The sequence below is a fragment of the Moschus berezovskii genome, chromosome 3, assembly GCF_049115385.1.
Source record: "Moschus berezovskii isolate FMDL1 chromosome 3, NW_MosBer_1.0, whole genome shotgun sequence".
Taxonomy (NCBI): Eukaryota; Metazoa; Chordata; class Mammalia; order Artiodactyla; family Moschidae; genus Moschus; species Moschus berezovskii.
In genome coordinates, this window is record NC_142462.1 from 40,356,829 (window position 1) to 40,501,007 (window position 144,179).

The 144,179-nt window shown below is 40.9% G+C and overlaps 2 protein-coding genes and 1 pseudogene across 4 annotated transcripts; 1 reads left to right on the top strand and 2 right to left on the bottom strand.

Moving 5' to 3' along the window:
• Positions 1-16,083: 16,083 nt before the first annotated feature.
• TMEM243 (transmembrane protein 243) lies at positions 16,084-37,565 on the top strand. Of its 2 annotated transcripts, none has more exons than XM_088833846.1 (5): positions 16,084-16,225; positions 16,746-17,034; positions 34,492-34,542; positions 35,580-35,684; positions 36,979-37,565. In XM_088833846.1, the coding sequence occupies exons 2-5, from the start codon at positions 16,957-16,959 to the stop codon at positions 37,099-37,101; spliced, it is 357 nt and encodes a 118-aa protein (XP_088689972.1). In that variant the 5' UTR covers positions 16,084-16,225; positions 16,746-16,956; the 3' UTR covers positions 37,102-37,565. The 2 variants fall into 2 exon arrangements, with proteins under 2 accessions (XP_088689972.1, XP_088689975.1); XM_088833849.1 differs by having other exon boundaries at positions 16,088-16,225; positions 16,742-17,034.
• DMTF1 (cyclin D binding myb like transcription factor 1) lies at positions 37,376-88,604 on the bottom strand. 2 transcript variants are annotated; one of them, XM_055420623.2, is made up of 19 exons: positions 88,467-88,604; positions 86,545-86,685; positions 76,130-76,252; positions 74,662-74,778; positions 72,134-72,256; positions 67,096-67,190; positions 62,679-62,793; positions 61,730-61,806; positions 55,886-56,043; positions 54,591-54,623; positions 53,591-53,700; positions 50,599-50,827; positions 48,991-49,142; positions 47,509-47,718; positions 42,639-42,724; positions 40,122-40,277; positions 39,249-39,623; positions 38,844-38,991; positions 37,376-38,678 (listed from the first exon to the last, which is right to left on the bottom strand). In XM_055420623.2, exons 4-19 carry the CDS (start codon positions 74,768-74,770, stop codon positions 38,569-38,571), a joined length of 2,286 nt encoding a protein of 761 aa, XP_055276598.1. In that variant the 5' UTR covers positions 74,771-74,778; positions 76,130-76,252; positions 86,545-86,685; positions 88,467-88,604; the 3' UTR covers positions 37,376-38,568. The 2 variants fall into 2 exon arrangements, with proteins under 2 accessions (XP_055276598.1, XP_088689970.1); XM_088833844.1 differs by lacking the exon at positions 39,249-39,623.
• Positions 88,605-133,588: 44,984 nt separating this feature from the next.
• LOC129551929 (methylosome protein WDR77 pseudogene) lies at positions 133,589-134,619 on the bottom strand (annotated as a pseudogene).
• Positions 134,620-144,179: the final 9,560 nt, after the last annotated feature.

A 144,179-nucleotide genomic window follows, 5' to 3' on the forward strand; every position in this document is an offset into this window, starting at 1 on the left:
CTCCAGGCTGGACAACCAGGAAACCAGGTGGTGTAATTCAACCCCGAGTCTGAAGGCCTGAGAATCAGGGCCCAAGAGTGTTACTCCTGGTCTGACAGCCCACAAACCAGGAGCGCCGGTGTCCAAAGGCAGAGAAGAAAGGTGTCTCAGCTCAGCAGAGAGAGAAAATTCACTCTTTATCAGGCTTTTTGTTTTGTTCAGGTCCCCAGAGAGTTGGGTGGTGACCACCTGCATTGGAGGGGGCCACCATCTTCACTTAGTCTGCCCATTCAAATGCTAATGTCTTTCCAAGGCATGCCCCTCCAAACACACCCAGAGAGGTTTTACCAGCCATCTGGGCACCCTTAGCTCAGCTGACATGTAAAATTAGCCATCACAGTCACAAAAGCCCAGCAAGGGAGTGGGAACCTGAGACAAGGAAGAAAAAGCAGCCAAGAAAGAAGTTACTACCCCTGTGAACATCTATGTCTTAATCGCATTGAGGAGCCAGAGTAGAAGATACACGGTGGAACTATTCCTCCCAAGAATTTCTACCCAAGTCCTGTGGATCACTGGTTGAGGGCTGGCTCTTGGATGGTGTGAACTTCCTGGCATTCCCACTTGACCCGGTTACAGCCAGAGTGGACTTTGCAAACAGAGCAACCCCCCTGGCAAAGGGTTTAAGTTACTGACAGTTAGGGGTTAGACTGGCCTGTGCTGCGATGATAAGGCCTGAGGGTTTATGAGCGGGGCACTTCCAGTCTTTGCTGTGTACTCATGAGCATTCTACAACTTACTCTTTTTGGTTACTGTTCATCCTTATGGTTGTGAGATTCATCCACGTTGGCATGTTGAAACGTTCACTCACTTTCCTTGCTATGTTCCACTGTGTAGATCTGGTCCACTGGCTTTATCCGTCCTTTTGTTAACGGACATTTGTGCTGTTTCCACTCTTGTTATCACAAGTAATGTTACCTTGAAACTCGCAAGTCTCTTACTGTGTTGGTTTAGAGTTGCCTCTACAGTCCTAGGTTTAGAATTACTGGGGTGAGAAGTATTGTCACCTGCACCTTTATGACCTAGCGAGTATAGCAGCTCTTCTGACAGAAATGCCAGCAGTAGAGATGGAGATATCCTAATATTTTGTATCTTTGCTTAAAAATGCTATTGTCAGACTTCACTGGGAGGTCCAGTGGCTAAGGCGCCATGCTTCCACTGCAGGGGGTGCCACCTCCATCCCTGGTCATGGAACTAGGATCCCACATCCCATGTGGTAAAGTAAAAAAAAAAAAAAAGTGTGAGTGAAGGTAGCAGCTTGAATCAGGTATAGCGTGTAAGGATGACATTGTAGGGTGATCCTAAAGTTCCGTGTGTCTATTAAAAACTCAGTGTCCTTATTTGATAGGTAAGTGTCATACTCTACAAGCAATAGGTTTCCTTCTCTGTGTACCTCCTTAATGGTTTTCTTAGGACCCTCTTCACTGGGGAACAAGTGGTTCTTCTAGGGGACTTACCTCAGGAGAAAGCTTGGCCAACCTTATTAACTTCTTGCAACATCTCCAGTGAGAGAGGGAGCAATTCCCAGAAGGGCCCAGTATTTGTTTCGTAGAACTGTTTTAACAAGTAACCACAAACCGAGTGGCTGACAACACAAATTTATTCTCTCACAACTCTGGAGCCCAGAAGTCCAAAGTCAGGGTGTCAGCACGGTTATTTCCTTCTGGAGGCTCTGAGGGGGATCTGTTTCTTGCCTCTCTCCTAGTTTCAGGTAGCTGCCAGCAACCCTTGGCACTGCAGCCTCAGGCTGTCTTCCCCTGGCCTTCGTCTCTTACAAGGACCCTTGTCATTGCGTGTAGGGCCCTGCTATCCCAGGATGATCTCATCTCGAGATTCTTACCTGGATTATACCTGCAAAGATCCTTTTTTTCAAATAAGGTTACAGTCACAGGTGTTTGGTAAACATCTTTTGGGCATCCACAATGCGACCCGCCACAGTAGGGAACGGAAGGCACTGTTGGCTAATTACATCAGACATTCGAAGGTTCTGCTCAGATCACTCTTTCAGGGGATGGGGTTGAAAAATACACTGGGTGTTCTAGATGAGATTTCTTCCTAAGTGTATTCTGAGTGTTAATATCTTTTCCCAAAATAGAGGCTCAGTAACAGATGTCTGCTCTCACTGTAGGGAGTGTCAGGGAACCCAGCCAAAGGGGAAGTGGTGCTAATATTTTCACCAGGGAGAATATAAATGACTCTTGAAGAAGGAAAAATGTGTGTGCTGTTGGATGGACAGGTTGCATGAGAATTTCTTTACCTTGGTTGTTATTTATTTAATTATTTTATTCTAGATCTTAATGTGCTTCTTAAAAGTTCTTCGCTGGAAAAGAAATCTATTCTGTAATGTCCTATTTATTTTATTTAACAAGTCAGAAGTAAGAATGATGAAAGCTTAGCTTTTTCATTTTTGAAAACGTTTCTGTATTTTTACAATTAAGAATTTGATAAATTTCCCATAATTAGCAAGAGACATCATAGTTTGTCAAGTGATACCATTTACTTCTTTAGATGTTTTTCACTATGAATGTGGATTCCTAAGCAATGAGATAACTAGATTCCTGTCTTGTCTCCCTTAAAACAATTAAAATGACATTATTCTAAGAAAAGAAGTGTGATTACCCTGTTGTTAGGTCTATGTAGAGGATAACTGAAGCCACAGGGGAAGGACCCCCTCAGCAAGGCGAGCAGGTTAGGGCTTGAGTGTGTGATGCTGTGGTGATGGCCCTAAAAATATCTAATTGTCACAGAGGAAACACCTTTGTGAGAAAGATCTTAAGCCTGCCCTCCCCGACCCGCCCCCAGAAAAAGACCACAAATATCCAATGTCATCGTATAAAATGCTAGTACAACTACACTGCAGCTGTAAACTACGTGTATATTTATATTTTCCTTTCTTTCTCCTCTTTAACTTCAGTCTTTCCTCTCTTAGGGCCAAAGAGTCACATGATGTTAGCGCCACAAATCTTTAAAAAGCAATCTCTCCCATCGTTCTCGTCTATAATGAGGAAATGAAACTCTTAGGGTTAAATAAATAACTAAACGTGATGCAGTTAGTGACATAGCCAAGACCTAGTACATACTACTCCTAAAGATAAATGCCTGAATTTTCATTAACTTACTCAAAATCATTTTCAGGGATATTCTAAATCGTGAATGAAATGGTAACAAAAGATAACTGGCTTCTGTCATTCCCATCATTTTTTTCTAAGTTTTCTTAAGAAATGTATTATAGGGACTTCCCTGGTGGTCCAGTGGCTAAGACTCTGGGCTCCCACTGCAGGGGGCCTGCCGTTCAATCCCTGGTCAGGGAACTAGATCTCACATACTACAACTAAAGATCCTGTGTGCTGCAACTAAGACCCAGCAACCAAATAAATAAAATAATGTATTATAGTTCAAAACCTAAAAAATTCTTGACCTTGTCCATGAAATTAATTTCAGATTTCTAAATTAAGAATTAATTAAAAGCAATACACACACAATTTAAAACTCACAATTTATTGTAAGAACTTCATTAAACTATTCCTCAGCTAAAAACTCTATTTGATCCTATTCAAGAGGATTGGCTTAAATTAGCATGTTTATTTCATTGCTCTAATTTCTCTGTGCAAATTTTGCACTTTCAAATAGAGAACTATGCTCCAGCTATGGGCAATAGACCACTGTTTCATATTTTATCCACTTCAGTAGCAATGCCAAATCAATTCCAAAAACACCTAAAAATGACTTTACCATTTGTGATTCATTCCAGTGAATAGCACTTCCGAGTATAAAAATCATCTTCACCTACCATATCTCATTTCATTTTCACACCCTCTGGGGAAATTTATTTTCCTTTAGCTTTTAATGGATATAAAAGTGAGTCTCTGACACGTGCTCAGTACCACAGTTCCCTACTACACATCAGCCTTATTTCAAACTAGGAAACTCCAAAATAAAGTGTATAGTTCGATTAATAGTATCAGAGTGACACTGATTTCTCAGGTTTGATAAATATGCCTTAGTTGTGTAACATGACAACATTGGGGGAAGGTGGGTGGAGAAGGGTATGTACTAGACCTCTCTGTGCTACCCTTAGAAGTTTTCTATAAATCTGCCAAGTATTTCAAAATAGAAAAATATTTAAAAAACAGATCCTACAGTTATTCTCACAGTTTATTAGCATTTTAGACCCGTCAGGGTAGGATATACTCTTTCCTTTTACAGTTGAGGAAACTGGCGCCCAAGTGAACTTTTTAAAGCTCAGACCAGACCGGTGACTCCTGATTACTGAGCTAGCTCTTTCACAACACCTGCCTGATTTGCAGGGTGTGTGTAGAAATCTCATCCTTCTACGTAAAAAAAAAAAATGTTAGCGGTAAGGCTACATATCTCATCTGCTCCTGGGAGCATAATCAGACTGATAGGTGAAATCTGTTTCGATGCCTAAATTCAATATATTTGTGAATCATTTTTCCCATCACATGACTACTCAAACTGTATGTTCTTTGTTAAACAACAAAAATTCGACTGAGTAAATTCAAGGCTCAGACTGGCTTTATTCAATGATTTCTGAATCAGGCAGCCTCCCATGTAGTGATAAAAAGGAGTTTCACCAAGTTGTAGAAAAGTCAAGGTTTGTCAAGGTGGAGGAAAAAGGAAATTGTTAGCAAGGACTGAACTGTTTCAGGTGAGGTTGCTTTCCTGAGGGGAAGCGTAGGGCTTCTTGGGGGGTGACCTCACGGGTGCTGGCCCAGTCATCCCAGGATAAAGGTGACATTCCTGGGGGGGTCGAAACTGCAATTAGGTTAGTATCAAGTTGTGGTTTGGATGTGAAGTACAAGTGACTCCCTTAGGGGCCTGCTGTCACCTTTTTAACCTGAAAAGGCCCCCAGCAGTTATTTCCATTAGCCCCCACCCCAGAGTTGTGGTCTTCCCAGGTGGCCCTAATGGTAAAGAACCTGCCTGCAATGCTGGAGACATAAGAGATGCAGGTTTGATCCCTGGGTTGGGAAGATCCCCCGAGGAGGAAATGGCAACCCACTCCAGGATTCTTGCCTGGATCCCATGGACAGAGGAGCCCAGCGGGCTCCAGTCTCACAGAGAGTTGGACACGACTTAGCAGTTGAGCACCTGTGTTGCAGGAAGACACTTTCTTCCGCCTTTGTGTTCTGTTGCTTTTCTTTGGTACTGCAGCCTTTGTTCCATCTTAACTTGTTTTACCCCCTTACCTTTTGTCTGGAGTCCGCTGAGTGAGGCTGTGAGGGTCATACTCAGAGCAGAGTTTGGAAAATATGTGCTTCTCCCTTGCCCTGCCCTTAAAGAAACATCCAGTCCCACCATACTCAGGCATGGGTTCCCCACTGTGCCCTCCTCTCACCCCTGAGCCCTGGGAACAGTGAGAAGCACCCTCTTCAACATGCACCTGGGTGACCCCTGCTCCATCCGGCTGCTCCACATCAATCCATACACCATGAAGGCTGCCTGTGGGTAATTACTTCACTCCTGCTGACAGGTATCAGATTCTGATTTTTTTTCCTGGTTCTCACTTCCTGGATTAACTTTGGATACTTCTCACCTCATCCATTCCTGAACTGTGTCTAGTTTCAATTTTAAAAACTGTTGCTCTTGGCTATTCCCCCTTTGCTACTGAGCATATATTAAGGAAAGAAAGGAAAAAGGAAAACAAGAAAGAAGCATGAATGTATCCTTTCCAGTCTTCCTATCTTCTCCAAAAGCATGGAACGTCACAATCATTCAGGAAAACAGAGAAAGATTTTTTTTTTAAAGCTGTTTGTTTTCCATGTTCCTTTCCAGTCTTGATTCACATGCAAAGGTATTTTACACAAAGGCGATCCTTGAACAACTCAAGGGTTAGGGCTGGCACCCCTCTGTGCAATGGAAAGTCTGTTTGTGTTAATAAATTTACAGTCAGCCCTCCTTCCGCATCCCCGGTCCCGCATCTGAGGATTCAACCAACCACAGACAGTGAAATACATGTTTACTGGAAAAAAAACACAGTCCAAACCTGTGTTGTTCAAGGGTTAACTATATACTATAAAGATTATATTTAATACTTTATGTTTAGTTTTTCCCTTTAACATTGTCATATTCTTTTTCCATTTTGTTACAATCTTTATTACGTACATGTAGTAAATGCATAATATGCATAATTCATAGTTTTAACTATGTGTCAGGTGTTTAAAATATTTCGTTTAATTCTTACCAAATGATACAGGGAAAGTATTGTTTTTCTAATTTCACGAAAGTCCAAACTGAGACCCAACTTGGCTCAAAATCACGCAATCTATTCTGTTTACTTAGAATCATTGGACTTGATGTTAGGACTACCAGTGACCCCTCAAGTGAAGCTCCATCTCAAACCAGTTCACCAATTATGTAAATGTCACTGGCAAAGCCCACTAACAAGTCCCAGGAAATAAAAATAGAGCTGGATAATAATAATTAAAAAAAGAAAATCATGCCAGCATTCAAACTAATATCTGCCAGCTCTGCAGTCTGTGCTGTTGGCTTCTCAGATGATAGAATTGTTGCAGAAAGGGGGACCCCTTCCAGGGCCCAAAAGTGGGCTCTTACACTCAGAAATGGATTGTCTGAGGAGACACTGTTGCTACGGCTAAGTCACTTCAGTCGTGTCCGACTCTGTGCGACTCCATAGACGGCAGCCTACCAGGCTCCTCTGTCCCTGGGATTCTTCAGGCAAGAATGCTTGAGTGGGTTGCCATTGCCTTCTCTGCTGAGGAGACGCATGTGCTGACAAAGCAGGAGATTTTATTGGGAAAGAGTGCGCGGGTGGAGAGCAGTAGGGTAGAACCAGGGGAACTGCTCTGCCACAGTAGCTTGCAGTCTTGGGTTTTATGGTGCTGGGATTAGTTTCTGTGTTGTCTTTAGCCAATCTTTCTGACTCAGAGTCCTTCCTGGTGTTGCACGCTTGTCGGCCAAGACGGATGCCAGCAAGAAGGATTCTGGGAGGTGGTTGGACATGTGGTGTCACTTTTTGACCTTTCCTGAACTCTCCAGGTTGGGGGTGGCTTATTAGTTCCATGTTCCTTACCAGGACCTCCGGTCCTAAAACAACTCATGCAAGTGGTTACTATGGTGCCTGGAGGGTGGGCAGTTTCAGTCAGTGTGTTTCCCCTAACAGAATGAAGATCCACAGTGAAACTCCAGGCCCGGATTTTGAGCCCAATTCTTTGCCTTTTAACCAGTGATTCTCTACTTAGCTGCATATCAGAATTGTCTGGAGAGTTTTGAAAAAATACTGTTGCTGAGTGTTGTCTCTAGATGTTAGGGTCCGGAGTTGCCCTTCCCTCAAAGGAACAGAGGACACTCACGATAATGCAAGACACACAGCGAGGTTTATTTCCAGCTAGCTGGGGTCCAAGTGTCCGCCCGACGCAGCGGGTTTCAACAAGGACCCCGAGCACTCAGAGCCAAGGGGTTATATTTTGAGTCTGGAGTCGCCCTTCCCTCAAAGGAACAGAGGACACTCACGATAATGCAAGACACACAGCGAGGTTTATTTCCAGCTAGCTGGGGTCCAAGTGTCTGCCCGACGCAGCGGGTTTCAACAAGGACCCTTACCTAGGGTTCCAAACGGCGTCCACTGTGGACGTCGTTCAGGCACCCCGTCGTCAGGGACGTCTCCCACGACTTCCAGTAATGGAGCCTCCAGGGTCGTAACCGGCTCCTTCCCTTCCACGAGAATTCTCAGTTGGGACCAGGCAGACCTGTTTCAGTCCCTCCGGTCGAGGACCTGTTTCAGTCCTCCCCTCTAGGAGGTGGCCAAACCTCCTGCTGCGGCTTTTGTGCAAACCTCGGTATCGGAGGTTGTCTGTCTCTTTGAGGAGGGGTCTTGGGATCCCGGACGAGCCCCCAAATGTTAGGGTCCGGAGTCGCCCTTCCCTCAAAGGAACAGAGGACACTCACGATAATGCAAGACACTGTTAGAGTCCAGAGTCGCCCTTCCCTCAAAGGAACAGAGGACACTCAGTAAAAATGGTTTTTCCGGCCTCTAAGATGGCCGTTCTTATGCTAACCCATTCTTACACAGAGATTCTGATATTACCGGCCTGGGGTGTGGCCCCAAGCACCAGGGTATTCAAAAATCCTAAGTTTTTAATGTCCAGTTGGAATGGAGTGGCATTACTCTCCAGGGAAGCTTTACTGTAGAGACAGTGAAAGGGGAGAGGCATGATTTGATTATATCTGAAATAAAGGAGCTATTTAACTTCACAAGTGACTTTCTTCATAAATTATCTCTCTCCTGGCAAACTGTGGAAGTCCAATTATATAGGTTTGGGAGTCCTTAGCATAGAGATCGGAGAAGGCAATGGCAAGCCACTCCAGTACTCTTGCCTAGAAAATCCCATGGATGGAGGAGCCTGGTAGGCTGCAGTCCGTGGGGTCGCTAAGGGTCGGACACGACTGAGCGACTTCACTTTCACTTTTCACTTTCACACATTGGAGAAGGAAATGGCAACCCACTCCAGTGTTCTTGCCTGGAGAATCCCAGGGACAGGGCAGCCTGGTGGGCTTCCGTCGAAGGGGTCACACAGAGTCGGACACGACTGAAGTGACTCAGCAGCAGCAGCAGCAGCAGCAGCAGCAGCATAGAGATAGAAATTGAAGCCATGGCCCTTGCAAAGCATGTAGTGAGAAGAGAAAAGGTGAAGGATGGAGCCCTGGGGAATAATATTTAAGAGACGTGCAGAGGAAGAGCAGAAGACCTATGTAAAGGTTACTTCCCTCATTTTAAAAGGCAAAGTGCCACTGAAAGGTGGAAGACCTGAAAGGGGTTCAGTGGATTCAGCAAAAAAGTTCTCATGAGAACCTTCCTGAGAGAACACCCAGGAAGTAGTGCTGCTAAATCAGATTTCAGTGACTGAGGCAAATGTGGGAAGGGAGGAAGTGGATATGATCTCTATGGAGCTTTTTACAGAAAGTCTGGCTTTAAAAATGTGTCAATACACTTTCAGCTATGAGCCTGGGAATACCCGGATAAAAATGATTCAGACCATAGAGTCACTCCCATTCAATACACACACACACACACACACACACACACACACACACACACAGACCCTCACACAACATGTAAGAAACACAACTTAAGACTCCAGTTGGTTTCTCTGGGATATTCTTAGCCACCCTTCATGGTCATATGATGGTAGAAGCATCTCCAAAGGCCACATCATCACATGGCAATGTCTAGAGGGACAGCTCTCTTCATGTGCTTCCCTCCTTTTATCAGGGACAAAACTCTCCTAAAAATTCCCAGCAGATTTGCCTTAATAACTCAGTGGCCCTAACACTCATTTTCCACTCGCCCAGCTACAAATGTACATCTGGCATTTTTTTTCCCTTTATAATGGGAGGTAAGCTCTGCTTTCCAGGGAGAAGAGCGAAGGATTAAGCTGGCTACCAAGGCAACCAAGAGTTCCAGGGAGGGTGTGGAGGAGTGTGGTAGCCAGAGGGAGACACCGGTTTAATGCAAGGTTTTTGCTTGTTCGTTTTAACATGGTTGAAACTGAGCGTGTTTAAATGCTTTTCACAGAAAAATTATAATCATAGCTGTGAGATGCCTGTGATCATGGGGTGCAGTGGAACGTAGAACATGAGAGACAGACAGGCATCTCTTCAATTTTCACTGGAGGGAAGGAGGAGTAGAAGAAGGTGGACAGAGGTGAGTGTGTAGGTGTGCTAGGAAGTAGAGGGAATTCCCATGGAATGGCTTTGGTTTTTTCCCTGTGAAGTAGGCAGCCGAGTCATCTGCTGAGGGTCAGGGCATAGACAACACACAGCACAGTTGTCCAGGCAACACAGGACTTCCACATGGTTTTAAGGGCATAGCTGAAGTTGGCTGCCTTAAATCTAAACTTACTCTAATTAGGGACATTTATGATTTTTTCCCCCTAACAGCTGCACTAGACACCTGGCCACAGGTATTGAGAAAGCAGAAGGGTTAGTATTTTAGGGGACTTTCTGTCCAGGTGTGGGATAAGAGAACTGAAGATAATATCACAAGAGCGACTGCAGTGAGAGAACACAGAATCTAAGGCTAATAGAGTTTTGTCAAGAGAATGCACTGGTCATAGCAAACACCCTCTTCCAACAACATAAGAGAAGACTCTACACATGGACATCACCAGATGGTCAACACCGAAATCAGATTGATTATATTCTTTGCAATCAAAGATGGAGAAGCTGTATACAGTTAGCGAAAACAAGACCAGGAGCTGACTGTGGCTCAGATCATGAACTCCTTATTGTGAAGTTCAGACTTAAATTGAAGAAAGTAGGGAAAACCACTAGACCATTCAGATATGACCTCAATCAAATCCCTTATGATTTACAGTGGAAGTGAGAAATAGATTTAAGGGACTAGATCTGATTGATAGAGTGCCTGATGAACTCTGGACGGAGGTTCATGACATTGTACAGGAGACAGGGACCAAGACCATCCCCATGGAAAAGAAATGCAGAAGAGCGAAATGGCTGTCTGAGGAGGCCTTACAAATAGCTGTGAAAAGAAGAGAAGCGAAAAGCAAAGGAGAAAAGGAAAGATATAAGCATCTGAATGCAGCGTTCCAAAGAATAGCAAGGAGAGATAAGAAAGCCTTCCTCAGTGATCAATGCAAAGAAATAGAGGAAAACAACAGAATAGGAAAAACAAGAGACCTCTTCAAGAAAATTAGAGATTCCAAGGGAACATTTCATGCAAAGATGGGCTTGATAAAGGACAGAAATGGTATGGACCTAACAGAAGCAGAAGATATTAAGAAGAGGTGGCAGGAATACACAGAAAAACTGTACAAAAAAGATCTTCACGACCAAGATAGTCACGATAATGTGGTCACTGACCTAGAGCCAGACATCTTGGAATGTGAAGTCAAGTGGGCCTTAGAAAGCATCACTACTAACAAAGCTAGTGGAGGTGATGGAATTCCAGTTGAGCTATTTCAAGTCTTGAAAGATGATGCTGTGAAAGTGCTGCACTCAATATGCCAGCAGATTTGGAAAACTCAGCAGTGGCCACAGGACTGGAAGAGGTCAGTCTTCATTCCAATCCCAAAGAAAGGCAATGCCAAAGAATGCTCAAACTAGCGCACAATTGCACTCATCTCACATGCTAGTAAAGTCATGCTCAAAATTCTCCAAGCCAGGCTTCAGCAGTATGTAAACCGTGAACTCCCAGATGTTCAAGCAGGTTTTAGAAAAGGCAGAGGCACCAGAGATCAAATTGCCAACATCCGCTGGATCATGGAGAAAGCAAGAGAGTTTCAGAAAAACATCTATTTCTGCTTCATTGACTATGCCAAAGCCTTTGACTGTGTGGATCACAATAAACTGTGGAACATTCTGAAAGAGATGGGAATACCAGACCACCTGACCTGCCTCTTGAGAAACCTGTATGCAGGTCAGGAAGCAACAGTCAGAACTGGACATGGAACAACAGACTGGTTCCAAATAGAAAAAGGAGTACGTCAAGGTTGTATATTGTCACCTTGCTTATTTAACTTATATGCAGAGTACATCATGAGGAACGCTGGGCTGGAAGAAGCACAGGCTGAAATCAAGATTGCTGGGAGAAATATCAATAACCTCAGATATGCAGATGACACTACCCTTATGGCAGAAAGTGAAGAGGAACTCAAAAGCCTCTTGATGAAAGTGAAAGAGGAGAGTGAAAAGGTTGGCTTGAAGCTCAACATTCAGAAAACAAAGATCATGGCATCTGGTCCCATCACTTCATGGGAAATAGATGGAAAAACAGTGGAAACAGTGTCAGACTTTATTTTTTTGGGCTCCAAAATCACTGCGGATGCTGATTGCAGCCATGAAATTAAAAGACGCTTGCTCCTTGGAAGGAAAGTTATGACCAACCTTGATAGTATATTAAAAAGCAGAGACATTACTTTGCCAACCAAGGTCCGTCTAGTCAAGGCAATGGTTTTTCCCGTGGTCATGTATGGATGTGAGAGTTGGACTGTGAAGAAAGTTGATCGCCAAAGAATTAATGCTTTTGAACTGTGGTGTTGGAGAAGACTCTTGAGAGTCCTTTATACTGCAAGGAGATCCAACCAGTCCATTCTAAAGGAGATCAATCCTGGATGTTCATTGGAGGGACTGATGCTAAAGCTGAAACTGCAATACTTTGGCCACCTCATGTGACGAGTTGACTCACTGGAAAAGACTCTGATGCTGGGAAAGGTTGGGGGCGGGAGGAAAAGGGGACGACGGAGAATGAGATGGCTGGATGGCATCACCGACTCTGTGGACATGAGTTTGAGTGTACTCCGGGAGTTGGTGATGGACAGGGAGGCCTGGCGTGCTGTGATTCATGGGGTCGCGGAGAGTTGGACACGACTGAGCGACTGAACTGAACTGAACTGAACTGAAGCTGGAAGAAAGTGAAAACGAGAGAGCAGATCCACTGAGAAGGAGTCAAGAGACCAAAGAATCGGAGACACTTAAGTGACCAAGGGATTTAAAGGGATTGGGGGAGAAGACTTACTAAATGGTCCATCTGGGCCTATTTCAAACGCAATGCCATTCTGGGTGCTGCCAAAGTCCAGAATATTGCATTGGAATGAGTGGCTGAAGCACAATGAAGATCAAGAAATGAGAAGTGATGATAATTGGTTGGATCATCTATGTGGCCAATTTATAAAAATGGAGGTGTATGAAAAAAGCATCTTTCTCACTTCAGTGGGCTTTTGAGTCCCCTGGGGATCTTATTAAAATGCAGATTGTGATTCAGTAGATCTAAGGTAAAGACTGAAGCTCTGCATTTCTAAGAAGTTAGCAGGTAATGCCCTGATTGTGGTCCAGGAACCACACTCTGAGCAGCAAGACACTGGAAAATCCTACCATTGACCTGATACAGGCATAGTGTCTTCTTTATTTAAACAATCTTTTACCTTCCTCAATGACAAACTCTGTGATAAACCTAGACAGCATATTAAAAAGCAGAGACATTACTTTGCCAACAAAAATCCGTCTACTCAAAGCTATGATTTTTCCAGTAGTCATGTATGGATGTGAGAGTTGGACTATAAAGAAAGCTGAGTGCCGAAGAATTGATGCTTTTGAATTGTGGTGCTGGAGAAGACTCTTGAGAGTCCCTTGGACTGCAAGGAAATCCAACCAGTCAATTCTAAAGGAAATCAGTCCTGAATATTCGTGGGAAGGACTGATGCTGAAGCTGAAATTAAAATACTTTGGTAAACTGATTCAAAGAACTGACTCACTGGAAAAGACCCTGATGCTGGGAAAGATTGGAGGTGGGAGGAGAAGGGGACGACAGAGGATGAGATGGTTGGATGGCATCACCGACTCGATGGACAGGAGTTTGAGCAAGCTCCAGGAGTTGGTGATGGATGGGGAAGCCTGGTGTACTACAGTCCATGGGGGTCACAAAGAGTCGGACACGACTGAGCAACTGAACTGAACTGAACCATCCTCAAAGGGGTGGTCCCTAGAAAATGTGTTCTATGTGGTTCCACCTGTTAACTCTTGGGGATGGAGGACTCAGTCTATAATCTGGATTGAGCCCACTGAAATTTCTCATGAGAATCTGAACTCAAAGACAAGACTGAGTCCCCCAAGCAGTGGTGGGCACTGGAGCTATAAGATCCATTTTCCCTGAGTTTAGCACCAAAATCAAACTAAAGCCATTGGTTTATTGAAGTTTTGGGTGAGTAGCAGTCATGAGGAAACTGGGTTTTAGGAAAAGGAATGGAACAGAGGCACAGAAAATTGATGAGACAAGAGAATAAGCAGCTAAAGAGCCAGAGGGTCACTATTCCTGACTCAACCTTCCTCCTCAAATACACCCTACATGAATATCTAGTCTCTCTGGCCTGTCTTCTTGACTCTGCTCTTCACCTTGGCTAATGTATGCTCTTCTTTGGGGGTTTTGATTTAAAAGGCTTCTTGGGGAAGCTTTCCCTGCCACCAGAATAGGGTGAGTGCATCTCCATAGTGTGGGGTTTTCCTGATGGCTCAGTGGTTAAGAATCCACCTGCCAATGCAGGAGATGAAAGCGACACGGGTTTGATCCATGGGTCCGGAAGATCCCCTAGAAAAGGAAATGACAACCCACTCCAGTATTCTTGCTGGGATAATCCTATAGACAGAGGAGAAAGGTGGACTACAATCCATGGGATTGCAAATGTTGCAGGGAGGAAGCCAATTCTGACTCCAGGTTGGAAACTGTTTCTTTAACTTGCCTTTATTATTATAATCATACTCAATGGCTTGTTTAGAGGAACCTGCCCCTCTGCTTTAATGTAAATTAATGTGCCTTTGTTCAGTTCGAGGAGAGATTGTTTGTCTCTGCCCACCTGTGAATAGAAGAGATTAACACACCCCTTCTGAAGGCTGGATATCCCTTTGGAGATGTCTTGCCAAGACTGAAGAACCTTTCACTTTACTTCCCCACTGCCTTTCCCTCTCTGTTCTGCCTTTCGACTTTAGTTCCTCATTGCTTCTTTCTCTCTGATCTATAAAAGAACCTGGCATCCAGACCCCAATAAGATGGCTATTTTGAGGCGCTACTCTGCCATCTTCTCAGTCTGCCGGCTCCCGGATTAAAGTCTCTTCCTTGACACAACACCTCTCTCGGATTCATTGGCCTGTCATGCAGGGAGCAGAGCAAGCTTGGACTCGGTAACAGAGTCAGACATGACTAAGGAAGCATTCAAGCAAGCAACCATTTGGAAACTTACTTGCCAGGTGTCTTAAATATTCTCTACTCAATTGTTTTTTTAAAGGCTGTAGTTATTCTAGTTCCATTTACTATTATCATCTTCACTTTTTACATCGGAAGGAGCTCAAGAGAGGTTAGATACTAGATAACTTTCCCAAGATTACATAGCTTGTAGATGGTGGCATCAAGGTTTGAGGGCAGATATAATCAACCTCAAAGCTTGTGCTATTAGTCACCCCACTGTGTCACATGTCTCTCTGCCACTCCAGCCTCAACACTATGTCCATGACTGTCTCTTGATGACTGTATGACTCTATTTGGTACTGAGCAGGTTCTCAGAAGTATTGTTGAATGAATGTGGCCGCCTGTGAGTGAATAAAATTACTTATTGGGTCAAACGTCTAATAGAACTGGGTGCAAGATTGTGTAGCATTCCTTAGAACAAAAAATTCCGACATAAGAGAAGATCCGTAAAATACAGAGCTGGTAGATCGATATGCTCCATACCTGATTCCACTGCAGCTTTGTGGTTCTTAGTCCATCCCTTATCCCAATCCCTTCTAAACTCTAGAGGGGCCACGTGGAAATTTGTCTTTGATTCTAAGTGTTACAGGGTTACAATGTTCCAACATGCGCTCTCCCTGAACAAACCTAAGTCACAGCTGTCTTCAGTGTAGGAGCTGTAGTGTCCGGGTAACCTAGCGTGGTTGCATTTGTTCCCTAATACTTACAAAGGCTCCCAAATGCAGAGTGACGCTGGGTTGCCTAGGATGCCTGTCCACCTCCGGATCTCCAGCTTCAAACCCCGAAGAGGCTGACATACGACACATTTTTCCTCTGCGGCTACACATACGCTTCTCAGCAGCATCACCAGCAGGATGAGTGGACAAGTCGAAGAAATACCTAAGCGCGGATTACCTCTTGACCGTCTCTGTCCAAGACATAGTTCCCTATCATAGAACAAACCAAACACACAAACATGATAAACAACTAGTTTATCAACCACTCCCTTTCCATCCTAGTGGTGCAAAGATTGGGGTGGTTAAAGCAGGCTGGTTGTTTTTAAGAAGCTTTCAGCCCAGTGCGAGGCTATCTTCCCGAGAGGTGCTCTGCCCACGTGGGTCGCGCAAGCGCTAATTACTAGGAGCCAGAGAAAGCGGGGAACCGGGAGATCCGCTGCCTCGCGGGGAATAAACTGGCACCTCTAGAAATAAAGCTCCGTAGCCAATGCGGCGCCCCGGCGTGCGGGATTGGCCGCCTGGGCCGTGACGTGGCCTGGGCGGGCCGAGTCGGTTTGCGACAGTGGCCGCGGGTCCCGGCCGTGGGAGCGGACCGGGGGCAGCACTCTCGCCCCCGCGCGGCAGGTCTGTCTCTCCCCGACGCCCGGAACCGCATCCCCGCACCGGCGTGGACCGGGACCCGCGCTCTCCAGTGCGGCCAGGACTCCCGAGCGTGCGGGCGGCTGCAGACGCCGAGGTTTGGCCTGCGGGCGCGGGGCGGCTCCGGGAGGGTGGCCCGTCGGTGCGGGGCCGAGGCAGGCTCCCCTTCTTCCGCCGCGAGAGCGCGCCGGCCCGCGGGTGCCGGCAACACCTGAGCGGGGATCCGGGCTGCTCGGCGCGGCCGCGACCTGATCCCGCAGCGCCGCGGGAGGGGCGCGCGGAGCGCTGGGCTCTGCGCCCGCAGCTTCCCCGCTCCGGCCGCGGGGGCTAGAGGGGCGGTGCGGTGCGGAGGTCTGGTAATGCCTTCTCCCGGGAAAACTTTTCCCCGCCTTCGAGCGTGGAGGGATGCGTGCTCACCAGAACGTGTAGAAAGCTCGGGAAATGGTCGTGGCACGGAGCGGCGCGGCGAGGGCGGGGAAGCGGGGAGCCCCGGCCAAGCCGATTTGCATCGCGAGCTGCGGAGACAGCCGGCGGCCCGGGGCGCTGAGACTGGGGGGAGCGGGAGCGGCCGGGCGGGGCGGCCACGCGGTGTTGTTTCCTTTCACTTCCTGAGGCAGCTGCTCACGATGAGGAGGGGAGCGAGGCTCGGGCGGAGCGGCCCAGTCCCGCGGGGCTGAGCGCCCACCCCCGCCGCCGGGACTCCGGCCTCCCTGGGCTCCGGCGATGAGCGCTCTGTGACGGCCGGCGCCGCGAGTCGTAGACCCGGGACTCCGGGAGGCAATGCTGGCTCGGCTTGGAGTGGCTCGGGGACAGTGAAGAAACCCTAAAATGGAGGACTTTTCCACCAGGACCTACGGCACAAGTGGCCTGGACAACAGACCTCTGTTCGGAGAGACATCTGCCAAGGTGAGTGCGGCCCCGGACGCGGGGCCTGAGTGGCGTGTCTGCCCAGCTCCCCGCCCCGGGGACCCGGAGCCCTGCTGGGTCCTTCTGCGGCCCCTGGAGGGCACTTGCAGCAAGATCCCCCTTCATCCCTCTCAAGATACTCGCCTTGACCCTCGGCTCCCTCTTTGGGACAGGGTTGGCCAAGAGCCTTTGAAGATTGAGGATGGAGAAAAGTTCAGAAAGTTCTGGGCTGTTAGGGGCCCTAAATGGGAGTGCGGAAGCCCGCTCCCTGCCTCGCCTTCCAGCCGGGTGGTCAGGGTGTTTGCATATCCGCTGGTCCACCTGGCGTGCTGACTTTCAAGAGGCTTCTGAGGCTTCGGTAAGGGCCCAAGAGTGGTGCTTCTGATTTATGTTTATCTAGAGCCCTTAAGGGTTTACTGCTGAGGCAGCCAAGCAGAGAAAAAGAGGAGAGGCATGAAATTAGGGTTCCTTTGATGGGGCTCCATTCCAGGAAGTGATCAAAGGGTCTCAGACCCATACACATTCTAGTGCCTTATTTCAGGCTTTTAAAAAGTATAATGTTCTCTTACAAGCTTAATCCTGTGATGTCCTGGGCCAGTAATTGAAGAGAGCTAATTTCCTGTCCCCAGCATTAACTTTCTGAGTTGTTTGGGCAAGATTAACCTGTTTTTTTTTTTTTTTTTTTTATTCAGTTAGAAAGTGACACTGGTGATCTTTGACCCCTGACAAAGTACTCTCAGCCTCTCATAGAAAGTAGGGCACATATGAAGTCCAGAGCTTCCTGGGTTTCTCTGCTCAGGCAGGGACCTCTTCAGCAGAAAGTACAGAAAGCTTGTCCAGCCGACAACCTGGGGCATGACCCTGAATTTGGAAGCTTCCAGTCTGCCACGAGACCACTACTTTTTTTTTAACCTCCCTGTGGATTTTGCTTTCTCTTCTCAAAGTGTCTTTACAAGAAAATGTTTTAAGCTTGATGTATAGGAAGATGCTTCTTGTTTATTGTGTGGCTTTTGCATAATCCTAGAATCCAGTAGATATTACTATTTCTGCTAATATTGTTTTTCTTTTATTTCATTTGGTCGAATGGCTTGTGGGATCTTAGTTCCCTGACCAGGGATTGAATTCAGGCTCTCTCTCATCACTGAGGAGTCAACCACTGGACTGCCACGGAATTCCCATCTGCTAACAGGAGAAGGCAATGGCAAGCCACTCCAGTACTCTTGCCTAGAAAATCCCATGGACGGAGGAGCCTGGTGGGCTGCAGTCCGTGGAGTCGCTACAAGTCAGACATGACTGAGCGACTTCACTTTCACACATTGGAGAAGGAAATAGCAACCCACTCCAGTGTTCTTGCCTGGAGACTCCCAGGGACGGGGGGCCTGGTGGACTGCCGTCTGTGGGGGTCACACAGAGTCGGACACGACTGAAGTGACTTAGCAGCAGCAGCAGCAGCAACAGTATTGTGATAGGCCTGGGGGTGGGGGGGTATGGTCCAAGGAATCCAGGTAGATGGGGGAAATATGTAAGTACACATGAGGCAGCTGGATCTGTGCTATGACAGGGCATAGAGGGGGCATATTGGGGGACAGGGGAGAAAGTGATCCTTTTGTGAAGCTTGGGAAGATCTTAGAGGATGGATTCTCCATTCTGAGCATTTGGTAGCCTTCAGCTTTCAGATATGAAGGCCCCTACATTGGGGGTTGACTGGAAGAGGATTTGGGGCCTGGAGAGTAGAGGCAGCTGACTGCTTGAAGGGATCAGGTTGCACATCCCCCCTTTTTATAAAAATGTTTGTTTATTTGACTGTGTGGGGTCTTAGTTGAAGCTCACAGGATCCTTAGCTGGGGCATGTAAACTCTTAGTTGGGGCATGTGGGATCCGTTTCCTGACCAGGGATCAAACCTAGGTCCCCTGCATTGGGAGCACAGAGTCTTAGCCACTGGACTATCCAGTGGCTGCCCAGCTGGCCTGAGAATGAAGAGGTTCAGTCTCTCCTCCACATACCTTGGTGCACAAGGGATTGTGGAGTTCTGGTGATGCAGACCTCTGACCTCCTTTAGCCCCTTAATACTGATGTACATGAATCGATAAGGGACTTATCAATTTATAGAGACACTTAGAAATGTTTTTAGACACTTAGAAATTGATGTTTTCTGACTCTCTTGGGCCTAAGTAGTCAATGACTGTAAGTTTCCCTATTGCCTATGATCCATTTGAAATCCATCCAAGAATTTGACTATTCCAAATATATCTCTGTTTAGCACAGATTTATTTAATCCAAGAGTGTATACTCCCAGCGTTACTTAGGCAGTTTTAGACCTCATAACAATAGGATCAGCTACTCAGAGAAAAAAAAATTAAGAAAAATACGTATTTCCAGATCTCTCAGAATTCCTCCCTTTAGCTTCTTCTGTAGGGCTGACAGGGTGATTGGACACACAGAAATTAAGCAGAATGGAGAAAGGAGAGAGACTTTGGTCTTAGGATAGGAAGAAACATCATGTTTCATATAAATTGTCGTATCTGAGGAAGAAGAGGCATCCATCTTTAATGACGGCAGATGATTTATTTGGGACGTGAGCTGAGCAGGGCACAGGATGGGACCTCAGTAGTGAAAGGACAGCACGTGTTACAGTGGAGCCATTCCCGTGGAGTACAGTCACTGCCAGAGCCGGGTGGCTTCCTGGGGACCTTGGGAAACCGCTGATGGCTGCTGTGTGAGTTTGCTCCCAGCGAGTCCCTGGAAACTGGACACAACAGCCAATTCATTAAAGAACTGTTGCCTTTGAGTAAAAAATCCAGAAAGGGGAAAGCCCACTTCCTGTCCTAAGTCTGACAGATCTTCTGAACTTTTAGTCCTCTTTACTGGCTTTTAATGACTGACCATCGATAGCCTGTCACTTTTAAGTCTAGAAAGGACCAAAGGTTGAGGTCCAGTCTATAACTCTATGGCCAAGATGACTGAAGCCCACAGAGCGGAGTCAGGAGGGAAGTGGTGTTTCCTCAGTGCCAGGCAGCGTGCTCTGCATCCAGCGTCACCTTGTTTGATCCCCCAGTTCCTTTGTGTGATGGATGTTGTCACTCCTTTCACAAGCAGGGAAGCTGAACTACAAAGCTTTCTATGTATTCAGTCACACAACCGGTTTTCCTCTGGCCATGTTTCACGAGTTGACTAGGACAGTAAACATTGACTTTCGCAGTCTGGGTCACATGCTCCAGGAACCACTGTGGGCATTCACATACTTGGCCCTTTCACAGGAAATAGGTGAATTTATATGCCCAAAGTCATGGAGTAAGTGAAAGATACTAGAATCTGCCATAGAACAAGAGATACATGGCCCAGCAGGTCTGGAGCAGTGCCTGCATGGGCAGTCCCTAAAGGAACTTTTGTCTTTACGTACTGTTTTCAGTTATCAAACCCCAGATTTATTCAGTTGTTAGCATGATGTTTAGCAATAACTTTATAGATACAGCCTTGGAGTGAATCGCAAAGCAAAATAGTTCTCTGTTGTTACATAAATGTCTAAGGGATAATAGACAAAAGCAGAGATACTCATTCCTTGATACCTTTGGGATTTTATATTGCTAGGTGGGCTGTCTTAACCCACCCTGGTCTGAATATCCAGGTTCATTTCTCATCTGTTTTTTATTTCATCCCCAGTTCTGGGATGCAGTACATCTCTTTCAGGGAAGGAACAAAGGTGGCACAAATGATATGATAATATGATGTGTCTGAGGTTTCAGAGCATGTGCTGTTGCTTAGTATTTTCTGAATTTTGAGCACTACCCCAGTAGAAATATAAGGTGAAGCATGTAGGAGATTTTAAATGTCCTAATAGCCATATATCTGAAAAGTGTAAACAGATGCAGTTAATTTCAGTAATATACTTTATTTCCATATGGACAGGGAGGCCTGGCGTGCTGTGATTCATGGGGTCGCAAAGAGTCGGACACGACTGAGCGACTGAACTGAACTGAACTGAAAAGACTGTCATTTCAGTCCGTACTCAATGTGAAAAGTGGAGAGATTTTGCCATCCTCTTTTTGTACTAAGCCTTTGTAATCCAGCGTGCATTTTCACTTAGAGCCATCTCAGTTTGGACTAGCTGCGTTTCGGGTGCGCAGTAATCACGCAGAGCTGGTACTTCGGACAGTGCAGTTCCAAAGCGAGTGAATTTTCAGTCATGGTAGTTCCGTAGTCTTGTTTGTGAAACATTTTCCTTTACTGCGGGACTTCTCAGAACCTTTTGTGTGCTCATTTTCACTGAGTAGCTGGAGAAGGGGGATGGTACATAGTGCTCTTTTGGTGGCTGGCCTCTTATCACTGGCACAGTCAGTGCCTTGCTGGAGTCTTACCCTGCATGCCTCCACCCACAGCAGATTTGAACTGAGTGTCTACAGAACTCCCTTCCGGAAATGGCACTCTAGGAATCTGTTCCTTGCTCCTCCCTTCCTAGTATGAACTATACCCTGGAGATATCGTCCCTCTCTTGTCCACAGCTGCCTGTAAAAGTTTCCTGTGGGCCATCTTTCTGTCTGGGAAATGAAATGCTTTGAGTTATCCTCAGGGCTTGTGAGTTGATGTTGATTTCCTGATTTGCAGGCTGGCTGCAGAATCATCTGAAATCAGTTTTAGCCAGTGGATCGGTGAACCTAGGGGAAGAAGGAGGATGGTTCTGTCTGGGGTGGAAGGTAAACTCGCCTCCCACAGCCAGTGCAGTGGGCCAGAGTGGGAGGGTGGTAGCAGGGAAGGGAGAGGTAAGTGAAAATACACACTGGATTACAAAGGCTTAGTACAAAAAAAAAGATGGCAAAATCTCTCCACTTTCCATATTGAGTATGTACTGAAATGACAGTATTTTAGATGTATGGAAGTAAAGTATATTACTGAAATTAGCTGCATTCCCTCCATGGAATGCAGTGAAAGCCAGTTCCTGGACCAGCCTCTTCTGTTGGTTTTCACTAATAATAAATGTTTCATCCTCTAAGAAGGGTGGTGACCATTCTGTCCTTTTGTTCCTACTTGGATGTGATGTAAGAAGAGTGAGTGACACTGGAGGAAGGCGCCTACACTGGACTCATCATCATATGGAGGGCCTCTCCATGTAGGGAGCAAGTTAGTGGGTCCCGAGGCTCAGATCTTTGGTACCAAAGCAAAAAGTTCCATGTTCTATTGCATATTCCTGAATCCTTACCTCCCCTCCCTGCAAAAGGAGTCAAAAAACAAAAAGTGAAAAACAGGTCTTTTGATGACCTGTAGTCGAATTCAGACAGTTCAGAGTTGGAGCATTTGACTTTGCAAGTAATTGTGTTAAGGTTAGAGTGCTCCTTCTTGCCTTTTGCGGGGTGGGGGTGAGGGTTGCTGCTTCCTTAAGGACACAGCTGTGGTTAGGAGTGTTGGGTCTGCCTGCTGCCCCTCCCCCTGCCCAGAGCCCCAGGGCCTTAGCCTCTCTCCCAGTGATTCTCTGAGCGCACCTGTCTCCTCTCCCTCAAAGTGGAGCTGGTCTCTCCCAGGACAGTCCCTGTGGCTCTCACCCAGCCTGCCAAACCACTTTTAGTTCCTATTTCTTGTGCTAGAGAGATGGTTCCAGATGATAGATGCCAGGACTGTTTTTCTTTCCTACTATAAAGTTTTATATCTCCCAACGCTGGACCAGAGAACTGGAAGGTTTCTGAGGGATGGGCTCAGGCGATTATATGTTGAGAAAGTTCTTCCAGCGATGCTGGTACACAAGGCGGCTGCCAGCCCTGGTCTTATCTGTGCTCTGTGATGCCTGGTCTGGGCTGGCCCTCTCCTTGGGCCTCTTTCTGTGCATGAGCTGCCTCCCTGCTCTCGGTAAATGCTCTTCTACTTCTGTAGCACGCTCTCGTCTCCAAATACCTAAATCCTGGTTAGACTGATTTCCCACCTTAGAGCCTTCCTTTCTGCCCAGCCTACATCCATGCTTCTCTCCTATGAGCCTGGTGGTCAGAGATGCCTCCTGGTATTCACTGCTTGTGCTGTGAGGGGTTCGTGTAGGTCTTGCGTTCCTGGCCAGAGTCTACACTCCTTGAGGGTAGCAGCCAATTGCTTTATTTCTCCAGCCTTTTTAGCACTTGGCACAATGCCTTACCTAGTTCTGGATTTTGTGTATTTTTTGTTGTTGTTGAAGTATAGTTGATGTGCAATATTATGTGAGTTGCAGGTATGCAATAGAGAGATTTACCATTTTTATTTGTTTTTTTAAAAAAAATGTTAACTTATTTAGTTGGCTGTGCGAGGTCTTAGTTACAGCATACAGGATCTAGTTCTCTGCTCAGGGTTGGAGCCCTGGCCCTCCTGCATTGGGAGTGCGGAGTCTTAGCCACTGGACCACCAGGGAAGTCCTGAAATTTAGTTTTAAAGGTTATATTCCATTAATAGTAATTGTAAAGTATTTGCTGTATTCCCCATGTTTTACAATATATCCCTTATTTTATCCTAATAGTTTGTGAGTCTTCATCCCCTGCGCCTGTCTTGCCCCTCCTTCCTTCCCTTTCCCCACTGGTAAGTGCTGGTTCGTTCTCTGTCTGTGTCTGCTTCTTGTTATGTTCTTAGATATGTTAAGTTTTTGGGACCTCCTGAACCATCAGCAGAAGTTGGGGGCTGGTGTTCAGAAACCTGGGGTGCTGGGCACCAACAGGCTCTTGTGCAGTTAAGGGCATCACTCTCTCGTCTCCTTGCTGAGCTTCATTAAAGAGCCCATAAACATAACACAGTACTGTGTAAAAACTTAAACTGAGGCCTGGTCTCTCGGAAGCTGGTGGTTTGCTGGGTTTTTCTTTCCACAGACAAGGTTTCCGCAGATCTGTGGTAACAGACTGGGTCTACTGAATTAGTCTTTTTTTTTTTTCTTAGGTTCAGTCCATAGTTTGTGTGTAAGTATAATGACCAGGGGGCTTCCCTGGTGGCCCAGTGGTGAAGAACCCACCTGCCAATGCAGGAGACACACAAGACGTGGGTTTGATTCCTGGGCCTGGAATTCCCTTGCAGCAGGAAATGGCAACCCATTACAGTGTTCTTGTCTGGAAAATTCCATGGACGGAGGAGCCTGTTGGGCTATAGTCCACAGGGTCGCAAAGAGTTGGACACGACTGAATGACTGAGCACCCATAAGGACCATATTTTCTGTGTTGCCATGGAGACACTTGGGTTGACAAACTTAAGTGTCCCTGTGGGGATGATGGAATGCATTTGAAACTGGGCTGCTCTTGAAAGGGGGGCTAGGCTCTGGGGCCCACTCAACTCACACTTTGAGGACCTAATTCCATTGGTGAATGACACCCCATTAGACGTGGTGGAAATAATACTAATAGCATGTGAGCAGCCGTTTACTGACTCTTGTAAATGTCACTCTGTTCTAGGGCTTTACTGTAATATATCTGAATCTTTATGGGATCCCTGCATGTTAGACTATTGTACAAATATGGAAACTTTGGCTTCAGCATTCCATAATGTACCTGAGGTCATAGGCAGGCATGTGGCAGGAGAAAACACAGATATTGGGTCTGTCATGGTCCTGACGTCCTAGCCCTTGTTCTTGGTCTCCCAGTTCTGGAGGTCAGAGCACATAAAGACCTGGCATTTCTGGGACTTCCTTGGTGGTCCAGTGGTTTGGGCTATATGCTTTCAATTCTTGGGGGGGTGGGGTACAGGTTCTGTCAGTGATCTGGAAAATGAGATCCCACATGCTGTGTGGTGAGGCTAAAAAACAGAAGAAGAAATTTAAAAAGGACCTAGCACTTCCTATGGTATCAGCGCTAGGGATCATTTTGTCCCCTAAATATGTGGAGTAGGTTTGTTTTCTATTTTTACTGTGATCTCATTTCCTTAAGTGATGCTTCAATGAAAATAATATTTCAAGTACGCCTCACCGTGAGGAGAATCTGGCAGGAAGGGTATCACAGAAATATTCACAAGTGAAAGATGCTTCAGAATGTGAATCTGTGAAATAGGGGACATGTTGCAAGGCATCCATAATATCTGCTTTCTCTAGAAGGTCCTGAGGCAGAAGTGGGCATTCAGAGCTATAGGCAGCTGTGGAGGAACTTGGTGTGTTTGAGACGGTGCTCAGAGCATGGCGAGTGTGGGTGTGTGAGAGTCTCATAAGCTTTCCTCACGTGCCCCTGGGGTTCTCTCTAAAGCCTGGGGACAGCAGCCCTGTGATCGGAGCTCCCCATTTCCCAGAGTTATCTGGGGAGGCTGTCTAGCCCCTGGCTTCACCCCAGGGATGCTGGTTGCCTCGGCCACAGCTTTGGGGGATGCTCCTGTCTCCTCAGGACCATGCAGCTCTGGGGGCTCTGAGGAGACCCACCGGCAGGGCCTGACTTTTCTTCCTTCCACCAAACCCAAAGCTCCTTCCACATGTCAGGCCCTCTCAGCGTCTCTGTCCCTACATGGCTGCCCCTGGGGCTTTTGACTGGGCCACTGCAACAGCTTTCCTGACAAGATGTTTTCCACTGCGACTTGGAAGAAGAAAAGGAAAATCATTTCTGAGAAGGCCTTTTGTTTCTGATATCAGGACACTGAGCTGTGATGAGAAATGTAAACCTTTGCACGTGGAATTGCAGGATGTGGCCCTTGGGGCCTGAATCCCTCAGTCCTAGGTAACAGTGGGAGGGAGTGTGGGCTCCTGGTGTGTTTAATGCATGGTGACTGGATTGCTTTTCTCCTCTCTCCCTCACAAGAAAAGATGATCGCTCTTCTGGGATCTGAGGGTCTTGTGAGCCAGGAGGACTGACATGGGGTGGAGCCCTGTGATGACAGGAGGCATAGAGTTCCAGGGAGCACGGAAGAAGGGGAGATTTATTCCACTGGGCATCAGGACAAAGGACTTTTGGTTCTTAGGCCCAGGAGCGCGAGTCAGATTTGACAGGAGGAGGTGACTGGGAATCCCAAGCAGGAGGTCCAGCCGGGTTGAAGGGGTGGGAGCAGGAAAATGCCAGAAAGGGGAGGGACCTGAGTGTCCCATTGTAAGCAGATTCTGGAACTTGGAGTTGCCATGTGAAGTCCACTTTTCTTCTGGAGGCTGTCAGTGGTCCTGTGCGTGTGTCATGTGTGCTTCGATACAAGTTAGTTGTGTGCATACTGTGTCCCAGGGTGTGCTGTGTGCTACAGTGTATCTTTTCTTTAATTTTATCTTTTGCTTCACAGGGTCTTTGCTGTGGTGCATAGGCTTAGTAGTTGTAGCACGTGGCCTCAGTGGCCCTACGGCCTGTGGGGTCTTAAGTTCCCTGACTAGGGATTGAATCTGCATCCTCTGCATTGGCAGGCAGCTTCTTGACCACTGGGCCCCCAGGGACGTCCCAGAGCACGTGTGTACTACATGGAGGGAGAAGGGCGCTGCCCAAGTCCTTGTTCCTCCCTCTCTTCTCCCTGTTCAGCTTCAGTCATCCTAGCCTTCTTTGTTTTCTTCCAGTGTCCAAGCTCACACCTGCCTCAGGGCCCTTGAAAGTGCTATACTGCCTCGTTTGCAGTACACATCTTCCAGATCCTTGGGGGTCTCGTTTCTTTTTCTTAAAAAGGTCCCCTGCTCAAACAGGAGGATTCCTTGATCTTCTTTTTTAAAAATAGCCCCCCAGCTCCACCCTGATCACTCTTCACTTAGCCTGTTTTAATTCCTTCCTGACTTCCTCACACTTAGCATGTAAAAAGGGTGGAGAATGGATGCTGAACATCAGAATGGAGAGCAGGATGGGCAGAAGGTTCTTCTGATGTTGGAGGAGTTGAGATTTGGGGGCCACAAGGTGGACTCCACAAGGGAGATTCAGCACAGAGAGAAGGACAGAGGTAACTAATAAGACCAGGGTTGGCAGAGGAGCCAGCTGCCCCGCAGCCCTCTTCAGGCTGGAGGAATCGGGTGTCCTCTTTCTTTTGGTGTCTTTTATAAGGATCTCTGCTGATGGACAGGCTTCAAGAGTGAGATTGTAAACGTGAGATGAGGTGGAGCTTCAAGCCGCTTCCTGGAGAGAGACAGGGACAATCAACCCGAAATGAAAGGCCATGAAAATACAGCGAAGGCCCAGCTGTGAACAAGTGAACTTGTAGTAAACCAGTTAGTTTGTTCTTTCAGCTAATATTTGAATATCTCATATATGCTCGGAATATATAAAAGGGAAATGACCTGCATCCCCGCCCACTGGTGCGGTGGCACTTCTGTACAGTTAGAGGAACGTTCTCTCCACCCTGGGTGGTGGCAGCTCCCACAGCCACATGGCTTGGCTTGGTCTGGGTTAGACAGAGCTGCTCCCTCCTCTGGGTGGGCACTGGCCCACGGAGGGGCGCACAGTTTGGAGAGGGCACCATGGAGCTGGAAGTCAGCCATGGGTAGTGGCCCAGAGCCTGGCTGTGAACAAGGGGGACATGGCCCTCAGCCTCCCAGGCCTTACGGTGTGGAGGAGGAGACAGACGAGTAAACAGTTACAGGTAGGATTGTTGAGAGGCTCCACAGTCAGGCTTAGCCCCAGAACCTGGAAGTGATTGTGGGGTTTGGGGGTGATTCAGGACTGGATTGCCACAGCATGGGGAGCAGGGGGGCTCTGGATGCTCAAACTGCTGATTGCATGGTCTGGTCAGGGCTTCAGTGACACAGATTGGGAGTGACCTAGTTGGTGGATGCAGATGAAGACTAGGCTCAGGGGCAGTGGAGGAGAGGGCTGGAGGAGAGGGATTTGGTGGAGCAGGTGCCGAAATAACTATGAAGAGGAAGGGAAGAAGTTGGCATGAGACTGCCAGGGCCATGCATCTTAAAAATAGAGGATGCTTTTGTCTATCTGCTTCCCAGATGGCTCAGTGGTAAAGAATCCGCCTGCCAATGCAGGAGATGCAGGACACAGGAGTTCCATCCCTGGGTCAGGAAGACCCACTGAAGGAGGAAATGGCCACCCATTCCAGTGTTCTTGCCTGGAAATCCCATGGACCGAGGAGTCTGGCTGGCTACAGTCCATGTAGTCGCAGAGAGTCACACACGACTGAAGCGACTTAGCACGTGTGCAGTCCCATTCATGAGGGCTCAGGCCTCGTGACTTTCATACCTCACAGAGGCCCCACCTCCTCCTGTTGTCACATTAGCCATTAGGATTTCAACCTATGAATTTTAGGGGGGACACAAACATTCGGAACATAGTCAAGGATATTACTGAAATTGCCATCTCTCTCCAGCTCGGGAAGTAGGACGTGCCCCGTCCCGCCTCCTTCCTGGCCCGGTGGACCTGGGGAGTCTGTGGGTGGCACAGGCTCTGTTGGGTGGAAAGTTGAAGGACAGAGGCTGCAAGGGAGATCCAGGGCTCATGAGCACTTCCTGTGTCCAGCTTGGCTCACATGGAACAGGCTTTGGTGGGTGTGAGGGGTGCAGATGGAGCTGGAGTGCACCGGGGGAGGGATGGGGTCTGTGGGCCGCCCGTGGTGATCTGCGGAGGACTTGCGTGAAGTTGCAGAGAAAGGGGGAGGTGACGCACATGTGGGATTCTTAGCCTTCCCTCCCTCCACCCCCTCCATCCAGAGGATGTCAGGGAATGTTCTCCTGGCATTGTCCATCCAGGGTTTTCCTTGCCCTCAAGGGGCTTTCTGTGGCTTCTCCCTGGGAGTGCAAGGGAGCATGGCATGCGGACCAGTTCCTGGGCAGGAGTTGCTGTCGTGCCTCTGAAACCATGTCCCGTGCTGCTCTGGCAGGAGATGAGTGACCAGGCTTTTATCCTCAGGCTTAGGAAGCCTGGACCTGGAGGCGCCCGAGGCTCACTCCTGGCATTTCCATGGGGTCGCCGACATCTGGCCCAGGAGTCAGCATGAGGGTTCGGCCCCCGTAGCTGGGGAGAGCCTGACCTTGTGGGCTGCAGGGCCAGCCTGTGGCTTCTATGGTGCGGCTGTGTGTCTGTCCTACAGCAGCGACTGGAAGCTGGGGTTTCTGATGAGTCAGGCCCCGGCTGAGTGTCCTCTCCTGGTGAGAGGCTCTAAGGAAAATGCCATCAGCCACTTCTGTTGATGATTCTATTCTTTAAACATCATTCACAGGACACTGGCTGGCAGTGTGCCAGGCTCCAGGCTACCTTCCTACCTTCGTGGTTAATAAACTGCCAGTCCTAATGGAGGAGGTGACAGGCAATAAATACAGAAGTGTCACATGTGGACCGTGTGACCCGGGAGACCTGAGACAGTGACAGCTCCCATCCTGAGGGGTGCCCGAGGAAGCTGTCTGGATGGGAGTTACAGTGGAGGCGATGTTTGAGTTGAGCTGTGAAGGAAGAGCAGTTAAATTGGTGTGTGGCATTTCAGCCGTCCCACTTCTTACCCCGCAGCTCACTCTTCTGGGGACATTATGCCTTCAGCTATTTTTCCGTGTCAATAAGAGAAATAATTGTGTATGGAGTAGATGTGCTTTCTGCATCTGGGTACCCCTGCAACACTCTCCTTAGACCCGGGAGAAGCTTGCCTCTTCTCATCGTGCAGCGTGCTTACTGTCATCAGTGAGAGCTTTGAAATCCACTGGACTACTTTCTTGGCTTCTTGGAATCTTAGAACTAACATTTGAACTTAGAAGTTTTCTTCAGTCAGATATATATATATTTTTTGGCTGTGCCACTTGACTTGTGCAATCTTAGATCCCTGACCAGGAATTGAACCTGGGCCCTTGGCAGTGAGAGCTCGGAGTCCTAACCACCAGGGAAGTCCCATAGTCAGATTTTTTTCCTCATAAATCCTTTTACTCCTTCTTTCTACTCCCCAAATCCCTTTAGAAATTTTGCCTTAAACTTTTTTTTATTGTTGCTCAAATGGGTTATGGTTTTGCTAAGATAGCACAGGCTTCAGGCCCATTTTGGAATAAGGCAAAGCATAAATTACTGTGGCAATGGAAGCATGATTTTACCTGTCAGCATTCTGAGCAGTGTTTTGGGTTGCTGAGGACAAAGGCTGGCTTTTGGTTATTTGGGATGTTCCCAGAACCTTACCACCTGAGCACTTTAAGTGAATTTCGGGTTCTCCGTTTTCTATCAGGATGCTGGTTAATGAGTGACCAAGGAATCTGGGGGGCTCCTGTGCTTTTTGATTGCTGAGGGATAGGCCTTCTCCTCTGGCCTGGGTGCTGTCTAAAGCTGATGACCCAAAACCATAAATGGTAACACTGGAAAGGACCAGGTATCAGCCCAGTCCTCTCACTTGATAGACCCAAATGGGTTAAGGGGTCCTTTTGAAGACATCTGGCTAGCCAGTGAGATGAGAACATTGGTCTCAACTCTCATTTCAGGACCACCACATACATGCCTAAGGATTCTTAGACCTTTTGATTTGCCTATTAGCCTTGCATTTTGCAGAGAGCTTTGGGGAGGAGACTTTCGCCACTACCTGGCTGTATGACCTTGGGCAAATAGGTTTGATTGAACCAGTTCCCACTGGTAAATGGAGATAGCATATTCCTTACTGCTGCACAGAGCTACCTTGTCTCACCGCAGGTACAGACACTGCAGCCACAGCAATCTTTCTCTTCTTCATTATTTCAAAGGAAGATGTGCCTCTTGGACTTGGGCTGCTGTCTCCACCTGTGCATCGCAGCTGTTTCTTCCCTGTCATGACGTTTGCTCTCCCGGGGTCTCTGTGGAGTCCCTTCATCCTGAGATACGACGTAGAAGATACTTTTTTTCCAGCTTTATTGAGATAACTGAGATAATGTTTAAGTGAATAAATAAGTGACTTAAGAGTCTGCCAGGCTGCTCTGTTCATGGAATTCTCCAGGCAAGAATACTGGAGTGGGTTGCCGTTTCCTTCTCCAAGAGATCTTCCTGACCCAGAGATCAAACCTGTCTCCTGCATTACCACTGAGACACCAGGGAAGCCCAATATATGCAGAGTCCCAGTCAAAACTATACTATGTATGTTTGTATATTGTTATGTTTATGTGCTCATAAATTCATACATATGAGTTAAGACAGTCTCTTTGGCCTGTTGCTGAGTAGATGTCTGAGGAAGGGCTGTGCTGGGCTGTGCTTGGTCAAGCTCAGTTGTGTCCAACTGTGCCTCATGAACTGTAGCCCGCCAGACTCCTCTGTCCATGAGGATTCTCTAGGCAGTAGGTTGCCATGCCCTCCTCCAGGGGATCTTCCCAACCCAGGGATTGAACCCAGTTCTCTAGCATTGCAGGCGGATTCTTTACTGTCTGAGCCATGAGGGAGGCCCCTGAGAGAAGGGAAGACACCCTGTCCTGTCATCTCTGTGGGTAAAGAGCAGGGCTGATTATGATCCTGCTGAACTTTCTTGGGGAGTGAAAATAAGTAACAGTATAAAGTGTAAAGATCTGGTACGGAGAATGGTTTTGTTAGATGGAAATACATCAATAATAAAACTGAGTAAGATACAGAGCTAGTTTTTGTGAGAAATAGAGTAGCTGAGTTAATAGAAACTAGCTTTTAATATGGAGATAACCTGAATTTCAATTCATTCCATAAACAGTAAACTTAAATGCAATATTCCCTTTTCTTCATGCACTCTGTTCTGACTTGGAACATATTAGCCCTAACACTGCCCTTGGAAATGTGAATTAAGGGCAATTTAATTATTCTCTATTGTTCTATCTTTGGAGACTGGGAGGGTGGGGGGAGCTGCTAAAGTCCTGAAAAATCATCTCTGGGCTTAGGGTCTCTTCCCTAAGATTTGAACTTAGCAATGTTCAAAATGGTTTAGATTCCAAACTTTACAGCTATGCACACAGATCATGTGAGGCTCTTGTTAAAATGTAGATTCTGATTCAGTAGGTCTGGGGCAAAGCCTGAGATTCCACATTTCTTACAGGCTCTCTTATGAGACCAGTGCTGCAGGGCCAGAGCACTCTGCATAGCAAGAATTTAGACTGAAGTGGGAGGTCTTCCAAAGTTAACTCTGCTGTTTCTTTGGCCTGCATTCAAGATTACTTCAATAGCCGAAGGCCTGAAGCCAAGATCTTGGCTTGGAGAAAGGAGACTGTGAGAAATAGTTGTGCTATAATATATTCTGAATACTTTGTCCCATCTTGGGAGTCCTAGTTGTTCAAGTCAATCGGTTGTGTCCAACTCTTTGTGACACCATGGACTGCAGCACACCAGGTTTCCCTGTCCTTCACCATCTCCCAAGTTTGCTCAAACTCATGTCCACTGAGTCCCAGAGAGACTGCATTTTAATGATTGAATACCTGATATTCATGAAGATGAGTTGGGATTCTAGACAGTAGATTGTCTAGAAGGCAAATAGGGAAGTAGTCATTAAAGTTTAGATGTATTTTCATGAATGACTGAAACCAGTTAGGCTTCTATGGTTAAGTTCACCAATCTAAAACAATCACTTATGAGGAAATCTTCATTCCTGAAAGATAAACACTTTACTGTAGTACTGTTGTACTTTGCTAATAGTCTTGTTCTTTGCAACTTGTTCTCTTTGTCTAGGAATTCCCCGGTGGCTCAGATGTAAAGAATCTGCCTGCAGTAGATGTGGGTTGGATCCTGGGTCAGGAAGATCCCCTGGAGAAGGGAATGGCAATCCACTCCAGTATTCTTGCCTGGAGAATCCCATGGACAGAGGAAAACTGGCAGGCAGTCCATGAGGTCACAAAGAGTTGGATACAACTGAGTAACTAACACAGCAATCTTTGTCTAGACCAGCAGTTATATGCTATGCTGCTGTTTCTGTGAAAAGTAGAAATGGAATCTACTCTGTTGCATTGAATCCTGTTTCCATTACTTATTGGTACTGAGATTTGGGGCAAGCTCTCAATTTCCCTGAGGTTGTGTTTCCAGTTGTAAAACAGTCGTGCTAGCCTTTCATCCCGGTATTTTTTAGAAGATACACAGAAGCTTCTGGCATAGCTGCCATCTGTTCACCATTAGACCCCCTCTTCTCGCTGTTTTGATCCTGGTTGCCAAACCTGCTGTACCATTTGGAGAATAGGGATTCTTGGTGGCTGTCTCTCACCTGAACCTCTTCAGTGGCTTCTTTCTGTTGGTAAAAGCTCTTGTGACACATACAGACCTTTAAGAATCCCTGGAGTTTATAAGGAGATAGGAGCAAATATTCTTTACTTCTTAGAATAGACCAGAGTTTAGTTGAAACTTTTTCACAAGGTAGAAACAGTGGGGTTCTCATAAATGGGTTGTCTGTAAACACATTTTATGTTAACTACACATCTGCTTTGTGCAGGACTAATAGTGATCAGTACTTTATCCCTGGGTCACTTTCTTAACAAGATGTTCTAGTTTCACTCTTGCGTGTGCAGTGTGGTCTTCTCTAGCTGATAAGATCTGTTCCAAGTCCTTAGGTTTGGTCAGGGTATGGCTGGAGTTCAGTTTCCTTTGTTCTGTGTGACATTTAAATTGCAGTGGCCTTGGTCTGGAGTGTGAGGTCAGACACCCTGGAGAGAACGCTTGGCTTTGCTCCGCTCTTTCCTCCCAGCTTTGCCTGCCCTACTCTTTGGGTTCTTATCTTTAGAAGCACTCAACTGTGTGCAAGTTCCTGCGCCCTTCCTATCTTAGAGCTTTTGGTTATTGACTGTTCATATTCCATATCCTGCTGATCTTAAAGTGCTCAGACGTTACCAACACAGTCTTTAAAACTGATTCATTTCAGACTTCAGCTTGGACTTCTCCAAATTAAGATTACTTGATATTCTCATTGGCCATAAAGTAGTACTTCCCAATCAGGTCTTAAACCCTTACCACTTCATTCTGTAAGGTCTGTGAATAAGTGCTATCAACCTAATATACATATTAGTACATACTATTTTTATAATATTACTTTACTTTTCAGTTCCTTTACCTGAAACCATTCCTTAACCAGTGACCCTGATGTAGATATCCTATTTCAAGTTGATTCTAACTTGCTGTCTGACTTTAGGCAAATAGTTTAACTGCACTCACTGAACCAAAATTTACCTTAACCAGTAAAATGGGGATTGGATTAGATCAGTTTCTCAAAGCATTCTTTGGAGTTGGTCGGGGCAGGAATGGGTATAACAAGAGATCTCGATAGGTAGAAACCCCAGGCTCCTCATTCAGGTGATTCTTAAGATTAATGAAAAAGGATACCATCTGTATCACAAACAGGCTGAAACTCATGATGGGAAGAGGCATCATCTAAGTCTGGTTCCTGACTGTTTTCACCAAGGATCTGGGCTGGCCACCCCCACGCTCCTGTCCCTTTTGCTTCCGCTCATACTGTTCCCAGCAGCAAAAGTAGATTATTTGTAAGCCTCCCTTTCCCATCTTCAAAAGGCCCTAATGTAAAAATGCCATGTCCTTTTAAAGAAACTTTCTCTAAGCAGTTGTCCAGCTTGCCCAAACACCTTTCTTTACCCTGGTGGCTCAGTACAGTGTGCCTTTCTGGCAGTTATTTGTGTGAAGCTCAGAGGGGTGGTGTCTTGCATTGTGTCTTTCTAAAATGCCATGAGTTTATCATACGGCTAAAGAACTCTCTTTCTTTTTCAGGATCGAATCATCAATTTAGTTGTTGGCAGCTTAACATCTTTATTGATCCTAGTAAGTATCTTTGTGTGTCAGCCAGGGTCTTAGCCAAAGTTTTGAAAACCTTAATACTGCAGTTCAACTCTCCAGAAAAAAAATAAAACACTTAAGGGGCCAGTACATGAACATGTGGAATATTCCAACTGTAGTTAAATTAATGCTTTCAGTCTTACTAACACTTGAATAAAACTGCATTTGCGATGAGTGGAGTAGCTAGTTGATTTCCACTCTCACCCCCTAGTTGAATGTGAAATAGCACAAATCAAATAAACTTGGTTTTCTGGGTTTGCCTATCAGTTTGTAGTATGTGAGTGGCTACTAGTAACTCCCGTCTGTATGTAACCCACAGCTCTGCTAGTATCTTTACATTTATTTTGTTCCTAAAGTATGTTCATTATCCTTTGGTTTTAAAAGATTATTTTAATTTCTCATTCTGTATACTACAGCTTGGTGCTATCAAAATAAAGCTACATTTCCCAGTCTGAGAATGACCTTTCTTTGGCACGTTTTTATTAAATCTAAGAATTTTAGTGAAGTCACTTTCTATGACTTCTTCATAAAAAGAATGGGTAACGTTATACTTAAGGTAGAAAGAGAACTATAGGGTATTAGAAACCTATTTTTTAGTATTTTTCATGTTAAGCAAAAACAGTTTTGGATATATTTTTTTTTTGCTGGTATACTCAAAATAACAATAAGGTTAGAACTTTCCCCAGTACAGTCATTAATCCTGGGGAATGATGTTTAAATGCTTTCTAATTTTTGTTGATGATGAGGTTTATTTTGAGGTTAGCTAGTTTTATTGCTTCATGGTGGTTTGTCTTTCATAGAGGAGGAGGTTGGGAAGATTAAGTGGAAATACTAAAAGGAATAACACAATTGAAAAGATTTACGTATTTTATTAAACACTAACATTCTAGAAGACAAACCTGGTGGTAGATAAGATGCCATTTCACCATTTGGAGCATTTTATAATGTTACTTTGCCTAGATGCCAGTCTAACCAAGTCTTGGAATTACTCCTGAGGCCTAACACACTTTCTTTTCATACAGGTAACGCTGATCAGTGCTTTCGTTTTCCCTCAACTACCTCCAAAACCGCTGAATATATTTTTTGCTGTCTGCATCTCTTTGAGTAGTATCACTGCCTGCATACTTGTGAGTACTACTGAAAATATAAATTCAGTATCTTTGAGGGCTGATGGTTGCAGTGCCTGGAAATCTGTATGAAAAGGTTTCTCTAATTATACACCACTCCCTCTCCCCCAAAGGATGTCACAATTCTCATTGTTAAAATCCCAGGGTATTTTTTTTTTTTTTTGAATTTGTGTCCTTTTCTCCTAAATCCCAAAGTTGTAACCTTGTAACCCTAAAAGGCAACTTTGTTCCCTTGATACAAAAAAAAAAAAAAAAGACTTAGGTCACCAAAGATATGATGTGATTTAATTTAATTCATCTGCCTTCAAGGACTACATACAAAGCCCAACAGTCTTTGGGAAATGTTATTACTCCTCTAATAAATTACAAAACTAGTCTATTTTAATCTTTGAGTATTATCTCCCCAAATGAAAGTAATTAACACCAAAACCTCTTGAGAAACCTAAAGCTACAGTTGTATGTTTTTCACAAGAATGTTCAGTTTTTATAGTACTACTAAGAAGCCTTTCTGTTACGTAAAGAAACAAAGACAGTAGCCAATCCTCAGTTGGGTATTTGCCAAGTCATCATTAGTTGGTGGCTGTTTCATTTCCTTTGAGGAAAGGCAGAACCAAAACCCTTAAACATAATTGTTTTGACTCACATAGGGCTTAAATCATGAATAATAATGTGCTTATCTGAGTTAAAATTAAACCTGGGGACATTTCCCAGTTTCAAATTCACTGACTGTTACATTTCTTTGACCTGAGGGAAGGAGTGGCCCCTAGGACTTTGAGAGCCTGGGGAACAAATCTCCCAGAGCTGCTTCTCTCCCACTCCCAGCTTAGAGCTGGAAGTGGCTGACAGTGATCTGTAATGCATGTGTAAAGCTCCGGTTTTGCTGGCGATTTGAATCAGTTAAAGGAATTTAAAAGTTGTCCTCCCTTCCAGTACTTTAAAAAGCTGTACCTTTTACTCATAATTAAAATATCTCTGGAAGATAGATATATATTCTTGGATGATTTACCAAATGATTGGTGGACTCTTGGTTTAAACACTGAACAAAGTTAACTGAGAAAGCAGGAATAAAGTATGATTTTGGATATAAACTCAGCTGGTACTACTTGAATTACAAAGAATAAAATTCTGGCTGCCTTTGCCTCATTTAGGGGGAAAAGTATATATGGATGAACTTGGTCACAGTGGAAAAGAATTAGTTGTATTTTAAATTTTTAATATTCAGCCCAGTGCTATTATTTCTATTTAATTCTATTACTTCTATTTAATTCTATTTATTTAATTCTTCTTCTTTTAGATCTACTGGTATCGACAAGGAGATTTAGAACCGAAATTTAGAAACCTTATTTACTATATCTTATTTTCTATCATCATGTTATGTATATGTGCGAATCTGTACTTCCATGATGTGGGAAAGTGAGGCTGCCAAGAGATACACTCACCAGGTCTCTTCAAAGCAATACATTTGGACTTTGAGCTGGATAAGGTATGCTGAAGAGTCTCCTGCAAAAGTCTGATACATGATTTTCATGTTAATTGTAAATCTAAATTCCCTCTTGCAGGGAAGACATATCCTAAATCACTTTGCTTTTTCTTTAAGGAGCCGATGTTGCACTTAAACATTACCCCTTAAAGCACAAGTCATTTTCACTTTTGAAATTTTTTATATAAAGTAATTGCATGGCGCAAGGCTATGTAACAATCTTGCATTTTAAGACAAATATTCTTTTATTTCTGTTAAACTGAATATACAATTATTGTTCCCTAGGCAACCAACTTTTGCTTATAACTACAATTTCACGTTAACAAAACACAGACGGTGAAAAGACAACTTTGATTGTGTAGATCTAATTACAATAATAAATAAAATAATTTATACAAGTTTTTTTTTTTAAACTTTTTCTATAGGGGTCATATTCATTAAAGCCCTAGAGGCTAATTTTGGCTTAACTTTCTCTAGTATAGGAATGACTCTTGGTTTGTTTCCTTTCATTAAAGAAGCAAATTTTGTGTTTTTAAATTGCCTGAGAGGGAGAGAAGTTATATCAAACCCCCACCAGTTAATGCACTAAGTGAACGGCAAACTCTGATACTTTGCTATTTCCTGGGTAATTTACATAGCAAAACATGTAATAAAAGGTCATGGTACAGGATAGGCAACTTCCTTTCCCATTTAGTTTTACTTCAAAGTGCTAACTTTGTAAACTGGTGACAGTGGGTTCTGAGAGTTGAAAATGCTTAGCTTCTGGTGAATTTTGTTTTATTACTCTCATCCATATTCCCTTTAACAAGTAAATAAAAAAAAAAAAAACCTGTAGTGAATTTTCTAAACTCTTCTCATTACCCAGCCCAAATCAGCTCCCACTGCCAGCAATGGGTAAACCCAAATAACCCCCACACAATCACCTCAAGTCTCAAACTACTAGAAGATATCTCTGTGCAGAAGGTCACTGGGAAGCTCTAGAGCATGTTAATGTGACTTCTGTGAAATATAAACAGGCCTACTTGAGACTGGACAGAGTGCCATGTCTGATCTGTAGAGATGAATATTACTGCTTTTAAAACAGTAGCTAAGCTTTGGCGATTTTAAAATTCTCTCAGCTAAAGTGAATCAAATTCCCTGCTGACAAGAAACACTAATCACTGGGATCTCTGCAGTTAAGACCTTAGTGCTCCACTCAACTACACACTGTTGTAAGACTAGACCTCAGATGATATATTTAAAGAGGTAAAAAGTCATAGCAGCAACACTGTATGTGGCTTGAGCACTATAGCTATTCAAAAGCCAGAGGAATGGTAAATTAAGCCTCTTGGGGGTTGCTCCTATTTCTTTGGAGATATAATGAACAGTGTGGCTTTGCCTGAATGGCTTGTTTCTAAGAATTACCTAATGACAGTGTACCAAATCCTCAACATCTTTTGAGTCTTCTGAGACAGGACTGCCCAGAGATGATCCAATGATGTTTGATTCTTCTCGATGATGCTGGAGTATGGGATCTGTAATGAGATAAGTTTCAAGTTGATCCTCAATGTGTATATATCGTCTAATCCACATCAAAGAATTTAGAATAAGTGTTGTTCTACCAAAGTGAAAATTTAACTAGACTCACTGCCTGTTTTTCCCCCTTAAGATTTATCAGGCACACGATGGAGTTACAGTACCTGTTAGTGTTGTCAAAGGCAAGACGGATTCAGTATCTATAACATCAGATGTCTGGATAAAGCCATGTGGCGAAGGAACAATAAGTATCGTTTCATCATCAATTGTTGTTTGATGAACTTGCTCTTCTATGGTAGGGGACCCTAAATCCTAAGTAATAATTAAAAAAACAAAACAACACATTTAGGCTTGAAAGGCCTTTCAAATATTACCCTACTTTAAAATTAGAATATAAAGAAATCAAAGTTAAGGTCTTAAAACAGACAAAAATAATAATAACCTCACACTCTGAAGTTTTATATACTAGCAAAAAAGTAATTTAAAAGAACCAAATCAGTGACAGGTCCTGCTCTAGGCTTTTCCCAAACTGCAGGTTCGAGGCTTAAGACTGTTTAAGTGCAACTTACTTCAGTAACATAAGCCCGGGCTAACGGGGAGGGTTCGTCCTCTTGTTTAAGGTGGGTGTCAGAGATTTCTTCTTCTGTTCTGACCATAATACTATTCATCAGTTCTGTGCTATTTTGGTCACTGAATTTGGATATATGAGCATCATTAAATGACGGCTCTACTGTAATCTTAGGCTGATGAATTTCATCTGGGAAAGTGTCTGCTTCTAGGGCATCTGGAGGCTCAGGAAAATCAGATGAGTGAATATCACTATCCATTGTCAGTTCTGCTTGGGATATGGAAGAGGCGAGGTCCTCGGTGGCAACTGTCTGAATGATGACTCTTGGTGCGTGACACTGCACTGTGACGTCACTTGTGTTCAACAAATGTTCTGGCTATAGAATGTTAACAAAAACAATCAGTGGCAAGATGAAAACGTACATACCAACCTAAAGTTATAGACAACAAATGACATTTACATGTGGTACCCTGGTGTCCCCTTCATGCCTCTCACCTCTGGATCTGCAGTGTTCTTACCATGTTCCTCTAGAATTCCTGTTTCTTGACCTACTGGGGCCTCTGCGCTCCTAACAGCCCCTTTCCCCTAATGTACGTCCATCTCATGTACAGGAATGAGGGAGGTACCCCAGTAAAGGTGTAAAACATGCTCCTGGCACAACAGTGGTAGAAGAATAGTTTAAATCCATGGATTACAGTAGTATTGGCTCTTAATATTATTCAACTAATTCTGGTCCCTAACAGGTCCTGAAGTCTTGGAGCTCAAAATTTATCTCCTCCCTCCCCCAAGGTATATGTCTGGTGACACTTATCACTTTAGCCAGTCTTTTCTACAGAAACTAGAAAAATCAAGGAATTTATGTAAGATGACATACAGATAAAGCATGAACAATGATCTGTTCAGGAGAAGCAGGAGCAGCAGCTGCCAGGGTGACTGTGGGACTAGCAGTCAGAGTGAGGGGAAGGCCTTGGCTTGAGCTTGTCTGAAGCAGGTAGGTGCCTGGAGTGCCGGTAGGCTGTAAATGAAAAGACTAAAGGAAAAAGAAAAATAAGGTCAACACAGGTGCATCATACCACTGAGTAAGCAGACTGAGTGCTCACTACGTCTAGCTTTACATCCAAAATGGGGACTTTACTAGCCACAAATGTACTTGGTATCAATCATGATAGTGCAAATAATTAAAAAGCATAATATTCTGGACTATTTTTGTGTTGTAAGTCATTTCTCAGCCTGCAGGTTTAACAGAGAGGCAAGGCCTTGATCCTACTCTTCACGCCCTGTGTGTCTATGGTCTGGTTTCAGCCCAATTTCAGTCCAAGACACTGCCTCATAAACCACTGTTAACAGCGCAGTAACCCAGCACACCCTCTATCCTTTCTGTAGCACATAAAACCTAGCAGTCTCCCAGGTAAAAAGCTTCATGTCTTTGAAAAGGCCCTATGGCAGTATTTACTTAACTTGAATATTTTTCATAGTATAATTTTAGAAAATTTTTATGTTAGGAGAAAATGTACAGACATAGCAATTAGTCTTCTGCTGAAAGAAAAAATTCCTAATTGAAAACTGATTAACTGATAGTATGTTGAGATGTTTTATGGAAGTGTAACAAAACTACTCAACAGCAACACACGTTTCACAAGCATAAGGTTCTCCATGGTAATGTGAGTTTGGTTTACCCTAGAACTCTGAGGAAGAGCATGTGCACTTAGAACTGGAGGTGAAGGTCATATATCCTGGTCTCTAGTCTGTCGTGGTGTGTGGACTTCTTTCATAGCAGCTCTACTGACTCACTGAATCTAGATTTTTTAAACACGAAAGCAGGGATAATAACTACTCACAGAAAGGTTTGTTGAGGATTAGAAATGATTGTGATGGTGCCTGGCACACACTGGGGATTAACTCACTTCTCGCTCTTCATAAAAGTGAAAGCTGACTTTTTTCCTAAAGTTGTATTTATTCATCACATGTCATCAGATGGTATAGTAAATACTTTATATGTACATGTATATCATATATGCATATTTTAATATACTTAAATACATGTAATGCTTATACATTTTTGGAGCTGAGGCACTATTATGCTTTATTAATAAATTAGGACAGAAGTCTCTAAATCTTTGAATGTGACCTCATAAGTTAAAACCTGAACACATACCTCAAATATATGTGTATACATTATTTATTTGGCCAGGGGGAAGGTGGCAAAAAAAGGTAAAACAAATTTCTGTTTTGTATCTGTGACAAATGACTTTCTTTTACAACTCTATTTTGGAGACCACTGAATTAGGAAACCGAGGCCTAGGTTAAGCAAGCAGCCTAGCAAAAGTTTCAAAAGATAATCTTTTGCTCTGTGGGCCATTATGAGATTTGGCTGTGTGTAGGATATAAATAAACTCATGCACTAATACTCCTTATATTTTTCACAGCAACAAAATCTTGACATAATTTAAATAAAACACATTTTTTCTTCACAAAAACTGGGCCAATAATTTTGGGTCTACCTATTTTAGAAATCAGGCAAAGAACTGGGGCTGTTTTTAAATTTTCAACCCCCTCCAAAGAAATTACACTTAAACCAGCAGACATATCCCATCTCTCCCCCAAAATTTCTTAGCATAGTTAACCTCTAATCTATGTTCTGTCTCTATAGGTTTGCCTATTTTTGACATATCAAATGGAAGCCCTGCACTATATATTTTGTGTCCCATTTCTTTCACTTTGCATAAGGCTCAAGGTTCATCCTTATGGTAGCATATTTTTTACTGCCAAATAATCATTTGTAGGTCTACAGCACATTTTATTTACCCATTTATCAGTGGATGAACATTTGGATTATTTCTACTTTTTAGTTATTATGAACATTCATGTACAAGTTTTTACGTGGACATAATGTTTTCATTTCTCTTAGGTATACCTGGGATTAGAATTGGTGGGTCACATGCTAACTATATGTTTAACCTTTTAAGGGACTGCAAGATTCTTTGCCTAAGCGGCTACATCATTTATGACTAGGACTTTTAAATTCTGTATCCTCAATGGGTAGTGCAGTGTTACTCTGTTAAATAATTCATTCCATAAACTTTTCCTCAACCAACATGAACTTGTTTATAACTCGATAAAAATATATAGCATGTACCCTATGTGTTAGCATTGTCATTTTTATCTATATAAGAAAAAGATGTTATTGGTTTATATCAGATTGAAAAAGACTAAAATTAATTATAAAAAGTAGAAGTATGATTTATGTTGTCTTCTAACCATCTGGTTTCCAAAATCATGGATACAGTTACATTTAATGACAATCAGGTTAATTTTTATATTTCACTTAGTAATATTTCTAAAACTGATACCAACTGATCTTATACATAATATGGCTTTTTAAAGTACTCACTGGAAGAATCTCAAATGTCTGTAGTGTTCCACTGTTTAGTGTTATTGTTTCCGAGTCAACAGTAGCAGCAGCAGAGTCTGCTGAAGCTGTGGTAAGAACAAGGACAATAAATAAAACACTTTTAATTAGGAGGGCAATTTCATATTGAATAATTGGCCTGGAAACCCACAATCATTTAAATTTAAGAGATAAGAAATCTAATGGATCTGTCTGGGATGGCATAGATAAAGGTCAGCAAACCATGACTCATGGCCAGATCCAGCTCACTACCAGTTTTTATAAATGAAGTTTTATAGGAACACAGTAAAGCCTACTTGGTTATGTATTTTCTGTAGTTGCTTTTGCACTACAAGGGCAGTTGAGTAGCTATGACAGAGACGAAATTTGCTAACCCTGGCATAGATCATAAAATATTTCTAATGTTAGTAAGAGAATACACTAAGTTTAACCTGCAAAGATACAGGAACTTGATAAAATGCTGAGTTTTCCTGTATCTTTTGGTAAGATGGTATAGATGTCTGGAATATAGAGATGTCCAAGAACTGGGTTTTAGTTCTAGTGATATCACTTCTGGCAATGTAAATCCAGGCAAATAACTTTACTTTAATCCAAACTAATGTTCAGAGACTTTACTTGTCTTGTCTATCTCATACAGTAGTTGTGAGGATCAAAAACATTAAATACATACAGTGTTGTTTCAGATGACCGTACTGGGTGAATGAATAACACTTTAGAGATCAGACAGGTATGTCAACGGAAGCTCAGACTAGATCATGTCTGCTCAAGGTTACACAGAACTACAGCAAACCAGAAGAAATGAGAGCTCTTTTGGTGCTTTCAGTCCCACTTGTAGGTACATCCATGTGGAAAATGATTTGAAATTGACTTCTAATGTATAACGTTTATTGTTTATTATATTCTGACTATAATACTTCTCAGTTTAAGAGAAATGCACTTAATTCCTGTTTCTCTTACTAGTTCATGGATTCTTAACATCATACTTAGAATAATTTGATTTCAGATAAATAACCTAAATCAAAGGTAAGGAAATTATGGCTGGGGACAAATGGCTCAAGGTTAAGAATGGTTTTTACATTTTTAGAGGATTGTGTAAAAACAAAAACAGAAAATTCCATAGAGATCTATCTGGTCTTGGCCTACAAAGCCTAACATATATTTACTGCTCTGGCCCTAAATAGTCTGCATCCCTGACCTCTAATAAAGAAACAATCACAAGATTTTAGCTCAAATGCCAAGAATAATGGGTGTCTTGTAAAACTCTTACTGTACCTGTATTTCTTACTGGATGAAATAAAACTATTCTAATACTTAAAAAGTATGCTGTGAATGAATATTAAGGCACCATTTATAAAATGTCTGCTATTTTCTCAATAAGTATTATCAACCCAGTAGCCAAAGAAAATTATAACTTTCTCCGTGCATAATAATTTTTAGCCAACAGAATCTCTCATATTTATGGTGGATTAGTAATTTCAGTTGCTTTGCAATTCTCAAGACTATAAAACAAAACAAGCAGGGTTAAAGAAAATAAATTCTTCATGTTTTACTATACTGGTAGAAAGCTAAAGCTAATATGCACATTTAAATTAGAACTTTAAGACAAGCATAATTAATTTAAACATCTGCCATGGAATTCCCAGAAATACAGTGTTAATAATGCCAATTAAGTGGTCCAGAGATTCTCAAATGGGACCATAGAGTACATATGAAACCTGAAAGTTCCCTGTATCTGTCATACTGACTGGAAAGCACAGTTCAGCATTTTATGCTGACGTCAGGGGACCCTACACATCTTGCAGTGTGTAGGAGGACATCCTGCCAACAGAGAACTGTCCCACTCAAAATGCCAATAATCCCCGGACTGAGAATGACACCCAGTGATTGAAAAATTCAGCAATGGCCTTTCTGTAGGCAAATAACATTGTGTAGGGGGGAAAGTGAGATAAAAATGAAAAAATGATATGGTTCTGAGATTTTTACCCTCATTCTTTCCTTTTCTGTCCCTCTATAATAGAAAGAAAGGTAGATCAACTTGGCTTAGATCTTAGAAAATAAATTTCTCTCCCTGTAACTCACTGGGTTCTCATCTCATTAAACACAAAAAGATGTCAGTCAGAGGCTAAGGAAAAGCGAAAGTTGAAATTCACTCAGTTGTGTCCTACTCTTTGTGACCCCATGACTGCAGCCCACCAGGCTCCTCGGTCCATGGAATTCTCCAGGCCAGAGTACAGGAGTGCGAAGCCATTCCCTTCTCAAGGGGATCTTCCCAACCCAGGCATCAAACCCAGGCCTCCTGAATTGCAGGCAGATTCTTTACCAACTGAGCCACCAGGAAAGCCTCTCTGTTTATACCAGAGAGGTAAACAAAACAATCCCTGTAGGAAACTGGGTCTTCCTTAAGAAAATCTTTTTCAACCTCACCAAAACCCATTTCTTCTACATTTCACCTCAAATCCATTCCTCATTTGTATGTCTTCTGGTGAATTACTACAAATGATGTGCCATCCTAGGGACTCTATGTCCTTGCTTAGCTGACAGTATTTTAAGTAATTTTCTATTATCCATTAATTCTTTACAACATCTAGAAAGTAAGATGATTTAAAATGGTTTATAATGGCTGGCAGTTGGTTATCAGACTTTCCTGTTACACATTCATCCTTTGCAAATATTTATCAAGCTAATAAACATAAAATGCCTTCAGTTCAGTTCAGTTCAGTCGCTCAGTCTGTTCGACTCTTTACGACCCCATGAATCGCAGCACGCCAGGCCTCCCTGTCCATCACCAACTCCCGGAGTTCACCCAAACTCATACGCATTGAGTCGGTGATGCCATCCAGCCATCTCATCCTCTGTCGTCCCCATCTTCTCCTTCCCTCAATCCCTCCCAGCATCAGAATCTTTTCCAATGAGTCAACTCTTCACATGACGTAGCTAAAGTACTGGAGTTTCAGCTTTAGCATCAGTCCTTCCAATGAACACACAGGATTGATCTCCTTTAGGATGCACTGGTTGGATCTCCTTGCAGTCCAAGGGACTCTCGAGTCTTCTCCAACACCACAGTTCAAAAGCATCAATTCTTTGGTGCTCAGCTTTCTTCACAGTCCAACTCTCACATCCATACGTGACCACTGGAAAAACCACAACCTTGACTAGACGGACCTTGGTTGGCAAAGTAATATCTCTGCTTTTTAATGTGCTGTCTAGGTTGGTCATAACTTTCCTTCCAAGGAGTAAGTGTCTTTAATTTCATGGCTGCAATCAGCATCTGCAGTGATTTTGGAGCCCCCAAAAATAAAGTCTGACACTGTTTCCCCATCTATTTCCCATGAAGTGATGGGACCAGATGCCATGATCTTTGTTTTCTGAATGTTGAGCTTTAAGCCAACTTTTTCACTCTCCTCTTTCACTTTCATCAAGAGCTTTTAGTTCCTCTTCACTTTCTGCCATAAGGGTAGTGTCATCTGCATATCTGAGGTTATCGATATTTCTCCTGGCAATCTTGATTCCAGCTTGTGCTTCTTCCAGCCTAGCATTTCTCATGATGTACTCTGCATATAAGTTAAATAAGCAGGGTGACAATATACAGCCTTGACATACTCCTTTTCCTATTTGGAACCAGTCAGTTGTTCCATGTCCAGTTCTAACTGTTGCTTCCTGATCTGCATATAGGTTTCTCAAGAGGCAGGTCAGGTGGTCTGGTATTCCCATCTCTTTCAGAATTTTCCACAGTTTATTGTGATCCACACAGTCAAAGGCTTTGGCATAGTCAATGAAGCAGAAATAGATGTTTTTCTGGAACTCTTGCTTTTTCCATGATCCAAAGGATGTTGGCAATTTGATCTCTGGTGCCTCTGCCTTTTCTAAAACCAGCTTGAACATCTCGAAGTTCATGGTTCACATATTGCTGAAGCCTGGCTTGGAGAATTTTGAGCATGACTTTACTAGCGTGTGAGATGAGTACAATTGTGTGGTAGTTTGAGCATTCTTTGGGATTGGAATGAAAACTGACCTTTTACAGTCCTGTGGCCACCGCTGAGGTTTCCAAATTTGCTGGCATATTGAGCGCAGCACTTTAACAGCATCATCTTTCAGGATTTGAAATAGCTCAACTGGAATTCCATCACCTCCACTAGCTTTGTTCGTAGTGATGCTTTCTAAGGCCCACTTGACTTCACATTCCAAGATGTCTGGCTCTAGGTGAGCGATCACACCATTGTGATTATCTTGGTTGTGAAGATCTTTTTTGTACAGTTCTTGTGTGTATTCTTGCCACCTCTTCTTAGTATTTTCTGCTTCTGTTAGGTCCATACCATTTATATCCTTTATCGAGCCCATCTTTGCATGAAATGTTCCCTTGGTATCTCTAATTTTCTTGAAGAGATCTCTAGTCTTTCCATTCTGTTGTTTTCATTTCTTTGCACTGATCGCTGAGGAAGGCTTTCTTATCTCTCCTTGCTATTCTTTGGAACTCTGCATTCAGATGCTTCTATCTTTCCTTTTTGCTTCTCTTCTTTTCACAGCTATTTGTAAGGCCTCTTCAGACAGCCATTTTGCTTTTTTGCATTTCTTTTCCATGGGGATGGTCTTGGTCCCTGTCTCCTGTACAGTGTCACGAATCTCTGTCCATAGTTCATCAGGCACTCTATCAGATCTAGTCCCTTAAATCTATTTCTCACTTCCACTGTATAAGCATAAGGGATTTGATTTAGATCATACCTGAATGGTCTAAAATCTCCTTTAATTCATCAACTTGGATAAATTTCTGTCAAAATTCTAGAAGACTGAAAGGTGTCAGAGCCATTCACTAAATCACACAGGTGAAACAGCAAGGAGTCCTGAGGTTACTTACAGACGTGGGTGATCTGGACGGGAATCTGTAGGGCTGTCATGGGGCTTGGAGAGATGGCAGCATTGTCTTCCAAGCGGGCAACTCTGATCTGAACATGCTGTACACTGGAATTGGAATTACTGTTTGGAACTCCAGGTCCTGATTTATTCTCCAAAAGCGTTGGGTTGTTTTTTTGATTTTCATGTAACTGTTTAAGACCTTTTATCAAGACTGAAGGGAGATGGGTAGACAAAAAGAACATTGATTCTCCGACAGACCACCATCTAAGCAGCAAGGGAGGTGGGGGGTAAGGAGGGAAAGTATTTGGAATAAATAGTTGTATATAGGATATTAAATCTTAACAAAATAATAATATTTAAAAACCACAACCTGTCTGGAAATTTTTGGACACTTTATCTATCAAAACAGAGTTTTAAAAAAATTCATAACTGAATATTTTTCTTGCCATCAAAGCTACATTAATAGCCATTGTAAGGAAGATGGAAATACAACATTTTCTATGTCTCAGGGCTCCTTGATAAAATTCTTATTTAGGAAGAAAACTAACTATTTTTATTCAGTAATGAATTGTGTACCCCGCCCCCGCCCTGACTCAAATGGCACTTGACTGTTTTAGCCACTGCCGGAACAGTCGGCTGTCATCTAACTTACAACCTCAGAGTGGCAGCTGAGCTTTTCCCAATAGCAGTAAGCAAACAACTTGAGCTCCTGTAAAGCCAGCTCCTCTACTAATCATGATAAACTATATCAGTCATCCCAGGTGATGCTGGGTTCCTGTTATATTAGTATTCCTTCACTCTCCTAGTTATACTACACTTTTTAAAATGCAAAATAAATTTGTAACTGGGTATTTAGAAAAAAAAAATCACATTTTCATCAAGGCAAATTCCTCAGCATTTAATTTTCCTTTGCAAAAATGAAGCTGGAGCACTATATAGTGAGAGTGAATTTGATTACCTAAATCAAAGACTGTACTACCTGGTTCAGTGCCTAAGTACAGAGCAGACAGTGAAGTGGAAAGTAAGCTATACTTCACTTTTAAGCAAACCTAAGATCTCTAGATTTACACAATAAATGAAATTAGAAACTTACTAGCCTTTGTTCTACAAACTAAGTCTCCACAGGATTTCTCTAAATAATGCAGTTAAGTAATTCAAAATTACTCAATACATAAAAGTTGATTTAAATGTAATTTCTTACATCTTTATATGCAATGAAAACACATGTGAAATTTATTTCCTCTTCACAGTTTATGTGAGAAGAACGTGTGTAAATATGTGTAATTCCATCCTTGGTGCTCTGAGAATTACAAATCATATTAACACTGTTTAAGGAAAGTTTGTTACCCAAAGAAAGAGGACAGAGGTTGAAGTAAAAACTACCATGATTCATCTCTCTTCAGCTGAGGCAAAGAACATCTAACTGCTAATTCTTTGAGTACTTAAGATAAGGTAAGGACTTAAGGAGCAAATAATACATTACCAGGGAACGAAACATCCTTATGGTTTGCGATTTGCCTTTTGATGGTCCACCATTTACTTCGAAGCCACTGTGGTGAACGGACACTGCTCCATCCCTCCGCTAACAGATCCCAGTTTATGTCATTTTCATCAGCTACATCAAGCTCTGCTATCCTGTAGGTTACAAAATAAGCATCTGTTAGATGTTTGTTTCTCCACAAGAATCCTCCTCTAACTACAGGTGATGGCACCGGCAATAAAGGGAATGGCAGGGTGTGTCACTGAGATGCTAGGTTCGTGGGAGAGGATGGACTGCGGGAGTGCAGGCCTGCTTCCTGAGCTAAGATGCACCACAGTGATAGCCTTTCGTTAATGGTACTACCAATGTGCTGAAACATAAATGTGGTCAGAACCAGAACTGTGAAGGAAAGGGAAGAGCTAAACGTTAGAACAGAATAAGAACAGGTTTAGTTGTATAGTGTTCTATAATGTTTTGTAGTGTGTTATATGCTATTTCCTAGATCTGAGCTCTTCCATTTGTAAATTAAAATTACTTAGAAAAGAATGGGGCTTCCCTCGTAGCTCAACTGGTAAAGAATCTGCCTGCAATGCAGGAGAACCCCGTTTAATTCCTGGGTCGGGAAGATCTGCTGGAGAAGGGATAGGCTACACATTCCAGGTGGCCTGGGTTTCCCTGATGGCTCAGGGTGAAGTAAAGAATCAGCCTGCAATGTGGGAGACCTGTGTTTGATCCCTGGATTGGGAAGATCCCCTGGAAAAGGGAATAGCTACCCACTCCAGTATTCTGGCCTGGAAAATTCCATGGGGTCGCAAAGAGTTGGACGCGACTGAGCGACTTTCACTTTCAGAAAAGAACTATTTATAAAGATGACTAGCTGGGGAAAAGCTATATTAAAAATAAAACTCAAAAGAAAATGATAAAAAGATAAAACAGTGCTTGAGCAGCAACCCCAAACCCCACAATTAACACAAAATAGTACTGCTAAATTTGGTGTTTTAATGGTCTACATGTTTTCTAGTTAACTGTCAGGATTTTGATTTTCAGTAGGGAGTAGCCACAAAAGTTCTAGCTGGTATTTTTGGCCACTGAGTCTTACACCAACTAATTTAACAATAAGTTTATTACCTAAAAGCTATCTTTGGATACGTATGAAATGGAAGTGTCTAATTTGGTCCAATTTGAAGGTGGGAGATAACTAATGTGGGTTATCTTATTAGCACAGTAGCCAAAGATTGAAGGGCATGGAGACTGACAGCCCTCTTACCCTCAACATGGTCCCTCTCGGCCAGGACTGAGGCACAGTGGTGGGACAGTGGAAAAGCTGCACTGCCGCGGCCTGTGCCACACCTGTTCTGCGGACAGAGAGAGGACTTCAGTCTCCACGCCTTCAATCTGGTACTTTGCACGAGCTCTAAATCCACTAAAAGAGGAACAAACACAAAACAAAAAAGAGCTCAATATGAAATAATTAGGATTTTAAACAGTGGCTCTCTATGGAAAAGATACTTTTCCGACATTAGGCATCTATGGAAACCAAAAGAGAAAAGTCAATCTAGACAGCCACAGCAGTTCTGCAGCTTTTGTCATGAGGAGATTTAGGACACAAACCTTAGGATGAGATTGATTTCATCTTCCTTGGTCCACTCGGTACCTCCACTCTGCTTCCAATTCAGGTAGTTGAGCCATTTAGAACGACACTGCTTTTCTGAGCGAGTACCCACTCGTTCTGCCACAGCTGCCCAAGACACACCCTGTGTGACTATGTCACCTGGCTCAGTGCTTGTCAATTCATGCACCACCTCTGCAAGTCTCTTTTCTTCTTCTTCTGTCCACTTCCCTGAAAGAAGGAGAGCACTGATGACCACTGCTATCTTTTTCTTATTTTGCAAATCAGATTCAGTACTGTATTTCAAAGGACTGATCAGAAGTATGCAGTAGTTGTCATAATTATTTCTGAATGACATACGGAAAACATGTATGTAAATACTAAAACAGTTACTAGCCCAGTAAGGTCCTTAGAGGGCTTCCAGGTGGCTCAGTGGTAAAGAGTCTGCCTGCAACACAGGAGACACAGGGTTGATCCCTGGGTCGGAAAGATCCCCTAGAGTAGAAAATGGCAACACACTCCAGTATTCTTGCCTGGGAAATCCCAGGGACAGAGGAGACTAGCAGGCTACAGTTCATGGGGTCACAAAGAGTTGGATACGACTTGGAGACTAGTACTAAGGTTCTCAGTACTACAAATGAAAATATACAATCCTCAATCCTGGATGTTCATTGGAGGGACTGATGCTAAAGCTGAAACTGCAATACTTTGGCCACCTCATGCGACGAGTTGACTCACTGGAAAAGACCCTGATGCTGGGAAAGGTTGGGGGCGGGAGGAGAAGGGGACGACGGAGAATGAGATGGCTGGATGGCATCACCGACTCTGTGGACATGAGTTTGAGTGTACTCCGGGAGTTGGTGATGGACAGGGAGGCCTGGCGTGCTGTGGTTCATGGGGTCACGGAGAGTCGGACACGACTGAGTGACTGAACTGAACTGAATAGAAAGCACCAACTGACTCTTAAAGAAAAACTATCTAAAACATAGCTAGAAAGAATTATATTCTCTCGATACTGAGTCCTAACTGGGAAGTGTTCCACTGATGGCTTGATGGACACAGACACGCAAACTTTTTTTCTTAGTCCCACCAAAGATTCCCTGCTGTGCAGAAGTGAAGCAGTAAGCTCAATAGAGACCTTTACTTACAGGAATGAATGAGGACGGACAAGTAGAACAACACCTATGGCTTCCCACCCATTTCAATAAAAACAAAAACTTGATTTATACCATTTCCTTTCCCAACTCCAAGCTGCTGTGATAAAACAGAAGTCTGAGACTGGTATTCACACATATTTCTATTTCAGTTTTTTTGAATCCATAAACCCACTAACAATATCACATGTTCCCTTTGGTCTTTTTCTTTAAAAAAGCTTAAGCAGAAAAACAGGGGAAAAAAAAAGAGAACCTTTTAAAAATGTCTTCCACTCTGTTTCTATTTTCTTAATACTAGTAGCTGCCAATTTCAAAAAGGCTATGTGCTTGCCTTTCTGGGATTATTCACTCATTCAACTGCTAAGCACAGTTCTGGATACCAGAGATTCAAGACAAAGTTCCTGTTCTCCTATTTTAGAATGGCAAAAAAAGCAAGGGGAAACTCACACTGTCATCTCACGGTGTGTCAAAAGACAAAACTCCCGATCCAAAGCAATAAATAGCAACAAGGAAAGCTAACAGGCAGAGCATTCTTTCAGGCTGGCAATCAGGGAATGCCATAATGTTTTTCCATTATGCTCCCAAAAAGGCTTCTATACTCAAAGTCTTACATGAACCTCTGGGGTCCCACTGTAAACTTAAAGCTCCCATTTCTGCTTCATTCACTACACCATAAGAGTTGGTGAAATTTATGTTTTCACTGCCTTAAGAGGTAATAGTGCTGGTGGAGTGGTTAAGCAGGAATCATTCCTGATTCCACTTTAGGGGGCGAGGGCAAAAATATATATTCCCTGGAAGCTCAAGCCTACCTTGAGAACTAACTGAACTTATTTCCAATTGAAAGACTGAGCACCGGTTGTGGATCCTTCAGATAATTTGAGGGCTAAAAAGGGAACTATGAGATTATTTATTCTACCTTCATCATTTTACAGAGGAAACAGGTTCGGAGAGGTAAGTGAGAGTTGGTGGTGGAGCCTAAATACTGCTGTTGGTCACAAAGGTTAGGTTTAACAGTATCATCAATCAGTAATTTGTATACATGAACTGGGTATCTGTGGTCTGGCCTAGGGACTGAAACACCAATCACAATTTTTTTCTATGGAAAAGTTCTTCAAGTTTGAAATAGGCAAAATTTGTACAGCCTTTGGAACACAGCTTCTTCCTAAGTTGGGACATGCTTGAACTAAAGGTTTTCATAAATATGAGTTGATAAGCTGTTGCCAACATCAGTTCAAGAGTCAGATGGACTTAAAATTACTTCCTGCACATATGCCTCAAAAGTACCTGTATAGGACAAAAATACTTTCCCACCTGGAGCAGTTTTGAATTGCTACAAAATAGAAACATGCTGCTGCTGCTAAGTCACTTCAGTCGTGTCCGACTCTGTGTGACCCCATAGACAGAAGCCCACCAGGCTCCCCTGCCCCTGGGATTCTCCAGGCAAGAACACTGGAGTGGGTCGCCACTTCCTTCTCCAATGTGTGAAAGTGAAAAGTGAAAGTGAAGTCGCTCAGTCGTGTCCGACCCTTAGTGACCCCACGGACTGCAGCCTACCAGGCTCCTCCATCCATGGGATTTTCTAGGCAATAGTACTGGAGTGGCTTGCCATTGCTAGACCTAAATAAAACCTTTGAAGCTGAGGAGATGTGCCCCTATGAAAATACCACCTTACTACACAAAGCTCAAAAATAAAGGATTAGTTGGGTCTAGTTGAAAGGGCACTAGAAGAAAAATCCTAAACTTCAATAAGTAGTAAAGCTCTTTCCACAAAAGAAGAGAAGTATGTGAAGGGGCAGGAGGGTTGAATGGTGACAAAGAACAACAGTGGCGCTCACAATACCTGTGTTGCAAGTGTCCTTCATCAGCCGGCACCGATCTTTGACGGAAGAGGCACTCCTTCCTAGCGCCGCCCCTATTGTTGCCCAGTCATTGCCATGCTTTATCCGGAGCCTAAAACAAGAGTCTGCCAATCAGCATTTGGTTCAACTGTTTTCTCCCTTTTAATTTCATCATTTATTCTTCATTCTTCTTCTTCCCATTTGACTGGTTTGCAAGTGGTGGGCAGCAATACTTTGAGAGCCAAAGTTTGAAAGTGTGGCCTTTTTTTGGGGTCCACAGTTGTCTGTGGGTGAAAAAAAACAGGCAGCAATTGCCTTTTTCCTGGGTCAGAGAAGAAATAAGTAACTTGGATATGTGTTCAAAAAAGACCGAATTTCCCCTCAGGTTACTGACACAATATCCCAGGCAATCCCCAGATTTTTCCCTTTTGAGTACTCCTAACAAGCTCTTCTCAGACACCTGAAAAATTTCACAAGTTCTTATTATCATAAACTGGATCAGCCCTTTTTTTTTCCCTTTCATGATCAACATAATCTGTTAACCCATACTTTATGGTCCCCAAATTATGTTTCCTATAAAATAAGACTCTATAAAGTAGTCAGTCCAGATAGTTGGGGAAAGATCTGCCAACTCTAAATCATTCTAAACTAAGCCATTAACACAACCCTGGTGTTGATCCTGGTTATGTAAGTTCCCCAAATTTAGTCTTTAGGTTACCAAGAATGGCCATCTAATCTCTTTTGTAACCCCTATTAGTGCTCTAAGGACACAATTAGTGGTCTAAGGACAACAAGAGAAGACTGAATTTATGGACATGGCTACTGTATAGATTTGATAAGGTCTTTATATGGTCAACTTTGCTTAACAGCAGGATTAAGTTATACCAGTTTACCAATAATCTCTTGACATTTTCAAAGTAAAATTTTAGAAAACACAAAATATTTTAAAAAGAACATTAAAACTCAACTATCAGAATTAATGGGAAAAAAAGTCAAACTTACTCCTTGAGCTTTTCAATTTCTTCGGGTGTATATCTAGAAATTTAAAGAAATTTTTAAAAGATCAATTAAAGAATGCTAAAAGCCTTAATACAAATCAGAATTTCACTTAGGGAGCCAAATGTTAATCATTTAGCATATTCATAATATTTTTAAAGTAACCAATTTCTAAGTAGATTAATAAAAATTAATGCTTTTTTTTTTCTTAAAAAGAAAAACCAACAAGTATTTTAAGCTATTAATAAAAGTTAACAGTGTAACAATTTTCTCTAGGAAAATTCAACATTTAAAACCTATTTTCTCCTATGCTGCCTAACACTTGTGTTATTTCAAGTTAGATTCAGGTACTCTAATACCATGGCTATTCTGAAAGATGATGACATGGTAAACTGGAACTAAAAAGAAAATCTATGGTCAACTCTTATAAGTCACTGAAAAAATTCAAGTTCTCTTTCTCTACCCACGCATGGACAACTGATATATTCTTGCTCCAAAGTCAAGACTTTTATTTAGTAGGAGGTACTCAACATAACCAATGCAATGTTCTTTTTAAAAGCAGTATTAATATGCCACACTACTACCATCTAAAATTCCCTAAGAGAAATTTAAAATATGTCAATAACACCATTATTATCATTGCATCGAAGATATGAAGGCTTCCTTTGGATATTATCTATGACAGAAATCCACGCATTGTCTCCAGAAATTTAGTTATTTTCTGTTCTGCTTTTATTAAAAAAAAAAAAAAAAAAAGTCACTGACTGCCCTAGGAAATGTTATACTATAAAAATGAATAGGAAAAACATTACCAATGAACTTAAGAGTTTTTTTTTTACATCTCCTAAATCTTTAACTACTTTTATACTTTCTTTAACACTGCTGCTGCTGCTGCTGCTGCTAAGTCACTTCAGTCGTGTAAGACTGTGTGACCCCATAGACGGCAGCCCACCAGACGCCCCCGTCCCTGGGATTCTCCAGGCAAGAACACTGGAGTGGGTTGCCATTTCCTTCTCCACTTTACTCAAAAGCATATTTTGATGTTTTAATATTAACTAAGTCTTAAATCAAACCTATATAAGGTATTTTAGATTCTAATTTCTAAAAGAGGCCTTACTATAATGAGGTTTCATCATATTTACAACACGTACTTGGAGAATAAAAATAGTAACATCATTCAACAGCAATTTGTAACTATCTCCAATTAGGCTTTGATCATAAATTTAGTTAAAAAATGATAGTTCCTTAAATATTTCCCATCTAAGTTACATGAAAACATGCAGTATTACAAGTTTTCATACTTTCCCACATGGTTTCTGTCATCGTACATGCGAAGCACTCTTCTATAAACTGCAAACAAAGGCCGGTTCAGACCCCATGCTATAGTCCTGTAGAAATCTTTTCTTTCGTCTTTTGACATCTCAAAGATGATTTCTGTAGCATCTTTTATTCCGCGTGCCTAAATGGGTACATTTCTTTGATTTAGGGATTTCTGATAAAATGCATATGGATATACTATGCCTTTAAAAGATTTTTTAATGTTAAAACCAATGGCATTTAGAAAATAACATATTGCTAACTTATTAAGTCAAATAAGAAATAATGGTACTTAAATATTCCAAAAATAAGCTGTATATAATTCAATAAAGTCCTGCAAACCACTTTTAAAATTATAAAAAATTATATCTAAAAAAGTAGAAAAGAAAGGAGTCTTAACAAAATTAATATAATCAAAAATAAAAAAGATAAGCAATGCTAAAAACTGCTGCTTTGAAAAGATCCCCAAGACGAAATAAAAGACAAAAAGATAAACTTACAACAAACCTTAAAAAAAAGAGCCTAGAACCTAGAGATTAGATAGTTGAACCTCATGAAAATTTTATGGCAATAAATCTGAAAACTTACATAAAAGTTATAAATTCTTACAAAAAGTCAACTTACCAACTGACTCAGGAAGAGAAAGAAAATCTAATAAGCACAGACCATGAAGAAAATTTAACCAGTCATTAATAATTTTCCCACAATGAAAACAGTAGGCCAAGAAGACTTCACAAGTAAATCCTACTGAACAATTAGGAGAAACAGTAATTCTGATTTTAAACTATCCTGAATATAAAAAGGGGGATAATTTCCCACTCATTTTATTAGACCGGCATAATCTTAAAAGCAAAACCAGACAAGGAGAGTTTCAGAAAAGATTGTTCAGGCCAAGTTCAATCATCAAAATAGATCACCCGAATCCTCAAAATCTTTTAGCACACTGAACCCAGTAATATATAAAAAGGTTAATACTCAATGCAAAAAGTAAGGTTACTCTAGGAATGAGTTTGTATTAATTTCACAAAAAGTAGTAATTAATTACACAAGTAGACTCACAGGGAAAAAAGTAAAATCTCAACACGTATGGAAAGAGCAATCATAAAATCCAACATCAAAAAGCATAAAGACTGTAATAATCATAAATGGAGTATAATCTTTAAATGTTGTAAATTGCTATGTATACCTAAAACTTATATAATATTGTACACCAACTTCACACCACTTTTACAAAAGCATAAAGATTAGAAAAGAATCATTTACAGATGTTATACACATAGAAACCCAAAAATCTATGAAAAAATTATTTAAGAATACTTGCAAGAATGCTGGTTACAAAACTGACAGTCATTTATATTTCGAGACAAAGCTGATAAAAATCTTTAAAACTGTTCACTAATAATAGCATCAAAATTAGGACTAAATCTTAGGTAAATTATGCAATTCCTTTATGAAGGAAACATAAAACTATTAAGTGAAATTAAAGAGGAACTAACGGCCTGGCGTGCTGTGATTCATGGGGTCATGGAGAGTCGGACACGACTGAGCAACTGAACTGAACTGAACTAAAACAAAGAGCTATAAAATGTTCTTCAGTAGGAAGTCAGAATATTGAAAAGATGTTACTTCCTTTCAAACTGATTCAGTTTCAGTGTCGTGTCTGACTCTTTGTGACCCCATGGACTGAATTCTCCAGGCCACAATACTGGAGTGTATAATAGCCTTTCCCTTCTAAAGGGGATCTTCCCAACTCAGGGATTGAACTCAGGTCTCCTGCGTTGCTGAGCGGATTCTTTATCAGCTGAATAGCCTATCCCTTCTCCAGTGGATCTTCCCAACCCAGGAATCAAACTGGGGTCTCCTACATTGCAGGTGGATTCTTTACCAACTGAGCCATCAGGGAAGCCCAACTAATACAGAGAGCTATAAAGTGTTCTTCAATAGGAAGTCTGAATATTTAAAAAATGTAAATTACTTTCAAACTGATTCAGATTTAATGTAATCCCAATAAAAATTGTAACAGTTTTTCATTCTTTGCAAGCTGAATCTAAATTTATAATGGGAGAGCAAACGGCCAAGAACAGCCAAAACACTGATGAAGAGACCTGCCTCATCAGATAGATACTGAGGCTTCTGAGACAGTGCTGTACTGGTGTAGGTATCAAACAGAACCTAGGAACAAATTAGAAAAGTCAGAAACACATCTGTGTAAGTCTGAGTTAAGCCAGAATGGGTATTGTAGACTGGGAAAGGACAAACATTCCCTAATAATGCTGGAACAAGTGTCATCCATACCAAAAGAAAGCAAAAACAACCACAACCCAGTAACACTGAAACACTATCTCATAACCACAGTAAAAAAAAAAAACAACAATGTGAAAGGCGAAACTATATGAGAATATCTTTATGCCCCTGAAACAGAGGATTTCTTAAACAAGCACACAAAAACACACAAGTAAAAAGATAATAATTTTGACACTGAAATGAAGAATATTTTTTCATCAAATGATACCTAGAGAGAATGAAAAGACAGGCCACTAACTTGGGACAAGATATCTGTAACACAACCAAAAAAACATTAGTATCCAGCATATGATAAGAACAGCAAGAACATCATAAAGATGAACAACCCCATAGAAGAAACTGATAAAAGACACAAACAGGAATTTCAAAGAGGAAACATGAATGGCCAACAAGCATAAAACAATACATAATCAGATAAACACAAATTAAACCCATAATACCTTTTACACCCACCATAATTAAACAAATTAACAGCAAAAAACTAAAAAGAACCCAAATGACCATTAACTGTGGAATGGATAACTTATATATTCACATGATGAAACACAGGTTTCAATAAAAAAAAAACCCAATAGGGAATGAATCTCAAAATCACAAAACTGAACAAAAGAAGCCAGTTACAGAATACCCAGAGAATATACCTGCTTATGTAAATTTTAAAACAGGTAAAATTACACTGAAATGCATTATATACACTCTTTTGACTGTATTAAACTTTACAGTAAAAAGTTTCTAAATTTTAGAATCTTTTCCAAAATTCTTTTATGCAATTTCAAGTCTGGAAACAATTAAACCTAAATATTTACAAGTACCTAGACGTAAGGCACTGTGTTGCAGGATGATAGTACAGAGAGATGAAAAGACTCTTCTTTTTCTCTTTGTGACAGTATCTTATCTTTTTACCCAAAATATGGAATATATGACATCTAATTAATTGCTTTAAAAACAGCTCCATAATCTTCTTGCAAGAGCACCACATAATAAAAAATCATAGTCAAAAATAAAAATCAAACAAATAATCTCTTCCCAAGATCAGTGTATCTTTTTTGGACATTTACTTCTGACAATTCTATCATTATCCTCCTAAACATTCTCAATTAAAAAAAAAACCAAACTCCTAAATTATTCCATCTCCTTACTTGCCTTCTTAGCCAATATTCAGTCGGAAGACTACTTGCTTATCTGTCTTTTCTCTGCTAATTCTATTTCAACTACTATAGTTTAAAGTTTTTACTACTCACAACCTGGTCAAATGAAATAGTCATCTAAAAGGTCTTAATCATAAAGCTGCCCTTTAACCATTAAGTTGCAAGAGTCCTTGGAAATCATCTACTCTAATTTCTTACATAAGAAATCATCTTCTTAATTTCCCATATTCAGTGTTTTTTTTTTTTTTTTTAACCAACTGGTTACTAAACGTGTAGCATTTCCCCAATTTTAACTAAAGTCTATGTGATCAGTGGACAACTTTTAATACACTTTTGGATATATTTCAATAGTCACTGAATTTGTTTCTCTTAAAACAATTAGCTTGGTGGGAAGGATCTTCCTTTCCTAATAAAGAAGTAAAGGTTTTTCTCTTTATAAAGTGTACTTTGGGAAGAGTGTAGCTTAAAATTAAGCTTAAGAATGTGGACATACTAGGCAGCAATGTATTTAAAATAGTGAAAAATCATACATAAACTATCAAACAATAGGAGAATAAGTAAACTTCAAAGCTCAAGTTCTAGCAGCCAATTATCTTGATTCAAGTTAAAGGGGTTATATTAATGTACTCTGGGTTTGAACTCTGAATCCTCAACACACATCATTAACTCATAATGTTCCCTCCAGCCCTCAGTTCAGTTCAGTATTCAGTCGTGTCCGACTCTTTGTGACCTCATGGACTGCAGCACGCCAGGCCTCCCTGTCTATCACCAACTCCCGGAGTTTACTCAAACTCATGTCCATTGAGTCGGTGATGCCAGCCAACCATCTCATCCTCTGTCGTCCCGCTCTCCTCCCTTCAATCTTTCTCAGCATCAGGACCTTTTCCAGCGAGTCAGTTCTTTGCATCAGGTGGCCAAAGTTTTGGAGTTTCAGCTTCAACATCAGTCCTTCCAATGAATACTCAGGACTGATCTCCTTTAGGATTGACTGGTTGGATCTTCTTGCAGTCCAAGGGACTCTCAAAGGTCTTCTCTAACACCACAGTTGAAATGTATCAGTTCTGTGCTCAGCTTTCTTTTCAGTCCAACTCTCACATCCATACATGACCACTGGAAAAACCATAGCCTTGACTAGATGGACCTTTGTTGGCAAAGTAATGTCTCTGCTTTTTAATATGCTGTCTGCTGCTGCTGCTGCTGCGTCACTTCAGTCGTGTCCGACTCTGTGTGACCCCATAGACGGAAGCCCACCAGGCTCCCCCGTCCCTGGGATTCTCCAGGCAAGAACACTGGAGTGGGTTGCCATTTCCTTCTCCAATAATGCTGTCTAGGTTGGCCATAACTTTCCTTCCAAGGAGTAAGCATCTTATAATTTCGTGGCTGCAATCACCATCTGCAGTGATTTTGGAGCCTCAAAAAATAAAGTCTGCCACTGTTTCCCCATCTATTTGCCATGGGACCAGATGCCATGATCTTAGTTTTCTGAATGTTGAGCTTTAAGCCAACTTTTTCACTCTCCTCTTTCACTTTCATCAAGAGGCTCTTTAGTTCTCCTTCGCGTTCTGCTGTAAGGGTGGTGTCATCTGTATATCTGAGGTTACTGATATTTCTCCTGGCAATCCTGATTCCAGCTTGTGCTTCATCCAGCCCAGCGTTTCTCATGATGTACTCTGCCCTACTCTACTCCTAAGTCTTACCCCTTTCTTTGAAACTCAGCTTAAATCCTTCTCTTGTAAATATTTTCTGTACCTGTCCTAACCCTGAGAATAAACTCTTCCTTCTCTGTTCTCATGCAGAATTCACAGTATGTTATCCCTCACATAGTGCAAATAAAGTCTTGTATCATTCTTCACATGTTTTCAGAATTACCACATGGACTGCTGGCATTGAAAGGCCAGCACTATGTATTAAGGCAATTTCTATCTCCAGTGCTTTAAAAATTGTTCATCAGCCATTTAATGAAGAGGATGACTAGGCCTGAATATGAAACAGGATATAAGCCTGAATATGAAAATGAACTAATATTTTTTAAGGGAAAGGACTAGTGCAATGTCATAAATTCAAAGAAGATGTGTCTCTTAGGCTTTACACAGCATAAACTTAAATTCTAGTTTATAGGCTGCTTGAAAAGATAGAGCTTTAAGATTCTGAGAGGCTATTAAAATTCTGTCTTAACTTTGGGGTGTTACTTAAATCAATAAAGCTGTTTTAAACTGAGAATTCAAAATGTGTAAATATACTATAATACAACTGAAATTATTAAGCTACAACATGTTAGCCAATTATATATTACATAATTACTGCAAAGTGCTACTTTGGTATTTTTGCAATTGGCAATCAAAAAATTAGTGAAACAAAAAATATGCCATAAGATACCTTCAAATAGCGTTCAATATTGTTCATCAAAATATCAATTTCTTCCTTGGACCACATCCCTTGCTTCCATTTATGTCCTTTAAAAGAAAACAAGTAATGCTATTGATAATGTTATTCTTTGAGAAGAAAAGAATGTAGCTAATTTAATGTCTTATTCATCTGAAACCTGGAAAATCCCTAGGTAAAGTTGCTTCAATGACCTCTGGTTTTTAAGGAAGAATACAAATGACCCTAGTAAACACAGGGGTAATAAGTACAAGAGTCATAAAAAGTACTTCCTCTTAATTACATCCCTTACCCTTTCAGCAGGATAGGACTTATAAAAAGTGTAAAAGCCAAATCACACTCAAAACTTTCTGAAAAATTTCTGCAGTGAAAAATAAGTTTTATGGGAAAAAATACATATAAAAGATTCTAGGACAAGGAAAACATAACATATTGGAATATCAAGTGAGTAAATTCATGCTTAATGAGTAGTTAGTGTACAGGGGTTGAAAACAATCTATTTACTTATTTTTTGTTTCCTTTCCTTACTTCGGAGTGGCATATACACAACCCCCCACTTTCTTAAAGTAGCTTCCTAGTAATCCTTATGAACACGGTAGCACTATAAACACTTACTTTAAACCTCTAAACAACTTACCAGATCAAAGTCAGTAGACCTTTGAAAAGGTTTGACTTCCTTCTCCCATAAGTAATAACTGTATTGACTTAAACAGTAACACTGTGCACTTGTTTATAACCTACTTCATATGGGACAAGTGATCAATTATTGTAAAATGAATATTGGTTCCCCAGTCCCATTCAGAGTCAAATTTAATTCAATTAGGTTTAAATTACCATAACTATTCAACCATAATTATGAAGGCCCAAATTAGGATCCTTATGACTACAAGCTCTTTTTGACACTCACTTTTGCCACTGGTCACTGAAATTCAGTGTATCTTACCTTTGTTAGTTAGAGAATCCTTATCTTCTTTAGTTGTAAACCATGCTTGGCTAACTGCTGAAACCTCCTCATTACCCAAGGGAGATATTTCATCTAGTTGCTCATTCTGTAGAATCTTGAAAAGGCAAGAAAAAAAGGTGGTAGCTTGATTTAACACCCAACCTGATTCATCTTTGTAATGCTAAGCATTATAAAACTCGGCTGTATCTAAAACAAATGAATTTCTAGTAACATGAAATTAATTTGTTTTAAATATAATAAAAGTACACTGAATTCATAGGAAGACAAATATTTTCTCGCTTTTAAGACAGCATGAAAACAAAATTATCTTCAACAAGAAAAAAAGCCATTTGTATATTTATATATATAAAACATGGAGAAGGAAATGGCAACCCATTCCAGTATTCTTGCCTGGAGAATCCCACCGACAGAGGAACCTGGAGGGCTATAGTTGATGGGGTCGCAAGAGTCGGACACGACTGAGCGACTAAATTACTACTGCTACTACTATTTATAAAACAAGCTCATACATAAAATGGAAATGATGGGGTCGAGTGTCATGATTATTCATGTTCTCACAGGTAGTTTGCTGCCTAAATTTTAATATATGGTCATCTGTAATGTAACCTGTTGATCAATCTAAAAGATTAACAGGCTAATTCAAAAGATGTTATTGCAAAATTGTAGTCTGTGTATTGTTTACTGACAACTCTATTTTTACATTTAGGAGGGTAGGTATTTAGAGCTGATACCTACCCTCCAAAATGTATCCTCTTTTCAAAGAACCATATGGTACTAATTTTATTGTTATTGCAATAAAATAGACTGTATTGAAAAATATAGTTAAATAAGCTTTATTAAGATACAAGTCACACATCATAAAATTCACCCTTTAAAGTATACAATTCAGTGGCTTTCAGTGTATTTATGCAGCTATCGGCAATTAAGAACATATCTCATCGAGAAAATTCTGCAGGAACAAAGTTGTTTTTAAGAGACTTGGCTGTGGGCTAGAGAGAGCTATGGGTATAAGTGAGGAAGATATGGCAACAGTGCTACCATATCAGGTATGATGAGCCTCTTATATGCAGACCAGGACAAGAGAAGAGTCATAGGCCTAGTGACCACTCAACCCAGCTGGGTCTCTGACCTGGATCAACTACTAAGCTACGTCACTTTCTGGAGGTAGGTCCTAACAAAGATTGACTGTTTCTTGAGTAGGCAGAAACTGGATCTCTATTTAAGAGGAACTAAAACATCTCACTTAGAAAAGAGAGAAGCTGTCAATGAAGAATCAAGGCACAGTGAGGAGAAAAGCCATGCCTATTGTTACCTACTATTTTTATACCTGGTGGTAATATTTTATTTATTAAAGTGGCTTTTTAAAAAAAAAAAAAAAAAAACATGGGCAAAAGCTAGAAATCGCTAGAACAAACAAGAAAAGTTTTATAATTTGGCATTTATGTGTCATATACTTTAGATTTTTTCTTTTAAAGGTTAGGAGGACTTTATAAAGCTGAGAACTTAGACGAGTCAGACAATATCCAAGGCCTCTTATATTCTGAGGATCACAATTCTGTAAGATTTAATATAGGAGTTACTTATCAAGGACAATACGGAGAGCTATCAAAAGATCTTGATATATACAATACTTCTAAGAAATGTAGAAAAATCTCCTGAGATGACTTTCTCTTACTTTAACTAGTTTGTTGAAAGAATAAAATCACCATTTCCAAAAGTGAGTCTAAATATATAGCAAAGCCCACTCTGTGAATCTCAAGAATAAACCTTTCATGATTAATTACTGTCTTTGGGGAAACACTTAATGACTTATGATGCAAAATTTCCTGAAGAAGACTTACGTATTACTTAAACCATGTAATGTTAAACATGACAAAAATCATCAAATGAAGGAAATAATTACTAAATTCTAGCAGTATTATTCAACACTGTCAATCAAATTGAGTATATCAGGAGACTTAGGTACCTAACAGGCTATCTATCTATACTTAGTATACAGATAGTGATTAAGTTTTTTGGTATTTTACCCCCATTTCTCACTACTTTAGAACTTTCCAGGTGGCACTAGTGGTAAAGAACTTGCCTGCCAAAGCAGGAGACATGAGACTTGGGTTCGATCCCTGGGTTGGGAAGATCCCTAGGGGGAGGGCATAGCAACCTACTCCAGTATTCTTGCCTGGAAAATCCCATGGACAGAAGAGCCTGGCTGGCTATAGTGTAGTGTTGCAGAGTTGGACATGGCTGAAGCAACTTAGCACCAGCCACTTTCCTACTTTATATATAGATCTTTTCAAGTTACTCAGGCTTTGTTTAACTTGCTGTTGCTTTTTCTAAATGAAGTCTTTGTGAATTGGTTGTTGGGTTTCTTATTTATCATATATACAGGTTTAGAAATCTGAAAATAAATATTTCACTCACTAAATGTCTCTTTCAACCACAATGTACTACATACATGGGAAGTTTATTTTAGTTCCTAACTATTTTTCAAGCTAGTCCCACCACTGGAATGGGACAGGGGCATTAGCTACTAAACTAGGTGAAATAACTACACCTAGTTTGACACAAAGGGCACAGCAAAAAAGCACACTATTTCTGAACTTTAAACTGTGCTTTCACTCCCAACCTAATGTTAATCTTATTTAAAAAAAAAACTAGAATTTATTAAAAGTTTTTCATTCACTAAAATAGTAATAACAAACCAAGAGATTAGTATTAGATGGTAACTCATTAACTCTTTGGAAATAATCTAAACAAAATCACCCTAAAACTTGTGTACATTGCCACTGATCAATCTGATAATAACCAGGTTGTAAACCAAATCAGACATATGTACATAGTTATTTTTAACATGCTAAAAATGGAAGTGAGACTCCACTACAAATGAAATGAATTTGATAAGAACTGTTTTTAAAAATTTTAATTTCTTTTTGGTTCTCAAGTTGCAGTGCACAGGCTTCTTATTGCAGTGGCTTCTCTTGTTGCAGAGCACAGGCTCCAGGTTGTGAAGCTTCAGCAGTTGTGGTTCCCGGGCTCTAGAGCACAGGCTCAATAGTTGTGGTGCAATGGTTTATCTGCTCTACTGCATGTGGGATCTTCCTGGACCAGTGATCGAACCCATGTTTATAGCACTGGCAGGTAAATTCTTAACCATTGGGCCACCAGGGAAGTCCTGCAAGATCCATTTTGAAGAAAGAATGTGCCCTATTGTTTCTGAGGATTTAGAAAAAATTTCTGTCCAAATTCCCCAGCCTGCCTCAAAGATGTCTGAAGCATATTAGAGCATGTCTGAAGCATACTGCTTCTCTGGAAATCCTGTCATTCTGGGACTGCTCTGAAGCTCCTCACTGCAATTCACAGTACACCCTTCTGAAACGTCCTTAGTCCCTGATATGTATCAACCTGTACCTACTTCGTAATGAAGAAGGGTCATTATGATGCTTCGCATAAGAAAAATAACGGTACAATGTCTCTACTGTCTGCTAAAAAGTATTTTATTAAATAAACAGAGCAAAAGAACAATCAGCCAAAAATAAATTTACAAGTAAAATAGATTTAAGCTGCTGGCCACTGAAGAGAGCTAAGAATGATGATTGCTTTTGGCAGAAATAACACAAGACAATTAAAGAAGTTCATATAGGAAAACAGGCTAATTATTTAACTCAACACACGGTAAAATCTATCTAGTAGTACAGGTTATCAAAAGGAACTATGACTACCACTGTTATAGTTAAAATGTGTTTGAGATGACCAGCTTTCATTCACATTAGGGCAGAGAACACATGGAACCTTTCTAAATCAGTCACTACACATAACTGCTGGGTAAAGCTTATTTTAAAAAGTTTTATATCCCAATCAATATCTCATATAACTGGTAGATAAAATTTAAAGTTATTTAACAGCTCAAAAGAGATTACTCTAGGGAGATAAAGAATGCACATGCATTATCTAGTTCAACAGATGTGAACCCACTCTACAAGGAATCTATCGTTGTTTACAATTCTGAGACTCATATATGCAGGGACTGGAAACCTGGATGAATAATAAGTCTTACTTCCATTCTGTGATTGCTACTTTTTCAGACTCAGGGCTTCCCAGGTGGAACTAGAGGAAAAGAACCCACCAGACAATGCAGGAGGCATAAGAGACTGGTTCAGTCCCTGGATCGGGAAGATCCTCTGGAGGGGGGGCATGGCAACCCCCTCCAGTATTCTTGCCTGGAGAATCCCATGGACTGACAGCCTGGCAGGCTACAGTCTATGGAGTTGCACAGTCAGATGTGAATGAAGAGACGTAGCACTCACGCATATTGTCAGACAGAATCTGTTCTCATCATTTTATCACCTAAGGTTATGTACAAAGGATAATCTTCTTGCAGCCGTACAAAGACTTACTATACCTGGATCTGTGTCACAGTTCCCTCAGTAATCTCATCATCTGCCACCTCTGTGGTTGCAGTCATGGTCACCTCAAAGCTCTGATCATTTTCTGAAACTTCAAGAAAAAGAACAGTTCATCTCCAGAGTAATGAAAGCAGGTCCTAATTATTAAAAAATATACCCAAAGAATTAGGATGTGATCATCTAATTTCTTAACATATTCCTCGCCAATACATCCACACACCTAAGTATATGTGATATACATACATACATACTTGCTTAACGAGTTTGTGCACCTACGGAGAAGGCACTGGCAACCCACTCCAGTACTCTTGCCTGGAAAATCCCATGGATGGAGGAGCCTGGTAGGCTGCAGTCCATGGGGTCGCAAAGAGTCGGACATGACTGAGCGACTTCACTTTCCTGTACTGGAGAAGGCAATGGCAACCCACTCCAGTGTTCTTGCCTGGAGAATCCCAGGGACGGGGGAGCCTGGTGGGCTGCCGTCTATGGGGTCGCACAGAGTCGGACACGACTAAAGCGACACAGTAGGAGCAGCAGCAATGCACCTAATACATGCAAGGTACTGTTCTGGGCAATGGAGAAACAACAATAAACAAAAAAAAAACCCAAATTCTGCCTTCAAGGCACTTACAGTCTAGGGGGAAGACAAAATTAACACAGTATTATGTTGGAAAAGTGTTAAGGAGAAAAAATGAAGTATGGGAAATGTGTTGGGAGTGGGGCCAAGTGTTTGAAATTTTAAATAGGATGCCAGGAAAAGTAACCAGGATTTGGAACAAAGAGAGGAAAAGGGCTAGTCATGAAGGTATCTTGAGGTAGCACTTAAGGCAGATGGAAAGCCAAGTGCAAAAAGGTTCTGAGCGCCTGCCTAGATTGTTCACAGGAACAGCAAGGACAGTGTGGTCAGAGTAGACCAAACAAGATATTGTGTGGGATTCAAAGGCCACTGTAAATGATGATTTTGGCTTTAGTTCTCTTCCACCGAGGTGACCATAGTAAGATTTAGAGCAGAGGAGTGATATAAACTGAGTTTTATTTTAACAGGATCTCCTCGGCTGCTAAGGGAGAACAGCCTGAAGGATAGCCCAAGCTGGCAGGAGATCAGTGAAGAAGCCAATTCAATAATCTATTACTAGGTAAAAGGTGTCAGTGACTTGGACTAGAGTGAATGCAAGTGAGGGTGATAAGTAGTTCAAATTGTGGATATATTTTGATGGTAGAGCCAAAAGGACATGCAGATAAACCAAATAAGAAAGTAAAATGTCAAGAATGGAACTTAGTAAGTTTTTTTTTTTACCTGAGCTACTGGAAGAATATACCTACCAATAATGAAATGGGGAGAGAGTTTAGAAAGAACCAAGTTTAAAAATGTAGCTCAGTTTTAAATATATTAGATGCTTAAACCCACTAAACATCTGGAGTTAAGAGAGGTATGGATGGAATAACTCAGGGGATTTAAAAGCATGAATTCTAGGGAGTAAAAACAGAAAACAAAAGCAATTAAGACTGAATCCTGGGTACTCCTCATTTAGATGCTGGGGAGATGTGGACATGTCAGCATAAGAGACTAAGAAGAAATGGACAGAGAGAAAACTAGAGAAAAGCATTCCCTGGAAGCCAAGGGACAACAAGTCTCAGAGAGGAGTGATAAAAACTGTGGGCAGATCAAGTAAGACAAAGACTAAAAAAAATCACCACTGGATTGAGCAACAAGAAAAGTCTTTGGAAAAAAACTTAGAAAAATAGAAAATCTCTGGAGACAACATTTATAGAATAGTGTCAAAAGGTGAGAGACTGGAGTGGGCTTATGGAACAAAGGAATTAGAAATGGAGGCAAGTATAGGCAATTCTTTCAAGGTACTTCTGTTCTAAAGGGAAGCAGAGAAACTGAATGGGAGCCCAAAGTGAGCTAATAAGACTTTTTATTTTAAAGAAGAAACTATAGTATTTTTGTAACGCTGATGGGAATGATCCAGAAGACAACGAAAAAACTGTTGATTCAGAAGAGAAAGGAGACAATTCCTGCAACTATGTCCTTAAGTAGGCAAAAGGGATGGGATCTGGTATATTGAAGGGTTGGCCTTAGCTGGGTGAAAAGACAGGAGTACATGGACACAGATACAAGTGGGTTTGTAAATACATTTGTAGTAGTGGAAACTTACAGAAACCATTTTCTGGCCACTTAAATTTCTCAGTAAAGTAGGAAGCAAGGCTATCAGTTAAGAGTTAAAAATGTGGAAGAAGTATTGGAGGTTTCAGAATGTATGAAACAGTCATCTTAGAGTGTGAGAAAGAATACCAGATACGTATGGAATGACTGGGAGGCAACATAAGGAACCCATTTAATGATCATAAATTTAAAGTGAGAGCAGTCAGCTTACTTGTGCTGTTTTCCTCCAATCCTTTTCAATTAACTATACTGGTATAGTCATAAATAGGCAGACAAATTGAACCAGGGTTGTGGTTTCATCAAAGAAAGGTGAGATGAAAGAAAGAAAAAAGGATCTTGGGGTAAATGCAAGACAGAGATTATAATGATTTATCATAAAAACTGAAAACTATGTAAGAAGGAAAAAAGGAAACGAGTGAAGAAGAAATAACTGAAAAGTGCTAAGGTCAATGGGTCCCACTGGGGCAAAGGACTGCAGAAGTATTAGAGAAAGTAAACTGCAAAGACAGGAATTAGTGGCAGGAAAACAAAGTCTGAAGTAGGATACAAACAGACTCCAGTTATATATACAATAGCGAGAGTGGTATGGGAATGACAAATAATGCAGCAAGAAGAACAAAAGGAATCAGAGGCATAAGTAACTCCCAACGATCATCTAAATGAATAATCACAAGGGTTTTATTTTAAAATACTTTTATTTCTTTATGTATGGCTGAGATGGGACTTCATTCTCTAGTTGAGGTGTGCAGGCTCTTACTGCAGTGGTTTCTCCTGCTGGGGAGCACAGACTCTAGGGTACACAGGCTTTAGCAGTTGGTGGCATGTGGGTTCAGTAGTTGTGGCGCACAGGCTTAGTTGCTCCATGGTATGCGGGATCTTGCTGGACCAGGGATCAAGCCCATGTCTCCTGCACTGGCAGGCAGATTACCACTGAGCCACCAGGGAAACTCCACCAAGAGTTTTAACGATGAATAGGTAATGGAGTAAATGTGTGCAAATGACTGCAAAAAGTAGCAGCAAGTGATCTACACTGATTAACACGAGAGTTAAGAGAAATTTTAAGGCTCAGACAGATAAATGTTAATCAGTTTTATAAAGTATCTAAAGAAAACCTCAATATTAAAGTTAAAACTTTAAAATTAATATTCACCTTCATGAAGTCTAGCATAAATGACTTGCCCATTTAACTGGTCCCAGATGGTAATGGATATAGGACTTCATGCTTTTTGGGACTTTTTTAAATGTAAAAACTTTCCTAAGTTGATTTTATCAACATAGTTCTTACAAGTCCAGGGAACTTAAAGCCACTCCTCATAAATGCAGTCTTACTATAAATTAGGCTCCAGACTGTCCTCTTTACACAGTGATGCTATGACCCAACATCAAACAGTTCATGGCCTTTCATGTCAACACATCCATATTATCTTATCCAGATAAGTGAATGAGTGTGTGAAGGATTTAGTCTTACTCCATAAAATAGAATAAAATATCAAGTGTAGATCAAACCTACAATCACATTCAAGGCACTCTAACCAGATCAACAGGTCAAAATTTACATCAAGATAATCATGCAAAAATTCTGACTTAATTAAATATTTTTATTTTATATCTTGGGGATGTAATGTTCAGCTTGGTGACTACAGTTAATACTATACTTTTCTGCTCAGTTTATAAGCAATTAACTCTAAATACAAAGTACGTATCTGCTTGTGAAGACATGATTTTCAACAATGAAAACCCAGTCTGAGTTCTCTTCCACTGGAAGTTCTTGGATATGGCAATACCCTCCCCTGTGCAGAGTGTGTCACCAATAGCCCTGGGCCTGAACCCCATTGTCGGGGACGGAGGTATCTACTACAGCCATGGAGGGCTACCACATTTCAACAGATTCCATATTTTTTGCTAAACAAATGAGAAATATAATCTAACATTACAGTTGGTGTGCTGTAGTCTTTCACCAACAGTATTTCATCCAAAATACCTCACCTGCTTAGAATCCAGTGTATTCGAAATGATCTTGGAATATAAACGTTTTAAGAACTCTTAGAATAAACTTATCAGGCTTCTACTTTTCATTTAGCCATATAACACATAAAAAACATAAACTACAAGAACCAGAATGCCTGGGTAAGACCTTAGACAAGTTATTAACCTCTCCGTACCTTAGTTTTCTCATTTATAACATAAGGATAAAAATACCTACTCTAGAGAGTGCCTTCTCAATGAGGGTGAATATGCTTCTTAGGAGAGGAGGTGAAAAAACATTACTCTCTTTATTAAGAAAGCAAGGACATACATACATACACACAGTACATTAAAAACAAAACAACGATACTGAAATTATAATTTCAAATGTGGGAGAGCATGACTATGAAAAAAAATGTCTAAAAAGACTCTCAGATGGGGGGGTCAATTAAAATAAAAGGTTGAAAGATTAAACTTGGCAATATAGCAAAAGTATGTAGAGCCATGCCTGGCACATAAATAAGCACTCGTTAGTGGAATGGCTCAGTCATGTCTGACTTTTTGCGACCCTATGGACTATAGCCTCCCAGGCTCAGTCCATGGAATTTTCCAGGCAAGAATACTGGAGTGGGTTGCCATTTCCTTCTCCAGGGGATCTTCCCAACCCAGGGACTGAACCCCAGTCTCCTGCATTGCGGGCTTTACAGTCAGATTGCATTACTGTCTCAGCCACCAGGGAAGCCAAGCACTCATTAAGAGCTGATTAAAGGAGGTTTTTTGAATAAACGAGGAAAAAAATAATGGGTCCAACTAATGGGTTAAACTGAAATGCCAGTTTAATCTCTTGCAATGTGAATTTTGATTCAGAAGGGAAGCTCTATGTTAATACAGTGACTTACGTGGAAGTGCAACAACAGATATGCAAGGAGTGGAATCATCAATACTTTGATCATCCTCAGAAGACAGGCAAAGCCTTTTATGTGGAGGTTCAGTACTATCTTCTGAGTCTATTTCATCAGCCTCTAATGAAATAAAACAAGAACAAAAAATCTCAGAAATCTTCAAATCAAAGAGGAGGAAACAAAATCTTCCACAAGTAATGAATGTAAAATAATCTTATTAATTTGCTAAGTCAGAAAAAGATAGCTGTGCAATGAGACTCACTGCCCTTAACACGCCTTCTTAACAGCTCCACTTCTTATGACAAGGAACCAGGAACCAAGGTGGCACTTTTTAAAACATCATACTTTGTGCTGTGATTACCTGCTGCTGCTGCGTCACTTCAGTCGTGTCCGACTCTGTGTGACCCCATAGACGGAAGCCCACCAGGCTCCCCCATCCCTGGGATTCTCCAGGCAAGAACACTGGAGTGGGTTGCCATTTCCTTCTCCAATGTGTGAAAGTGAAGTCGCTCAGTTGTGTCCGACCCTTAGCGACCCCACGGACTGCAGCCTACCAGGCTCCTCCATCCAGGAGATTTTCTAGGCAATAGTACTGGAGTGGCTGACTTTCCAGATATTTCACATGTAAAGATAAAGACGGGTTATTTAATTATCACAAATATTTACTGAATGCCTACCATCAGCTAAGTTCGAGAGAAAGAACAATGAGAGACACCCTGACTGTCAAGGAGCTCATAATACAGTGGAGATGACTACAATTTCCAAATAGTTTAATAAGAATGATGAAGGTGGAATGAAGAGGCTGTTGTATGAGCAGAGAAGCATTTAATTTAGACTGGAGGTGAAGGGAGGTTTCCAGAAAAGGTGTCTTGAATTTGAAAAAGAAACAGAAACCAGGGGAAAATGATTATGACTGGCAGTAGGCATAATACGTGGAGTGATACTGAGGTATGAAAAGCTTACAGTAAGTTAGGAAAATAATAACAGTTGTGAACTGCTGGAACACAGATATATGAAATGTGGCAGGATGCACGCACTGCTGGACTCAGTGCCTCTGACCCTGAAGCAGACCAGCACTGACCCACGCCTCTGCTGGAGACTCCTGGACACTCATGGGCATGTCTGGGTCAGTTTCTTGCACACTGTCACAGTACAAGCTCCTCTACAAAATGGATGTGGCTGCCTTGCCAGCCAGAGCCTGAAAATGTGCCCAGGTGGACAGAACCCCAAGTCCCTGGACAACCTGTGAAATGCTAGCTGCCTCTGAACAGATGAAAGGGAGGATAGGCAACTGTCCTGGAAGGAAGGATCTGCAGACAGGACCTCCCCCAACCTTGACCATGTACATCACGGGTCTGCTTTCCCGGCCTGACTCCTCCCAGTGACAGCAGAGCTGTGAACCCAGGAACACTGACAGCCAAGAAAAGAGGCATCATCAAACCCCTCCCACCACCTCGTCTCTTCTCTCAGGGCCACTTTCAACATCAAAGAATAATAAACTACTACACTGCACCTCTGAAACTCATATAATATTTCAAATCAACTATGCTTCAGTTTTGAAAAATTTGTAAAGAATAAAAATGCTGTAAAAGAAAAAAAAAAAAAAAGAAATGTGGCAGGAAATGAAGCTGGAAAGAAAGCTGAGATGATGGGAGGCCTATGTGCCAAATTAAAGAACCTGAATTATATTCTAAAAATCCTGGGAAGCTTATTTTTAAAAAAAGCTTTCGTGTACTATTGAAACATGACCACCATCAGCAGCAGTCTGAAGGATAAATTAGAGGTGAGGGCTCGGCTAAAAGGCTGCTCAGGTGAGCAATGGGAACCTGAACAAAGGGAAGGGGACCTGAGACACAGGTTGAGACACGAGAAATGTAAGGCGCCCATGTGAAGCAGAATCCAGAAGAAAGGGAGGTTTAAGTCAGTGTAGTAGCTATGCACAAAGTAAACCACAAATGTGAATGAAATAACCCAGGGATTAAGGACTAAGTGAAAAAAGAACACAAAACCTAGGCTGAACAAGGATAAACTTAAAAAGCAAAATAAATACAAATACGGAACAGGTAGAAAAATAACAAAACCACAAGCCTCAAGTCAACTGAATCTTAGTTCATTACAGATGATACTAAGTCCTATTCAAACGTCATGTGAAATTCTCTAACACAGGTTCTAGACAAAAAAAATTCTTCTGTGTTCACTGGCAGGATTATTTCTACATTTTCTAATATACTATATATACTGCTGGCATCAAATGGTGTCAAAGAGGAAGTGTATTATAGTTAATCCATCATCATTAGAAATTCAACAAATTCTACTTATAAAATAGCTACAAGATTCATAAGGATTGAAATTTATGGTAAATAAAAAAATATACAAAGTATATTTTAAAAATATAAACATGAATTAAGATTATCTAAGAAATAACCTCCTTTTCTACTGTTCTAGCCTAAACTGAGTAATAAGGTTTAAAGGTGACATGAAATCCAGGAATCCAAAAAGATTTATATGTCAGCAGGTTCTCCTACCATTATGAGGGCAATGAAGAATGAGGTTGCCGTCTGTGTCCCGAGTCAAAGTCACAGAGTCCACAGTTTCTACTGTTACTGTGTCAGAATCCTCTTCAACTGTGCTCATACTCAAATCTGTAAAAGAACACGTTTCAGATTAGGGTTTAAAAAATCATTTCCAAATATGAACATAAAATAGCCCTCTCCAAATATATCTGCCTACAGTATTCTTTGTGTGAAATTGCAATGATGGTTCAAGTCTCAAAACTTGTTTTTCAAAAATTTATACCAAATACTTAAAATTAGTTATAATAATCTTCACAATCTAAATGCAATGATTAATCAAAAACTTAAAGCATTTGCTTTTTTTTAAAAGAGTTGTTTTTATAACATCCAATGAAAGACAAGTCTATTCCAAGCTGTCTGACATATGAGCAAAAACTCACTTTTTTTAATTGGCAGCTCTGTGATACACTTAGACAGGTGTTTAACTTCTGATTCTTTAGCAGGAGATCCATCACAACTTTTCTCTTAATCTAAGAATTATTTCTCTAAAACATTTTTTACAAGTATTTAAGCTTATTATTATCTGAAAAATATGAACACTAAATAATTCTGTTTTTTTAAAAAATAATATTGAACAAGTACATATATCTTTTATTGAACAAACTGTTTTCCTAATAGACATGGGGCTAGGCCTTCTTTTGAAATAGAGAGCTGAGTCTTTACCTATTATTTTACACTTAAATTATTTTGTTTCGACAAAGTGAATGATCAGTGCTTTAATTGCAGTACGTCATGGCTGACAGGCAGAAATGCACTGAATTGTAATCAGTGGCCTAACTGAAGTCTTTGGGCTTACCTTGTAATGTTCAATGAAGTTCTTGTCTCAACACTCAATTTTGGTCTGGTCCACATAGTCTAGTCTAGTAGTCTAGTATTAGTCGCTCAGCTGAGTCTGACTCTTTGCGACCCCATGGACTGTAGCCCGCCAGGCTCCTCTGTCCATGGAATTCTCCAGGCAAGAAAACTGGAGTGGGTTGCCATTCCCTTCTCCAGGGGATCTTCCCGACTCAGGGATCGATCCCTGGTCTCCCGCATTGCAGGCAGATTCTTTACCGGCTGAGCCATCTGGGAAGCCTCCAACTAAATAATACAGAGGACATAAGCCTTGATGTGTTTCAAATTAATCATTCAATATTATTTGGTTCCTATATGTAAGATATTGGTCTATACATATAATTGCCATTTACACAAATTCATTTTTCCTTGTCAGAAAAACTTAAGAACTAGTAACATTTACATGGTGAAGATCTAGTGATTTATTCAAGTTTTACTATACAAATTACTGTTTTAGAAGGATATAATTAATTTTACAATGTCAAAGATGTCATTTTGAAATTAAAGATAAATGGAGACCACGATTTAGTTATGGTGAAAATTTGCAAATCACGAGGTGAAGTACCCAGAACAAAGGAATGCTTACCTAGAAAACAGATGGATCAGCTATAGCCCTTCCCACAGAATCCAGATGCCTTCCCTTAGCCACCAGCATCACTTTCATGTTATCCAGATTGTTTCTCCCCCATGTTACTACCTCTGCAACACTCTGAAAAAGTAATAGCATTACACAATAACACTTACTGAGAACAAACAACTGCCTGCTAGCAGTATGCTGATGACAATTCACACTCTGTGATGTCTCAAGTAGAAGAGGAAGGACCAACCCAGAATTCTTTAAGTAGAACTTTTGGAAATCAGTCTGTAAAACTATTCTTCAATGAAGAACAGAAATGATAGGATCCTATGCCTACTAAGTCAGTTCACACGTGGTTTCTCAACCTAAGTTGTCCCTCATTAGGCAGTCAAGCTTTCTTGGAAAAAACAAGTTGAACTATACCAGTGGTTCTATGAACTGTAGACATGGGTACATGTAACTCAATCCAGAGTGTATACTAATCACCAGTACCACAGGTATTACCAACAACTGCTATTTTTTTCTTTGTAATAATTAGCACCTCTCTTTATATGTAGTACTATATTTCATATTAAAGTATTAAAAACTATACACTATCTGTTAACTCTGCCTAGGGATTTGTGGGAAAAAGAAATCCTAAACAATCAGGCCAGAAAATGTAAATTATAAACAAACTTTTCAATGTAATGTGAAATTTACAAAATTTGAATTGACTGATTTTTAAAGGATTTTTAAATAGGATTCTCAACTTCATCCCAAAGTATCAACCAAAAAAAAAAATTAAAAAGCACAATAAGACTTTAGGTTTAAGGGGATGCAAAACCAATAATTAAATTTCTCATTTTTGCAGTATTCTAATTAGAACTCCTCTCCAGGATGGGTTACTTTGAGAACTGCTCTACAGTTAGAACTGGACATGCAAGAACAGACTGGTTCCAAATAGGAAAAGGAGTACGTCAAGGTTGTATATTGTCACCCTGCTTATTTAACTTATATGCAGAGTACATCATGAGGAACGCTAGGCTGGATGAAGCACAAGCTGGAATCAAGATTGCCGGGAGAAATATCAATAACCTCAGATATTCAGATGACACCACCCTTATGGCAGAAAGTGAAGAGGAACTAAAGAGCCTCTTGATGAAAGTGAAAGATGAGAGTGAAAAGGTTGGCTTGAAGCTCAGCATTCAGAAAACAAAGATCATGGCATCTGGTCCCATCACTTCATGAGAAATAGATGGGGAAACAGTGGAAACAGTGTCAGACTTTGTTTTTTTGGGCTCCAAAATCACTGCAGATGCTGATTGCAGCCATGAAATTAAAAGACGCTTACTCCTTGGAAGGAAAGTTATGACCAACCTTGATAGTATATTAAAAAGCAGAGACATTACTTTGCCAACAAAGGTCCGTCTAGTCAAGGCTATGGTTTTTCCCGTGGTCATGTATGGATGTGAGAGTTGGACTGTGAAGAAAGCTGATCGCCGAAGAATTGATGCTTTTGAACTGTGGTGCTGGAGAAGACTCTTGAGAGTCCCTTGGACTGCAAGGAGATCCAACCAGTCCATTCTAGAGGAGATCGATCCTGGGTGTTCACTGGAAGGACTGATGCTAAAGCTGAAACTGCAATACTTTGGCCACCTCATGAGACGAGTTGACTCACTGGAAAAGACTCTGAGTTGGGAAGGACTGGGGGCGGGAGAAGGGGACGACAGAGAATGAGAAGGCTGGATGGCATCACCGACTCAATGGACATGAGTTTGAGTGAACTCCGGGAGTTGGTGATGGACAGGGAGGCCTGGCGTGCTGTGATTCATGGGGTTGCATCCGCAAAGAGTCAGTCACGACTGAGCGACTGAACTGAACTGAACTGATACATAAATGAGTCTGTAATGCAACAGGTACAGATCCTGCTAGAGAAACATTCAGTCAGTTAATAGATTTCATGTTGTTCTCATTTCTGAATCCATTAAAAACTTCTTAAAAGCTGGTTTGTACCTACTCCAGAAGATGAAAAAATGAAATGTTAAAAAAAGAAAAAGTTAAAACCATCCATAAACTTTCCAAAATTATAGTTCACTCTCAACATGTTTATGAGACTATACCATAGAAGCACTTTTATATCCTGCATTGGAAACTATGAAGGAAGCCAAACTAGGTATTTAACTTAGGTTTTTCTTTTTCTGTACTCTTTAAAAAGTTATTAGATCAAAGAATATGACAAAATAAACTCCTAAATCATACTGCAGTCTATTTTACAGAAAGGATGTGCAAATTTATATTCCAACCATTTAGATGTAAACTCTACTCCTGGTAACCTTGCCAGTATTTTTATTAAAAAAGAAAACAAAGTAAAAACAAACAAAAAAGCACAATTCTTCATTTGATAAGTGCAAATTTGTTACTGGCTTAGCATTTTAATGCATGTGATCTCGGGACCCAAGTTAATCTAAAACTCTGAGAAAAAGAAAAAAAAGTGACAATATTACATGGAAAAGGGAGTCTGAAATAGCTAGATAGGAGCTTTATCATTCTTGATAATTTGTATTATCAAAATTGAGGTGATCCCAAACAGTGTACTAGCTTCAAAGCAGAAATCTAGGTTCATTTTTAAAAGTTTGGTAATTCACGTTGGAGATGAGTAAATGGGTCTACACTGCTTTACAAATTAATTAGCATATCTGTTTAATCAACAAATATGTATCACATTCCCAATGTGTGAGACACTCTCTAGGACAGTTGCTACTTTTTTAAAACCCCAAAATATAAGCTCTTGACTCATTTTCCTGGGGTTTTCCCCTTCTTGTAGTTAGAGCTACAAGGTCTATATTTATTAGCATTTAAGAAACTCCTCTAATTTTCTTTTTTAGGTAGCAGATTTACATGGTTCAAAATTCAAAGGTAATGGTGAAGCCTACTTTCCACTCTAGTTCCCCAGTCACCTAGATCCCTTTCATGGAGGTAAAGAATGCTGTTGATTTCTCATGCCTCCTTCCAGTTACTTTATGCAAGAAAACCCTGGGGCAAAGAACCCTGGGGCTTCCCTGGTGGTTCAGACAATAAAGAATCTGCCTGCAATGCAGGAGACCTGGGTTTGATTCCTTGTTGGGAAGATATACTGGAAGAGGAAATGACAAGACTCTAGTATTCTTGCCTGGAGAGTTCCACAGACAGAGGAGCCTGGAGGGCTATAGTCCATGGGGTTACAAAGAGTTTAACACAACTGAGTGACTAACACATCCCTCCCTTTGACATAAACTTTACAGAAATACTATCATACTACAAATACTGAACCTTATCTCAGTGGCCACTTTACATTGCCTCAACAGCAAGATGAAGAGACTACCATTTCAAGTGCATGACTGCAAGCCAGCCAACAGATTAATAGCCAAGTCTTCAAGGTAGGACCTGACTTGGCCGGGTAGGAGTGGAGTAAAAAAGAAAGCCACTATGTAGAAGCTTCTGTGCAGGAGGGATAGTAGCTGAATTTAAGACTGGAGGAAAAGGCAGGGGCACATTTCACAAGGTCTTACAAATTCTTGGACTATTTCAAATTGGGAAATATAATTCACATTTTAAAAAGATCATTCAGATTGCAACATGGAGGACAGATAAGGGAGTAAGTCAGGAGACAAGCAGTTGTCCAAGAAATGACTCATTTAGAATAGGTGGCAGAAATGAAAGGAAGGAGTATGGATTTATTTTGGAGGCAATGTTGACAGGATTTGCTGAAAGGAGATTAAGAAAGGAGGAGCTATTTCAAGATGATTCCTAGGCTTCTGGCTTGAATAGCTGGGCTTTGGGGCACTAAAATATACTTTATTAAAGTATTTTATTACTGTTAATATTAACAAGTTAAGATATAAGGCACCCAAATGAAGATGTCAAGTTACCAGTTGGAAGCTGTAAGTCAACAGGCAAGAATTAGATAGAGTAGCATGCAAACTGTAAAGATAAGAGCAACTAGAGAAGTTAGAGAAGATAGCCCAGTATTACTGGAAAGTCAAGCAATAAACAATCAAGTAAAGGAGACTGAGAAGGACCAGCCAGGATATAGGAGGGAAACAGAGATTCAAGGAGCACTAAGTAGTCGACTGTTAAATACTGCTGAAAGGATAAGATGGAGAAGTGACTAGTTGAATCGGCAATCCTTCGAACACTGGTCATCTACTGGGATAGAGAACTTTAAGTATAGAAGGTAATGCAAAACAGGTCTACAAGGTTTAGCTTTCAAGTTAAATAGAGTGAGTAGATACTACTGATGGTAGAGTCAAGATCAGTTCAGTTCAGTTGCTCAGTTGTGTCCGACTCTCCACGACCCCATGAATCACAGCACGCCAAGCCTCCCTGTTCATCACCAACTCCTGGAGTTCAAACTCATGTCCACAGAGTCGGTGATGCCATCCAGCCATCTCATTCTCTGTCGTCCCCTTCTCCTCCCGCCCCCAACCTTTCCCAGTATCAGTCTTTTCCAGTGAGTCAACTCGTCGCATGAGGTGGACAAAGTATTGGAGTTTCAGCTTTAGCATCAGTCCTTCCAATGAACACCCAGGATCGATCTCCTTGCAGTACAAGGGACTCTCAAGAGTCTTCTCCAACACCACAGTTCAAAAGCATCAATTCTTTGGCGATTAGCTTTCTTCACAGTCCAACTCTCACATCCATACATGACCACGGGAAAAACCATAGCCTTGACTAGACGGACCTTTGTTGGCAAAGTAACGTCTCTGCTTTTTAATACACTATCAAGGTTGGTCATAACTTTCCTTCCAAGGAGTTCAGTTCCGTTCAGTTCAGTTGCTCAGTTGTGTCCGACTCTCCGTGACCCCATGAATCACAGCACGCCAGGCCTCCCTGTCCATCACCAACTCCCAGAGTTCACTCAAACTCATGTCCACAGAGTCGGTGATGCCATCCAGCCATCTCATTCTCGGTTGTCCCCTTCTCCTCCCGCCCCCAACCTTTCCCAGCATCAGAGTCTTTTCCAGTGAGTCAACTCGTCGCATAAGGTGGCCAAAGTATTGGAGTTTCAGCTTTAGCATCAGTCCTTCCAATGAACACCCAGGATCGATCTCCCTTAGAATGGACTGGTTGAATCTCCTTGCAGTACAAGGGACAGTCCAACTCTCACATCCATACATGACCACGGGAAAAATCATAGCCTTGACTAGACGGACCTTGGTTGGCAAAGTAACGTCTCTGCTTTTTAATATATTATCAAGGTTGGTCATAACTTTCCTTCCAAGGAGTAAGCGTCTTTTAATTTCATGGCTGCAATCAGCATCTGCAGTGATTTTGGAGCCCCCAAAAATAAAGTCTGACGCTGTTTTCACTGTTTCCCCATCTATTTCCCATGAAGTGATGGGACTAGATGCCATTATCTTTGTTTTCTGAATGTTGAGCTTCAAGCCAACCTTTTCCCTCTCCTCTTTCACTTTCAAGAGGCTTTTGAGTTCCTCTTCACTTTCTGCCATAAGGGTAGTGTCATCTGCCTATCTGAGGTTATTGATATAGCTGTTATTTATAGGAAGAATACATCTGTATCTTGGTATGACTATTAGACTAAGTGAAAAATACTGCTGAATAAACCAACTTATGAAAGTAAGGTACAGAGCTGAGTAATTTAGTGCTTTGTATTATAATTCATTATGCATGAAACTATGCCTAAATTGAAAACCCATTCTCCACCTGGTTTATCAGGGAAATATATCAGCAATATATCTAATATCAAATTTTGGGGGCAAATAAACACAAACCATCATCCCATTTAGATCTTCCCTTCTTTCTCTAAAATGGGTTATACTATATGTACTGTTTTACCAACTGTGAGAACTTGAAAGGAAAAAAAAATTAACATCCAATTTTAATTGGTGACATGGCATTTTGGTATGCTTCCATCATTTGGGGGGGCATCCGAAACTACTTCAGTAAAATCAAGAATACATGAAACGTGGTACAAAACGTTTATAATACTTACATGTACTTACACTTAAATGAGAAATGTTATTTGTTTACACTTACAGCTCCCAATGAACATGATGACCCTACTCAATGTAAAACCAAAAAACCCCACTACTCTTGGATCTGTTATTTAACATACAATTTAAGGAAATGAGTCCTTCATTCTACTCCATTTCTGTATCAACGTCAAGTTTATTCATTGGATTATCTTAAACTAGTATTTCCATCAATTAAAACTACATAATTGTCCTGATTTACCAGGCAATTAAGTACCAAATCACTCTCTTGTGGGGACACACTGCTCCCTTCTCCTGGTGCGCACAAGGTCTTGTTTGTGCCCTCCAACAATCTGTTTCCCAAGTCCTGTGAAGTTCTGTAATCTAATCCCACTGGCCTCCGAAGTCAAATTCCCTGGGGGTTCAGATCCCCAGGTTGGGAAATTTGTTATGGGTCCTAGAACTTTCTTCACAGTCCAAGAATTTCTTTGGTATAATTGTTCTGCAGTTTGTGGGTCGTCTGCTCAGTGGCTCTATGGTGTGACTGATGGCAACCTCCTCGAAGAGAACTTATCAACAGGCTGTGACTTGCCTGTGAGTGTCCAGGAGTCTTGGTCGACAGTTTGGCCTTAGTCCAAACAACAGGGAGGGAACACAGCCCTGCCCATGAACAGAAAATTGGATTAAAGATTTACTGAGCATGGAAAAAACTCTGATGCTGGGAAAGATTGAAGGCAGGAGACAGGGATAAGAGGACAGACAGGCTGGATGGCATCACCAACTCAATGGACATGAGTTTGAGCAAGCTCCGGCAGTTAGTGATGGACAGGAAAGCCTGGTGTGCTGCAGTTCATGGGATTGCAGAGTTGAACACAACTGAGCAACTTAACTAAGTATCAAATCTTCTAAAAACTAGGTCAAACCAAGAAAAGTGGCGTTTCTTCCTAGTTTTGTAGAAAAATGTCATTGATTCCCAAGCACAGTACTTGTTTAAGGTGGGAAGGGTATCAAATATTAGTAGAAATCACGAGAAGCAGAGCTAACACTTGCTGCCCCTGGAATCTTGAAGTTGTGATTCCACATTACAAGATGGGATGAGACTACATGGCATGAAAAATATTACGATAGTTTTATAGCAGGAAATCAGGCAAGCTACAGAACATAAAAGCACCAGAATTTTATTAGATGAGGCAAAGACTGAGAAACACTAGCTGAGACAAAGTTTCTGGCATAATCCAACTAATAAGGCAGTAAGGACACATTTCCTTTTGAAATGTTTCTCCTGACCCAACATAAGAAAATCACTTTTTACTCTGTGTGATGATCTTCCAAATTTTTGTGATGTTTATTGTTTTAAATAATACCTAATCTTTTGTAACTTTTTTGCACTTACATTCCAATATTACTAGCTAACTCTTTCGTAACACTTTATTTGGGTACATAGTACCCAAACTTATCTATAAGCTTTAACCTATTACTGAAGATTTTTGTTTTCAAGGTCTTGCTCTTATAGACTGTTTTGGCCACTATGAGACCTGGTGATAGATAACTAACAATTTAGGAAATGCTTATATGGGGATCTGCTTAGTAACATATAATAACTTGAAAAATGTTTTAAAATTTTTATTTTGAAAGAATGAAAAATCTGCTAAATAGAAAGTCTTAGTGGAAGAGAATAGGTAACAAATTCCTACATCCCGAACACAGCTACATAGAAGGATGTCAGAAAACAGACAAAACCACAGAATGACATCTTAAATAATGATTTTATTAAAAATAGGAATGGGGAACACTTCATGGTTAACGTTGAGTGCTTTGAACTACAGTCCCAGGCCCCTGGGGATTTGTTCTTTATACTTTGTGGAAAGTGTGAGAAGCAGAGCTGTAAATGAACATAAGGCATACTGAATTACGGTAGCTAACTAATGTTCATTATGGCTTTGTTTTAAGGTAATACGACTATATACCATAAAATGTCAATAAAGATATTACTGGGATTTATTATAATAGGCATTAATTGTTTAAGATGTTGACTTCAATTATCAACCACTGGAAACAGTGACATTATTAAAGTAAATTACTTGGTAGTAATCATTTCATCTACCGCGTGTGGCAATATAATTGTACCGTTTATTAAAAAGCAAAAGTGTCTTTCACCCAGTGCATGATTTAAGAGCTAATATAATGCGTATTTGGCTACATTTTAAGATTTCGTCCATTCAAAACTGAGCCCTTTATGTAAAGCATCATGAGAAGCTCTTTAAAGGGAGTACATTAAATTATCACTTTTAGAGTGTATCTAAATATAAATATCTAATCCTCCAGGTTTCTCTGTCCATGGGGATTCTCCAGGCAAGAATACTAAATATTGTGGCTCAGCTGGTAAAGAATCCGTCTGTAATGCAGGAGACCTGGGTTCAATCCCTGGGTTGGGAAGATCTCCTAGAGAAGGGAAAGGTACCCACTCCAGTATTCTGGCTTGGAGAATTCCATGGGGTTGAAAAGAACCGGACACGGCTGAGTAACTTTCAGGCTTCCCTGGTGGCTGAGAGGGTAGAGTCTGCCTGCAATGAAGGAGACCTGGGTTTAATCCCTGGGTTGGGAAGATTCCCTGGAGGGCATGGCAACCCACTTCAGCATTCTTGCCTGAAGAATCCCCATGAACAGACAAGCCTGGAGTGTTAGTCCATGGGTTGCAGAGTCAGTTTTGGGCTTCCCTTGTGGCTCACCTGGTAAAGAATCCACATGCAATGCGGGAGGACCTACGTTTGATCCCTCAGTTGGAAAGATCCCCTGGAGAAGGGAAAGGCTACCCACTGCAGTATTCTGGCCTGGAGAATTCCATGGACTTCTGCTTTCACTGAGATTAAGTAAATCAATACACTGAAGCTGATTTTTAAACCACACTTCTTCAACAGATACAAACCTACGTGGGTAGTAAATAAGTCTAATAAGCATTTCATTTGCTGCATTAATACCTAATGGTCAAAAAAGATTCTGACAACCAGGTGCTTGAAAGAATGGCCTGACAACAGGGTGCACACAACTAAAACAACAGCTTAAAAAAATGGGATAAGGTTAACATCCCTCCCACATACCCACCAAACAAACAAACAAGAAAAACAAGTTAAATTGCTCATAAAGGGCTCTCCAGTGTGCTTTCTCATGACAACTTTCTGCTATTCAGTCATGGAATGGGATCTTTCCATAAACTTGAAAAAGACACGATAATCAGGCTCCTTCTTTAAGTTTACCATTTACCTTTCTGAAATCAAAACAAAAACAAAACATATGTGTGACTTCTATTACAAGCATCCTCTTCACAAAAGTAAAAAAAAAGGAGAAAAAAATAGGAAAGCAAACAAATACCACATACATTTCGTAACTCTGTATGTTATTAATCTTACTTAAGACTCTTGGCAATAGGTTTTTCATTTTCTCAGGTCACTGCATATCATTTGAGGACAGAAAAGGCTTTGGAACTCAAAGCATTTAGAAGCATACCAATTCCTAAGGAATCCTCTTATATGAGGGGGGAATAAGTGCTAAAAATGATGATGTTAAGAGAAAACTATTAAAAAAGAAAATCCCATTTTGAGAAAGCAGGCTAATGCTGCTGCTGCTGCGTCTCTTCAGTCGTGTTCAACTCTGTGCGATCCCATAGATGGCAGCCCACCAGGCTCCCCTGTCCACAGGATTTTCCAGGCAGGAGTACTGGAGTGGGTTGCCGTTGCCTTCTCCAAACATAAGCTACGTATGATATTAAAAAACTGGAACTCTTCCTAATTACTGTTTTAAAGTTTTGACGTTTTTACAAGAAGACACATTTCCCAATCCCCTCAAAATTTTAACATCTATGTACCAGGCTATAACTTCCCAGACACTGGGTTCACATTAACTGATTCACTGTCACAAATATTAACTTAAGCCAATGTTCTTAATGGAGCATGAAGAAAACAACTTTAAAACAATATTATTTTCAGGAAACATGTTTATTACAACATTAATGAAAATTAGGGTCTATAGTTAGATAAAGTGAGCAGAGAGGTAAACATGCGGGAAAGATTAGGGTCTACTTTTGTTGTTTTTACTTCAATATTAACTACTAACGTCTAGCTAACCTTACAATTATACTTCTCTCTCCTGCTGCGGTGGGGGTGAAATGAGATAACTTCTCTTCATCTTAAAAAAGCCTGTAAAAAGAAGAAAACTTGGGGGAGCGGGGGGAAGACTATAAAGAGGACAACTACCTTTTTTGGGGAGGGGATAGAATTCTCCACCAGTAACCATTTCCCAGCCATATTATGCTTTCAAAGCTCAAATTCTAACCCCAATATTCTTTTGTGATTGCTTCCCTTCAAATAATTCTAAAACCTGAACACTCAGATGTTTATATAGCATATATTTATTTATATAATTGCTTAAACTATGGACTTAAAAGTTCTATATAAGTATGCAATGCCCAGTACTTACTGATTTAACTGTTGATGAAGACAGGGCAATAGCATTTTGGCTCCACCATCTAGCTCAACTGCAATCAATTAAAGAGATTCACGGAGAAAATGCTGGTTCTAGATCAGTCCCAAAAAGCATATTTTGGGGTGAGCCTATCAACTAAAATAGTAAAAAAAAAAAAAAAAAAATTAGCTCGTTTGGTGGCACATAAAAGTACTTAGTATATGGGGGTTAAAATAATATTATCACAAAACAAGAAATGCATTTTTTCTTCATAACACATAATTTCATAAAGAATCAAGCTCTTTTTTTGTCCCTTGTGAATGAAGGGAAAAAACTTGATTTTCACACCAAATTTTACAGTCTGACAACTTTTGTAACGATAAGGAACGTAAACAATATTTTCCTGAACCTTAACTAAGTCTCTAAATCTTAACCTAATAAATGAATTTTACCACTACAGTATCACAGTAAAAAAGCTAAGTTTTTGGTGTAACATCACCACAGTTTTTAAACGTTTAAGTGATGATAAACTATACACATCACTAAATATTTTTAAAATGCTGCTGCTGATAATTATTTGAAACACAAATTTAAGACCACAGCTCAAAAGAAAAAAATCTGAAGTAATGGGAAAGCACGAAAATCCTTCACTAAAAAATTTTCTGATTGTAAAACTTTTAATACAATGAAAGAATGTTTTACTTCAACGAGTTTAAAAGCTATAAATGGTTGTCTTTTGTGAATTCGAAGCAAAGGTAAAACCAGTGAAGATAAAACTCCAATTGGTATTACTCTAAGTTTAAAATACTGAATATTAGAAAGTAATCCTACAGAATTCGCATTTTGTCAAATGTCCCAACGAGTAGCCTCACCTACTGTCAGAAAGAAGGTGCACAACGATGAATCAAAGTTACGAGAAAATAGCCATTGGATTTGAATTTCTAAATTCAATCAGGGAAACGGAGTCCTTTTACATTTCATAGACTTATCACCTCTCCTTATTCACACCAAATTATTTTTATTCTAAAAACATATGCTGTATCATTCAACTGCATAGAACGGCATTTCGTCACTTCTACCCTCAAATCTACGCCGCAGATACACTTAAGATTCTCAAAGTCTATTTCAAAGGACGAAGATTACAAATTTTAAAAACTTCCTCGAATCTCGGCAAAACACAGTTCCTATTCTGCAGGCGCATTTTCCTGTTTTCCGTTGGTTTAGGGTTGTCTTCCCGCACTCCAGGTCCCATCTTTCCCTTTTCTAAAAGAATCAGGCTGACAACCTGAGTTGTTCGGCCAGCAACTCCGATTCCCTCCGCCTGGGCCATCAACAGCCGAGCGAGAGAGAACCCCAAAAGATGGGATATTTGAAGACACAAAAAGGTACGAGGAAAAAACGAGGTGGGGTGGGGCGAGACGCACCCCAATTCTCTCAATCTCATCCAAGCCCATCTCTCTTCCACTGGACCAAAAAACCCCGAAAAGGTAACAAAAACATAATAAAGGAACCCCCACCCCGGCCCCCGAGAAAGCTAGGAAGGCGTCCTTACTTTCCGTGTTCCCGGGCCCGATTCTCTAGCCAAGCTCTCGGCCCACCCCACCCCCAGGGGTCCCGGCGCCATTTAGCTCCTCAGAAGCCGCCATTTTCCGCCCCCGCCGGATCGCTAGCTGTGCCTCGGCGGCAAGTCGCTACGCTGTTCTGCAGCCCACGCCACCGCCGTAAGCCCGGCCCCGAAAAGGAGGCCCTGGCCTGAGCTTGCGGGAACGGCAGCTTCGGCGTCACGAAGGCCCAGCTCCGACCCCGCCCGCGGTGCCAGAGCGCCGGCAGCTGGTGCCGGCCGGCGGGAGCAGGCGGGCAACAAGGGGGCCGGACAGACTCCACTGGGCGGAGCGGCCCTGGCGGCGGTTGGGACCTGAAGGTTCTATCGCACTTACTTCCTGTTTTGGGTCCGGGCACTTTGGAAGAACCAGGATGGAGGCTCCAAAAAATACCAGGATGGAGGAAGCAGCCACGGGCAAGAGTGGCTGCAGCTGGAGTGAGCGAGCGCGACGAGCCACCGGAAACGGAGCTACGGCCGCGCCCCGCCCCCAATCCCCGCACGCTCCCCCGCCCGGCCTCCTCTCCCTGGGGTTGGCCCTGCGCGCCGGCTGTTGCGTCACTTCCGGCCAAGTCGGCGCGCCAAAAAGGGTCTCTGGATATTGGAGCTTCGGTCTCTGTCAGAGTAGGGGTTGTTTCTACTGTTTTCTTTACTTCATACTAGGAAATTTAAGTCCTGACGTCCCCGTTACTGATACTGTGTAGGAGGGCCGTCTTTCTTCGGCGCAGCTGTGATCCTTTCGGCCCGGGGACCGTTGGCCCTCGCGAGCCGACTTTAGTAATTACCTAGGGCTTTTCACTTTCATGGATTGGAGAAGGAAATGGCAACCCACTCCAGTATTCTTGCCTGGAGAATCCCAGGGACAGAGGAGCCTGCTGGGCTGCCATCTTTGGGGTCGCACAGAGTCGGACACGACTGATGCGACTTAGCAGCAGCAGGGCCACAGAACGGAGGGAGCCGCCCTGTGGAACGGCTTGAAAGCGGGATCTGGATGCACAGGAAGGCCGCAAATTGTGTGTGTGGCTCTTCTGACTGGGTCTGCCCTGCTGTAGGGGCGTAGACGTGTTACCTGTTGAGCATGTGATGCAATTCTTCGTGAAATGTGTGCTCTGTGAGTGTAGGAAGATGGTGGTCTGCAATGCACAGTAGGCCTTACAAAGCCCGGCCCTGACAGGCTGGATGCTCGTTACCCGGGGAGCTCTCAGGAAGAGAAATACTCGGCCCGGCTCCCAGAGTCATGAACCTGTCAGAGAACCGCCCCGGCAGAAATTTTTGTTTTGAAAGAGTTTTGAAGATGAGTGGTCGGAACCCTGTTAGAACTCTTTCTGTGATTCTGACCTCATTTTATTTGTTTATAAAACTGACTTATTCTGCGCTGCTTTCTCTCACTAGGGAGATGAGAGGAGTTCAGAAATGAGATTTGAGAAATTTCTTGCGTCCAGTAAGTATTTGTAGACTCTCACTACATGATCACAGTGGGAATGTGGTCAGCATCAGTTGTAAAGGTCAAACGAAGGCTGTCAAGATGTGAATATATACGTCTTGAATTGAACTTAACTAATCAAGTCAACAATGCTTACTTTCTTTTCCTCTATATTTCGCTTTTTAAAAAAATTTGTTTTATATCACTGGTTTCTTTTGAATACAAAATACAGTTGAAAGACTTCGTGGAAGTGACACTAATTCTTAGAAGAAAGGGGAAGAAACTACACAGAAGTGAGTTTAGATAGATAAATATTTGTTTAGATTTTTAAGCTAAAAGGTACATAAGCTTTACCAGTAGTCCACATTATCTATTCTTTGGGATAACGTTCTCACTCATAAATGTCGCATTTCATAAAAAAAGTGGAAAACGAGATACCGTCACACACCGATTCAGTTCAGTTCAGTTCAGTCGCTCAGTTGTGTCTGACTCTTTGAGACCCCATGAATGGCAGCACGCCAGGGCCTCCCTGTCCCATCACCAACTCCCGGAGTTCACTCAAACCCATGTCCATCCAGTCGGTGATGCCATCCAGCCATCTCATTCTCTGTCGTTCCGTCTCCTCCCACCCCCAATTCTTCCTAGCATCAGACTCTTTTCCAATGAGTCAACTCGTCGCATCAGGTGGCCAAAGTATTGGAGTTTCAGCTTTAACATCAGTCCTTCCAGTGAACACCCAGGATTGATCTCCTTAAGAATGGACTGGTTGGATCTCCTTGCAGTCCAAGGGACTGTCAAGAGTCTTCTCCAACACCACAGTTCAAAGGCATCAATTCTTAAGCGATCAGCTTTCTTCACAGTCCAACTCACATCCATACATGACCACTGGAAAAACCATAGCCTTGACTAGACGGACCTTGGTTGGCAAAGTAATGTCTCTGTTTTTTAATATGCTATCTAGGTTGGTCATAACTTTCCTTCCAAGGAGTAAGTGTCTTTTAATTTCCTGGCTGCAATCAGCATCTGCAGTGATTTTGAAGCTCCAAAAAATAAAGTCAGTCACTTGTTTCCACTGTTTCCCCATCTATTTCCCATGAAGTGATGGGACCAGATGCCATGATCTTAGTTTTTTGAATGTTGAGCTTTAAGCCAACTTTTTCATTCTTCTCTTTTACTTTTATCAGGAGGCTTTTTAGTTCCTCTTCACTTTCTGCCATAAGGGTGGTGTTATCTGCATGTCTGATTAGAAGTACTAAGATCCAAAACACTAAGTGCTGATGAGACTTTGGAACACAAGGAAACTCTCATTCATTGATTGAATGCAAAAATGGTACAGCCACTATGGAAATCGTTTTGGTGGCTTCTTACAGAGCAAAGCATATTCTTACACTATGACCATTAATTACTTCTTGATATTTACCCGGAATAGTTGAAACTTTATGTCCACATAAAAACCTGCATATGAATATTTATACCAACTTCATTATACCTGCCAAACTTAAAAGCAAGCAGGGTATGCTTCGATAAGTAAATGGATAAACTGGTACATCCTGTACAACAGAATATTATTTAGTGCTAGAAAGAAATGAGCTATCCACGAAAAGACACAGGAATGAAAACACATAAGAGAATCTTAAATGTATACCACTAAGTGAAAAAGATCTATCTGAAAAGGCTGCATATTGAATGATTCCAACTATCTGATGTTCTGGAAAGGGGGAAACTATAGAGTTAATAAAAAGATCAGTAGTTGCCAGGATTTGAGGCCACAGGAAGCGAAATAGGCAGAACACAGGATTTTTTAAGGCAGCAAAATTATTCTGTTTAATGCTATAGCAGTAGATACATTGTGTTATGCATGTATCAAAACCCATAAAATACATAACACTTAGAATGTAGCAGTAGATACATCGTGTCATATGTTTATCAAAACCCATAGAACATAACCTGTGGACTTTGGTTGTTAATGACATGTCAGTGTTGGTTCATCCTTTGCAATAAATGTACCACTCCCTTGGGGGATGTTGATAATGGGGGGGGGGGACTATTCATGTATAGGGTAAGGACTGTATGGGAAGTGTCTGTACCTTCCCCTCAATTTTGCTGTGAATCTTAAATGGTACCCCACAAAAATAAGGTCTAGTTTTGGTGCTAATGTATCATTTAAGTGATTTCCATATATTAAATACACTTAACATTCACAAGTGCCAAAGCTTCTGTGTAGTTATTGTAAATGATTCCCATTTTGGACAAGGATCAAATAAGTGAAGGAATGTGTCCAAGGACACACAGCAAATAAGTGGCAGAGTCAGAATAGAAGCCTAAGCTCCAAGCCCATGCTTTGACCCTCTTGCAGCTCATAAAGTAGATTTTGCAAGGCTTTTTATAATGAAAAATTATTACAACGAGTTTCCAGATTCTTTACTAAACTGGAAGAAGGATATGTTTGACTATTTTTCAAAAATAGGTGTTAAGAGCAGCATTTTATTGCCTCTAACATTATTACCAATTTGTGGTAATCTCTGCATCCCCTGTGCTTATGGCATGTATCAGTTTTTAAATGAGTACATAACTGTAAGTAACCAATACCATAAGGCAGGGTCTCGTTGTGGTACAGATGTTGAAGTCAGGCCCAAGTGTGAATCTTGACTAGATTGCTTGGCAGTGGATATGGTACCACATGTCTCTAAGCTTCACTTGCTTTTGAAAAGTGGAGATACTAAAATCTATCAGAATGATGTAGGTAGAATGCTTTGCGCAGAGCCTGTCATATGTTTTAAGCACTTAAAAATGGAAAATAATAAACCTCTGAACCAGAAAAGCAATTAAATTACTGAAAGTAGAGTTCTAATGAGATAATAATTATGTGTATAAAATTGTTAACATTATCATTTAGGAATCGGTTCTTAATTAGCTACATTTCCCACAAAGCATGACCATATCGGATTCTTCTTGGCTGAGGCGTAAGACAGTGGTATCTAAATTATAATTGATACCCATTCTCTCCTGAAAAAAGGTTAGTCTGCATTTCAGAGAAGGCAGTGGCAAGCCACTCCAGTACTATTGCCTAGAAAATCCCATGGATGGAGGAGCCTGGTAGGCTGCAGTCCGTGGGGTCGCTAAGGGTCGGACACGACTGAGCGACTTCACTTTCACTTTTCACTTTCACACATTGGAGAAGGAAATGGCAACCCACTCCGGGGTTCTTGCCTGGAGAATCCCAGGGACGGGGGAGCCTGGTGGGCTTCTGTCTATGGGGTCACACAGAGTCAGACACGACTGAAGTGACTTAGCAGCAGCAGTCTGCATTTGAAGTCCCTAAAAATGTCAAGTTCATCCTCATAATTTTTCCTTTCTGGGCGAGTTTCCGTCATAACTACCTTTCCTCAAGGTCAGTTGGTATTTTCTCTGGGAAAACAAGTGTATTTTAGTATCAGTTTAACCCATAACTTTAAAAGTAAATCTATGTAGTAACATCTCTTTAACTTGCCTAATCAGTGTAAGATTATCCATAATATAATTTTAAACCTGGAGAAACTTTCTGCAATTAGAATTTTAGGTGTTTCATACCTCACTATTTAGTAGTACCTAGAGAATGCTTGTGGAGAAGGCAATGGCAAGCCACCCCAGTACTCTTGCCTAGAAAATCCCACGGATGGAGGAGCCTGGTAGGCTGCAGTCCATGGGGTCACTAAGTCGGACACGACTGAGCGACCTCACTTTCACTTTTCACTTTCACACATTGGAGGAGGAAATGCAGCCCACTCCAGTGTTCTTGCCTGGAGAATCCCAGGGACGGAGGAGCCTGGTGGGCTGCCGTCTATGGGGTCGCACAGAGTCGGACATGACTGAAGCGACTTAGCAGCAGCTGCAGCAGCAGCAGAGAATGCTTGATAGTTTTACTATTATCCTAGTATTTACCTAATGAGGAACGAAGTGTTTTGTAGAAAAATCTGGAGAAATAGATTTTCACAAACAGAAGGTATTATAAAAGTATAGGACACAGTATTTACTGTATTTACTAGTTATGATTAACTCTGTTGGACTCCAGATTTTTTATAACACTTTCATGAACCTCATCAGCAATAGAATATTGATGAAATGACCTTTCCTTTTTGAAAGGTCGATAGGTTGGTATGTTAAAATAAAAGTAGTTCAAGTACTGAGAGGCAAATTCTATTGTTTCATGATTATCTTGTGTTCTGGATGTCATGATTCAGGAGAGAGATGTTTGCAATAACTTGTTTAAAGTGAATGAAAAATATTATTACTGAATAGCCCATTTTGTTTCCACACAGTCTCGAGTTCTGCTAATACAACTGATGTATATACATTGGAAGGCCTTCCAGAATTTCTGGCGAGCTGATGGGAATTCCTATGCTAATAGGGAAATGAGCAAACTGTCCCTAGCTAGGCCCCCACATCAGACCCTTCCAAGTCCTCTTCTGTCTCAGATTTTGTCTAGGTCTTTCTGTGGGGCTTAGGGCACTCCGTCTCATAACTCCTTCCTACCCTCCAGTTGTGTCAGTGTTTCATCTCTATACTTCTTTTAATCTCTCTGCCTGGTTACCACCACTCCAGATCCTCTTCACTTCATTTTCTCTTGCAGTAGGTCTTTACTGAGGCCTTTTAATGGAACATTAGCAAAAATTCATTCCCTTTCCACTTAGGAGAATGGAGAACTTCAGATCCTCCCAGCAAATGAGAATATAAGTTTTCATTCTGTCCTTGAAAATTCTGTGCGCAAAACAAAACAGAAACAGTTAAATTACTAAAACTGGGAGAGTGTTTGTACCCAGATTCAAATATCTGTTCCTTTATAGTATGGCTTTGAAGGGAGAGGGACAATATATTGGCAAACCAATCAGCAATTGCCAGTTTGGTAAATTCTAAAAAGGATACAAATGAAGTTCTCTGAAGGTGAACTTCATGTAGGGAGTTTTAGATTGGCCTTTCTCAGGAGACACTTCAGTGTGGACTGGAAAGGTGAGAAGGGGACAGGAAGGAGGAAGGCATCTGTCCATCTAGTGTGGGAAATAGTGTATTTGTAAGGAAACAGCTGGCCTATAATGTTTATAAAATGGTGAGAGCACAGTGCTGGTAAGTAATAGATTAGGTCTTTTGCAGATGTTAACTGAGTTTAACCCCCTTCCTCTAAGGCTGGAACTGGGCATGTGCCCAGAGGTGGCTGGACCATCTGCCGCCCCTGCTTTGTCTTACAGCCTCAGTTTTCCAACACCCGGTACAGTTCCTTAACTTAGCAGACACTTAAAATGTTTGCTGAGTTCAGAAATACTTCTGTCTTAAACGTGAACATCAGAAATCAGATCAGAAATGTAGCCATTTCTGTTCTTAGGCACATGCTAGCCATGTTATGCTCAAACTTCTTCAAACGAGGGTACAGCAGTACGTGAACTGAGAACTTCTAGATGTACAAGCTGTATTTAGAAAAGGCGGAGGAATCAGAGATCAAATTGCCAACATTTGTTGGATCATAGGGAAAGCAAGGGAAATCCAGAAAAACATTGGGTTCATTGACTGTGCTAAAGCCATTGACTGTGTGGATCACAACAAACTGGAAAATTCTTAAAGAGATGGGAATATCAGACCATCTTACCTGTATCTTGAGAAACCTGTATGCTGGTCAAGAAGCAACAGTGAGAACCAGATATAGAACAACAGACTGCTTCCAAATTGGGAAAGAAATACCATAAAGCTGTATGTTGAGTGAGAGTCACTCAGTTGTGTCTGACTGTGAGCCAATGGACTGTACAGTCCATGGAATTCTCCAGGCCACATGCTGGAGTGGATAACCATTCCCTTCTCCAGGAGATCTTCCCAACCCAGGGGTCGAACCCAGGTCTTCCTGCATCGCAGGAGGATTCTTCACCAGCTGAGCCACAAGGGAAACCCAAGAATACTAGAGTGGGTAGCCTATCCCTTCTCCAGCATATCTTCCCGACCCAGGAATTGAACCAAGGTTTCCTGCATTGCAGATGGATTCTTTACCAACTGAGCTATCAGGGAAGCCTGTCACCCTGCTTATTTAACTTATATGCAGAGTACATCATGTGAAATGGAGGGCTGGATGAATCACAAGCTGGAATCAAGATTGCCTGGAGAAGTAACAACCTCAGTTATGCAGATGATATCACTTTAATGGCAGAAAGTGAAGGGGAACTAAAGAACCTTTTGATGAGGGTGAAAGGGGAGAGTGAAGAAACTGACTTACAATTCAACATTCAAACAACTAAGATTATGGCATCTGGATGGCAAGTAGGTGGGGAAATAGTGGAAGCAATAACATTTTATTTTCTTGGGCTCCAAAATCACTGTGGCTGGTGACTGCAGCCATGAAATGAAAAGACACTTTCTCCTTGAAAGGAAAGCTATGACAAACTTAGCATATTAAAAAGCAAAGATCATTTTGCCAACAAAGGCCTGAATAGTCAAAGCTATGGTTTTTCCAGTAGTCATGTACAGATGTGAGAATTGGACTATGAAGTTCAGTTCAGTTCAGTTGCGACCCCATGGACTGCAGCATGCCAGGCTTCTCTGTCCACCACCAACTCATGGAGTTTACTCAAACTCATGTCCATTGAGTTGGTGATGCTGTCCAGCTATCTCTTCCTCTGTCATCCCCTTCTCCTCCTGCCTTCAGTCTTTCCCAGCAGCAGGGTCTTTTTCAATGAGTTAGTTCTTCACATCAGGTGGCCAAAGTATTGGAATTTAAGCTTCAGCATCAGTCCTTCCAATGAATATTCAGGACTGATTTCCTTTAGGATGGACTGATTTGATCTCCTTGCTGTCCAAGGGACCCTCAAGAGTCTTCTCCAACACCACAGGTCAAAAGCATTAATTCTTCAGCACTCAGCTTTCTTAATAGTCCAACTCTCACATCCAGCATGACTACTGGAAAAGCCATAGCTTTGACTGGATGGACTTTTGTTGGCAAAGTAATGTCTCTGCTTTTTAATATTCTGTCTAGGTTAGTCATAACTTTTCTTCCAAGGAGCAAGCGTCTTTTAAGTTCATGGCTGTAGTCACCCTCTGCAGTGATTTTGGAGCCCCCAAAATAAAGTCAGTTACTGTTTCCACTGTTTCCCCATCTATTTGCCATGAAGTGATAGGATGGGATGCTATGCTCTTAGATTTCTTAATGTTGAGCTTTAAGACAACTTTTTCACTCTTTTTCACTTTCATCATGAGGCTCTTCAGTTCTTCTTTGCTTTCTGCCATAAGTGTGGTGTCATCTGCATATCTGAGGTTATTGATATTTTCCCCAGCAATCTTGATTCCAGCTTGTGCTTCATCCAGCCCAGCATTTCTAATGATGTACTCTGCATACAAGTTAAATAAGCAGTGTGACAATATACAGCCTGACGTAATCCTTTCCTGATTTGGAACCAGTGTGTTGTTCCATGTCCAGTTCTAACTATTGCTTCTTGACCTGCATACAGATTTCTCAGGCGGCATGTCAGCTGGTCTGGTATTCCCATCTGTGAGAATTTTCCACAGTTTGTTGTGATCCACACAGTCAAAGGCTTTGGCATAGTCAATAAAGCAAAAGTAGAAGTTTTTCTGGAATTCTCTTGCTTTTTCAGTGATCCAGTGGATGTTGGCAATTTGGTTCCTCTGGTTCCTCTGCCTTTTCTAAATCTAGCTTGACTGTGAAGGCTGAGTGCTAAAGAATTGATGCTTTCAGGTTGTGGTGCTGAAGAAGATTCTTGAGACTCCCTTGGACTACAAGGACATCAAACCAGTCAATCCTAAAGGAAATCAACCCTGAATATTCATTGGAAGGATTCAGCTGAAGCTGAATCTCCAATATGTTGGGCACCTGATACAAAGAGCTGACTTATTGGAAATAAGACCCTAATACTGGGAAAGATTGAAGGCAAAAGAAGAAGGAGGCAGCAGAGGATGAGATGGTTAGATAGCATCACCATCTCGATGGGCATTAATCTGAGCAAACTCCAGGAGATAGAAAAGGACAGGGAAGCCTGGTGTACTACATTCCATGGGATCACAGAGTCAGACACTTAGTGACTGAACAACAACAATTCTTTGGCGGGAGAGCTCAATCTTTTTTCAGATAGTGTCCCTACTTGGACAACTCTGGAATAAAACAATTGTTACCTTTATAATTACTCTACTTAGAAGGAGGTTATTTGAACAAGATATCACATGTTTGGCATTATTCTAAACTTTATTACCCCAATCTTGTCCATCTAGTTGCAGCATTTCAAGGATAGGAGTGTTCCATTTTAACCAGCAGATGTCCTTATTGTTCAGCAAGATTTTTTTTTTTCCCTTTCCAGACAGTAGATGGGAATTCTGTGGCTTGAATTTGTTGGTGATAGCTGTGGTAGACAATTGACAAGCCTCAAGAACATTGAAACCAAAGGGATTATGCTTTGCAATTGAATTGTGAAAGGCCTTCTAGCATTTAACGACTAATTGATTAATTCTTTTTTCTTTTATTTGATGTGTATCTAATTCCCTTGCACAGAATGTGCAATGACAGAAAGAAACAGGGAACTTGTGTAACCTTTATAATTTTCAAGAGTTTGCATGTTTGTGATACACCCATTCCTTCCTTTCATTGAGCAGACCTTCGTGGGCCTGTCCTTTGTGTTGAGCCCTATCCAAGGCATAGGGAACAGGAATGTGGCAGAGATCGAGAGACAAAGTATTAAGGAGCATACTGTAAGGTCGGACTTCAGTGGCCATTGTTGGACTTCTCCCCCTCTTCCCTTTCCTGCTGGCGGGAAAAAGTCCCGCTGGACTCTGACTATTGTGCTCTATTCTCTCATTCCCTCCTCCACTGCTGGAGTGTCCTTGAGGTGTCGGTTCCTTGTAGAGATCAACCCTCTCCTAACCTCCCCCTCCTAACCTCCTGTCCAGAAACTGCATTCTGCCCAGAAACAGCAAGAACTATTCCGCTGCGTCAGCACAACCTTGAGCAGACTGGGCAACCAACCCAGTCTTGCCCACCCCCACACCCCCCGCCCCGCACCCCCGCTAACTGACCTATGAGAGCCCAACACTCCAAATCTTGCCTAAAGTTGTGTAAGTTGCCTCTTGCCTTTGTTCCGCGCGGACTTCCCCGGCCTCGCTCTGTTCGGTCAGGGAATCCCGCCTGGGGGCGCCTAGCCCTTAAAGCCTGTTACATTATCTATTTGGCGTCTGGGTTCTTTTATTTAACATCATTGGGCCGTTCGACCTTCAGTTCAGTTCAGTTCAGTTGCTCAGTCGTGTCCGACTCTTTGCGACCCCATGAATCACAGCACACCAGGTCTCCCTGTCCATCACCAACTCCCGGAGTTCACTCAAACTCATGTCCATCGAGTCGGTGATGCCATCCAGCCATCTCATTCTCTGTCATCCCCTTCTCCTCCCGCCCCCCCATCCTTTCCAGCATCAGAGTCTTTTCCAGTGAGTCAACTCGTTGCATGAGGTGGCCAAAGTATTGGAGTTTCAACTTTAGCATCAGTCCTTCCCTTATATTAAATAAACCATAGTAAATTAAATTCCAGAGCATAATAATGTTTATTATAACAACTGCACCTTAAGTGGACAGACCTGGTGAAGACATGTAATATATAATAGTTAATTTAATGAAATTGGGAATAACAGGATTATATGTTCAGACTTGAGAATATTATTATTATATATAATCATATAATTGTACCCTCTACAGCTATATTATATTTATTTTAGCAAACCTAGGGTAAGAAAGATATGTGGCTGCAGCAGGAGAGTATCACTAAAATCTTTTTCCTGTGTCTCTGTTTCCTACCAGAAGTTTACGTTTATGCTGAATTTTGGTCTGTGTTGGTTCAACCTGGTGTAGCAAGACATAAGGTTCTTACAGCCATTGTCCAGAGGTAAAAATCCTTTCTCTATTTCCATTGTCATTGGATAAGCTCATTTTTGTTGAACAGGAGCCCATTTTCAGATACTGCAAAAAAAATACTGCAGTCTTTTTTTTTTTCCTTTGCCAAAGAGCCATATGCTGTGGAGTCATTCTCTATTGAGAACACTCTTGATCATGAGTCTGTAATAAATTTTCTCATGAGTCTCGGCTGAGAAGGAACCCATGCTGCTTTACCATTATAGAGCAACTGCAGGAGGATTATATAACGGTGTCTCATATATAATGTTATAAATAGCTATGTTATTTGAAAAGATCATAGTAGGTATAGTATAAGCAGTATGTCTCTTGCAATGGGTAAAAATGAAAATAAACCTATAATTTCCTGCTTTTAGACCTTTCATATGTCTCTCCTTACTGCAACCACACTTTTATAAAGTAATAAATCAAATGAAGCATTTAGAAATTAGATTTCCCTAGCATAGGAGGCTTATACCTGAAGGTAGAATAAAATAAGTGACCAGGGTTTTCCTACCATTTCCATATTCACTTGGTAGGGAAATCTGATATTATATAGATATTTTATTTTTATTAAATTTAAAGTAGAAATCAACATAGTTGATTTAACTTCTTTTTATTGTTATTTAAACAAAAAGTTAAATTCAAGTCAACGAACTTTTTTAAAGTCATAGATTATACACTATAGGTTTGCAGAGTAAATATGTCATTTCCTTGGCAACAGGCCTTCAGAGACCTTCTCAGACTCTTAAGAACTATTCGTTCTACCTCCTCTTCAACAAATGACCTTTTACCAGAGACTTTTAAGCATTAACTTCCTTGATAGCTTGCTGCCCCTACCCTGCCCCTGCTTATGTGCTCATCTGAGCTCATCCTAAACTCCTTTCCTCCAATCCTACAGATGTCCCTTCTCTTATTCAAGGCTAATCCATTCTTTTGTGCTTGATGATCTCATCTCCCTCCTGGGACCACGCTTATTCCTTCTTTTATGTTTTCAACCATTTTAGTCTAGCTGGTGCCTCCAACATGCCCCTGGAAAATCATTAACAATCTCCACATTGATAAATCCCATGAAAATATTCTATCATTTAGCTTAATTTTCAGCAGCATTTGCTCCTGAAATGACTGCATTGTTCTTTGAGTACTCCTCTTTTATTGACTTTGACATAAAATACTCTGAAATTCCTGCTGCCTCTCAATTTGCTTCTTAGCTGGCCTGGCTGTTAAATTTCAGAGTTCTTCTTGGTGACCTCTAAGGCCTACATTTCTTCCTTACACTATCCTCTCTCTAGGTGATATTATTCATTCCCAGTGGCTACAGTTGCTCTCTATACACTGATGACTCCTAAATTTATAACTCTGCTAATCTGTTATTCAAATGCCTTTTTTTTTTGGATGTGGTACTTGGCTTAAAATGTGGAAGACTTACAATGTGGAAAATTGTGTTTTCTAAAGATGGCTGTAATAGTATTTCCTATCCAAAATGTTCTTCATACAATACAACTCCTTTCATTAAGAGATGGAGGTGCGTGACTCCTTCCTTTGACACTGGACATGTTTTGTGGCTACTTTTTGTGTGTGTGTTAAGACATAGCTTTTATCAGACATTTTATGCTTTTTCCTTAGTCTCTAATTGTCCTCCCACTGTTCTGTGACTACTTTAACTGATAAAGTATGCAGAAAGTGGTGCTATGTAACTTCTAAAGATAGATTATAAAAGGGTTATCAGCTAACAAGTATTCAGCCATCATATATACAATCCAGTTGCCATACAGTGATAAAGCCCAAACTAGCCCAGATAAACAACATAGAGAAGTACTGAGAACATAAAAAATGAAGGATGATTGGAGAGCCCCCAGCTGCTCCAGCCTCCCCTCCTAACTAGTTATCTATTGCTGTGTAACAAATTAATTACCCTCAACATGTAGTGGCTTAAAACCGTAAGCATTTATTATCTCGCAGTTTCTATGGGTCAGGAATTCAAGAGTGGCTTAGATGGGTGATTTTCTTAGGGATTCTCATGAGGTTGCTATCAAGATGTTGACTGGGGCTTCCGTCCTCTGAAGGCTTGACTGAGACTAAAAGATCTAGTTCCAAGCAAGAGATTTCATTCCTGGATGTTGGCTGGAGGCGTCAATTCCTATCATATGGACCTTTCCATAGAGCTGCCTAAGTGTCCTCAAACACAGGCCAACTGGCTTCCTGAAGAGCAAGTGTCCCAAGAGTGAGGAAGCTGCAATGTTTTTAATGACCTAATTTCAGAGGTAACACATTGTGACTTCTATCTTGTTCCATTTATTAGAAGTGAGACACTAAGGTAAACCCATACTTAAGGGGATAAGGATTGGGCTCTACCTTTTGAAGGGATTTGTGGGCATCTTCCCACCATTATCTGACTGCAAAGGCATGCAACACCTGCAAGTTGGAGCTGCATATCCAAACCTTTCCTAGAATTCTGATCTGTAGAAGCTATGAGTAATAATAAAATGATTATTGTTGTTTGAAGCCTCAAAATCCTTTTTTTTCTCCTTCATATTCTTGGCTCTTAAAGATTGAAAGTTCTGGATTTCAGTATTGTCTCATGTAAATTTATAAAAATCCATTCAAAAATTTAATTGACTTCTTTGTTCTCACCTGTATGCATATTCTTCCTCTGAATCAGAGCATGGAAAACTATCAAAGCTGCCTTTATGGTAAGGGAAGGATTAACAGGTGCAAGAAAGTGCAGGAAGGAACAGCAACCCACTAATAGTGCAAAGATATGATTATACTGAGGGATAATTAACATTGATTTATATGTTGATAGTAAGTGGTATTTGATCTTAAACCTATTAATAAAAGTTTGCGAAAAGTATGTATATATGTTATAGTTAATTATCTTTTTATCTATTTATTTGTGATAGATTTTGAAATTTGGGAGATGTGGAATGGATACCCAGGCCTGGAATTCCAATTTACACAGTTCAGACTTAAATTGAAGAAAGTAGGGAAAACCACTAGACCATTCAGATATGACCTCAATCAAATCCCTTATGATTATGCAGTGGAAGTGAGAAATAGATTTAAGGGACTAGATCTGATTGATAGAGTGCCTGATGAACTCTGGACGGAGGTTCGTGACATTGTACAGGAGACAGGGACCAAGACCATCCCCATGGAAAAGAAATGCAAAAGAGCGAAATGGCTGTCTGAGGAGGCCTTACAAATAGCTGTAAAAAGAAGAGAGGCGAAAAGCAAAGGAGAAAAGGAAAGATATAAGCATCTGAATGCAGAGTTCCAAAGAATAGCAAGGAGAGATAAGAAAGCCTTCCTCAGTGATCAATGCAAAGAAATAGAGGAAAACAACAGAATAGGAAAAACAAGAGACCTCTTCAAGAAAATTAGAGATTCCAAGGGAACTTTTCATGCAAAGATGGGCTCGATAAAGGACAGAAATGGTATGGACCTAACAGAAGCAGAAGATATTAAGAAGAGGTGGCAGGAATACACAGAAGAACTGTACAAAAAAGATCTTCACGACCAAGATAGTCACGATAATGTGATCACTGACCTAGAGCCAGACATCTTGGAATGTGAAGTCAAGTGGGCCTTGGAAAGCATCACTACGAACAAAGCTAGTGGTGGTGATGGAATTCCAGTTGAGCTATTTCAAGTCTTGAAAGATGATGCTGTGAAAGTGCTGCACTCAATATGCCAGCAGATTTGGAAAACTCAGCGGTGGCCACAGGACTGGAAGAGGTCAGTCTTCATTCCAATCCCAAAGAAAGGCAATGCCAAAGAATGCTCAAACTACCGCACAATTGCACTCATCTCACACGCTAGTAAAGTCATGCTCAAAATTCTCCAAGCCAGACTTCAGCAGTATGTAAACCGTGAACTCCCAGATGTTCAAGCAGGTTTTAGAAAAGGCAGAGGCACCAGAGATCAAATTGCCAACATCCGCTGGATCATGGAGAAAGCAAGAGAGTTTCAGAAAAACATCTATTTCTGCTTCATTGACTATGCCAAAGCCTTTGACTGTGTGGATCACAATAAACTGTGGAACATTCTGAAAGAGATGGGAATCCCAGACCACCTGACCTGCCTCTTGAGAAACCTGTATGCAGGTCAGGAAGCAACAGTTAGAACCGGTCATGGAACAACAGACTGGTTCCAAATAGGAAAAGGAGTGCGTCAAGGTTGTATATTGTCACCTTGCTTATTTAACTTATATGCAGAGTACATCATGAGGAACGCTGGGCTGGAAGAAGCACAAGCTGGAATCAAGATTGCTGGGAGAAATATCAATAACCTCAGATATGCAGATGACACTACCCTTATGGCAGAAAGTGAAGAGGAACTCAAAAGCCTCTTGATGAAAGTGAAAGAGGAGAGTGAAAAGGTTGGCTTGAAGCTCAACATTCAGAAAACAAAGATCATGGCATCTGGTCCCATCACTTCATGGGAAATAGATGGAAAAACAGTGGAAACAGTGTCAGACTTTGTTTTTTTGGGCTCCAAAATCACTGCAGATGGTGATTGCAGCCATGAAATTAAAAGACGCTTGCTCCTTGGAAGGAAAGTTATGACCAACCTTGATAGTATATTAAAAAGCAGAGACATTACTTTGCCGACCAAGGTCCGTCTAGTCAAGGCAATGGTTTTTCCCGTGGTCATGTATGGATGTGAGAGTTGGACTGTGAAGAAAGCTGATCGCCGAAGAATCGATGCTTTTGAACTGTGGTGTTGGAGAAGACTCTTGAGAGTCCCTTATACTGCAAGGAGATCCAACCAGTCCATTCTAAAGGAGATCAATCCTGGATGTTCATTGGAGGGACTGATGCTGAAGCTGAAACTCCAATACTTTGGCCACCTCATGAGACGAGTTGACTCACTGGAAAAGACTCTGATGCTGGGAAAGGTTGGGGGCGGGAGGAGAAGGGGACGACGGAGAATGAGATGGCTGGATGGCATCACCGACTCTGTGGACATGAGTTTGAGTGTACTCCGGGAGTTGGTGATGGACAGGGAGGCCTGGCGTGCTGTGATTCATGGGGTCGCGGAGAGTCGGACACGACTGAGCGACTGAACTGAACTGAACTGAACTGAACCATAGGAAATAGAGACTGAAGGAGAAATGTACTTGGGAATTACCAGTATTTTCAGGAGACAGGCAACTCAACAGAGTGCATTCCGAAGACTACAGAGATGTCTCTGGATTTTAAAAGGCTGGAAGTAGAGTATCCACCTGACTCCTTTCCAGTGACAGGAAGATAAGATAGTGGCATGAGGGCATGGAAGTGTTGGTAGAGCACAATTCAGAGATATTGAGTCCTTTCACAGAAGATTAAGGATTAAAAATATTAAGATTTTGAAAATTCTATAGGTTAGAAACTAAAAAAATGTTATATGTTACTTTCAACATATTTTAAAATATAGCCGTTGCAAGCACTTGCAAGCCATGGTGGTGCAGGAAAGGAATGTTGATGTAATAGATATTCCTATGTTTGTTATATTAGTAATAATATGAAATAGTCATAGAACTTACATGAATTCTACATGTCATTAATCAATAACAAAGAGGTTACCTGAATCTAAAATCCTACCAGTAGCTCATAGAGGGCAGAGTCATGTTTTGCGTTTCTTGGTTGGCCAGACATTTGAACAGCTGTTCTCCCACAGCTTACATCAGAAGGGCGAGAGTACCTTGTTCCAGGAAATTTTTTTCTGACAGAGCCTTCTATTGTATCTGGTTAACATCTGGAAAATGACACATGGGGGCTCACATAATGTTTCCTGATGACTCTTGCTTTATGTTTATTTGGTTCTAAAGAAACTTTCTCTATGAGACCTTCTGCTGGTGATGAGGCCTATTCAGCAACGAATTATTTTGTAATCAGGCATGTTGCAATCTGTCATAAGTGCAGTTGTCCATCTGCTGTGCCGTTTCCACTGACATTATAAACTATAGTCCATTTGGACTCATTTGGAAAGACAGAAATTGGCTAGTTCATCCTGTTTACTGATGTCTCAGTGTCAGTATGCAAAATGTGGCTAAGAAGAAATTTAGGTGAAATTTTTAAAATCTGTAATGGATACATTTAGCCTACATTTCTGTTAAGAAAGTGATTCATACTTCATGTCTATTTCCAGTAGCTAAAACCAACACTATATTATGCCTAATTAAATGCTCTCTCAAATTGCTAACTTTATAGTTGCTATAAGTAGCACAATTAGGAAATATACACTGTTTTTTTTTTTTTAAAGAAACCATGTTTTTTCAACTGTGCTTTATCCTGCTTCTAGCACCCTTGTTTTCTTAAAAGTTACAGACTTTAAAAGGAGTTGTGATACTTGCAGCTTTGTTGTTCTTTCTCAGGATTGCATTGATTATTCAGGGTTTTTTGTGCATCCATACAAATTTTAGGTTTATTTGTTCTAGCTCTGTGAAAAATGCCAGGAGTGTTTTGATAGGAATTGCATTAAATCTGTAGATTGCTCTGTGTAGTATGGAAATTTTAACTATTAACTGTTTGAATCTATGAGCACAGTGTATTTTCCCATTTGTATCATCTTTAATTTTATCAATTGCCTTGTAGTTTTCAGAGTGTAAGTCTTTCACCTACTTGATTAAATATATTCTTTTTGATGCAATTGCATATGGGTTTTCTTAATTTCTCTATCAGATAGTATTTTTAAAGTTCCTTCTTTCTTCTTGTTTCTTTCTTGTCTTCCATTATGGAGGTGTTCTTAAAATACCTGGCCTTTTCAATTTTGCTTTCCTCAGGGTATATGCCTAGGAGTGGGATTGCTGGGTCATATGGTGGCTTTATCTCCATACCATCTCCCATAGTGGCTGTATCAATTTACATACCCACAAACAACGCAAGAGGGTTCCCTTTTCTCCACACCCTCTCCAGCATTTATTGTTTGTGGACTTTTTGATGATGGCCAATTGGACTGTGAAGAAAGCTGATCGCCGAAGAATTGATGCTTTTGAGCTGTGGTACTGGAGAAGACTCTTGAGAGTCCCTTGGACTGCAAGGAGATCCAACCAGTCCATTCTAAAGGAGATCAATCCTGGGTGTTCATTGGAAGGACTGATGCTAAAGCTGAAACTCCAATCCTTTGGCCACCTCATGCGAAGAGTTGACTCACTAGAAAAGACTCTGATGCTGGGAGGGATTGGGGGCAGGAGGAGACGGGGATGACAGAGGATGAGATGGCTGGATGGCATCACCGACTCGATGGACATGAGTTTGAGTGAACTCCGGGAGTTGGTGATGGACAGGTGCTGTGATTCATGGGGTTGCAAAGAGTCGGACACGACTGAGTGACTGAACTGAACTGAACTGAATCTGACTGGAGTGAGGTGATGATATCTCATTGTAGTTTTGATTTGCATTTCTCTAATAATGAGCAATATTGAGCACATTACCATGTGTAAAATAGATAGCCAATGGGAATTTGCTATATGTCTCAAGGAACTCAAACAGGGGCTCTGTATCAACCTAGAGGGGTAGGATGGGGAGGGAGACAGGAGGGAGGTTCAATAGGGAGGGGACATATGTATACCTGTGGCTGATTCATGTTGAGGTTTGACAGAAAACAAAAAAAATTCTGTAAAGCAATTATCCTTCAATTAAAAAATAAATAAATTTAAAAAGAAAAACCAAAAAAAGAGACAAACCTGGCCTGCCTTGGTTGTCTGTCTCACAAGAGTGAGGCACTGAAAACCTATGTTTAGAAGCTATGGAGAGGAAGTGGAGGGAGAGATTGCTGACTAATAGATTTTACTGTAGACCTTAGGGTTAATCTGTCCAGGCTTGGTCAGTTTTTTAAATTTAATTTTTATTGTATATTGGTGTATGGTTGACTTACAATGTTGTATTAGTTTCCAGTGTACAGCAAAGTGAGTCATTTATACATATACATATATCTGTTCTTTTTCAGATTGTTTTCCCATATAGTTTATCATAGAATATTGAGCAGAGTTCCTCATGCTATACAGTAGGTCCTTGTTGATTATCTATTTTATATATAGCAGTGTATACATGTGGTAGCATGGTTGTTAGTGTATAGAAATGTAACAGGGTTTTGTGTATTTTGTATCCTGTAACTTCACTGAATTAGTTTTTTAGTTCTAGTAGTTTATTGTGGGATCTTTAGTGTTTTCTATATATAGTTTAATTTCATCTGTTTTACTTCTTCCTTTATTTCAAACTATACCACAAAGCTATAATAATCAAAATAATATGGTACTGGCACAATTGTTAGTGTATAGAAATGTAACAGGGTTTTGTGTATTTTGTATCCTGTAACTTCACTGAATTAGTTTTTTAGTTCTAGTAGTTTATTGTGGAATCTTTAGTGTTTTCTATATATAGTTTAATTTCATCTGTTTTACTTCTTCCTTTATTTCAAACTATACCACAAAGCTATAATAATCAAAATAATATGGTACTGGCACAAAAACAGACACATAGATCAATGACAAAATAGAGAGTCCAGAAATAAATCCACACTTACATGGTCAATTAATTTTGCCTCAAAGGAGGCAAGAATATGCAATGGGGAGAAGACAGTGTCTTTAATAAATGGTGTTGCTAAAGTTACTTGTGAAAAAATGAAACTAGAGCATTTGCTTACACTGTATAAAATATAAACTCAAAATGGATTAAAGGCTTAAATGTAAGGTCTGAAACCATAAGACTACTAGAAGAAAACATAGGCAGGATGCTCTTTGACATTGGTCTTAGCAATATTTTTTTGGATCTGTCTTATCAGGTAAGGGCAACAAAAGAAAAATAAACAAACAGGACTTTGTCCAACAACAAAGCTTCTGCTCAGTGAAGATAGCAGTCAACAAAATGAAATGGCAACCTGCCAAATGGGAGAAGATATTCGCAAATGATATGTGTAATGAGGGGTTAATATCCAAAATATATGAAGAATGTATACAATGCAATATCAAAACCCCAAACAATCTGATTTAAAAATGGACAAAGGCCCTGAATAGACACTTTTCCAAAGAAGACATGCAGATGGCCAACAGACAGATGAAAAATTGCTCAACATCACTAATCATCAGGGAAATGCAAATCAGAACCACGCTGAGCTATCAGTGTGAGATATCACCTCACACCTATCAGAATGCTGTTATCAAAAAAGATAAGAAAAAACAAATGTTGGCAAGAATGTGGAGAAAAAAGGAAGTCTTGTGCACTATTGGCGTGAATGTAAATTGGTACAGCCATTATGGAAAAAAAATATGGAAGTTCCTCAAAAAAATTAAAGAATCAATAGAACTACTATATAATCCAGCAATTCCACTCCAGGTATTTATCCAATGAAAATGAAACGCTAATTTGAAAAGATATATGCACCCAATGGGACTTCCCTGGTAGCTCAGCCGGTAAAGAATCTGCCTGCAATGCAGGAGACCCCAGTTCACTTCCTGGGTCAGGAAGATCCCCTGGAGAAGGGATATGCTACTCCAGTATTCTTGGGCTTTCCTGGTGGCTCAGTCGGTAAAGAATCTGCAAAGTGGGAGACCTGAGTTTGGTCCATGGGTTGGGATGATACCCTGGAGGAGGGCATGGCATCCCACTACATGCCTGGAGAATCCCCATGGACAGAGGAGCCTGGCGGGCTGCATTCGATGGGGTTGAAAATAGTCAGACATGAATGAACAACTAAGCACAGCACATCATGTGCACCCAATGTTCACTACAGCATTCTTTACAGTAGCCAAGATATGGAAGCAAGCTAAGTGTCCATTGATGGATGTATGGATAAAAAAGATGTATATATATAAAATACACATATGTGCGTAGGTATATAACATATGTGCTTTATATATGTAAAATATTACTTAACCATAAAAGAGAATGAAATCTTGCCATCTGTTAACAACATGAATGGACCTAGAGGTATTATGTTAAGTGAAATAAGTCAGGCATTGAAAGACAAATAAATACCTTATGACCTTTCATATGCAAAATCTAAAAAACAAGCAAACATAACAAAATAGAAACAGTCTTATCAATACAGAGAGTAAACTAGTAGTTGCCAGAATGGAGGAGGTGGGAGGATGGGTGAAATAAGTAAAAGGGGAATAAGAAGTACAAAATTCCATTATAAGTAAATCATCATAACGCTGCTGCTGCTGCTAAGTCACTTCAGTCGTGTCCGACTCTGTGTGACCCCAGAGACAGCAGCCCACCAGGCTCCCCTGTCCCTGAGATTCTCCAAGCAAGAACACTGGAGTGGGTTGCCATTTCCTTCTCCAATGCATGAGAGTAAAAAGTGAAAGTGAAGTCGCTCAGTTGTCCGACTCTTAGCGACCCCATGTACTGCAGCCTACCAGGCTCCTCTGTCCATGGGATTTTCCAGGCAACAGTACTGGAGTGGTTTGCCATTGCCTTCTCCGCATCATAATGCACAACACAGCAAATATGTACAATAATAGTGTAATAGCTTTGCATGGTGACAACTTGTAACTAGACTTATCAGTTCAGTTCACTTCAGTCGCTCAGTCGCTTATAGTGGTAACCATTTCATAAGTTACAAAAATATTGAATCACTATACTCTGGAAACTAATAAATATTGTAAGGCAATTATACTTTACTAAGAAAAAGAAAAAATGCTGGCATGTATTTTTACTTGCGTTCAGTTCAGTTCAATTCAGTTCAGTCGCTCAGTTGTGTCCGACTCTGCGACCCCATGAATCACAGCACGCCAGGCCTCCCTGTCCATCACCAACACCCGGAGTTCACTCAAACTCATGTCTATTGAGTTGGTGATGCCATCCAGCCATCTCATTCTCTGTCGTCCCCGTCTCCTCCCGTCCCCAATCCTTCCTAGCATCAGACTCTTTTCCAGTGAGTCAACTCATCACGTGAGGTGGCCAAAGTATTGGAGTTTCAGCTTTAGCATCAGTCCTTCCAATGAACACCCAGGATTGATCTCCTTTAGAATGGACTGGTTGGATCTCCTTGCAGTCCAAGGGACTCTCAAGAGTCTTCTCCAGAACCACAGTTCAAAAGCATCAATTCTTCAGCGATCAGCTTTCTTCACAGTCCAACTGTCACATCCATACATGACCATGGGAAAAACCATAGCCTTGACTAGATGGATCTTTGTTGGCAAAGTAGTGTCTCTGCTTTTTAATATGCAGTCCAGGTTGGTCATAACTTTCCTTCCAAGGAGTAAGCGTCTTTTAATTTCATGGCTGCAATCAGCATCTGCAGTGATTTTGGAGCCCCCAAAAATAAAGTCTGACACTATTTCCACTGTTTCCCCATCTATTTCCCATGAAGTGATGGGACCAGATGCCATGATCTTCGTTTTCTGAATGTTGAACTTCAAGCCAACCTTCTCACTCTCCTCTTTCACTTTCATCAAGAGGCTTTTGAGTTCCTCTTCACTTTCTGCCATAAAGGTGGTGTCATCTGCATATCTGAGGTTGTTGATATTTCTCCCAGCAATCTTGATTCCAGCTTGTGCTTCTTCCAGCCCAGCGTTCCTCATGATGTATTCTGCATATAAGTTAAATAAGCAGGGTGACAATATATAACCCTGACGTACTCCTTTTCCTATTTGGAACCAGTCAGTTGTTCCATGTCCAGTTCTAACTGTTGCTTCCTGACCTGCATACAGGTTTCTCAAGAGGCAGGTCAGGTGGTCTGGTATTCCCATCTCTTTCAGAATGTTCCACAGTTTCTTGTGATCCACACAGTCAAAGGCTTTGGCATAGTCAATGAAGCAGAAATAGATGTTTTTCTGGAACTCTCTTGCTTTCTCCATGATCCAGCGGATGTTGGCAATTTGATCTCTGGTGCCTCTGCCTTTTCTAAAACCTGCTTGAACATCTGGGAGTTCACGGTTCACATATTGCTGAAGCCCTGCTTGGAGAATTTTGAGCATGACTTTACTAACGTGTGAGATGAGTGCAATTGTGCGGTAGTTTGAGCATTCTTTGGCATTGCCTTTCTTTGGGATTGGAATGAAGACTGACCTTTTCCAGTCCTGTGTCCACTGCTGTGTTTTCCAAATTTGCTGGCCTATTGAGTGCACACTTTCACAGCATCATCTTTCAGGATTTTATCTCCAAATAAATAGTGTTTCTGTATTTCAAAAATAAATAATAAAAATAAGAAGGAGCTTTGGCAATTCCTCACATATCAGCTAGGGTCTTTTGTTTCCTATATCATGAAGTCAGTGTTCAGTTCAGTTCAGTTCAGTTTAGTCACTCAGTCGTGTCCGACTCTCTGCGACCCCATGAATCACAGCACGCCAGGCCTCCCTGTCCATCACCAACTCCCAGAGTTCACTCAAACTCATGTCCACAGAGTCGGTGATGCCATCCAGCCATCTCATTCTCGGTCGTCCCCTTCTCCTCCTGCCCCCAACCTTTCCCAGCATCAGAGTCTTTTCCAGTGAGTCAACTCGTCGCATGAGGTGGCCAAAGTATTGCAGTTTCAGCTTCAGCATCAGTCCTTTCAATGAACACCCAGGATTGATCTCCTTTAGAATGGACTGGTTGGATCTCCTTGCAGTACAAGGGACTCTCAAGAGTCTTCTCCAACACCACAGTTCAAAAGCATCAATTCTTCGGTGATCAGCTTTCTTCACAGTCTGTTAGATTGCCTCAAATGCCTAGTTCCAAAATCCAGTTATATTTAAAGCTTTCCATAGTCTTCTGCAGGTTCTTAGTTTCATGCTATCATGGTTCACTCTTCCTCTAATTCTTGATTTTATTTACCTTGAAGAATCTAGTCTCTTTCAAGTTGTCACAGGGATTGTCATTCCAAGAATTTAGAGGTTTTCAGAGAGGATTCATAGCCTTCCAACATTTGCCTGGCTTTTTCTCTTCTCCTACTCTCTCTTACCTCAGAACAGTGGCAGTTCTTCTTGCCTCAGATGTTAAATACAATATTTGGCAGGCTAATATTCTTGATCTTACTTGTGATGAAATCTACTATTGATCCTCATATTTGTTCTTCCCTTGTTCAGTAGTAGTAAAATATTTGAATGCCAACATAATAATTCCTGGTAATAATTTCCTAACCTGTGCATCCAGGTTTAATTGTATGACTGTCACTCTGGCCAAGTATTATATGTAGAACTGATGTGTACAATATCTGGATATTTTCCCTAAAGGAATGAGCGTGCCCTCCTTTTGCTTTCTTTTACTTCTGGCTGGAATGTGGGTGTGGTGGTAATGAATCATTTTTAACTACATAGGTAAAGGCTATAGGAAAAGTGGAGCAACAAGATAGACTGACAGGATTTAATTCCCCACATCTGATTTTTCCCACACCTGTCCTTGAGTGATTATGCCCTGTTACATGAGAGAGAGGTAAACCTCTGTTTTCTTAATCTATGAGTATTTTGAGTTCCTTTTTCTGCAGCTGACTCGATATACTTACTAATCCATACAATGTATTCAAGCTCTTACCTTTCCCACCAAGATATTTCTTAGACTCTAAGAAGAACTCTGATGAACCAAATTTCCTCCCCTCTTAGTATTTCTGTATTAAACTTTCTGTAGAAATGTAAAATGAGTGACATTTCCTTAGACAGAGATATGAGAGTATCTGTCTAAGGAAATGTCCCTCTACTTTAGGTAGAGGGGGGTAAGATATTATGAGCTAATATTCAGAAAAGTATAACAAATTTACAAGGAATAAACCCCCAGCAATTTGAATGGAACATAGAAGAATTCTAGAAAACAAAGTTGGACTGACTTCAGTGAGGTAAGGTAATGAAGCAGTGTATCAGTGAGCTTTGGCTAATTTCCTGTGTAACAAAACATCCAATTTTATAGTGTCTAACAGAAACAATCACTAGTTTACTATGAATGGGTTGGCAGTTGGGGCTGGTGGCAGTTGGGGCTGGCAGCAGTTGGCCAGTTTCACCTTACTCATGCAGGTGAAGTCAGCTGGAAGATCAACTGGGATTGGGTGGCCTCATCTAGATGTCTAGTTGATAGGTTGATGGCTGGTATGGCTTAGTCCTCCTCCATGTTGTCACTTCAGGTATCTGGCTTCAGATTGTCTATATGGCAGCAATATTCCAAGAGTAGCGAAGAAAGCAAACCTCAATACTCAAAACACTTTCTAAACCATTAGTTGTTTCATATTAGCAAGTCACCATCCAAGCCCACGTATATAGATAATACTTCACCTCTTGGTAGGAAGAATTGCAAATAATCAGAGGACAGTATTTTGTAATCTTCTAGGTCCTTGAATACTAAACTAAGAAATTTGGAATTTTAATTGGTGGACAGAAAGGAAGGGCACAGATTTGGTGACTAGTCTTAAATGTAGCCAGAAAACTGTCTTTTTAGAAGAGTTTTAGATTTATAGAAAAGTGGGAAAGATGTTACAGAATCTTCATACACCATACATTTAGTATTCCCTTGCTATTAAGATCTTACATTGTGGTATATTTGTTACAAGTAAGGAACCAATATGGATATAGTATTATTAATTAAAATCCATGCTTTATTTAGATTTCCTTAGTGTTTCCTAATGTCCTTTTTCTGTTCCAGGATCCCAGAATACCATATTGCATGTAGTTGTAATGTCGTCTCTTGGTTGTGATAGTTTTTAGACTTTCCTTGTTTTTGGTGACCTTGACAGTTTTGAGGATCACTGACCAGATAGTCTGTAGGATGTGCCTCTATTGGAATTTGACTATTTTTCTCATAGTTAGATTTGGTTTATGAGGTTTTGGAAGGAAGACCCCAGAGGCAGAGTGTCAGTACCTTTGTCAACATATCAAAGGTACATGCTATCCTCATGACTTCCCACTGCTAATGTGAGTCTTGATCGGTGATAGTGACTGTGGTAGTTTTGTCAGGTTCCTCCATTGTAAAGCCACCCTCCTGCCAATGCCCCCGCCCCCAACCATGTGCTCTTTGGAAGGAAGTCAATATGCTCAGCCCACACTTAAGCAGTGGGGTATCATTCTCCCTTTTCTTGAGGATGGAATATCTACACAAATTATTTGGAATTGCTCTACATGGGAGATTTATTTCTTCTTCTCCAATTATTAATTTACTTTGTGATTTATTTATATCAGTATGAACTGGGCACTTAATATGCTTTGGGTTATAACCTGATACTAATTTTTATTTTATTGCTCAAATTGTTCCAGATTTAGGTCGGCTCCTGTGCCCCTTTGACATCCCCTTGTCAATCATAGGCCAGTGTAGCCTAGAAAGTCAGGCTGCACAAGTAAAGGGAGAAGGTGGCATAAAGCATGAAAAGCAGAGAAGGGAAATGGATGAAGACAACTAAAGGGCGGTGGGAATTAAGAAAAGGATTAACTTTTTTCCCCTATAAATTGGAGAAAAAAGAATAATTATCCCACTATAACAGATTTTAAGGTTAAAGATATCATAAGGGAAAAGCCAGATGTTCACTGTTTGAAAGAAAAAATACTTCTGGAAGAATATGAGGGTACAGAAAGCTTTGACAATTGGACATAGACGCCATACAATGCAGTGAAGGGAGCTCGTAAAGTGCTCAGCTGATGTGGGAGACTATGGAAGAGGGAGTGGAAGAGGTGGCGATTTAGCTTCATGAATCAAAAGGGTACTCTTAAGATGAGATGTTATCGTATGTCAGTATAAGCCCCAGACTAGGGATTTGGTAGTTAAATACATGAATAAAAATATCTCTGACAAATGGCAAATTAGTGACTAATAATTATTTGCTCAAAGAATTATTTGAGATAAGAATGAATGAAGAGCATATGCTGCTTGTTTGAGCTGTCAGTACTTAGATGAACTATTGACAAAAATGGAAGAATATTAAATTAGAACCACAGTCTCATGGAAACACTGGCACTTTAAATATTCACATGAAAATGTGATGCAAATGACTTTTTACAGCATGTGGAAAAGTAATAGAATGATATATGGACTATGTCATTATACTTTTTTAGATTAGGGAGAAGGAAAGATAATGGTTCTTTCTCCCATAATATTCTACATTCCCAAAACATTTTGGTACACAGCCCTCATTTGGAGTTTTATTTTGGGAAGAAATGGAAGGTGGAAAGAATGCTCTAAAAAAGCAGAGATAGAATTAAATTGAAGAAAAAGCATACCTCTCCTTACTTCTTATCTCTTACTTCCCTATCCCCATCCCCAGCCTTACCATCACTGGAGAACTGGTAGGATGACCTTAACCCAAAGACATCTCTATGTGCCTGCTTTGAGCAACACAAAGAGAACAGAATCAGAAACTGGATTTAAACTGAACTTTGAAGACAGAAATATCTGAAATTTTTGATATGAAGAACTGGACAATTTAAAATGACCCAAAATAACATAACAGAATTGTCTCCAGCAGGGAAAAATCTTTTTAAATCTAGGTTAAAAGTTTGTATCTGTTATTTCATCTTATCTTCAGTCATTGACCAGTTACCTGTCCTTGAGCAAGTTAATTCATTCTAGAAAGTTTCTTTATAAACAACAAGGACCTACTGTAGAGCACAGGCAACTATGGTCAGTATCTTGTAATAACCTATAGTGGAAAGGAATCTAAAAGAGAATACACACACACACACACACACACACACACATATATACACACACGTGTGTGTGTAGGATGGTGGTTTAGTCACTTAGTTGTGTCCAACTCTGCGACCCCACAGACTGTAGCCCACCAGGCTCCTCTGTCCATGGGATTTTCCAGGAAAGAATACTGGAGTGGGTTGCCATTCCCTTCTCCAGAGGATCTTCCTGACACAGGGATCAAACCTGGGTCTCCTGCATTGCAGGCAGATTCTTCACTGTATGAACCACAGAGAAGTCCTTATGTGTGTATATGTACACATATATAACTGATCACTTTTGGTATACCTGAAACATTGTAAATCAACCGTACCTTAATTGAAAAATATCCTCCTCCTTTAAAAAAAAGTTTCTTTATTCGTAGCATTCTGAACATTTAATCTGTTGGTAAAGATATTTCTCCATAGTTTTGTTTTAGTTTCTATTTGAAATAGTCAATCACAAACTTACAGGAAAGTTGCATGTGCAGTATAATTTTTTTCCTAAGCCATTTGAGAGTAAAGTGCTGTCATAATGCACCATCACCCATGAATACTTTTGTGTGTGTGTCTCTTATAGTGACATTTTCCCCTGCATAGTAATAATAAATGTGCTGTGCTACCCTGGAGAAGGAAATGGCAACCCACTCCAGTGTTATTGCCTGGAGAATCTCATGGACAGAGGAGCCTGGCAGGCTGCAGTCCATATGGTCGCACAGAGTTGGACACGACTGAAGCCACTTAGCACAATCATGATAAATAGATTGCTACCATCTAATCCTCAGACTTCACCTACTGTCTTAATATATCCCTTATAGAAAAAATAATCCAGTTCAAACCATGTGTTGCATTTATTGTCTTTGTTCTTTACTTTCCATCAGTATGGAAGAGTTCTTTGGTCTTTCCTTCATTTTCTTGACCTTGACATTTACGAAGTTTACAGACCAGTTTTTAAAAAATATTTTTAAATTTTATTAAAGTATAGTTGACTTACAGTGTTGTGTTGATTTCTGCTGTAGAGCAAAGTGAGTCAGTTATATGTATATATTCTTTTTTATATTCTTTTCCACTATGGTTTGTCACAGGATATTGAATGTAGTTCCCTGTGCTGTACAATAGGACATGATCATTTCAATAGATGCAGAAAAAGCATTTGATAAGATTCAACATTCATTCATGATAAAGCCTCTTGCAAAAGTGAGTATAGAGGGAACATATCTCAACATCATAAAAGCTGTTTATGACAAACCTACAGCTTAGATAATACTCAGCGATGAAAAGTTGAAAGCCGTCCTGCTAAAATCTGGAACAGGACAAGAATGCTCACTCTGGCCACTTCTATTCAATATTGTATTGGAAGTCCTAAACACAGCAATCAGACCAGTTATTTTATAAAATGTCTCACCATCTGTATTTGTCTAATGTGTCCTCACCATTAAATTTAGGTTCTGTGCCTTTCTCAGAAGTATCACAGAAGTAATGCCAGGTTCCTCTCATTGCATCCTTTCAGGTGACACAAAACTTTGACTTATCTCATTGCATTCATTTCCTTTGTTACTGTATCAACATATTACAGCACAAATTTGGTGGATTGAAACCACACAAATTTATTTTATATTTCTAGAGATTAGAAACCTGAAATGGGTTCATTGGTCTAAAATGGATGTATCAGCAGGGCTGAATTTGTCCTGGAGGTTCTGGGGAAAATCTGTTTCCCTTTTTTAGCTTCTAGAGGCTGCCTGCATTCCTCAGCTTGTGGCTCCCTTCCGTCTTCAAAGATAATAATCACATCACAGTGAACTCTGCTTTCATCATATCTTCTTCTCTGACTCCATCTCTTGCCCTACTTTTCCACTTCTAAGGATCATTTTATTACATTGGATTCACCAGCATAATCCAGAATATTCTTCCCACCTCAGTGTCCTTAACCTTAATCTGCAAAGTTCTGTTTTCTGTCTAGAGGAATATAATCACAGGTCTGGAAATTAGGATGTGGAGTTTTATGTGGGGGTACCTTATTTTGCCTACCTGACTTATTTTTACTAATGTTCACTTTTATCACTTGATAAAAGTGGTGACTGCCAGTTTTCTCACTGTTTCTTTCCTTCTTCCTCCTTCCCTCTTCTTTCCTCATGGGTTTTTATGGATTATTAACTAAAATTTAAAATTGTTATTTTAAAAATTATAAAGTCAGTAAACAAGCAAACAGACCTCATTTCCAGACTCATTTTGTACTTCCCATTCCCCACTTTATGAATTATCAATTTCTAAAAGAAGCTCTGGTTCTCTTTTAGTGGAGGGCAGTATTTAGAAATCAAGAACTGGGCACTAAGTGTGGTCATTACTATTGGAACATTGCTGTTCCTAGGCCTTTCAGGGCACAGAAATTTATAAGGTCATCACAAAGAGACTTGTATAAAAATAGTTATGGAGCTTTATTCATAGAAGCTTAAAGCTGGAAGCAGCACAGATGCATACCAACAAGAGAGTGCATGAGAACTGTGGTATATTCATACAGTGGAATATTGATTAGCAAAAATTAAAAAAAAAATGAACAAATGATGCATGCTATCACATGGATAAATCTCAAAGTAATTATGCTGAGTGAAAGAATCCAGACACAGATAAAAACACCCTGGATGAATCCATTTCTATGAGTTTCAAAAGTAGGCAAAAGTAAAGTATGAGAAAACAGACCAGAACAGTGGCTTGCTGTGAGGACCATAGTAATCTTCTGAGTGGAAGATGAGCACCACTCATCTTCCTGAGCAGAAGATGACACAATGCAATTTAGTACTGTTATGAAAATATTTTCTCTTAATTGGGATGTTGGTTATATGGTACATCCTTTGAATTGTACATGTAAGATTTGTATATTTCACTGTGTGTAAAACAAGTGGTGGGCTGACTCAGCTCGGCAGAGAGTCTTTTATACCTTGTCTTGCCCTTTCTTCCTGGCAACAATTATGTAACTTTGACGTGGAACCCATGACATAAGGATGGCAGAATAAGATGGAGTCTAAGTTCTTCATAACTTTGTAGGACCACGTAGCATACATTTGTGTGTGTATGTGTGTGTGTGTGTGTGTGTGAGACAGAGAGACTGAGAGAGAGACAGTGAAACACACAGAGACAGAGAGAAAAGAGAAAGAGATTGAGATCCTAATGGGTTTTAGCAATTATAATTGAGCCTCAGTTCTAGCAGCTCAAACCATTTCCCAGTGGATACACCTCCCGTGATCTCTTCTCTCATCTTGTTTGTTTAGGAGTACAGTATTTCTAAATGTAAATGTACTGTAAATCTTGAGGGAGAATTAAGGAGTTATCTCACATGACAGTAATTGCCTGCTCCTAAAGTGTCATCCACAGAATGTTAATGTTACCAAGAAAAAAAGGTATTTCATATTCAAATAAACTAGATTGGCCTTTTATGTATGAGTCATTATAAATTATTGAGAGTTGTAAATTCCCATTAGGGAAATACATTCTACTCATTTCTGAAATGTTTCTTGGCCACCGAAGCCTTTTTTCAGTGGTACATTGAGCTGGATCAGAATATATGTTTGGAAAAACCATCCTAGATCCAGTGTGAAACACAGAATAAAATGCTAGCTGTAAACAACATTTCTTGGGATTAGCCGTTTCCCCCCCCTCCTCACTTCAGTAGGTTATGTAGCTGGCTTTAATTTGCTGTCATAGATCAGTCATATTTAAAGAATGTGTTTCTTTCCTTAGCAGAACTATGGGAAAGCTCTCCAAGACAGAGAGTATTTAAAAATTTTAAATCAGCTGAGTGTGACAGCCTCATATCTTCTGCCTGTTTTGCCCTTCCCTTTCAGTTCCTTATTCCTGCAAATCTGGACTTCTGATCTTACCCTTATATCCAGGGCCTCTGTAACAGTGAGCATGCGCATGACAAAACTCTAGCAAGCACTGTTCATGTAGATGGTGATGAGAAAAGCACACCCTGAAATCTGTTCATGTAGACTGTGATGTGAAAGGCACCCCCTGGAATCTGTTCATGTTGATGATGAAGTGAAAGGCACCCCCTGGCATGTCAAGTGGGACTACCCCAGCCCCTGACTGTTGGTTCCTGTGTGCACTGTTTTCTGACCGACTCCATGTTTTAAGTTTCCCTGTTTGTGATTTATGACTTCTGTTTGTTTTTCTAGCTTCTCACTCTTTTTGGTTTCCTTGTCCTTACTTTCATTTTGTATATATTTTTGAGCTTCTGATGTATTCATCTGGGAACAATGGCTAAGTTTTATCCCATATCCAGGTACTAACCTTTCTCCATCATTTCCCTTTTTCTTACAAATTCTCTTCTGCTTAAAATGGTATTTTGCCCAGATGACAGTTTAGAGATGTATGCGGGAAGGCTAGCGGAGGAGGAATTTTTGAAATTCAAGATTCCCAGGAGCTGACTGTGGCTCAGATCATGAACTCCTTATTGCCAAATTCATACTTAAATTGAAGAAAGTAGGGAAAACCACTGGACCATTCAGATATGATATAAATCAAATCCCTTATGATTATACAGTGGAAGTGAGAAATAGATTTATGGAACTAGATCTGATAGATAGAGTGCCAGATGAACTATGGACGGAGGTTCGTGACTTTGTACAGGAGACAGGGACCAAGACCATCCCCATGGAAAAGAAATGCAAAAAAGCAAAATGGCTGTCTGAGGAGGCCTTACAAATAGCTGTGAAAAGAAGAGAAGCAAAAAGCAAAGGAGAAAAGGAAAGATATAAGCATCTGAATGCAGAGTTCCAAAGAATAGCAAGGAGAGATAAGAAAGCCTTCCTCAGTGATCAATGCAAAGAAATAGAGGAAAACAACAGAATGGGAAAGACTAGAGATCTCTTTAAGAAAATTAGAGATACCAAGGGAACATTTCATGCAAAGATGGGCTCGATAAAGGAAAGAAATGGTATGGACCTAACAGAAGCAGAAGATATTAAGAAGAGGTGGCAAGAATACACAGAAGAACTGTACAAAAAAGATCTTCAGGACCAAGGTAATCACAATGGCGTGATCACTGACCTAGAGCCAGACATCTTGGAATGTGAAGTCAAGTGGGCCTTAGAAAGCATCACTACGAACAAAGCTAGTGGAGGTGATGGAATTCCAGTGGAGCTCTTTCAAATCCTTAAAGATGATGCTGTGAAAGTGCTGCACTCAGTATGCCAGCAAATTTGGAAAACTCAGCAGTGGCCACAGGACTGGAAAAGGTCAGTCTTCATTCCAATCCCAAAGAAAGGGAATACCAAAGAATGCTCAAACTACCGCACAATTGCACTCATCTCACACGCTAGTAAAGTCATGCTCAGAATTCTCCAAGCCAGGCTTCAACAATATGTGAACTGTGAACTCCCAGATGTTCAAGCAAGTTTTAGAAAAGGCAGAGGCACCAGAGATCAAATTGCCAACATCCGCTGGATCATGGAGAAAGCAAGAGAGTTCCAGAAAAACATCTATTTCTGCTTCATTGACTATGCCAAAGCCTTTGACTGTGTGGATCACAATAAACTGTGGAAAATTCTGAAAGAGATGGGAATACCAGACCACCTGACCTGCCTCTTGAGAAACCTGTATGCAGGTCAGGAAGCAACAGTCAGAACTGGACATGGAACAACAGACTGGTTCCAAATAGGAAAAGGAGTACGTTCAAGGTTGTATATTGTCACCCTGCTTATTTAACTTCTATGCAGAGTACATCATGAGGAACGCTGGACTGGAAGAAGCACAAGCTGGAATCAAGATTGCTGGGAGAAATATCAATAACCTCAGATATGCAGATGACACCACCCTTATGGCAGAAAGTGAAGAGGAACTCAAAAGCCTCTTGATGAAAGTGAAAGAGGAGAGTGAAAAGGTTGGCTTGAAGCTCAACATTCAGAAAACAAAGATCATGGCATCTGGTCCCATCACTTCATGGGAAATAGATGAGGAAACAGTGGAAATAGTGTCAGACTTTATTTTTGGGGGCTCTAAAATCACTGCGGATACTGATTGCAGCCATGAAATTAAAAGACGCTTACTCCTTGGAGGGAAAGTTATGACCAACCTAGATAGTATATTAAAAAGCAGAGACATTACTTTGCCAACAAAGATCCGTCTAGTCAAGGCTATGGTTTTACCAGTGGTCATGTATGGATGTGGGAGTTGGACTGTGAAGAAAGCTGATCGCCGAAGAATTGATGCTTTTGAACTGTGGTTCTGGAGAAGACTCTTGAGAGTCCCTTGGACTGCAAGGAGATCCAACCAGTCCATTCTAAAGGAGATCAATCCTGGGTGTTCATTGGAAGGACTGATGCTAAAGCTGAAACTGCAATACTTTGGCCACCTCATGCGACGAGTTGACTCACTGGAAAAGACTCTGATGCTGGGAGGGATTGGGGGCGGGAGGAGAAGGGAACGACAGAGAGTGAGATGGCTGGATGGCATCACTGACTCGATGGACATGAGTTTGAGTGAACTCCGGGAGTTGGTGATGGACAGGGAGGCCTGGCAGTGCTGTGATTCATGGGGTTGCAAAGAGTTGGACACAGCTGAGCGACTGAACTGAATTGAAGTGAATTGATATTTTGTGAATACTTAGCAGGGAGGTGAGCTCCCTTTCTTCTCTGTGAGATTTTAGATTGTTTGTTGCAAATTAAAGTTTTAAAAGGATCATAGGACAGAATAGCAAACTCTTCTCTAAAAAGGAAGAATGGTTGCCCACCAGGTGACATTGAACTGTGTAACCTAATTGACTATATTTAGTAGCTGAAGAAAAACACATGACAATCAGATGGTGTGGGGGCTTGGTCAGCCCTGAAATTTCAGAGAAAAGGCAGATTGACTGTGTGTAGGGACAGAAGACTTGGCCCAGAGACAGCATAGAACTGACACCACTCATTCCAAGGTTATGATCACCAAGAAACATTTTGACTATAATTTGACTTTTTGTGTCGTGTTCCTATTGGTAAAGAATGTGTAGGCCATACCAACCAGAGGCAGTAAACACTTTCCTTTGCAAATTAGTAAGTTGAAATTGAGTTTATGTGTCAGTCTCTTGTGAGCTGGATTAGTGAGATGCTGTGTGGTGTATTGGCAAATCATTTTTTTTTTTAAATTGAAATATAGTTGATCTATAATGTGTTAATTTCTGTTGTACAGCAAAGTGATTCAGTTGGGTATATATATATGTGTGTGTGTGTGTATAAACATTGTTTTTATATTCTTTTCCAGTTTGATCTATCTCAAGTTATTGAATATGGTTTCCTGTGTTATACAGTAAAATCTTGTTGTTTATTCATTCTCTAAGTAATAGTTTTCATCTGGCTAGCTCCAACCTCCCACTCTATCTTTTCTCCAGCCGCCTCCCCCTTGGCAATCGCAAGTCTGTTCTCTCTGTCTATGAATCTTTTTCTGTTTTGTAGATAGGTTCATTTGTGTTGTATTTTAGATTTCACAGATAAGTGATATATGGTACTTGTCTTTCTCTTTGTGACTTACTTCACTTCATATGAAAATCTCTAGGTTCATCTGTGTTGCTGTCAATGGCATTATTTCATTCTTTTTTATGACTGAGTAGTGTTTCTTTGTATATATATGTTCCACATTTCCTTATCCATTCATCCATTGATGGACATTTAGGTTGTTTCCTTTTCTTGGCAGTTGTGAATAGTACTGCTGTAAACATAGATGTACATGTATCTTTTTGAGTTATAGTTTTGTCTGTCAACTTGCCACATTCTTTATAGCTGAGTGGCCAATAACTTTTTGAAGGAAGTGGGGTTTGAACAGTATTTTCAGTGTCTGCCACAATCAGGCAATAGGAACACTGAGTCCAGGGCTCAGATGACTTCTCTGGGCCAAGGATACAGCTTTGTGATCTGCATTGCTAGGGCTGGCACAATAGTCTCTCATCAAACCACTGTGTGTATGTGAAATTTCCTAGGAAAAATGGGAGGAGTGAGATGAAGACAGCAACTAAGAGTGATATTGAGGGACTCCAACATTTCATGGCCACATAGAAGAGAATAAGCCTGCAATGGAGACACAAGAAGGATGATTAGAAAGGTGGGAGGCTCGTAGGAGAGGGCAGACTCAAAAAATCCAGGAAAGGAGAGTGTAATTGGCCCAACTGTTGAAGACTTTGAAAGATCAAGTAATGTAATCCAAGAACTGAAAAATATCAGTTGAAATGAGTGACATGGAGCCTATTGGTAACAATAATGATGGGGCAGAAGCCAAATTCCAGTGGTTTGGAAAATGTAGGGGGGAGGTGAGAAGGTGGAGATGGGAAGCATAGATAAAATTCTTGAGAAATATATGCTTTAAAGATTTATTTTAATATTTTTTAAAAGTCCAAATATATTTGTAGCTCTAGGTAACTAGTCAAAAATGTGAACAGGGATACAAGTTATATTACTACTTTAAAGAGAATTGCATTTCTTTCAAATTCTATATTATCATAGTTACTTTGAAAACTATTTCAGAACTTTTAACTGAATTTTAACTGAAGTATTTACCTAATAGAAGAAAATCAGTTGGAAAAATAAATGCATAACATAAATGATAAAAAACAACAAAGAAAAAGCATTCTGTTTCAGCATTTTTTAACATAGCAGTAAATGTAGCATTATCTGTATGTAGCCTTTACCTCTCAGAGCAAAATAAAAATTAATTAAATGGGATGTTGCTGAAACTATGCGTGCATGCTCAGTCACTTCAGCCGTGTCCGACTCTTTATGACCCTATGGACCATAGCCCACCAGGCTCCTCTGTCCATGGGATTTTCCCAGCAAGAATACTGGAGTGGGTTGTCATGCCCTTCTCCAGGGGATCTTCCTGACCCAGGGATCGAACCCATGTCTCCTACATTGCAAGTGGAATCTTTTCTGCTGAGCCACCAAGGAAGCCTCATTCTAGAACTATAGATAAATCAATTTGTAGCTATTTAATAGTTCAATATTAATTGAGATTAGAAGTTAGAGCATTTAATACATTAGAAGGGTTCTATCTATTAGAAAGGTAAAACAAATGACCAATCTATGTATCCCATCCTTCTGATCACAGTGATTGTTTCAGGCATGGGTGCATAACCAGATCAGAACAATGATATTTTGTGTGACAATTGCTATCCTGTTAAAAGGAAGGTAAATAAAAATTCACATGTGTGAAATGGCAGAGGGGATGTCTTTTTGGTATTGGATGTTGAGGTATAACAAATGTAAAGTTGGTTGTATTGTAGCATATTACTACCACCAGCAGGGAAACTGAAGCTTCCCAGGAAGGCCTGTCTAGAGATATATTATGTAAGGCAGAATGGAGACATAGTGTGAAACTGAGCCTTTGATGTCATATATTCCTTTATTGTTAAAGTCAGTTTGAGTTGATTTTTCTCTCAAATATAATGATTGTCACTGGACCCAACATTTTAATTATTTTTAAAGAACTTTTTCATAAATGAACTTATTTACAAAACAGGATAGTCACAGATATAGAAAACACACTTATGGTTATCAAGGGTAAAAGGGGTGGAGGGGTGAATTGGGAGATTGGGATTGACATATACACATTACTAAATATAAAATAGATAACTAATAAGAACCTATTGTATAGCACAGAGAACTCGACTTAGTACTCTGTAATGACCAATATGGGAAAAGAGTCTAAAAAAGAGTGGATATATATAACTAATTCACTTTACATCTAAAATTAACACAACATCTGAAACTAACACAACATTGAAAATCAACAATACTTCAATAAAAATTAATCAAAAAAGAGTGCATGTAATGTAATTTTACTTGATTTCATCTGGATATAAATGTTGATAGTGGAAGGAACCCCACAAAATTATTCCTTAACCTCCATAAGTAGTTCTGCTCTCATCTCTCCCTAACTTGTATCTCTTCCTCCAGTTAGTTTTTGAAGGACTTCCTGAGATTATTGTGTCCTCACATGCAATTTATTCTTGTATGAGACCTACCATACTTCTTTCACATAGGGAACAATGCAAAAATTTGGTTAATAAAATGTTGCATAATGATTATTTATTTTAAATAGATCTTATATTTTTACAATTATAGGAAGAGATGACTTCTTGTAATTACTTCTTGAGAATCCATAACTTGGAAATCTGTCATCCCTAGATTCTAACTGTATTAACAGAGAACATGAAAGGTGATTTCTGCTGAGCAGCATGAAAGTCATTAACAGTTTTGGCTTGTCTCCATTTTTCATTCAACACTTCTATAACCTCCCTCATTCTATTTCCAGTATGTTCATGTTTTCCCAGAATAGCTATGAATCACATCATTAGTCTCCAAATCAGTAATGCTGACACAGCCATTGGCATTAAGTACAAAATAATTGATCAACTTATTTTAAAGAATATATTCTAAAGGAGTCAGGTCTATTTCAAAGACCAGAGAGAACCTGAACATTACTACAATGTTTCTGTCCTTAGAACATGAAATGGCTCTTGAGAATTGTCCCCACACTGCCTCCAAGAATGTGTACTCCCAGATGCAGTAAACACATGCTTTGGTCCAGATTTTTGCACATATACCATGATGTGACTATCTATCATGAGGTCAAAGGACCCGGATCCAGGGAGGTCAGGAAAAGTCTATGAAATGACATATTTAAAAGGAAAAATAATCAAGAGTAAGGTAGGTGGTATATGGGGCAACAGTGTGTTGCCACCCAAGAAATTTTAAAGAGAAATGGGGTTTTCCTTTGAGATTTAATCTATAAAATAAATATATACTGGATATGTAAGGTATATAAAATATTACTCAGGAAGACAGAAAATTCACAAATAAAAGTAAAAAATAAAGATATGTGTGTCTTTGTGTGTACAGAAATAAAGTGAGTTAATCCAATTTTTTTCATCTAAAAAATGCAGATAAAATTGAACGTGTTAGTTGCTCAGTCATGTCCGACTCTTTGCAACCCCATGGACTGTAGCCTGCTAGGCTCCTCTGTCCATGGGGTTCTCCTGGCAAGAATACTGGAGTGGGTTGACATGCCTTTCGTTAGGGGATCTTCCCAACCCAGGGATCAAACCTGGGTCTCTTGCGTGGCAGGCAGATTCTTTACCATTTGAGCCACCATCCTATTTCACAGGGGCATTGTGAAGATTAAATGGAATGAAGGGTGTAAAACATTTAGTACAGTGCCTGCTACATAATAAGACATTAGAGGGGGTGAAGAAGGAAGGAGCAGGCACATAGCGCACACAGGAAATGCTATCCATTTGTCTTCCACACAAAAGTCTCCCCAGGAATACTCTAAGTGCTTTATGTTTTAACCCTGTAAATCCTCACAAGTACTTTTAAGTACCTTTAAGGCAAGTGCCATTATGTCCATTTTGCTAATTAAGAAACTGGCACTAAGAGTTACTTCAATGTAGCTTTGTCAAGATTTCAGAGTTGGCAAATATGCTGAAGCCAGGTTGGACCTGAGTCAGTCTGTACTGTTGGAGTCTATAGAGGGTGAGTGTAGCCAGAGCCCAATTTGAGGTTCTGATGATTTCTAGGGGGTTCCTACCATATGCCCTGAAGCTTCCTTATTCAAAATTAGTCTTCTCATGGCTAAAGTCTTTTTTAGTTTGTGAAACTGCTTATATAGTCAAGTGTATTTGCATAATTATAGATTTATAGGAGACCTCTATATTCTTTAACGTTTCTACCTGCTTCCAGGGATCTGGTGATTGCACTGTCTTAAGAGCTGTTTAGATTGTCGTGGTTCTTTGTATGCCTAGTAATTTTGGATTTTATCCTGAACATATTGAACATTATGCTGTGAATGTCTGGGTTGTGTAAAAATCATCTGGAAATTGTTGATTTTGTTGTTGTTGTTTTAGCAGCAGTCAGCCTAGTTAGGTTCAGACTACAAATTCTGACTGTCTTCTGTGGTAAGTGGTTCAGTCTTCAAAGTCTTTCCAGCTCCTGGGATCCCATCTCGTATGTATCCCACTGGATGTGAGTCTGAGACCTGGGTGGAGTCTGCACTGTAGTTCAGTTCTAAAGCCTTCATTATGCTGTTTTGGGTCTATTTTGTGCATTCACATCTTGGAGGTGAGCCTAGGACTTGTGTGGGTTTATACAGGATACCCCAATTGAGAGAGTCTCCTTGAGCTTCTCTCCTATTATTTCCCCAGTGAGTAAGTTTCATTATCCCAGTCCCCTGACTGGAAACCTGCAGTTTCACTCAGAGTTTAGCTTCTTCACACTGTTGTGCATTTCCCATACCTGGGGCTTAGAGGAAGGAGGAAAAATAAAGAAATATCCTGGGTTTCCCCCGTACATTTTTGAGCGTGGGGAGTAAGCTCATTCCTGGATCTTCTGACTGAAGGTAAAGGCTTTCTCTCAGAGTTTTAGAAGCCCATCCAACCATAATTGTCACTGCCCTCCTACTGCTTTGGGGAAGGCTGGAATACAGGAAAATAAAACAAAGCAGAGAGATTTCACCAAAGCACACAGGCATGTCACTACCCCATCCTCTGATCAGAAAAAGCATTTCTTTTGGAGATTTTCATGTCCACACTTGCTGCACAGTTCCAGGATTTGGGTTGCCATTGGTCCAGGCTGGGAAACTGCTGTTCAGGTTGATCTTTGAGTTTTGGTTGTCTTCTTCAATGTGCTTGCTCTTATTTATTTTCAAAATCCTTATATAGTTGCTTTTTTGTATTCTGTGTCGATCACAATAAACTGTGGAACATTCTGAAAGAGATGGGAATCCCAGACCACCTGACCTGCCTCTTGAGAAACCTGTATGCAGGTCAGGAAGCAACAGTTAGAACTGGACATGGAACAACAGACTGGTTCCAAATAGGAAAAGGTGTACGTCAAGGTTGTATATTGTCACCTTGCTTATTTAACTTATATGCAGAGTACATCATGAGGAACGCTGGGCTGGAAGAAGCACAAGCTGGAATCAAGATTGCTGGGAGAAATATCAATAACCTCAGATATGCAGATGACACTACCCTTATGGCAGAAAGTGAAGAGGAACTCAAAAGCCTCTTGATGAAAGTGAAAGAGGAGAGTGAAAAGGTTGGCTTGAAGCTCAACATTCAGAAAACAAAGATCATGGCATCTGGTCCCATCACTTCATGGGAAATAGATGGAAAAACAGTGGAAACAGTGTCAGACTTTATTTTTTTGGGCTCCAAAATCACTGCAGATACTGATTGCAGCCATGAAATTAAAAGACGCTTACTCCTTGGAAGGAAAGTTATGACCAACCTTGATAGTATATTAAAAAGCAGAGACGTTACTTTGCCAACCAAGGTCCGTCTAGTCAAGGCTATGGTTTTTCCCATGGTCATGTATGGATGTGAGAGTTGGACAGTGAAGAAAGCTGATCGCCAAAGAATCGATGCTTTTGAACTGTGGTGTTGGAGAAGACTCTTGAGAGTCCCTTATACTGCAAGGAGATCCAACCAGTCCATTCTAAAGGAGATCAATCCTGGGTGTTCATTGGAAGGACTGATGCTAAAGCTGAAACTGCAATACTTTGGCCACCTCATGCGACGAGTTGACTCACTGGAAAAGACTCTGATGGTTGGGGGCGGGAGGAGAAGGGGACGACGGAGAATGAGATGGCTGGATGGCATCACCGACTCTGTGGACATGAGTTTGAGTGAACTCCGGGAGTTGGTGATGGACAGGGAGGCCTGGCGTGCTGTGATTCATGGGGTCGCGGAGAGTCGGACACGACTGAGCGACTGAAATGAACTGAACTGAACTGAACTGTTGCAGGGGTTTTATTTGTAATTACCAGGAGAGTTAGGGTGTAGTGGGCTTAGTTAGTTAGTTCAGTTGCTCAGTCGTGTCCGACTCTCCGCGACCCCATGACTCACAGCACACCAGGCCTCCCTGTCCATCACCAACTCCCGGAGTTCACTCAAACTCATGTCCACAGAGTCGGTGATGCCATCCAGCCATCTCATTCTCGGTCGTCCCCTTCTCCTCCTGCCCCCAACATTTCCCAGCATCAGAGTCTTTTCCAGTGAGTCAACTCGTCGCATGAGGTGGCCAAATTATTGGAGTTTCAGCTTTAGCATCAGTCCTTCCAATGAACACCCAGGATCGATCTCCCTTAGAATGGACTGGTTGGATCTCCTTGCGTACAAGAGAGTGGGCTTACACCATCTTAAATGGAAACAGAAATTCCTTGGTTAGCTCTTAAACTGAGCTGATACGTATGTGATCTGATATGTTCACTGTGTATTGCGATATAAAGATCCTTAATCCACTAGAGTTACTTATTTGTTTATCTACTTATTCAGTAAATATTTGAATACCTACTGTGTTCTACACCTTAAAAATGTGTTAGAATATATTTATAAATAAGTCCCAGTTTCTACCCAAGTTTCTCATTGTCAGGTACAGAAGACAGATATACCAGTAATTGCAGTACAGAAAAAGTGCTATCGTGGATCTTGGATTTTCTTTTATGGGAGTGGGTAGAAACCCCAAGAAGTGAACTTTTTCAAAGCCTAAGCTCTTTGGAACAGATGTCTCCTTGGTCTTTCTTTTCTTCTGGTAGCTCCCCATTGCTCTCTCTGCTTTTTATTAAATATAGTCCAGAATAGTTCATTCCAAGTTACAACTAGATGTTTCTGTTTTACAAAGAGATTTAATGACATATATTTTGAGAAAAATTAAAAGTAAATTCTCACTTAACTGGGTTAGTTGAGACGAATTTATTTAGAAACCAGGAATCTTTTCCAATTTCCTCTGCCATCATTACACCTTGGTCTCAGGATCTTATCTCTTGACCAAGAATCAATCCCCTCCATTGCACATTTTGAAAATACATTCTTTTTACCATGGAGCCAGTTCCAAGCTGTAGATATGAATTCTATTTTAGCTTCTTTTCAGGGTTTCAAACCACCCCTGATTTTAGTTATCACTGCTTAAAAAATTATCCCTAAAACTTAGTAGCTTAAAATAACAAATATTTATTATCTCACATTTTGTGTGAGTCAGATGTTAGATGCCTCTGGTTCTTAGTCCCTTGTGAGGTTTCAGTTAAGCTATCAGATGAGACCACAGTCTCATGTGAGGCTTAACTAGGGAAACAAACACTTCTGAGTTTGTTCAGTTCCTCTTAGGGTGTTGGACTGAGAGCTTCTGTTCTTTGCTAGCTGTTAATGAGTTCTGTGCCATGTATCTATTGTTCCTTGCTATGTCTCTTCAGAGGACTGCTCTTCACATGACAGCTGACTTCTCTCAGAGCGAATGTGTGAGAGAGTGAGAGAGGATGTTAAAGACAGAAGCTGTGGTCTTCATGGAACCTAACCTCAGTAATAAGCCATCACTTTTGGTCATACTCTGTTAAGACGAAGCCGCTAATCCAGCCCACACTCAAAACAAAAGGATTGCAAACCTTGACTGCTTGGATCAGAGCATTTCTTGTTTGCTCTGCCCAGGACTTCTCTATTTTACATCATGGGCTAATACAACCTTCAAATGCTGACTCAAAGCATCTCAAATTTCATAGATATTTGTTTCTGTCCTTTCATTTTGTTTATTCATCTTACCTTTGAACTATTTCTTTTCCAGTTTGGATTCAATCAAATTAGACCCCCCTTTAAAATATCCTATAAGAAGTCATGGGCTTCCCAGGTGTTGCTGATGGTAAAGAACCTACCTGCCAATGAAGGAGACATAAGAGACACAGGTTTGATCCCTAGGTCAGGAAGATCCCCTGCAGAAGGGCATGGCAACTCACTCCAGTATTCTCGCTGGGAGAATCCCATGGACAAAGGAGTAGGCAGGTTATGGGGTCACCAAGAATCAGACAGGACTGAAGTGACTTAGCGTGCATGCATATGTCATGATGCATATTTATATGTTAATTAAAATAATCATCTCCCTAAAGAAGTCTCTTCTGACTTTCAGAAGTTATGTAAAATATTTAAGACAACATATTTACATTTGATTTAGACATGCCTTGTCTGCCTTCTGTTTGATTGTTACTGTTCATTCCCCAGTTACATTGGAGAGAGGGAGGAAATTCTTTCACAGTTGAAAAATCTTTTTTCATTCAGGTCACTTTGAATATAATTCTTCAGGACATGTGATTTTTTTTAGAGGAGCTCTATAAATTCAAAATTGTATTATTATTTATGTATTAATGCATAACTAAAGATGCGCTTATCAAAATCACAGAAAATCAAAATCACAGGCATTACTGCTATGGAAAATATACATATTCTATCATATGATCTGCTCCAATAGGACTATTACTAATAGAACTAATAATTCTAACATTTTTGCATCGTGTGAATTAGAATGGGAATGCCACTTATAATCTTCTACTTAGTAAATTTGTGTCTCAGATTTTAATATCTCATGTCCTATGAAATATATTATTTTTCTTGTGATTTAAATTTTCCCCAATTCTTAAAAGTTTTTAGTTTAACAAAACTAATTCTGGACTGCCCTCTTTCATCTTCTCAAACTATAATTCACTTGCTGCTAAAGCTAATTGAGCATTAATTACCATATTATTATCACAGTGTTACAGCAGCACATGATATTATGTTGAGAGCCATGTGAAATGAGGGCATGAATATTTTATGCTGAGGGGTTTATGGGTCCAGAGATAGACTCTAAAGACTAGAAAATTGAAGTATAATCACTGGACATAGGTAATGCAGAAGTGCAAAAGTCAATTTCATTTACATCTTAGAACAAGATGTATATTTCATTATCTTTTGTCAAAAGCTTTATTCATCTACCTGCAATGCAGGAGACCCCGTTTCAATTCCGGGGTCAGGAAGATCTCCTGGAGAAGGGATAGGCTACCTACTCCAATATTCTTGGGCTTCCCTGGCAGCTTGGGCGGTAAAGAATCTACTTGCAATGCGGGAGACCTGAATTCGATCTCTGGGTCAGGAAGATCCCCTGGAGGAGGGCATGGCAACCCACTCCAGTATTCTTGTCTGGAGAATCCCATGGACAGAGGAGCCTGGCGGGCTATAGTTCATGGGGTCGCAAAGAATTAGACATGACTGAATAATTAAGCACAGCAGCAGCAGCAGCAACACACATTTATGTCAGTTCTGAGCTGAGAATATTCACTTTCTTCAGAGCTCCCAGTATGATAGAAAAAATAGTAGTAAATGTTAAAAATCTCCTTTTTTAAAAACTTAAAAATTTTAGTATGAAATATTTTATACGGGGTTTCCCTGGTGGCTCAGACGGGAAAGAATCTGCCTGCAATGCAGGAGACCTAGGTTCGAGCCCTGGGTTGGGAAGATTCCTTGGAGAAACAAATGGCTACCCACTCTAGTATTCTTTCCTGGAGAATTCCATAAACTTTAGTCCAAAAAAACATTCACCACCCTCTAGCTGATATAGAAAAAAACTTTTTTTTCACGTTCAAGGAAATTGTTCTTCCCTGACTATAGAAGTTCAGAATCCAGCCTCCCCCAGCCTGAGAGACAATGCCTACTAACTGCACAGATCTGGTGTATGACACACTGTATAATGTTCCTGTGTTGTCTCACATGAGAGGGCAGGAGCAAAGGGAGTGGATATTCTCAGGGGATTTGCTTTTTGTCTGAAATCCAATCTACTCGACAACACTCTTAGGTCCAGGCTCTGGGAGAGGTTCTGTGGGCATGAAATGGTGGAGGACCTCATGGTCCCAGCCTGCTGTGGTAAGAAGGGAGCGATTCAGTGCGGACCAAGTAGCATCTCTCACAAAGTTTCTGTGGGTTTGGCTTCTAAACCTCCGAAAGGTCTAAGTCCAGTACAGCAAGTGAGTAGTTGTCGCTGATAGAGGCCAGGAGGGGAGTGCTGTGTGGAGAGAACACTGGCCTCGTGACGCACTAGGACTGCACCACCGAGCTGAGGGCACAATTTTCACTCCTGGTGTCCACGGGGGGGACAGTCCCATTCTCATCACTAAAGACAAAGACTTCAGTCTTTGAGGATGCAAAGCCAGGGAGGCAAGAAGGTAGCCAGAGGCACCGTGGCCCATCTGTGAGGCTGGCTTGGGACAGCAGATATCCTCCAATAAGATTCCATTGTCCTTGCTGCATGAAAGAAACACGGTATCCTTGTGGAGAAAGGCAGCAACACAGGTGGCCTGCCCAGAATGAGATCGGTAGGAATTTCGAACCATCTGCTGAGCAAGGTCTCAAACCTTGATCCAGAAGTCTTTGCTCCCAGCTCCCAGCTTGTGTGCCAGAGCTCAGGACACTGTAGACACAATGTCATCGTGCTTATACTTGCAAAGCTTGTTGTCAATGAGTGTCTCATTCTCATCCAGCTCCCACAATTCAACAGCACCTGGACCAGAAGCCACTAGGATAACTCTGTCTCCTATCCAAGTGAGGTTAGCCACTCTGGCCTCCGTCTGGACTCCAGCGAAGCAGAAACCTTCCTTGGGGGTGGCACAAAGCGGCCTTGAAAAGCCTGAGGGGGCCAGCCCATCAGTGGCCACTCAGGTTAGAAGCCTGGAGCAGGAACATCCCATCAAACAGGTACAGTGCAGCCTCCAATACCTGCTCCATAGGCTGGCGCGTTAGGGGGAAGCTTCCACTTTTGGCCACAGGGTGTGGGCACAAGGAAGGACAGGGTTTCCTTCTGTATCTCCATGATTCTAACTCCAGGCTATACACAAACTGGACGCCCACCTGAGATTCAGCTCAGTGAGCCCCCATCTGGTTCCTCTCTGGGCCTCTGGTCTTTTAAACAGGCTACAGCCTCAATATCTCCTGAAGAAGAAAATACTGAATGTTAATGGTTTAACTATGTAGCAGTCCTTTAAAATCCTCTCCCCAAAGAAGGACATTGAGCAGTCATTTTAATTCTTTCTGAACCGCATTATCCACAAATCTTAGTGCTCTTAAACTGTTACTTCTAGATCAAAGACCTTTGGTATTTCCTCTTTGTTTACAGGGTAAAGTCCAAACTTTTAAGTTGAAAGTATGACGCCTTGTGGGGCTTCCCTGGTGGCTCAGATGGTAAAGAATCTGCCTGTGATGTGAGTGACCCAGGTTTAATCCCTGAGTTGAGAAGATCCCCTGGAGAAGGGAATAGCTACCCACTCCAGTATTCTTGCCTGGAAAATTCTTTGGACAGAGGAGCCTGACGGGCTACTGTCCATGGGGTCACAAAGAATTGGACTCAACTGAGTGACTAACACTCAGTTTTCATGAAAATGTGTGATCCCAGAAGACTTTTCTAGCCCCACCATTCATTACTTTATTACACTCCAGCTTTGACTTTCTTAATGAATAGTTTTTACAACACTGTATTTTAACTGAACCATTCTCATGCTTTGTGTTATTTGTCTCCTTGCCTTTCCAACTGCTGTTCCTTTCACCTGCCTCTTTATCTGGTTCTTAAGCACACGTGACATTGCTCTTTCCCTCCTCTTATTACCAGAGATATTTGGCAGTATCTGGAGACTTTCTGGTTGGCCCAACTGGAGGATGCCACTGGTGTCTAGTGGATAGAGGCTAGAGATGTTGCTAAACGTTCTACAATGCACAAGACAGACATGACAAAGAATGATCTCTTCCAAAACATTCCTAGTGCCAAGGTTGAGAATCTCAAGATAGAAAGTCCTGTCCTTTGCTCTTTGTTCAAATTCTAACTGTTCTTTATAGTTTAGTTTAATGATTACCTTCTCCATGAAAGCTGGTCTTGGTCTTTCCATCCACATAATCACTCTTTTGACTTTCAACTTTCCCAGGCAAAGTACTTATCTCTATTTAGTATTTTATTTTTTATTTAGGTCAATTTTTAAAGAAGCAGTTTTAGATCCACAGCAAAATTGAGAGAAAGGTGTGGGGATTTCCCATATGCTTTCTGCTCCCATATGTGCATAATTTCCACCATATCAACATCCCTCACCAGAGTGGTACATTTGTTAAAATTGCTAAACCTCCATTGGCACATCGTAACCATCCAAAGCCCATAGTTTATTTACACTAGGGTTCACTCTTGATGTTGTATGTTATATGAGTTTGGAAAATGCCTAATGACATGTATCCGCCATTATATTATCATACAAAGTATTTTCACTGCCCTAAAAATCTCTCTGCTCCATCTCTCAGAGTCCCCATTCCCTGGCATCCACTGATCTTTTTATTGCCTCCCGGGTTTTGCGTTTTCCAGAATGTCATATAGTTGGAGTCATCAACTACAAGTAAGTAGACTTTTCAGGTTGGTTTCTTTTGCCTATTAATATGCATCTAAATTTCCTCAACTGTACAACTGAATGTTCAAATTACTGTACAATTGTACTCATTTCATGTGCTAGCAAGGTTATTCTCAAAATCCATCAAGCTAGGCTTCAGCAGCATGTGAACTGAGAAATTCTGCATGTACAAGCTGGGTTTCAAAGAGTCAGAGGAACAGTGATCAAATTGTCAACATTCACTGGGTCATGGAGAAAGCAAGGGAGTTCCAGAAAAGCATTTACTTCTACTTCATTGACTATGCTGAAGCCTTTAACTGTGTGAATCACAACAAACTGTGGAAAATCCTTCAAGAGATGGGAAGCACCAAACCACCTTACCTGTCTCCTGAGAGACCTGTATGTGGGTCAAGAAGCAACAGAATTGGACATGGAACAATTCACTGGTTCAAAATTGGGAAAGAAGTACATCAAGGCTGTGCATTGTTACCCTATTTATTTAACTAACATGCAGAGTACGTCATATGAAATGCTAGGCTGGATGAATCACAGGCTGGAATTAAGATTGCAGGGAGAAATATCAACAACCTCAGATATGCAGAAGATATCACTCTAATGACAGAAAGTGAAGAGGAACTAAAGAGCCTCTTGATGAGAGTGACAGAGGAGAGTGAAAAAAACAGCTTGAAATTCAGCATTAAAAAAACGAAGGTCATGGCATCTGGTCCCATCACTTCATGGCAAAAAGAAGGGTAAAAAGTGGAAGCAGTGACAGACTTTGCTTTGTGGGGCTCCAAAATCACTGCAGATGGTGACCTCAGCCACGAAACTGAAAGACACTTGCTCCTTGGAAGGAAAGCCATGACAAACTTAGACAGCTTATTAAAAAGCAGAGACATCACTTTGCTGACAAAGGTTCATATAGTTAAAGCTATGATTTTTCCAGTAGTCATGTACGGATATGAGAGTTGGACCATAAAGAAGGTTGAGCATTGAAGAATTGATGTCTTTGAATTGTAGTGCTGGAGAAGATTCTTGAGAGTCCCTTGGACTGCAAGGAGATCAAACCAGTCAACCCAAAAGGAAATCAATCCTGAATATTCACTGGAAGTACTGATGCTGAAGCTGAAACTCTTAAGACTTTGGCTACCTGATGCAAAGAGCCGACTTGAAAAAAACCTTGATGCTGGGAAAGATTGAAGGCAAAAAGAGAAGAGGGAGCAGAGGATGAGATGGTTAGATGACATCACTGGCTCAACGGACATGAATTTGAGCAAACTCGGAGATAGTGGAGGACAGAGGAACATGGCATGCTGCAGTCCTTGGGGTCACAAAGAGTTGCATGTGACTTAGCGACTGACTGAACAACAGCAGATTTCCTCGATTTTTTTTATGACGTAGCAGCTCACTTCTGTTTTGCACTGAATAACATTCCACTGTGTAGATATACCACAGTTTATGTATCCATTCATCTACTATAGGACGTCTTGATTGCTTCCAAGATTTTGCAATTCTGGATAAACCTGCTGTAAATATCCATGTGCTACATTTAGTATGCACATAAGTTTTCAACTGCTTTGGGTAAATAATGAAGGATGCAATTACTGGGTCATTTGGTTGAAAGTGAAGTCGCTCAGTCATGTCTGACTCTTTGTGACCCCATGGACTGTAGCCTACCAGGCTCCTCTGTTCATGGGATTTTCCAGGCAGGAGTAGTGGAGTGGGTTGCCATTTCCTTCTCCAGGGTATCTTCCCAACCCAGGAATTGAACCCAGGTCTCCTGCATTGCAGGCAGACGCTTTACCATCTGAGCCAGCAGGGAAGTCCATTTGGTTAGAGTATGTTTAATTTTTGCCATCTCCTTTTTATACCTACTCTCATTCTCTCCATCCTCTAAAGCTCAGTTTATAGTCTTCAGGAAGACTTTCAGATCATTTCTGCTCACAGAATTTATTCCTGTCTTTAAAACTATTTTGTAGAGGTAGTGTGGTCTAGGACAGTGGTTCTGAAACTTGAGCAGACATGAAAATCCTGGTGAGGAGAGCTTGTTAAAATGTGGACTTTTTGTCCCTTTCTCAGAGTTTCTGATTCTGTAGGTCTGGGTAGGACCCAAGAATTTCTAAGAAGTTCCCAGGTGGTGCTGATGTGCTAATCTGAGGACCACACTTTGAGAACCACTGCTATAGACTATCCTGGGAGCCAGACAGGTCTGATTTTGTACCCCAGTTCTACTTCCATGGTATATGACAATGAACTGGTTATTTTACTAGTTATTTTACTTCTCTAAACCTCAGTTTCCTCACCTGTAAAAAGAAAATAATAATACTAACTAACTCACAGATTAATTTATTAGGATTTAACAAAATGACACATATATGTTAAATATAGGGTATCTTTGGTATTATTTTTGTTGCTTGGTAAATACTAAAATATACCAGCTATTATTTTGCTGTTGGAAAACAAAATGTTAGAAAGTACAGATTTGTTGACATTCATAGGCTAAACCCAAGAGGATAGCCAACACTTCCAAAACTGGCATGGAAGCAAACTATGTGGAGTAGTGGAGCAATTGTTTATCACACAATGGCTATACTGACCCTTTTCTGTGTACACATTACTTCATCCTTAGCAAGAGGAATGAAGTTTGTTGATTTGTTACCATTTGATACAGGGCAATGGCAAGCCACTCCAGTACTATTGCCTAGAAAATCCCATGGATGGAGGAGCCTGGTAGGCTGCAGTCCGTGGGGTCACTAAGGGTCGGACATGACTGAGCGACTTCACTTTCACTTTTCACTTTCACACATTGGAGAAGGAAATGGCAACCCACTCCAGTGTTCTTGCCTGGAGAATCCCAGGGACGGGGGAGTCTGGTGGGCTGCCGTCTATGGGGTCACACAGAGTTGGACACCACTGAAGTGACTTAGCAGCAGCTGCAGCAGCAGCATCCCTATTGGGCAGAGTTTTATTCTAAGCTTCTCAAAGGATTAGCTCTTCTTACTGTTCAGGTAACCATATGTGCTTTCAGCATAGATAAGAATAACTGGTCCAATCTTCTGTGGTCAAAATGGCAGTCTTGGTTGTATTCGATGTACATAGTGTAAGTCACAATAGAGTCAGCAAGAGCACAAGGGGAATGACAAACAGGATCTTGGCATGGACCAACCTGACAGATATTTTCACCCGTATTTCTTGTCTGAACTTGGCGGAGTGGCTTTGCTTTAAGGTCTGTCTCTAGGTTGAAGGGGCAGTGGCTATAGAGAAAAAGCTATAGAGAAAGCTCTTTTCATGGCCGTGGGAAAGGTGCAAGAGAACAAGCAGGAATATGCAAGGCATATTGGGACCTAGGCTTGAAACTAGCATTCTGTCACTTCTGCCCCCTTCTTTAGGCCAAAGCAAGATACATGAGGTGGGGAAAGGTAGTTGCCTCTACAATGTCACTACTCAGGAGTAGACAAATTGTTCATTCAGACATACAGGGAACATCAAAATTTAACACATGAAGAGAATATTTTAATTCATGGAGAAACAATTTATTTAACAATTGGTGCTGGTACAACTTGTTGTTCATCTATAAGAAAATAAAATTGGATTCCTATGTTTCACATATACGAAAGTAAATTTCAGTTCAAAGACTTAATTATAAAAATTAAAATGTTAAGAATTTTAGAAAAAAATCTAAGAGACAAGGCATACAGTCTATGGGGAAAGAAAGGCCTTAATGGTGATGATAATAAAATAATAATAAGCCTAGCATCTATTTTTAAAATTTTATGATAAATTTTTTTCTAGCATCAATTTAAAAATTGATGTATCTGAGCACATAAATACTAAAATTTTTATGCAAAATAAAGTATAAGCAATGCTTGTAGACAGTCATTAAATTTGGAACAAATATTTGCAAAGCAGATGATGGATTTAGCAAGGGTTAATAACTATAATACACAGAGAGCTCTTACAATTTGACAAAGAAGACAACAGAAAAACAAACAAGGGATATGATGATGCAATCCACAAGAGCAAATCCAAACAACCAATAAATATATTACAAGATGTTCTAATGTGCTAGTAGTCATAAAAATGCAAACTAAATTAACATCAACGTACCACTTTACGCCTCTCAGACTAGAATGCTAAAGGGAAAAAAAGAAAAGATATGAAAAGCAATAATAGCTATTGAAAGCACGGATGCAGAAGCCAAGGGTATACTCATCATGCTAGTAGAAGTGAATTTTCATAGTCCAGCTCTTTGGTACTCAATATCACATTTTTCTTTCCACTTATATAACCCTCTTTATAGTTATATAAAGTCTTCTTTAAAGTCTATGGTCTCTGAGTGATATTCATTCCTTTCCATCTGGTCTCCTTGTGATTCCCCAGTGTCAAATGATGTAAAAACTTAAATACAAGTTATTGGTTTTCAACACAAACATATGCAGTAATTAAACTTTAGCAGGAAAAATTGCAAAACAAATTTCCATTTGAAAAGGGACAGAGTAAAAATATCTGGCTGTCATTGGTGCATAACATGCATTCAGACTCTGGTGGGTGGGAGTGACAAGGACTCTGGTGTCATGAAATTTCTGTCAATCTAGTGGACAGTGTTTCTGTTTTCTGGGAAATTACTCTGTTCTCCCATTCATACCTCTGGTTCTTCCTGAGGTGGGAGAAGGGGGTCCTCCTTGTCCATCATATTTTATGAAGATGATTGAGGTCAGCTGCCTAGTTTTAACATCTCACTTTTAGTTGCTATGTGTTTGGGGGCCTGACAATGGCCCTAGGGACTGATTCATGGAAGTATCAATTTGATATAGGGATAGAGCTTGGGGAATAGGGGTACAACATGGATCGGAGAGTAGGGAGAGGACCCAGAAGAGCAAGTCTCCTTTATCTGCTGGCTCCTTTTTCTGTCTCATCTCTCAGAAGAAGTAACTTCCTCCATACTCTTGAGTTGTGTTTCTCTGGCCCCTCCACTGGGAGACCCAGAGTTCATGCAGCTCTTCTGAGGTGAGATTGTGGGAAGAGTCAGTCTCAAGAGGTACCTCCAGGAACTTCAGTGGCTCCATTATGGTGGGCACAGCTGCTGCCTTGTCAGTGCCTGACTTTTACTTCTGGGAGGCTGAGTCAGTCAGTGGTGTCTGGAGATATTACCTACAGTGTGGATGAGTCTGGATGCAAATGAATCACTCTCTCATGTTGGGGAGGCTCAGGGGGCTGGAGCAAATTGTTACCATCAACTTTCACTCATTGAGAGGGACAGGTCCCACACTATTCCCACCCATCTTATGCATATGCAAATTCTCTAAAGTGGCCAAAAAAGTGTCTGTAATTGCAGGGCACATAAAACTTTACATTTGCATACAGGACTTTTATGATTTGTGCAGAATAGTACAAAATCACTGCAGACAGTGGCTACAGCCATGAAATGAAAAGATGCTTGCTCCTTGGAAGGAAAGCTATGACAAACCTAGGCAATATATTAAAAAGCAGACTTTACTTTGTCAACAAAGGTCCTTATAGTCAAATCTATGATTTTTCCAGTAGTCATGTACAGATGTGTGAGTTGGACCGTAAAGAAGGCTAAGAACTGAATAATCAATGCTTTCAAATTGTGCTGGAGAAGATTCATGAGGGTCCCTTGGACTGCAAGGAGATCAAACTAGTCAACCCTAAAGGAAATCAACCCTGAATATTCACTGGAAAGACTGATGCTGAAGCTGAAGCTCGAATACTTTGGCCACCTGATGCGAAGAGCCGACTCACTGGAAAAGACCCTGATGCTGGGAAAGATTGAAGTCAAAAGGAGAAGGGGGAGCAGAGGACAAGATGGTTAGATAGCATACTGATTCAATGGACATCAATCTGAGCAAACTCTGGGAGATAGTGAAAGACAGGGGAGCTTGGCATGCTGCAGTCCATGGGTCGCAAATAGTCAGACATGACTTAGCAACTGAACAACGGTCATACATTTTATCTCTCTTAGTTTTCATTTTGTTAGTTTCACTGAAGAGTTGGTGAGACAGACGATAGAAGGGAAACCAGCTACTCTGTAGTTCAGACAGAAGAAGGAAGAGTGAGGAGCAAACATTTTTTTATTAGGGTTTGCTATGCCAGGAATTGCGCTAGATTAGGTAAACTTGCTGGTTCTCAAGCTTGGGTGCGTATCAATCACCTGGAAACTCTGAATAAAATGCAGATATTCATATCTTATCCTATGGCAGTGATCCTCTGTAACCTGTACTAACTTTCTGGGTAGTTCCAATATGCACCTAACTTTAAGTTCTTCCTGCATTAAATGAGTTAGACATCATTTCTTTCTTTAAAGAAGCCCAAGCTAGGATCTAAAGAGGTTAAATAATTGGTTTGAACTGGCTAGAAGAGAGGATGCCAGACATGAAAGCAACCTAGATGTCCATCTGCAGACGAATGGATAGGAAAGCTGTGGTACATATACACAATGGAGTATTACTCAGCAATTAAAAAGAATACATTTGAACCAGTTCTAATGAGGTGGATGAAACTGGAGCCTATTATTCTGAGTGAAGCAAGCCAGAAAGAAAAACACCAATACAGGATACTAACGCATATATATGAAATTTAGAAAGATGGTAACGATAACCCTGTATACGAGACAGCAAAAGAGACACAGATGTATAGCACAGTCTTTTGGACTCTGGGAGAGGGTGAGGGTGGGATGATTTGGGAGAATGGCATTGAAACATGTATATTATCATATGTGAAACGAATTGCCAGTCCAGGTTCGATGCATGATACAGGATGCTTGGGGCTGGAGCACTGGAATGAACCAGAGGGATGGGATGGGGAGGGAGGTGGGAGGGGGGGTTCAAAATGGGGAACACATGTACACCTGGGGCAGAGTCATGTCAGTGTATGGCAAAACCAATACAATAATGTAATTAGCCTCCAATTTAAATAAATAAATTTAAAAAAGGATGAACTTAAAAAGTAATATTTTTTTCCTTAATTGGTGGGGAATTCAGAATTTTGGAGGTCTTAGTTAATGCAAGTATGACATTGTCCTTGCTCACAGTCTGATGAAGACTGATGCTTAGAAAAAAGTATTGCACATTAAACCAAAAAACCAGAAACCATTCTCAGTTGGTTTGCCACCTTACATTATTAACCCATTTTTTCATTAAACATTTCAAATATTATTTGCACATAGTTAAAAAAACAGTGGAGAAAAAGTTTCTGCCTCAATTTTGGATGCCTCTAATGCATCCTAAGGATTGGCATGGGGAGTGTTTATGCAATTTTTAAGGTTTGTAATTCATCTTAGGTCATCTCAATCCCAACTCAATCCCAGCTTCCTTAGTTTCCTACTGCATATAGAATAAAATGTAAACATCTTTAAATAAGCTAGAAGATTCTTCTTGATCTGACTTTGCCTGCTTCTTCAATTATTTCTACCATCTTCTTTAGCCCTGTTTCACCTCACTGGCTTTGTTCTGTCTGAGGGTCTTGCATCAGAAGGTTTTTCTGCTTGAAAGACTCCCCTGATCTGTTCTGGCTTTCAGGTGTTACCTCAGCCTATCTTATGCAGTTTGTTGTTAGTTTTATTTCTTCATAGTGTTGGTCACTATCTAAAAGTATCTTATTTATTTATTTACGTGCTTACTGTTTTTCTCCTCCATTCACAAATAAACTTCTTAAGAATAAAGACTGTCTTGTTCCTCTTTGTTTCCATAATATCTTAAAAAAAAAAAATTCCAGTGCCTGGTCCATAACAGGGCATCATATATATTTTATTGAATGAATGCCCCTACCTTTCATACAGAGGGACAGACGCAGACACACACATGCACACTCTAAGAAAGTTAAACCATTGGGATCATGCTATCATTTAAAAAAATTATATGTCTCAGAGATTTTCCCAGGAAAACAAACACAAATTTACCTATTTCCTTTTTATGGCTAAAAGACCTCCAGATATAAAATTTCATTAAAAATAAAAAAGCAAATGGCAGAATGTAGTACTATTTTGTGGATG

Excerpts from the sequence above, each read along its gene's own strand:
- TMEM243 (XM_088833846.1), top strand. The coding sequence starts at position 16,957 with ATGGAGGACTTTTCCACCAGGACCTACGGCACAAGTGGCCTGGACAAC. Across the intron at positions 34,543-35,579 it reads TAACATCTTTATTGATCCTA|GTAACGCTGATCAGTGCTTT; the intron begins GTAAGTATCTTT and ends CTTTTCATACAG. Across the intron at positions 35,685-36,978 it reads GTATCACTGCCTGCATACTT|ATCTACTGGTATCGACAAGG; the intron begins GTGAGTACTACT and ends TTCTTCTTTTAG.
- DMTF1 (XM_055420623.2), bottom strand. The coding sequence starts at position 74,770 with ATGAGCACAGTTGAAGAGGATTCTGACACAGTAACAGTAGAAACTGTG. Across the intron at positions 40,278-42,638 it reads AGACATTTGAGATTCTTCCA|TCTTTTCATTTACAGCCTAC; the intron begins GTGAGTACTTTA and ends TTTTTCCTTTAG. Across the intron at positions 38,679-38,843 it reads GCCTTTGACAACACTAACAG|ATCCCATACTCCAGCATCAT; the intron begins GTACTGTAACTC and ends ATCTCATTACAG.